Here is a 142,293-nt window from a genome sequence, read left to right on the forward strand (position 1 = left end):
TGCCGCGTGTCGCCGAATGCCTCCGCGACACCGGCTCTGTGCATCTTTTGAGGCGCACGATAGGCCCGCGCACCTCCACCTCACGCTCGTTTCCCCCCTCCCCGGTTGTTTGTGAAAAAGTAGACTCCATACTTAATCCCACGAGTGTGGTCGGAAAGGAGGTCACCCCGGGTAGAGCCGCCATACCCGGGGAAGGCTAATACGCCCGGGGGGTCGCCAGGTACCCCGGGGTTGTCCGCTAACGATTGGTGCACCCACCAACCATAGCTGGCGCTTACTCCAGCTACGCCCTCTTCACCGCGCAACACTGCTTGGGGCTAGGGATTTTTTAGAGAGGTTGTCATCCTCGCGGCCCGGCCGGTTAAGGCAAGACCCCCGTTCCTGTAAAACATGACCACAGGTTTACGGTATGTGTCCGACTTTAGTTGGCCCCTCACCTCGAGCCACTCCGGCATGGTAGAACCTGCCAGGGAATAAATTCCCCGCCGGCACAGCCTTGAGGATCATTAGGGCACGAAGCCCCCCCACCACGACAAGGTAGCGGACACGGGGGGGGCGTCGCTCGGACCTTGACATAACCTTGACATAACCTTGACATAACCTTGACATAACCTTGACATAACCTTTTTTTTTTTTTTTTTTTTTTTATTTTACGTGGAGGAAATCTGCTCGCCAGACACCCCCGCCCCGCCCGGGGGAGCGAGACGAGGGTAGTGTGGGGTTTGACCCACTAAAACCTCCACGGCGACCTGAGGACGCAGGACCGATCGCTGGCGATTCAACGGGGGAGCCACGGGAACTCTTGAAGAACACTACCGCGGCTCCCCCTCGCCTGGCCGGCCATCAAGATGGTAACGATGGCCAGCCGCGTCCCGGGGGGAGATAAATCCTCCCCCCTAAAATCCATTTAAATTTAAATTCGGCGGCGCGAGGGGTCGCACCCCGCACCGCCCCGACACGGCGACCGCGCGATAGGTGACCAGGGCCCCCGCCCTGATCACAGCGGCCGCCGGGGGGACGACGAGTATATTGGAGGAGGATCACAGTCAACCCTCGCCTCCTTCAGGCGACTCGTCATCCCCCACTCCCAACAGTGGAGGTCCTCCTCTGTTGGCGGGCGGCGGGCAATGAAACCAGCATGTTCTGGTACACCCGCCGCCCGCCTACTCTCAGCTGCCCGGAGTTTCTCGGCGTGGGCGCGCACGCCGTCCCCGGGCACGTCGGGCGGGATCTGTAAGCTCCCGATCCCGCTCGGCAGCCTCCTTCCGCGACATAACATCCTCGCAGAAAGAGATTGCTGCCGCCCACTTCCCCGGGCTCTCCAGCATGGCCCCAACTAGGCTGGAGAGTGCGAGGTCGTGACCGACTTCCCGTTTTAGGACTCGGCGCAGCGCTGAAAAGGCGGGACATTCCTCCAGCGTGTGCTGCGCCGAGTCTTCCTCCGCGCCACAGTGGTGGCACACCGTCGTCGCTTCCCGCCCGATGCGACACAGGTAGACACCGAAGCAGCCATGCCCGGTGAACACCTGCGTCGCTCGGTAGGAGAGCCTGCCATGCCGTCTCTCCCGCCACGAGGTGAAGTGCGGCAGGAGAGCCCCGGGGACGCGCTCGCCGGCGTGGGAGCAAAGCTCGGCACGCCATCTGGCGAGCGCTAGTCTCCGGGCCTGGAGCTCGAAGCCCTCGACCGTCTCTCGCTCCGGCGGGGCCCCTCGAGCACGGCTGGCGATGCTTGTGCGCCTATAAACATAGGCGCGCACCGCCGCCTGAAGCTCGAAGGGAAGTTCTCCCGCCAGAGCAAGCGCCGCCACGGTAGACGCGGTGCGGTAACCTCTTATGAGGCGGATGGCCATCCGCCTCTGCAGCCGGCGCAACAACAGCGTGTTGCGCCGGCTGGTCATCACGTACGGCGCCCATATCGGGGCACCGTATAAGGCCATAGACCGCACCACGCCCAGGTATAGGCGGCGCACCAAATCTCCCGGTCCCCCGAGGTTGGGCAGCAGGCGGCCCAAAGAGGCCGCCGCCTTTTCGACTCGGGGGACGAGACGGTCGAGATGCGCACCGAAGCTCCAGCGGCTGTCGAGGATCAGTCCGAGATATTTCAACTCGGACTTCACCTCTACGCAGGCTTCTCCAACCCGGATCCACGATCTGGCCGGTGGCCGAGACCGAGGCAGTCCGTGAAACCAGACAGCCTCGGCCTTCTCCGGGGCTATCTTCAGCCCCAGATCGCGGATCCTCGCGACGACGGCTGCCACCGCAACCTCTGCTCGTCGGATGGTCCTCTCGAAGGCACTCCCGACGGCGACCACCAACGTGTCGTCCGCGTAGCAGACGAGGGTGGCACCGTCGGGCAGGGAAGCCTTCTCCAGGACCGCGTTGTAACCCAGGTCCCACAGGAGCGGTCCTAAAACGGACCCCTGCGGGACTCCGCGGTCCACTTCCCTCCGTATCATCCCGCACCGGCCCGGGTATTCAACCCACCTGTCCCGCAGGTAGGCCCCGATCACCCGCCTCAGATAGGGAGGCACCTGGTGATCAACGAGGGCCTCCCTGATGGCGGACCAGGGCAGGGTGTTGAACGCATTGACGATGTCAATGGACACCGCCAAGCACACCCCGCCCCTTGCCACGGCATTGTCCGAGAGGGACTTGAGACGGTCGATAGCGTCGACCGTCGATCGCCCCTCCCGGAAGCCAAACTGGCAGTCCGCCAAATCGGGGCCGTCGCGGGACAGGTGCCTGGAGAGGCGGGCAACAATGATCTTCTCGAAGATCTTGCCCGCCTCATCCAGGAGACAAATGGGCCGGTACGCGGAGGGAGAATCCCCCGGCCTCCCATCCTTCCTCAAGAGGACCATCCGACTTTCTCTCCATAGGTCGGGGAACGTCCCCGACCTCAGGAGCCCAGAGTAGAGGCTCCTCAGTCTCTCCCCCAGGACGCTCGTGGCGAGCAACCAGACCCGGCCGGGGATACCGTCCGGCCCCGGGGCGGTATTCTTGCCCCGGAGCCATTTGACGACCCCGGCCATCTCCTCCGGCGCGACCTCAAGATCCGGGGACCACTCATGTTCCTCTGGCTCAGGGACGGGCCGGGACGGCCCCTCGCTAACGGGGAATAAAGCGTCCACGACCCGCCCGAGCAGCCCCGGATCCAGGCTCTCCGTCACGGGGGGCGCCCAGGGACGCAATCGTCCCAATGCCATCTTGTATGGGCGCCCCCACGGATCTCGGTTTAGAGAGCCGAGGAGATCGCGCCAGGCCTGGTCCTTCGCTCGCCTGATGGCCAGCTGCAGGGCGACCACCTTCTCCCGATATCGCCCGTACAGCTGGGCAGCCAGCACGTCGTCCGTACGTCGTCGTCGACGGGCGCGAGCGTACTGGCGTCGCGCGCGGACGCACTCGGTGCGTAATTCAGCTATCGCACGCGACCACCAGTACACAGCCTTCCTCGGGAAGACCCTGGCCCGGGGCATGGCGACGTCGCAAACCGACGTCATTGCGCCCCGGAACCAACGGGCCTCCCCATTCCCGTCGACTGGCCCGGCCGGTGTTGCTGGCCAGGCCACGAACCTTGACATAACCTTGACATAACCTTGACATAACCTTGACATAACCTTTTTTTTTTTTTTTTTTTTTTTTTATTTTACGTGGAGGAAATCTGCTCGCCAGACACCCCCGCCCCGCCCGGGGGAGCGGGACGAGGGTAGTGTGGGGATCGACCCACTAAAACCTCCACGGCGACCTGAGGACGCTATACCGATCGCTGGCGTTTCAACGGGGGAGCCACGGGAACTCTTGAAGAACACTACCGCGGCTCCCCCTCGCCTGGCCGGCCATCAAGATGGTAACGATGGCCGGCCGCGTCCCGGGGGAAATAAAATAAATCCTCCCCCCTAAAATCCATTTAAATTCGGCGGCGCGAGGGGTCGCACCCCGCACCGCCCCGACACGGCGACCGCGCGATAGGTGACCAGGGCCCCCGCCCTGATCACTGCGGCCGCCGGGGGACGACGAGTATATTGGAGGAGGATTACAGTTAACCCTCGCCTCCTTCAGGCGACTCGTCATCCCCCACTCCCAACAGTGGAGGTCCTCCTCTGTTGGCGTGCGGCGGGCAATGAAACCAGCATATTCTGGTACACCCGCCGCCCGCCTACTCTCAGCTGCCCGGGGTTTCTCGGCGTGGGCGCGCACGCCGTCCCCGGGCACGTCGGACGGGATCTGTAAGCTCCCGATCCCGCTCGGCAGCCTCCTTCCGCGACATAACATCCTCGCAGAAAGAGATTGCTGCCGCCCACTTCCCCGGGCCCTCCAGCATGGTCCCAACTAGGCTGGAGAGTGCGAGGTCGTGGCCGACTTCTCGTTTTAGGACTCGGCGCAGCGCTGAAAAGGCGGGACATTCCTCCAGCGTGTGCTGCGCCGAGTCTTCCTCCGCGCCACAATGGTGGCACACCGTCGTCGCTTCCCGCCCGATGCGACACAGGTAGACACCGAAGCAGCCATGCCCGGTGAACACCTGCGTCGCTCGGTAGGAGAGCCTGCCATGCCGTCTCTCCCGCCACGACGTGAAGTGCGGCAGGAGAGCCCCGGGGACGCGCTCGCCGGCGTGGGAGCAAAGCTCGGCACGCCATCTGGCGAGCGCTAGTCTCCGGGCCTGGACCTCGAAGCCCTCGACCGTCTCTCGCTCCGGCGGGGCCCCTCGAGCACGGCTGGCGATGCTTGTGCGCCCATAAACATAGGCGCGCACCGCCGCCTGAAGCTCGAAGGGAAGTTCTCCCGCAAGAGCAAGCGCCGCCACGGTAGACGTGGTGCGGTAACCTCTTATGAGGCGGATGGCCATCCGCCTCTGCAGCCGGCGCAACAACAGCGTGTTGCGCCGGCTGGTCATCACGTACGGCGCCCAGATTGGGGCACCGTATAAGGCCATAGACCGCACCACGCCCAGGTATAGGCGGCGCACCAAATCTCCCGGTCCTCCGAGGTTGGGCAGCAGGCGGACCAAAGAGGCCGCCGCCTTTTCGACTCGGGGGACGAGACGGTCGAGATGCGCACCGAAGCTCCAGCGGCTGTCGAGGATCAGTCCGAGATATTTCAACTCGGACTTCACCTCGACGCAGGCTCCTCCAACCCGGATCCACGATCTGGCCGGTGGCCGAGACCGAGGCCGTCCGTGAAACCAGACAGCCTCGGCCTTCTCCGGGGCTATTTTCAGCCCCAGATCGCGGATCCTCGCGACGACGGCTGCCACCGCAACCTCTGCTCGTCGGATGGTCCTCTCGAAGGTACTCCCGACGGCGACCACCAACGTGTCGTCCGCGTAGCAGACGAGGCTGGCACCGTCGGGCAGGGAGGCCTTTTCCAGGACCGCGTTGTAACCCAGGTCCCACAGGAGCGGTCCTAAAACGGACCCCTGCGGGACCCCGCGGTCCACTTCCCTCCGTATCATCCCGCACCGGCCCGGGTATTCAACCCACCTGTCCCGCAGGTAGGCCCCGATCACCCGCCTCAGATAGGGAGGCACCTGGTGATCGACGAGGGCCTCCCTAATGGCGGACCAGGGCAGGGTGTTGAACGCATTGACGATGTCAATGGACACCGCCAAGCACACCCCGCCCCTTGCCACGGCATTGTCCGAGAGGGACTTGAGACGGCCGATAGCATCGACCGTTGATCGCCCCTCCCGGAAGCCAAACTGGCAGTCCGCCAGATCGGGGCCGTCGCGGGACAGGTGTCTGGAGAGGCGGGCAACAATGATCTTCTCGAAGATCTTGCCCGCCTCATCCAGGAGACAGATGGGCCGGTACGCGGAGGGAGAATCCCCCGGCCTCCCATCCTTCCTCAAGAGGACCATCCGACTTTCTCTCCATAGGTCAGGGAACGTCCCCGACCTCAGGAGCCCAGAGTAGAGGCTCCTCAGCCTCTCCCCCAGGACGCTCGTGGCGAGCAACCAGACGCGGCCGGGGATACCGTCCGGCCCCGGGGCGGTATTCTTGCCCCGGAGCCATTTGACGACCCCGGCCATCTCCGCCGGCGCGACCTCAAGATCCGGGGACCACTCATGTTCCTCTGGCTCAGGGACGGGCAGGGACACCTCCCCGCTAACGGGGAATAAAGCGTCCACAACCCGCCCGAGCAGCCCCGGATCCAGGCTCTCCGTCACGGGGGGCGCCCAGGGACGCAGTCGTCCCAATGCCATCTTGTATGGGCGCCCCCACGGATCTCGGTTCAGAGAGCCGAGGAGATCGCGCCAGGCCTGGTCCTTTGCCCGTCTGATGGCCAGCTGCAGGGCGACCACCTTCTCCCGATATAGCCCGTACAGCTGAGCAGCCAGCACGTCGTCCGTTCGTCGTCGTCGACGGGCGCGAGCGTACTGGCGTCGCGCGCGAACGCACTCGGTGCGTAATTCCGCTATCTCGCGCGACCACCAGTACACCGCCTTCCTCGGGAAGACCCTGGCCCGTGGCATGGCGACGTCGCAAACCGACGTCATTGCGCCCCGGAACCAACGGGCCTCCCCATTCCCGTCGACTGGCCCGGCCGGTGTTGCTGGCCAGGCCACGACGTGGGCTGCCGCCATCAGAGCGTCCTGGTCGAGGCGCTTCAGCGCCCACCGCGGTTGAGGCGAACCTTCATCAGCGGGGCGACGACGGGGTGTCGATGGTGGGGCGGCGGAGAGGTCGAGAATTATGTATCTGTGGTCAGACAACGTCTCGACCCCCTCCGCCACCCTCCACCCCGTAATACGGCGCGCGACCGGGGGCGTTGCCCACGAAAGGTCAACGATGGACCCCCCGTTATGCCGCACGCACGTATGGACCGAGCCCGTGTTCAGGAGACGGAGCTCCAGTCCCGCCGCCCAATCCAGCACCTCCCGGCCCCTCGAGTCAGTCCCGGGGGAACCCCAAGCCGTGGCCTTGGCATTAAAGTCCCCCAGGACCAGCACCGGACGGGGATGGCAGCGGGAGACGCATCTCCCTACCCCGTCCAGATACTGCTCAAACTCTTCGAGGGACCACCTTGGAGGTGCGTATATCGCCACAACCGCGGTGCCGCCCCAATCGACGGCCACGTATCCCAGGCCGCGCTCGATAAGCGAGCACGGCGGGGACCCCGGCCTCCCAGCCCAAATAATCGCGGCGGAGCCAATCGAGTCCCCCATCCAGTGTGGATGTTTGGGGACCCTGTGCGGCTCCGCCACGACTGCCAACCCGGCACCCCGCTCGGCCAGGCATTGAAACAGGAGATCCTGCGCTCTGGCCGAGCAGTTGAGGTTAACTTGTATTATCGGGCCCGGGGGCCCCATTACACAGCCGTGTCCATCGCCGTCACGGCCGCGGATGCGGTGGCGTCTGGGACTTTAATGGCCCCATTCGCCCCCGCGGGTGCGGCGGTAGCATCAGGCGGTGCCGCCTTTTCGTTGCTGGCCACGGTGGTCGCTGCCTTGGCCATCGTGGTTTCCTTCCCTTTTTTATTGAATCTGGCAGACGACCTTTGGCCGCCTACCTTGCCTCGCCTCGCACTGACAGGACACGCCCGGCCGCCGAGGCGGTGACCAGACGGCTTGCCCGCGCCCGCACAAAGCGGACAATTGGGCGTGGCCGTACAGGCTGCCACCTTATGGTCCCGACTGCCGCATCTATAGCAGCAGTCGGACCTATCCTCGGCAGAAGTGCACCGCTGACTGGTGTGGCCAACATCAAGGCAACGGTAACACTGCAGAGGCCGGGCACTCAGGGCCTCCACGGCTGCCTGGGTCCAGCCGACGGTTATCCGGCCCGCGACAGCAACCCTGCGAGCGGCCGCGGCAGGACATCGGACCCAGAGGGTGCCCAATCCCGTGGGGGAAGACCGGATTTCGCCGGTATTGATGTCCCCCTCGCAGCACCCGCCCACGCGGGCAACAGCCGCAGCGACCTCCGCCGGCGTGGTCGAATCGACCAGGCCGCGCACCCTAAGGTCAGATTTTTTGACCGGACGCGCGACCTTTACGCCGGTGTCTGCCAGTGCTTCCGCCACTTTTGTGGCGAGGACGGTGGCCTTGGCGGCCCCATCCGTACCAGGGACCTCCAAAATTAACCCCCCAGTCACCGCCCTTCGCGGCCTCAGCGAGGCGATGCCAATTTCTGCCAGGTCCACCTTGGACCTGGCAGTGGCCATCGCCTGCGCGTAAGTAATGTCCACGCCAGACGGAACCGTTATGGTAACCGCTGCTGTGCGTGGCGGTCGAGGAGGCAGGGGTGTCTTCCTGGGGGCCGCCGGGACCACCCGTCCTTTTTTATTCGCGGCCGCAGTGGCCTTGGCAGCCGCCTTTTTGGCCTTCCGGCCAACCACCTGGGACCACGCCTCCTGGGGTGGTGGCGCGGCAGAGGGTAGCGCCGATTCTGCTCGCGGTCGAGCGGTCTCCGTCTGGACCGCTTTAGCCGCCCCAGCTTTCCCACCTTTCTTTTTCTTCTTTGCCCTCCGCCCCACCCTGTCCGAAGACTGTGAGGGGACGGACGGCCCAGGTGCCACCGATCGCAGGGCCGAGTCCGTTCGCGGCGCGAGCTCCCTCCTGAATGACGCCAATTTGGCGTCTATCAGGGCGCTTATCTGCGCCAGAAAATCTGCGGGCGCAGTCGCATGTGGGGGCGAGGACTTTTCTTGCCCGGAGCGTTGGCAGTCCCGGGCGGCGACGATCGGCGGCGATACTGAGCCCTCTCCCGGGCGCGGCGGCGGAGGCATTGCGGCAGCAGCCGTACTCGCCTCCACCACCTGCCGGAGCCGAGCCACATCCGCCCGCAGCTCCGTCATTTGCCCCCTGAGGACGGCATTCTCTGCCTCCAGGGCACGCGTGGCGTCGGTAGCTGACCTAACCGCAAGCTCGGACACCCCCACCCTGCCGTTTAAGGCGGCCACCCTTAGGGCGCGGGCCAAATTGCCCTTCAGCCCCTTTGACACGCCGGAGATCCTGGCCACTTCATCCAGGCTCTCCAATATAGCGGTCGCGACATCCCGCGTTGGACGGTTGCGGAAATTTTCCGCTATATCCGTCTCGTCCGGGAGCGGGACGCTCGACCGCGATGGTCTCGGCACGGGGGCTCCCGGGTCGAATATCGCCGCCACCTCCCTTGCCTCGGCCTCCAGCTGCGAAGCCTCGGCCAGCCTAAGTTTGGCCTCTGCGAGGCCAACATATTCGCCGGTCGTCGGCGGCCGTCCTCTTTTCCTCGCTGACGACGAGCCCGGGACACTCTGCGATGAGTGGTGGGAGGAGACAGAGAAATCTGACTCCTCCCCCTCATCGCACTCACCAAGGCCCGCTGCGGTCCTCTTTTTGCCGCGTGTCGCCGAATGCCTCCGCGACACCGGCTCTGTGCATCTTTTGAGGCGCACGATAGGCCCGCGCACCTCCACCTCACGCTCGTTTCCCCCCTCCCCGGTTGTTTGTGAAAAAGTAGACTCCATACTTAATCCCACGAGTGTGGTCGGAAAGGAGGTCACCCCGGGTAGAGCCGCCATACCCGGGGAAGGCTAATACGCCCGGGGGGTCGCCAGGTACCCCGGGGTTGTCCGCTAACGATTGGTGCACCCACCAACCATAGCTGGCGCTTACTCCAGCTACGCCCTCTTCACCGCGCAACACTGCTTGGGGCTAGGGATTTTTTAGAGAGGTTGTCATCCTCGCGGCCCGGCCGGTTAAGGCAAGACCCCCGTTCCTGTAAAACATGACCACAGGTTTACGGTATGTGTCCGACTTTAGTTGGCCCCTCACCTCAAGCCACTCCGGCATGGTAGAACCTGCCAGGGAATAAATTCCCCGCCGGCACAGCCTTGAGGATCATTAGGGCACGAAGCCCCCCCACCACGACAAGGTAGCGGACACGGGGGGGACCTTGACATAACCTTTTTTTTTTTTTTTTTTTTTTTTTTTTTTTTTTTTTTTTATTTTACGTGGAGGAAATCTGCTCGCCAGACACCCCCGCCCCGCCCGGGGGAGCGGGACGAGGGTAGTGTGGGGTTTGACCCACTAAAACCTCCACGGCGACCTGAGGACGCAGGACCGATCGCTGGCGATTCAACGGGGGAGCCACGGGAACTCTTGAAGAACACTACCGCGGCTCCCCCTCGCCTGGCCGGCCATCAAGGTGGTAACGATGGCCGGCCGCGTCCCGGGGGGAAATAAAATAAATCCTCCCCCCTAAAATCCATTTAAATTCGGCGGCGCGAGGGGTCGCACCCCGCACCGCCCCGACACGGCGACCGCGCGATAGGTGACCAGGGCCCCCGCCCTGATCACATCGGCCGCCGGGGGGACGACGAGTATATTGGAGGAGGATTACAGTTAACCCTCGCCTCCTTCAGGCGACTCGTCATCCCCCACTCCCAACAGTGGAGGTCCTCCTCTGTTGGCGGGCGGCGGGCAATGAAACCAGCATGTTCTGGTACACCCGCCGCCCGCCTACTCTCAGCTGCCCGGGGTTTTTCGGCGTGGGCGCGCACGCCGTCCCCGGGCACGTCGGGCGGGATCTGTAAGCTCCCGATCCCGCTCGGCAGCCTCCTTCCGCGACATAACCTCCTCGCAGAAAGAGATTGCTGCCGCCCACTTCCCCGGGCCCTCCAGCATGGCCCCAACTAGGCTGGAGAGTGCGAGGTCGTGGCCGACTTCTCGTTTTAGGACTCGGCGCAGCGCTGAAAAGGCGGGACATTCCTCCAGCGTGTGCTGCGCCGAGTCTTCCTCCGCGCCACAGTGGTGGCACACCGTCGTCGCTTCCCGCCCGATGCGACACAGGTAGACACCGAAGCAGCCATGCCCGGTGAACACCTGCGTCGCTCGGTAGGAGAGCCTGCCATGCCGTCTCTCCCGCCACGAGGTGAAGTGCGGCAGGAGAGCCCCGGGAACACGCTCGCCGGCGTGGGAGCAAAGCTCGGCACGCCATCTGGCGAGCGCTAGTCTCCGGGCCTGGAGCTCGAAGCCCTCGACCGTCTCTCGCTCCGGCGGGGCCCCTCGAGCACGGCTGGCGATGCTTGTGCGCCCATAAACATAGGCGCGCACCGCCGCCTGAAGCTCGAAGGGAAGTTCTCCCGCCAGAGCAAGCGCCGCCACGGTAGACGTGGTGCGGTAACCTCTTATGAGGCGGATGGCCATCCGCCTCTGCAGCCGGCGCAACAACAGCGTGTTGCGCCGGCTGGTCATCACGTACGGCGCCCATATTGGGGCACCGTATAAGGCCATAGACCGCACCACGCCCAGGTATAGGCGGCGCACCAAATCTCCCGGTCCCCCGAGGTTGGGCAGCAGGCGGCCCAAAGAGGCCGCCGCCATTTCGACTCGGGGGACGAGACGGTCGAGATGCGCATCGAAGCACCAGTGGCTGTCGAGGATCAGTCCGAGATATTTCAACTCGGACTTCACCTCGACGCAGGCTTCTCCAACCCGGATCCACGATCTGGCCGGTGGCCGAGACCGAGGCCGTCCGTGAAACCAGACAGCCTCGGCCTTCTCCGGGGCTATTTTCAGCCCCAGATCGCGGATCCTCGCGACGACGGCTGCCACCGCTATCTCTGCTCGTCGGATGGTCCTCTCGAAGGTACTCCCGACGGCGACCACCAACGTGTCGTCCGCGTAGCAGACGAGGGTGGCACCGTCGGGCAGGGAGGCTTTCTCCAGGACCGCGTTGTAACCCAGGTCCCACAGGAGCGGTCCTAAAACGGACCCCTGCGGGACACCGCGGTCCACTTCCCTCCGTATCATCCCGCACCGGCCCGGGTATTCAACCCACCTGTCCCGCAGGTAGGCCCCGATCACCCGCCTCAGATAGGGAGGCACCTGGTGATCTACGAGGGCCTCCCTAATGGCGGACCAGGGCAGGGTGTTGAACGCATTGACGATGTCAATGGACACCGCCAAGCACACCCCGCCCCTTGCCACGGCATTGTCCGAGAGGGACTTGAGACGGTCGATAGCGTCGACCGTCGATCGCCCCTCCCGGAAGCCAAACTGGCAGTCCGCCAGATCTGGGCCGTCGCGGGACAGGTGTCTGGAGAGGCGGGCAACAATGATCTTCTCGAAGATCTTGCCCGCCTCATCCAGGAGACAAATGGGCCGGTACGCGGAGGGAGAATCCCCCGGCCTCCCATCCTTCCTCAAGAGGACCATCCGACTTTCTCTCCATAGGTCGGGGAACGTCCAGAGTAGAGGCTCCTCAGCCTCTCCCCCAGGACGCTCGCAGCGAGCAACCAGACCCGGCCGGGGATACCGTCCGGCCCCGGGGCGGTATTCTTGCCCCGGAGACATTTGAAGACACCGGCCATCTCCTCCGGCGCGACCTCAAGATCCGGGGACCACTCATGTTCCTCTGGCTGAGGGACAGGAAGGGACGCCTCCCCGCTAACGGGGAATAAAGCGTCCACGACCCGCCCGAGCAGCCCCGGATCCAGGCTCTCCGTCACGGGGGGCGCCCAGGGACGTAATCGTCCCAATGCCATCTTGTATGGGCGCCCCCACGGATCTCGGTTCAGAGAGCCGAGGAGATCGCGCCAGGCCTGGTCCTTCGCTCGCCTGATGGCCAGCTGCAGGGCGACCACCTTCTCCCGATATCGCCCGTACAGTTGGACAGCCAGCACGTCGTCCCTACGTCGTCGTCGACGGGCGCGAGCGTACTGGCGTCGCGCGCGGACGCACTCGGTGCGTAATTCCGCTATCGCGCGCGACCACCAGTACACCGCCTTCCTCGGGAAGACCCTGGCCCGGGGCATGGCTACGTCGCAAATGGACGTCATTGCGCCACGGAACCAATGGGCCTCCCCATTCCCGTCGACTGGCCCGGCCGGTGTTGCTGGCCAGGCCACGACGTGGGCCGCCGCCATCAGAGCGTCCTGGTCGAGGCGCTTCAGCGCCCACCGCGGTCGAGGCGAACCTTCATCGGCGGGGCGACGACGGAGTGTCGATGGTGGGGCGGCGGTGAGGTCGAGAACTATGTATCTGTGGTCAGACAACGTCTCGACCCCTTCCGCCACCCTCCACCCCGTAATACGGCGCGCGGCCTGGGGCGTTGCCCACGAAAGGTCAACGATGGACCTACCGTTATGCCGCACGCACGTATGGACCGAGCCCGTGTTCAGGAGACGGAGCTCCAGTCCCGCCGCCCAATCCAGCACCTCCCGGCCCCTCGAATCAGTCCCGGGGGAACCCCAAGCCGTGGCCTTGGCATTAAAGTCCCCCAGGACCAGCACCGGACGGGGATGGCAGCGGGAGACGCATCTCCCTACCCCGTCCAGATACTGCTCAAACTCTTCGAGGGACCACCTTGGAGGTGCGTATATCGCCACAACCGCGGTGCCGCCCCAATCGACGGCCACGTATCCCAGGCCGCGCTCGATAAGCGAGCACGGCGGGGACCCCGGCCTCCCAGCCCAAATAATCGCGGCGGAGCCAATCGAGTCCCCCATCCAGTGTGGATGTTTGGGGACCCTGTGCGGCTCCGCCACGACTGCCAACCCGGCACCCCGCTCGGCCAGGCATTGAAACAGGAGATCCTGCGCTCTGGCCGAGCAGTTGAGGTTAACTTGTATTATCGGGCCCGGGGGCCCCATTACACAGCCGTGTCCATCGCCGTCACGGCCGCGGATGCGGTGGCGTCAGGGACTTTAGTGACCCCATTCGCCCCCGCGGGTGCGGCGGTAGCATCAGGCGGTGCCGCCTTTTCGTTGCTGGCCACGGTGGTCGCTGCCTTGGCCATCGTGGTTTCCTTCCCTTTTTTATTGAATCTGGCAGACGACCTTTGGCCGCCTACCTTGCCTCGCCTCGCACTGACAGGACACGCCCGGCCGCCGAGGCGGTGACCAGAAGGCCTGCCCGCGCCCGCACAAAGCGGACAATTGGGCGTGGCCGTACAGGCTGCCACCTTATGGTCCCGACTGCCGCATCTATAGCAGCAGTCGGACCTATCCTCGGCAGAAGTGCACCGCTGACTGGTGTGGCCAACATCAAGGCAACGGTAACACTGCAGAGGCCGGGCACTCAGGGCCTCCACGGCTGCATGGGTCCAGCCGACGGTTATCCGGCCCGCGACAGCAACCTTGCGAGCGGCCGCGGCAGGACATCGGACCCAGAGGGTGCCCAATCCCGAGGGGGAAGACCGGATTTCGCCGGTATTGATGTCCCCCTCGCTGCACCCGCCCACGCGGGCAACAGCCGCAGCGACCTCCGCCGGCGTGGTCGAATCGACCAGGCCGCGCACCCTAAGGTCAGCTTTTTTGACCGGACGCGCGACCTTTACGCCGGTGCCTGCCAGCGCTTCCGCCACTTTTGTGGCGAGGACGGTGGCCTTGGCGGCCCCATCGGTGCCAGGGACTTCCAAAATTAACCCCCCAGTCACCGCCCTTCGCGGCCACCTTGACATAACCTTTTTTTTTTTTTTTTTTTTTTTATTTACGTGGAGGAAATCTGCTCGCCAGACACCCCCGCCCCGCCCGGGGGAGCGGGACGAGAGTAGTGTGGGGATCGACCCACTAAAACCTCCACGGCGACCTGAGGACGCAGGACCGATCGCTGGCGATTTAACGGGGGAGCCACGGGAACTCTTGAAGAACACTACCGCGGCTCCCCCTCGCCTGGCCGGCCATCAGGATGGTAACGATGGCGGGCCGCGTCCCGGGGGGAAATAAAATAAATCCTCCCCCCTAAATCCATTTAAATTCGGCGGCGCGAGGGGTCGCACCCAGCACCGCCCCGACACGGCGACCGCGCGATAGGTGACCAGGGCCCCCGCCCTGATCACAGCGGCCGCCGGGAGGACGACGAGTATACCGGAAGAGGATCACAATTAGCCCTCGCCTCCCTCATGCGACTCGTCATCCCCCACTCCCAACAGTGGACGTCCTCCTCTGTTGGCGGGCGGCGGGCAATGAAACCAGCATGTTCTGGTACACCCGCCGCCCGCCTACTCTCAGCTGCCCGGGGTTTCTCGGCGTGGGCGCGCACGCCGTCCCCGGGCACGTCGGGCGGGATCTGTAAGCTCCCGATCCCGCTCGGCAGCCTCCTTCCGCGACATAACATCCTCGCAGAAAGAGATTGCTGCCGCCCACTTCCCCGGGCTCTCCAGCATGGCCCCAACTAGGCTGGAGATTGCGAGGTCGTGACCGACTTCCCGTTTTAGGACTCGGCGCAGCGCTGAAAAGGCGGGACATTCCTCCAGCGTGTGCTGCGCCGAGTCTTCCTCCGCGCCACAATGGTGGCACACCGTCGTCGCTTCCCGCCCGATGCGACACAGGTAGACACCGAAGCAGCCATGCCCGGTGAACACCTGCGTCGCTCGGTAGGAGAGCCTGCCATGCCGTCTCTCCCGCCACGAGGTGAAGTGCGGCAGGAGAGCCCCGGGGACGCGCTCGCCGGCGTGGGAGCAAAGCTCGGCACGCCATCTGGCGAGCGCTAGTCTCCGGGCCTGGAGCTCGAAGCCCTCGACCGCCTCTCGCTCCGGCGGGGCCCCTCGAGCACGGCTGGCGATGCTTGTGCGCCCATAAACATAGGCGCGCACCGCCGCCTGAAGCTCGAAGGGAAGTTCTCCCGCCAGAGCAAGCGCCGCCACGGTAGACGTGGTGCGGTAACCTCTTATGAGGCGGATGGCCATCCGCCTCTGCAGCCGGCGCAACAATAGCGTGTTGCGCCGGCTGGTCATCACGTACGGCGCCCATATTGGGGCACCGTATAAGGCCATAGACCGCACCACGCCCAGGTATAGGCGGCGCACCAAATCTCCCGGTCCCCCGAGGTTGGGCAGCAGGCGGCCCAAAGAGGCCGCCGCCTTTTCGACTCGGGGGACGAGACGGTCGAGATGCGCATCGAAGCACCAGTGGCTGTCGAGGATCAGTCCGAGATATTTCAACTCGGACTTCACCTCGACGCAGGCTTCTCCAACCCGGATCCACGATCTGGCCGGTGGCCGAGACCGAGGCCGTCCGTGAAACCAGACAGCCTCGGCCCTCTCCGGGGCTATTTTCAGCCCCAGATCGCGGATCCTCGCGACGACGGCTGCCACCGCAACCTCTGCTCGACGGATGGTCCTCTCGAAGGTACTCCCGACGGCGACCACCAACGTGTCGTCCGCGTAGCAGACGAGGGTGGCACCGTCGGGCAGGGAGGCCTCTTCCAGGACCGCGTTGTAACCTAGGTCCCACAGGAGCGGTCCTAAAACGGACCCCTGCGGGACCCCGCGGTCCACTTCCCTCCGTATCATCCCGCACCGGCCCGGGTATTCAACCCACCTGTCCCGCAGGTAGGCCCCGATCACCCGCCTCAGATAGGGAGGCACCTGGTGATCGACGAGGGCCTCCCTAATGGCGGACCAGGGCAGGGTGTTGAACGCATTGACGATGTCAATGGACACCGCCAAGCACACCCCGCCCCTTGCCACGGCATTGTCCGAGAGGGACTTGAGACGGTCGATAGCGTCGACCGTCGATCGCCCCTCCCGGAAGCCAAACTGGCAGTCCGCCAGATCTGGGCCGTCGCGGGACAGGTGTCTGGAGAGGCGGGCAACAATGATCTTCTCGAAGATCTTGCCCGCCTCATCCAGGAGACAAATGGGCCGGTACGCGGAGGGAGAATCCCCCGGCCTCCCATCCTTCCTCAAGAGGACCATCCGACTTTCTCTCCATAGGTCGGGGAACGTCCCCGACCTCAGGAGCCCAGAGTAGAGGCTCCTCAGCCTCTCGCCCAGGACGCTCGCGGCGAGCAGCCAGACCCGGCCGGGGATACCGTCCGGCCCCGGGGCGGTATTCTTGCCCCGGAGCCATTTGACGACCCCGGCCATCTCCTCCGGCGCGACCTCAAGATCCGGGGACCACTCATGTTCCTCTGGCTCAGGGACAGACCGGGACGCCTCCCCGCTAACGGGGAATAAAGCGTCCACGACCCGCCCGAGCAGCCCCGGATCCAGGCTCTCCGTCACGGGGGGCGCCCAGGGACGCAATCGTCCACCTTGACATAACCTTTTTTTTTTTTTTTTTTTTTTTTTTTATTTTACGTGGAGGAAATCTGCTCGCCAGACACCCCCGCCCCGCCCGGGGGAGCGGGACGAGGGTAGTGTGGGGATCGACCCACTAAAACCTCCACGGCGACCTGAGGACGCAGGACCGATCGCTGGCGATTCAACGGGGGAGCCACGGGAACTCTTGAAGAACACTACCGCGGCTCCCCCTCGCCTGGCCGGCCATCAAGATGGTAACGATGCCCGGCCGCGTCCCGGGGGGAAATAAAATAAATCCTCCCCCCTAAAATCCATTTAAATTCGGCGGCGCGAGGGGTCGCACCCCGCACCGCCACGACACGGTGACCGCGCGATAGGTGACCAGGGCCCCCGCCCTGATCACAGCGGCCGCCGGGGGGACGACGAGTATGTTGGAGGAGGATCACAATTAGCCCTCGCCTCCTTCAGGCGACTCGCCATCCCCCACTCACAACAGGGGAAGTCCTCCTCTGTTGGCGGGCGGCGGGCAATGAAACCAGCATGTACTGGTACACCCGCCGCCCGCCTACTCTCAGCTGCCCGGGGTTTCTCGGCGTGGGCGCGCACGCCGTCCCCGGGCACGTCGGGCGGGATCTGTAAGCTCCCGATCCCGCTCGGCAGCCTCCTTCCGCGACATAACCTCCTCGCAGAAAGAGATTGCTGCCGCCCACTTCCCCGGGCCCTCCAGCATGGCCCCAACTAGGCTGGAGAGTGCGAGGTCGTGGCCGACTTCTCGTTTTAGGACTCGGCGCAGCGCTGAAAAGGCGGGACATTCCTCCAGCGTGTGCTGCGCCGAGTCTTCCTCCGCGCCACAGTGGTGGCACACCGTCGTCGCTTCCCGCCCGATGCGACACAGGTAGACACCGAAGCAGCCATGCCCGGTGAACACCTGCGTCGCTCGGTAGGAGAGCCTGCCATGCCGTCTCTCCCGCCACGAGGTGAAGTGTGGCAGGAGAGCCCCGGGAACGCGCTCGCCGGCGTGGGAGCAAAGCTCGGCACGCCATCTGGCGAGCGCTAGTCTCCGGGCCTGGAGCTCGAAGCCCTCAACCGTCTCTCGCTCCGGCGGGGCCCCCCGAGCACGGCTGGCGATGCTCGTGCGCCCATAAACATAGGCGCGCACCGCCGCCTGAAGCTCGAAGGGAAGCTCTCCCGCCAGAGCAAGCGCCGCCACGGTAGACGTGGTGCGGTAACCTCTTATGAGGCGGATGGCCATCCGCCTCTGCAGCCGGCGCAACAACAGCGTGTTGCGCCGGCTGGTCATCACGTACGGCGCCCATATTGGGGCACCGTATAAGGCCATAGACCGCACCACGCCCAGGTATAGGCGGCGCACCAAATCTCCCGGTCCCCCGAGGTTGGGCAGCAGGCGGCCCAAAGAGGCCGCCGCCTTTTCGACTCGGGGGACGAGACGGTCGAGATGCGCATCGAAGCTCCAGCGGCTGTCGAGGATCAGTCCGAGATATTTCAACTCGGACTTCACCTCTACGCAGGCTTCTCCAACCCGGATCCACGATCTGGCCGGTGGCCGAGACCGAGGCCGTCCGTGGAACCAGACAGCCTCGGCCTTCTCCGGGGCTATTTTCAGCCCCAGATCGCGGATCCTCGCGACGACGGCTGCCACCGCAACCTCTGCTCGTCGGATGGTCCTCTCGAAGGTACTCCCGACGGCGACCACCAACGTGTCGTCCGCGTAGCAGACGAGGGTGGCACCGTCGGGCAGGGAGGCCTTCTCCAGGACCGCGTTGTAACCCAGGTCCCACAGGAGCGGTCCTAAAACGGACCCCTGCGGGACCCCGCGGTCCACTTCCCTCCGTATCATCCCGTACCGGCCCGGGTATTCGACCCACCTATCCCGCAGGTAGGCCCCGATCACCCGCCTCAGATAGGGAGGCACCTGGTGATCGACGAGTGCCTCCCTAATGGCGGACCAGGGCAGGGTGTTGAACGCATTGACGATGTCAATGGACACCGCCAAGCACACCCCGCCCCTTGCCACGGCATTGTCCGAGAGGGACTTGAGACGGTCGATAGCGTCGACCGTCGATCGCCCCTCCCGGAAGCCAAACTGGCAGTCCGCTAGATCGGGGCCGTCGCGGGACAGGTGTCTGGAGAGGCGGGCAACAATGATCTTCTCGAAGATCTTGCCCGCCTCATCCAGGAGACAAATGGGCCGGTACGCGGAGGGAGAATCCCCCGGCCTCCCATCCTTCCTCAAGAGGACCATCCGACTTTCTCTCCATAGGTCGGGGAACGTCCCCGACCTCAGGAGCCCAGAGTAGAGGCTCCTCAGCCTCTCCCCCAGGACGCTCGCGGCGAGCAACCACACCCGACCGGGGATACCGTCCGGCCCCGGGGCGGTATTCTTGCCCCGGAGCCATTTGACGACCCCGGCCATCTCCTCCGGCGCGACCTCAAGATCCGGGGACCACTCATGTTCCTCTGGCTCAGGGACGGGCCGGGACGCCTCCCCGCTAACGGGGAATAAAGCGTCCACGACCCGCCCGAGCAGCCCCGGATCCAGGCTCTCCGTCACGGGGGGCGCCCAGGGACGCAATCGTCCCAATGCCATCTTGTATGGGCGCCCCCACGGATCTCGGTTTAGAGAGCCGAGGAGATCGCGCCAGGCCTGGTCCTTCGCTCGCCTGATGGCCAGCTGCAGGGCGACCACCTTCTCCCGATATCGCCCGTACAGCTGAGCAGCCAGAACGTCGTCCGTACGTCGTCGTCGACGGGCGCGAGCGTACTGGCGTCGCGCGCGGACGCACTCGGTGCGTAACTCCGCTATCGCGCGCGACCACCAGTACACCGCCTTCCTCGGGAAGACCCTGGCCCGGGGCATGGCTACGTCGCAAATGGACGTCATTGCGCCACGGAACCAATGGGCCTCCCCATTCCCGTCGTCTGGCCCGGCCGGTGTTGCTGGCCAGGCCATGACGTGGGCCGCCGCCATCAGAGCGTCCTGGTCGAGGCGCTTCAGCGCCCACCGCGGTCGAGGCGAACCTTCATCGGCGGGGCGACGACGGAGTGTCGATGGTGGGGCGGCGGAGAGGTCGAGAACTATGTATCTGTGGTCAGACAACGTCTCGACCCCTTCCGCCACCCTCCACCCCGTAATACGACGCGCGGCCTGGGGCGTTGCCCACGAAAGGTCAACGATGGACCCCCCGTTATGCCGCACGCACGTATGGACCGAGCCCGTGTTCAGGAGACGGAGCTCCAGTCCCGCCGCCCAATCCAGCACCTCCCGGCCCCTCGAGTCAGTCCCGGGGGAACCCCAAGCCGTGGCCTTGGCATTGAAGTCCCCCAGGACCAGCACAGGACGGGGATGGCAGCGGGAGACGCATCTCCCTACCCCGTCCAGATACTGCTCAAACTCTTCGAGGGACCACCTTGGAGGTGCGTATATCGCCACAACCGCGGTGCCGCCCCAATCAACGGCCACGTATCCCAGGCCGCGCTCGATAAGCGAGCACGGCGGGGACCCCGGCCTCCCAGCCCAAATAATCGCGGCGGAGCCAATCGAGTCCCCCATCCAGTGTGGATGTTTGGGGACCCTGTGCGGCTCCGCCACGACTGCCAACCCGGCACCCCGCTCGGCCATGCATTGAAACAGGAGATCCTGCGCTCTGGCCGAGCAGTTGAGGTTAACTTGTATTATCGGGCCCGGGGGCCCCATTACACAGCCGTGTCCATCGCCGTCACGGCCGCGGATGCGGTGGCGTCTGGGACTTTAATGGCCCCATCCGCCCCAGCGGGCGCGGCGGTAGCATCAGGCCATGCTGCCTTTCCGTTGCTGGCCACGGTGGTCGCTGCCTTGGCCATCGTGGTTTCCCTCCTTTTTTTATTCAATCTGGCAGACGGCCTTTGGCCGCCTCCCTTGCCTCGCCCCGCACTGGCAGGACATGCCCGGCTGCCGAGGCGGTGACCAGACGGCTTGCCCGCTCCCGCACAAAGCCGACAATTGGGCGTGCCCGTACAGGCTGCCACCTTATGGTCCCGACTGCCGCATCTATAGCAGCAGTCGGACCTATCCTCGGCAGAAGTGCACCGCTGACTGGTGTGGCCAACACCAAGGCAACGGTAACACTGCAGAGGCCGGGCACTCAGGGCCTCCACGGCTGCCTGGGTCCAGCCGACAGTTATCCGGCCCGCGACAGCAACCTTGCGGGCGGCCGCGGCAGGACATCGGACCCAGAGGGTGCCCAATCCCGAGGGGGAAGACCGGATTTCGCCGGTATTGATGTCCCCCTCGCTGCACCCTCCCACGCGGGCAACAGCCGCAGCGACCTCCGCCGGCGTAGTCGAATCGACCAGGCCGCGCACCCTAAGGTCAGCTTTTTTGACCGGACGCGCGACCTTTACGCCGGTGCCTGCCAGCGCTTCCGCCACTTTTGTGGCGAGGACGGTGGCCTTGGCGGCACCGTCGGTGCCAGGGACCTCCAAAATTAACCCCCCAGTCACCGCCCTTCGCGGCCTCAGCGAGGCGATGCCAATTTCTGCCAGGTCCACCTTGGACCTGGCAGTGGCCATCGCCTGCGCGTAAGTAATGTCCACGCCAGACGGAACCGTTATGGTAACCGCTGCTGTGCGTGGCGGTCGAGGAGGCAGGGGTGTCTTCCTGGGGGCCGCCGGGACCACCCGTCCTTTTTTATTATTCGACGCCGCAGTGGCCTTGGCAGCCGCCTTTTTAGCCTTCCGGCCAACCACCTGGGACCACGCCTCCTGGGGCGGAGGCGCGGCAGAGGGTAGCGCCGATTCTGCTCGCGGTCGAGCGGGCTCCGTCTGGGCCGCTATAGCCGCCCCAGCTTTCCCACCCTTCTTCTTCTTCTTCGTCTTCTGCCGCACCCTGTCCGAAGACTGTGAGGGGACGGACGGCCCAGGGGCCACCGATCGCAGGGCCGAGTCCGCTCGCGGCGCGAGCTCCCTCCTGAATGACGCCAATTTGGCGTCTATCAGGGCGCCTATTTGCGCCAGAAAATCTGCAGGCGCTGCCGCAGGTGGTGGCGAGGACTTTTCTTGCCCGGAGCGATGGCAATCCCGGGCGCCGACGATCGGCGGCGATACTGATCCCTCTCCCGGGCGCGGCGGCGGAGGCATTGCGGCAGCAGCCGTTCTCGCCTCCACCACCTGCCGGAGCCGGGCCACCTCCGCCTGCAGCTCCAGCATTTGCCCCCTGAGGACGGCATTTTCGGCCTCCAGGACACGCGTGGCGTCGGTAGCTGACCTCACTGCCAGCTCGGACACCCCCACCCTGCCGTTTAAGGCGGCCACCCTCAGGGCGCGGGCCAAGTTGCCCTTCAGCCCCTTTGACACGCCGGAGATCCTGGCCACCTCATCCAGGCTCTCCAGTATAGCGGCCGCGACATCCCGCGTCGGACGGTTGCGGAAATTTTCCTTGATATCCGTCTCGTCCGGGAGCGGGACGCTCGACCGCGATGGTCTCGGCACGGGGGCACCCGGGTCGAATATCGCCGCCACCTCCCTTGCCTCGGCCTCCAGCTGCGAAGCTTCGGCCAACCTAAGTTTGGCCTCTGCGAGGCCAACATATTCGCCGGTCGTCGGCGGCCGTCCTCTCTTCCTCGCTGACGACGAGCCCGGGACACTCTGCGATGAGTGGTGGGAGGAGACAGAGAAATCTGACTCCTCCCCCTCATCGCACTCACCAAGGCCCGCTGCGGTCCTCTTTTTGCCGCGTGTCGCCGAATGCCTCCGCGACACCGGCTCTGTGCATCTTTTGAGGCGCACGATAGGCCCGCGCACCTCCCCCACACGCTCGTTTCCCCCCTCCCCGGTTGTTTGTGAAAAAGTAGACTCCATACTTAATCCCACGAGTGTGGTCGGAAAGGAGGTCACCCCGGGTAGAGCCGCCATACCCGGGGAAGGCTAATACGCCCGGGGGGTCGCCAGGTACCCCGGGGTTGTCCGCTAACGATTGGTGCACCCACCAACCATAGCTGGCGCTTACTCCAGCTACGCCCTCTTCACCGCGCAACACTGCTTGGGGCTAGGGATTTTTTAGAGAGGTTGTCATCCTCGCGGCCCGGCCGGTTAAGGCAAGACCCCCGTTCCTGTAAAACATGACCACAGGTTTACGGTATGTGTCCGACTTTAGTTGGCCCCTCACCTCAAGCCACTCCGGCATGGTGGAACCTGCCAGGGAATAAATTCCCCGCCGGCACAGCCTTGAGGATCATTAGGGCACGAAGCCCCCCCACCACGACAAGGTAGCGGACTCGGGGGGGACCTTGACATAACCTTGACATAACCTTGACATAACCTTGACATAACCTTGACATAACCTTGACATAACCTTGACATAACCTTGACATAACCTTTTTTTTTTTTTTTTTATTTTACGTGGAGGAAATCTGCTTGCCAGACACCCCCGCCCCGCCCGGGGGAGCGGGACGAGGGTAGTGTGGGGTTTGACCCACTAAAACCTCCACGGCGACCTGAGGACGCAGAACCGATCGCTGGCGATTCAACGGGGGAGCCACGGGAACTCTTGAAGAACACTACCGCGGCTCCCCCTCGCCTGGCCGGCCATCAGGATGGTAACGATGGCCGGCCGCGTCCCGGGGGGAAATAAAATAAATCCTCCCCCCTAAAATCCAATTAAATTCGGCGGCGCGAGGGGTCGCACCCCGAACCGCCCCGGCACGGCGACCGCGCGATAGGTGACCAGGGCCCCCGCCCTGATCACAGCGGCCGCCGGGGGGACGACGAGTATATCGGAGGAGGATCACAGTTAACACTCGCCTCCCTCAGACGACTCGTCATCCCCCACTCCCAACAGTGAAGGTCCTCCTCTGTTGGCGGGCGGCCGGCAATGAAACCAGCATGTTCTGGTACACCCGCCGCCCGCCTACTCTCAGCTGCCCGGGGTTTCTCGGCGCGGGCGCGCACGCCGTCCCCGGGCACGTCGGGCGGGATCTGTAAGCTCCCGATCTCGCTCGGCAGCCTCCTTCCGCGACATAACCTCCTCGCAGAAAGAGATTGCTGCCGCCCACTTCCCCGGGCCCTCCAGCATGGCCCCAACTAGGCTGGAGAGTGCGAGGTCGTGGCCGACTTCCCGTTTTAGGACTCGGCGCAGCGCTGAAAAGGCGGGACATTCCTCCAGCGTGTGCTGCGCCGAGTCTTCCTCCGCGCCACAGTGGTGGCACACCGTCGTCGCTTCCCGCCCGATGCGACACAGGTAGACACCGAAGCAGCCATGCCCGGTGAACACCTGCGTCGCTCGGTAGGAGAGCCTGCCATGCCGTCTCTCCCGCCACGAGGTGAAGTGCGGCAGGAGAGCCCCGGGGACGCGCTCGCCGGCGTGGGAGCAAAGCTCGGCACGCCATCTGGCGAGCGCTAGTCGCCGGGCCTGGAGCTCGAAGCCCTCGACCGTCTCTCGCTCCGGCAGGGCCCCTCGAGCACGGCTGGCGATGCTTGTGCGCCCATAAACATAGGCGCGCACCGCCGCCTGAAGCTCGAAGGGAAGTTCTCCCGCCAGAGCAAGCGCCGCCACGGTAGACGTGGTGCGGTAACCTCTTATGAGGCGGATGGCCATCCGCCTCTGCAGCCGGCGCAACAACAGCGTGTTGCGCCGGCTGGTCATCACGTACGGCGCCCAGATTGGGGCACCGTATAAGGCCATAGACCGCACCACGCCCAGGTATAGGCGGCGCACCAAATCTCCCGGTCCCCCGAGGTTGGGCAGCAGGCGGCCCAAAGAGGCCGCCGCCTTTTCGACTCGGGGGACGAGACGGTCGAGATGCGCATCGAAGCTCCAGCGGCTGTCGAGGATCAGTCCGAGATATTTCAACTGGGACTTCACCTCGACGCAGGCTTCTCCAACCCGGATCCACGATCTGGCCGGTGGCCGAGACCGAGGCCGTCCGTGGAACCAGACAGCCTCGGCCTTCTCCGGGGCTATTTTCAGCCCCAGATCGCGGATCCTCGCGACGACGGCTGCCACCGCAACCTCTGCTCGTCGGATGGTCCTCTCGAAGGTACTTCCGACGGCGACCACCAACGTGTCGTCCGCGTAGCAGACGAGGGTGGCACCGTCGGGCAGGGAGGCCTTTTCCAGGACCGCGTTGTAACCCAGGTCCCACAGGAGCGGTCCTAAAACAGACCCCTGCGGGACCCCGCGGTCCACTTCCCTCCGTATCATCCCGTACCGGCCCGGGTATTCGACCCACCTGTCCCGCAGGTAGGCCCCGATCACCCGCCTCAGATAGGGAGGCACCTGGTGATCGACGAGGGCCCCCCTAATGGCGGACCAGGGCAGGGTGTTGAACGCATTGACGATGTCAATGGACACCGCCAAGCACACCCCGCCCCTTGCCACGGCATTGTCCGAGAGGGACTTGAGACGGACGATAGCGTCGACCGTCGATCGCCCCTCCTGGAAGCCAAACTGGCAGTCCGCCAGATCTGGGCCGTCGCGGGACAGGTGCCTGGAGAGGCGGGCAACAATGATCTTCTCGAAGATCTTGCCCGCCTCATCCAGGAGACAAATGGGCCGGTACGCGGAGGGAGAATCCCCCGGCCTCCCTTCCTTCCTCAAGAGGACCATCCGACTTTCTCTCCATAGGTCGGGGAACGTCCCCGACCTCAGGAGCCCAGAGTAGAGGCTCCTCAGCCTCTCCCCCAGGACGCTCGTGGCGTGCAACCAGACCCGGCCGGGGATACCGTCCGGCCCCGGGGCGGTATTCTTGCCCCGGAGCCATTTGACGACCCCGGCCATCTCCTCCGGCGCGACCTCAAGATCCGGGGACCACTCATGTTCCTCTGGCTCAGGGACGGGCCGGGACGGCCCCTCGCTAACGGGGAATAAAGCGTCCACGACCCGCCCGAGCAGCCCCGGATCCAGGCTCTCCGTCACGGGGGGCGCCCAGGGACGCAATCGTCCCAATGCCATCTTGTATGGGCGCCCCCACGGATCTCGGTTTAGAGAGCCGAGGAGATCGCGCCAGGCCTGGTCCTTCGCTCGCCTGATGGCCAGCTGCAGGGCGACCACCTTCTCCCGATATCGCCCGTACAGCTGGGCAGCCAGCACGTCGTCCGTACGTCGTCGTCGACGGGCGCGAGCGTACTGGCGTCGCGCGCGGACGCACTCGGTGCGTAATTCAGCTATCGCACGCGACCACCAGTACACAGCCTTCCTCGGGAAGACCCTGGCCCGGGGCATGGCTACGTCGCAAATGGACGTCATTGCGCCACGGAACCAATGGGCCTCCCCATTCCCGTCGACTGGCCCGGCCGGTGTTGCTGGCCAGGCCACGACGTGGGCCGCCGCCATCAGAGCGTCCCGGTCGAGGCGCTTCAGCGCCCACCGCGGTCGAGGCGAACCTTCATCGGCGGGGCGACGACGGAGTGTCGATGGTGGGGCGGCGGAGAGGTCGAGAACTATGTATCTGTGGTCAGACAACGTCTCGACCCCTTCCGCCACCCTCCACCCCGTAATACGGCGCGCGGCCTGGGGCGTTGCCCACGAAAGGTCAACGATGGACCCCCCGTTATGCCGCACGCACGTATGGACCGAGCCCGTGTTCAGGAGACGGAGCTCCAGTCCCGCCGCCCAATCCAGCACCTCCCGGCCCCTCGAATCAGTCCCGGGGGAACCCCAAGCCGTGGCCTTGGCATTAAAGTCCCCCAGGACCAGCACCGGACGGGGATGGCAGCGGGAGACGCATCTCCCTACCCCGTCCAGATACTGCTCAAACTCTTCGAGGGACCACCTTGGAGGTGCGTATATCGCCACAACCGCGGTGCCGCCCCAATCGACGGCCACGTATCCCAGGCCGCGCTCGATAAGCGAGCACGGCGGGGACCCCGGCCTCCCAGCCCAAATAATCGCGGCGGAGCCAATCGAGTCCCCCATCCAGTGTGGATGTTTGGGGACCCTGTGCGGCTCCGCCACGACTGCCAACCCGGCACCCCGCTCGGCCAGGCATTGAAACAGGAGATCCTGCGCTCTGGCCGAGCAGTTGAGGTTAACTTGTATTATCGGGCCCGGGGGCCCCATTACACAGCCGTGTCCATCGCCGTCACGGCCGCGGATGCGGTGGCGTCAGGGACTTTAGTGGCCCCATTCGCCCCCGCGGGTGCGGCGGTAGCATCAGGCGGTGCCGCCTTTTCGTTGCTGGCCACGGTGGTCGCTGCCTTGGCCATCGTGGTTTCCTTCCCTTTTTTATTGAATCTGGCAGACGACCTTTGGCCGCCTACCTTGCCTCGCCTCGCACTGACAGGACACGCCCGGCCGCCGAGGCGGTGACCAGAAGGCCTGCCCGCGCCCGCACAAAGCGGACAATTGGGCGTGGCCGTACAGGCTGCCACCTTATGGTCCCGACTGCCGCATCTATAGCAGCAGTCGGACCTATCCTCGGCAGAAGTGCACCGCTGACTGGTGTGGCCAACATCAAGGCAACGGTAACACTGCAGAGGCCGGGCACTCAGGGCCTCCACGGCTGCATGGGTCCAGCCGACGGTTATCCGGCCCGCGACAGCAACCTTGCGAGCGGCCGCGGCAGGACATCGGACCCAGAGGGTGCCCAATCCCGAGGGGGAAGACCGGATTTCGCCGGTATTGATGTCCCCCTCGCTGCACCCGCCCACGCGGGCAACAGCCGCAGCGACCTCCGCCGGCGTGGTCGAATCGACCAGGCCGCGCACCCTAAGGTCAGCTTTTTTGATAGGACGCGCGACCTTTACGCCGGTGCCTGCCAGCGCTTCCGCCACTTTTGTGGCGAGGACGGTGGCCTTGGCGGCCCCATCGGTGCCAGGGACTTCCAAAATTAACCCCCCAGTCACCGCCCTTCGCGGCCTCAGCGAGGCGATGCCAATTTCTGCCAGGTCCACCTTGGACCTGGCAGTGGCCATCGCCTGCGCGTAAGTAATGTCCACGCCAGACGGAACCGTTATGGTAACCGCTGCTGTGCGTGGCGGTCGCGGAGGCAGGTGTGTCTTCCTGGGGGCCGCCGGGACCACCCGTCCTTTTTTATTATTCGCCGCCGCAGTGGCCTTGGCAGCCGCCTTTTTAGCCTTGCGGCCAACCACCTGGGACCACGCCTCCTGGGGCGGAGGCGCGGCAGAGGGTAGCGCCGATTCTGCTCGCGGTCGAGCGGGCTCCGTCTGGGCCGCTATAGCCGCCCCAGCTTTCCCACCTTTCTTCTTCTTCTTCGTCTTCCGCCCCACCCTGTCCGAAGACTGTGAGGGGACGGACGGCCCAGGTGCCACCGATCGCAGGGCCGAGTCCGCTCGCGGCGCGAGCTCCCTCCTGAATGACGCCAATTTGGCGTCTATCAGGGCGCTTATCTGCGCCAGAAAATCTGCGGGCGCAGTCGCATGTGGGGGCGAGGACTTTTCTTGCCCGGAGCGTTGGCAGTCCCGGGCGGCGACGATCGGCGGCGATACTGAGCCCTCTCCCGGGCGCGGCGGCGGAGGCATTGCGGCAGCAGCCGTACTCGCCTCCACCACCTGCCGGAGCCGAGCCACCTCCGCCCGCAGCTCCGTCATTTGCCCCCTGAGGACGGCATTCTCTGCCTCCAGGGCACGCGTGGCGTCGGTAGCCGACCTAACCGCAAGCTCGGACACCCCCACCCTGCCGTTTAAGGCGGCCACCCTTAGGGCGCGGGCCAAGTTGCCCTTCAGCCCCTTTGACACGCCGGAGATCCTGGCCACTTCATCCAGGCTCTCCAATATAGCGGCCGCGACATCCCGCGTTGGACGGTTGCGGAAATTTTCCGCTATATCCGTCTCGTCCGGGAGCGGGACGCTCGACCGCGATGGTCTCGGCACGGGGGCTCCCGGGTCGAATATCGCCGCCACCTCCCTTGCCTCGGCCTCCAGCTGCGAAGCCTCGGCCAGCCTAAGTTTGGCCTCTGCGAGGCCAACATATTCGCCGGTCGTCGGCGGCCGTCCTCTTTTCCTCGCTGACGACGAGCCCGGGACACTCTGCGATGAGTGGTGGGAGGAGACAGAGAAATCTGACTCCTCCCCCTCATCGCACTCACCAAGGCCCGCTGCGGTCCTCTTTTTGCCGCGTGTCGCCGAATGCCTCCGCGACACCGGCTCTGTGCATCTTTTGAGGCGCACGATAGGCCCGCGCACCTCCACCTCACGCTCGTTTCCCCCCTCCCCGGTTGTTTGTGAAAAAGTAGACTCCATACTTAATCCCACGAGTGTGGTCGGAAAGGAGGTCACCCCGGGTAGAGCCGCCATACCCGGGGAAGGCTAATACGCCCGGGGGGTCGCCAGGTACCCCGGGGTTGTCCGCTAACGATTGGTGCACCCACCAACCATAGCTGGCGCTTACTCCAGCTACGCCCTCTTCACCGCGCAACACTGCTTGGGGCTAGGGATTTTTTAGAGAGGTTGTCATCCTCGCGGCCCGGCCGGTTAAGGCAAGACCCCCGTTCCTGTAAAACATGACCACAGGTTTACGGTATGTGTCCGACTTTAGTTGGCCCCTCACCTCAAGCCACTCCGGCATGGTAGAACCTGCCAGGGAATAAATTCCCCGCCGGCACAGCCTTGAGGATCATTAGGGCACGAAGCCCCCCCACCACGACAAGGTAGCGGACACGGGGGGGAACCTTGACATAACCTTGACATAACCTTGACATAACCTTGACATAACCTTTTTTTTTTTTTTATTTTACGTGGAGGAAATCTGCTCGCCAGACACCCCCGCCCCGCCCGGGGGAGCGAGACGAGGGTAGTGTGGGGATTGACCCACTAAAACCTCCACGGCGACCTGAGGACGCAGGACCGATCGCTGGCGATTCAACGGGGGAGCCACGGGAACTCTTGAAGAACACTACCGCGGCTCCCCCTCGCCTGGCCGGCCATCAGGATGGTAACGATGGCCGGCCGCGTCCCGGGGGGAAATAAAATAAATCCTCCCCCCTAAAATCCAATTAAATTCGGCGGCGCGAGGGGTCGCACCCCGCACCGCCCCGACACGGCGACCGCGCGATAGGTGACCAGGGCCCCCGCCCTGATCACAGCGGCCGCCGGGGGGACGACGAGTATATTGGAGGGGGATCACAGTTAGCCCTCGCCTCCCTCAGGCGACTCGTCATCCCCCACTCCCAACAGTGGACGTCCTCCTCTGTTGGCGGGCGGCGGGCAATGAAACCAGCATGTTCTGGTACACCCGCCGCCCGCCTACTCTCAGCTGCCCGGGGTTTCTCGGCGTGGGCGCGCACGCCGTCCCCGGGCACGTCGGGCGGGATCTGTAAGCTCCCGATCCCGCTCGGCAGCCTCCTTCCGCGACATAACCTCCTCGCAGAAAGAGATTGCTGCCGCCCACTTCCCCGGGCCCTCCAGCATGGCCCCAACTAGGCTGGAGAGTGCGAGGTCGTGGCCGACTTCGCGTTTTAGGACTCGGCGCAGCGCTGAAAAAGCGGGACATTCCTCCAGCGTGTGCTGCGCCGAGTCTTCCTCCGCGCCACAATGGTGGCACACCGTCGTCGCTTCCCGCCCGATGCGACACAGGTAGACACCGAAGCAGCCATGCCCGGTGAACACCTGCGTCGCTCGGTAGGAGAGCCTGCCATGCCGTCTCTCCCGCCACGAGGTGAAGTGCGGCAGGAGAGCCCCGGGGACGCGCTCGCCGGCGTGGGAGCAAAGCTCGGCACGCCATCTGGCGAGCGCTAGTCGCCGGGCCTGGAGCTCGAAGCCCTCGACCGTCTCTCGCTCCGGCGGGGCCCCTCGAGCACGGCTGGCGATGCTAGTGCGCCTATAAACATAGGCGCGCACCGCCGCCTGAAGCTCGAAGGGAAGTTCTCCCGCCAGAGCAAGCGCCGCCACGGTAGACGTAGTGCGGTAACCTCTTATGAGGCGGATGGCCATCCGCCTCTGCAGCCGGCGCAACAACAGCGTGTTGCGCCGGCTAGTCATCACGTACGGCGCCCATATTGGGGCACCGTATAAGGCCATAGACCGCACCACGCCCAGGTATAGGCGGCGCACCAAATCTCCCGGTCCCCCGAGGTTGGGCAGCAGGCGGCCCAAAGAGGCCGCCGCCTTTTCGACTCGGGGGACGAGACGGTCGAGATGCGCATCGAAGCTCCAGCGGCTGTCGAGGATCAGTCCGAGATATTTCAACTCGGACTTCACCTCGACGCAGGCTTCTCCAACCCGGATCCACAATCTGGCCGGTGGCCGAGACCGAGGCCGTCCGTGAAACCAGACAGCCTCGGCCCTCTCCGGGGCTATTTTCAGCCCCAGATCGCGGATCCTCGCGACGACGGCTGCCACCGCAACCTCTGCTCGTCGGATGGTCCTCTCGAAAGTACTCCCGACGGCGACCACCAACGTGTCGTCCGCGTAGCAGACGAGGGTGGCACCGTCGGGCAGGGAGGCCTTTTCCAGGACCGCGTTGTAACCCAGGTCCCACAGGAGCGGTCCTAAAACGGACCCCTGCGGGACCCCGCGGTCCACTTCCCTCCGTATCATCCCGCTCCGGCCCGGGTATTCAACCCACCTGTCCCGCAGGTAGGCCCCGATCACCCGCCTCAGATAGGGAGGCACCTGGTGATCGACGAGGGCCTCCCTAATGGCGGACCAGGACAGGGTGTTGAACGCATTGACGATGTCAATGGATACCGCCAAGCACACCCCGCCCCTTGCCACGGCATTGTCCGAGAGGGACTTCAGACGGACGATAGCGTCCACCGTCGATCGCCCCTCCCGGAAGCCAAACTGGCAATCCGCCAGATCTGGGCCGTCGCGGGACAGGTGTCTGGAGAGGCGGGCAACAATGATCTTCTCGAAGATCTTGCCCGCCTCATCCAGGAGACAAATGGGCCGGTACGCGGAGGGAGAATCCGCCGGCCTCCCATCCTTCCTCAAGAGGACCATCCGACTTTCTCTCCATAGGTCGGGGAACGTCCCCGACCTCAGGAGCCCAGAGTAGAGGCTCCTCAGCCTCTCCCCCAGGACGCTCGCGGCGAGCAACCAGACCCGGCCGGGGATACCGTCCGGCCCCGGGGCGGTATTCTTGCCCCGGAGCCATTTGACGACCGCGGCCATCTCCTCCGGCGCGACCTCAAGATCCGGGGACCACTCATGTTCCTCTGGCTCAGGGACGGGCCGGGACGCCTCCCCGCTAACGGGGAATAAAGCGTCCACGACCCGCCCGAGCAGCCCCGGATCCAGGCTCTCGGTCACGGGGGGCGCCCAGGGACGCAATCGTCCCAAAGCCATCTTGTATGGGCGCCCCCACGGATCTCGGTTCAGAGAGCCGAGGAGATCGCGCCAGGCCTGGTACTTCGCTCGCCTGATGGCCAGCTGCAGGGCGACCACCTTCTCCCGATATCGCCCGTACAGCTGGGCAGCCAGCACGTCGTCCGTACGTCGTCGTCGACGGGCGCGAGCGTACTGGCGTCGCGCGCGGACGCACTCGGTGCGTAATTCCGCTATCTCGCGCGACCACCAGTACACCGCCTTCCTCGGGAAGACCCTGGCCCGGGGCATGGCGACGTCGCAAACCGACGTCATTGCGCCCCGGAACCAACGAGCCTCCCCATTCCCGTCGACTGGCCCGGCCGGTGTTGCTGGCCAGGCCACGACGTGGGCTGCCGCCATCAGAGCGTCCTGGTCGAGGCGCTTCAGCGCCCACCGCGGCTGAGGCGAACCTTCATCGGCGGGGCGACGACGGGGTGTCGATGGTGGGGCGGCGGAGAGGTCGAGAACTATGTATCTGTGGTCAGACAACGTCTCGATCCCCTCCGCCACTCTCCACCCCGTAATACGGCGCGCGGCCGGGGGCGTTGCCCACGAAAGGTCAACGATGGACCCCCCGTTATGCCGCACGCACGTATGGACCGAGCCCGTGTTCAGGAGACGGAGCTCCAGTCCCGCCGCCCAATCCAGCACCTCCCGGCCCCTCGAATCAGTCCCGGGGGAACCCCAAGGCGTGGCCTTGGCATTGAAGTCCCCCAGGACCAGCACCGGACGGGAATGGCAGCGGGAGACGCATCTCCCTACCCCGTCCAGATACTGCTCAAACTCTTCGAGGGCCCACCTTGGAGGTGCGTATATCGCCACAACCGCGGTGCCGCCCCAATCAACGGCCACGTATCCCAGGCCGCGCTCGATAAGCGAGCACGGCGGGGACCCCGGCCTCCCAGCCCAAATAATCGCGGCGGAGCCAATCGAGTCCCCCATCCAGTGTGGATGTTTGGGGACCCTGTGCGGCTCCGCCACGACTGCCAACCCGGCACCCCGCTCGGCCATGCATTGAAACAGGAGATCCTGCGCTCTGGCCGAGCAGTTGAGGTTAACTTGTATTATCGGGCCCAGGGGCCCCATTACACAGCCGTGTCCATCGCCGTCACGGCCGCGGATGCGGTGGCGTCTGGGACTATAGTGGCCCCATCCGCCCCCGCGGGCGCGGCGGTAGCATCAGGCGGTGCCGCCTTTTCGTTGCTGGCCACGGTGGTCGCTGCCTTGGCCATCGTGGTTTCCCTCCTTTTTTTCTTCAATCTGGCAGACGGCCTTTGGCCGCCTCCCTTGCCTCGACCCGCACCGGCAGGACATGCCCGGCTGCCGAGGCGGTGACCAGACGGCTTGCCCGCGCCCGCACAAAGGGGACAATTGGGCGTGGCCGTACAGGCTGCCACCTTATGGTCCCGTCTGCCGCATCTATAGCAGCAGTCGGACCTATCCTCGGCAGAAGTGCACCGCTGACTGGTGTGGCCAACACCAAGGCAACGGTAACACTGCAGAGGCCGGGCACTCAGGGCCTCCACGGCTGCCTGGGTCCAGCCGACGGTTATCCGGCCCGCGACAGCAACCTTGCGAGCGGCCGCGGCAGGACATCGGACCCAGAGGGTGCCCAATCCTGAGGGGGAAGACCGGATTTCGCCGGTATTAACCTTGACATAACCTTTTTTTTTTTTTTTTTTTTTTTTTTTATTTTACGTGGAGGAAATCTGCTCGCCAGACACCCCCGCCCCGCCCGGGGGAGCGGGACGAGGGTAGTGTGGGGTTTGACCCACTAAAACCTCCACGGCGACCTGAGGACGCAGGACCGATCGCTGGCGATTCAACGGGGGAGCCACGGGAACTCTTGAAGAACACTACCGCGGCTCCCCCTCGCCTGGCCGGCCATCAAGATGGTAACGATGGCCGGCCGCGTCCCGGGGGGAGATAAATCCTCCCCCCTAAAATCCATTTAAATTCGGCGGCGCGAGGGGTCGCACCCCGCACCGCCCCGACACGGCGGCCGCGCGATAGGTGACCAGGGCCCCCGCCCTGATCACAGCGGCCGCCGGGGGGACGACGAGTATACCGGAGGAGGATCACAGTTAACCCTCGCCTCCCTCAGGCGACTCGTCATCCCCCACTCCCAACAGTGGACGTCCTCCTCTGTTGGCGGGCGGCGGGCAATGAAACCAGCATATTCTGGTACACCCGCCGCCCGCCTACTCTCAGCTGCCCGGGGTTTCTTGGCGTGGGCGCGCACGCCGCCCCCGGGCACGTCGGGCGGGATCTGTAAGCTCCCGATCCCGCTCGGCAGCCTCCTTCCGCGACATAACCTCCTCGCAGAAAGAGATTGCTGCCGCCCACTTCCCCGGGCCCTCCAGCATGGCCCCAACTAGGCTGGAGAGTGCGAGGTCGCGGCCGACTTCTCGTCTTAGGACTCGGCGCAGCGCTGAAAAGGCGGGACATTCCTCCAGCGTGTGCTGCGCCGAGTCTTCCTCCGCGCCACAATGGTGGCACACCGTCGTCGCTTCCCGCCCGATGCGACACAGGTAGACACCGAAGCAGCCATGCCCGGTGAACACCTGCGTCGCTCGGTAGGAGAGCCTGCCATGCCGTCTCTCCCGCCACGAGGTGAAGTGTGGCAGGAGAGCCCCGGGAACGCGCTCGCCGGCGTGGGAGCAAAGCTCGGCACGCCATCTGGCGAGCGCTAGTCGCCGGGCCTGGAGCTCGAAGCCCTCGACCGTCTCTCGCTCCGGCGGGGCCCCTCGAGCACGGCTGGCGATGCTTGTGCGCCTATAAACATAGGCGCGCACCGCCGCCTGAAGCTCGAAGGGAAGTTCTCCCGCCAGAGCAAGCGCCGCCACGGTAGACGTGGTGCGGTAACCCCTTATGAGGCGGATGGCCATCCGCCTCTGCAGCCGGCGCAACAACAGCGTGTTGCGCCGGCTGGTCATCACGTACGGCGCCCATATTGGGGCACCGTATAAGGCCATAGACCGCACCACGCCCAGGTATAGGCGGCGCACCAAATCTCCCGGTCCCCCGAGGTTGGGCAGCAGGCGGCCCAAAGAGGCCGCCGCCTTTTCGACTCGGGGGACGAGACGGTCGAGATGCGCATCGAAGCTCCAGCGGCTGTCGAGGATCAGTCCGAGATATTTCAACTGGGACTTCACCTCGACGCAGGCTTCTCCAACCCGGATCCACGATCTGGCCGGTGGCCGAGACCGAGGCCGTCCGTGGAACCAGACAGCCTCGGCCTTCTCCGGGGCTATTTTCAGCCCCAGATCGCGGATCCTCGCGACGACGGCTGCCACCGCAACCTCTGCTCGTCGGATGGTCCTCTCGAAGGTACTTCCGACGGCGACCACCAACGTGTCGTCCGCGTAGCAGACGAGGGTGGCACCGTCGGGCAGGGAGGCCTTTTCCAGGACCGCGTTGTAACCCAGGTCCCACAGGAGCGGTCCTAAAACAGACCCCTGCGGGACCCCGCGGTCCACTTCCCTCCGTATCATCCCGTACCGGCCCGGGTATTCGACCCACCTGTCCCGCAGGTAGGCCCCGATCACCCGCCTCAGATATGGAGGCACCTGGTGATCGACGAGGGCCCCCCTAATGGCGGACCAGGGCAGGGTGTTGAACGCATTGACGATGTCAATGGACACCGCCAAGCACACCCCGCCCCTTGCCACGGCATTGTCCGAGAGGGACTTGAGACGGTCGATAGCGTCGACCGTCGATCGCCCCTCCCGGAAGCCAAACTGGCAGTCCGCCAGATCTGGGCCGTCGCGGGACAGGTGTCTGCAGAGGCGGGCAACAATGATCTTCTCGAAGATCTTGCCCGCCTCATCCAGGAGACAAATGGGCCGGTACGCGGAGGGAGAATCCTCCGGCCTCCCATCCTTCCTCAAGAGGACCATCCGACTTTCTCTCCATAGGTCGGGGAACGTCCCCGACCTCAGGAGCCCAGAGTAGAGGCTCCTCAGCCTCTCCCCCAGGACGCTCGCGGCGAGCAACCAGACCCGGCCGGGGATACCGTCCGGCCCCGGGGCGGTATTCTTGCCCCGGAGCCATTTGACGACCCCGGCCATCTCCTCCGGCGCGACCTCAAGATCCGGGGACCACTCATGTTCCTCTGGCTCAGGGACGGGCCGGGACGCCTCCCCGCTAACGGGGAATAAAGCGTCCACGACCCGCCCGAGCAGCCCCGGATCCAGGCTCTCCGTCACGGGGGGCGCCCAGGGACGTAGTCGTCCCAAAGCCATCTTGTATGGGCGCCCCCACGGATCTCGGTTCAGAGAGCCGAGGAGATCGCGCCAGGCCTGGTCCTTCGCTCGCCTGATGGCCAGCTGCAGGGCGACCACCTTCTCCCGATATCTCCCATACAGCTGGACAGCCAGCACGTCGTCCGTACGTCGTCGTCGACGGGCGCGAGCGTACTGGCGTCGCGCGCGAACGCACTCGGTGCGTAATTCCGCTATCTCGCGCGACCACCAGTACACCGCCTTCCTCGGGAAGACCCTGGCCCGTGGCATGGCGACGTCGCAAACCGACGTCATTGCGCCCCGGAACCAATGGGCCTCCCCATTCCCGTCGACTGGCCCGGTCGGTGTTGCTGGCCAGGCCACGACGTGGGCTGCCGCCATCAGAGCGTCCTGGTCGAGGCGCTTCAGCGCCCACCGCGGTCGAGGCGAACCTTCATCGGCGGGGCGACGACGGAGTGTCGACGGTGGGGCGGCGGAGAGGTCGAGAACTATGTATCTGTGGTCAGACAACGTCTCGACCCCTTCCGCCACCCTCCACCCCGTAATACGGCGCGCGGCCGGGGGCGTTGCCCACGAAAGGTCAACGATGGACCCCCCGTTATGCCGCACGCACGTATGGACCCAGCCCGTGTTCAGGAGACGGAGCTCCAGTCCCGCCGCCCAATCAAGCACCTCCTGGCCCCTCGAGTCAGTCCCGGGGGAACCCCAAGCCGTGGCCTTGGCATTGAAGTCCCCCAGGACCAGCACCGGACGGGGATGGCAGCGGGAGACGCATCTCCCTACCCCGTCCAGATACTGCTCAAACTCTTCGAGGGACCACCTTGGAGGTGCGTATATCGCCACAACCGCGGTGCCGCCCCAATCAACGGCCACGTATCCCAGGCCGCGCTCGATAACCGAGCACGGCGGGGACCCCGGCCTCCCAGCCCAAATAATCGCGGCGGAGCCAATCGAGTCCCCCATCCAGTGTGGATGTTTGGGGACCCTGAGCGGCTCCGCCACGACTGCCAACCCGGCACCCCGCTCGGCCAGGCATTGAAACAGGAGATCCTGCGCTCTGGCCGAGCAGTTGAGGTTAACTTGTATTATCGGGCCCGGGGGCCCCATTACACAGCCGTGTCCATCGCCGTCACGGCCGCGCATGCGGTTGCGTCTGGGACTTTAATGGCTCCATCCGCCCCCGCGGGCGCGGCGGTAGCATCAGGCGATGCTACCTTTTCGTTGCTGGCTACGGTGGTCGCTGCCTTGGCCATCGTGGTTTCCTTCCTCTTTTTATTAAATCTGGCAGACGGCCTTTGGCCGCCTCCCTTGCCTCGCCCCGCACTAGCAGGACATGCCCGGCTGCCGAGTCGGTGACCAAACGGCTTGCCCGCGCCCGCACAAAGGGGACAATTGGGCGTGGCCGTACAGGCTGCCACCTTATGGTCCCGACTGCCGCATCTATAGCAGCAGTCGGACCTATCCTCGGCCGAAGTGCACCGCTGACTGGTGTGGCCAACACCAAGGCAACGGTAACACTGCAGAGGCCGGGCACTCAGGGCCTCCACGGCTGCCTGGGTCCAGCCGACAGTTATCCGGCCCGCGACAGCAACCTTGCGAGCGGCCGCGGCAGGACATCGGACCCAGAGGGTGCCCAATCCCGAGGGGGAAGACCGGATTTCGCCGGTATTGATGTCCCCCTCGCTGCACCCGCCCACGCGGGCAACAGCCGCAGCGACCTCCGCCGGTGTGGTCGAATCGACCAGGCCGCGCACCCTAAGGTCAGCTTTTTTGACCGGACGCGCGACCTTTACGCCGGTGCCTGCCAGCGCTTCCGCCACTTTTGTGGCGAGGACGGTGGCCTTGGCGGCCCCATCGGTGCCAGGGACCTCCAAAATTAACCCCCCAGTCACCGCCCTTCGCGGCCTCAGCGAGGCGATGCCAATTTCTGCCAGGTCCACCTTGGACCTGGCAGTGGCCATCGCCTGCGCGTAAGTAATGTCCACGCCAGACGGAACCGTTATGGTAACCGCTGCTGTGCGTGGCGGTCGAGGAGGCAGGGGTGTCTTCCTGGGGGCCGCCGGGACCACCCGTCCTTTTTTATTCGCGGCCGCATTGGCCTTGGCAGCCGCCTTTTTGGCCTTCCGGCCAACCACCTGGGACCACGCCTCCTGGGGTGGAGGCGCGGCGGAGTGTGGGGCCAATTCTGCTCGCGGTCGAGCGGGCTCCGTCTGGGCCGCTTTAGCCGCCTCAGCTTTCCCACCTTTTTTCTTCTTCTTCGCCCTGCGCCCCGCCCTGTCCGAAGACTGTGAGGGGACGGACGGCCCAGGGGCCACCGATCGCAGGGCCGAGTCCGTTCGCGGCGCGAGCTCCTTCCTGAATGACGCCAATTTGGCGTCTATCAGGGCGCCTATTTGCGCCAGAAAATCTGCGGGCGCAGCCGCAGGTGGTGGCGAGGACTTTTCTTGCCCGGAGCGATGGCAATCCCGGGCGCCGACGATCGGCGGCGATACTGAGCCCTCTCCCGGGCGCCGTGGCGGAGGCATTGCGGCAGCAGCCGTTCTCGCCTCCACCACCTGCCGGAGCCGGGCCACCTCCGCCTGCAGCTCCGTCATTTGCCCCCTGAGGACGGCATTTTCGGCCTCCAGGACACGCGTGGCGTCGGTAGCCGACCTCACTGCCAGCTCGGACACCCCTACCCTGCCGTTTAAGGCGGCCACCCTCAGGGCGCGGGCCAAGTTGCCCTTCAGCCCCTTTGACACACCGGAGATCCTGGCCACCTCATCCAGGCTCTCCAATATAGCGGCCGCGACATCCCGCGTCGGACGGTTGCGGAAATTTTCCGCGATATCCGTCTCGTCCGGGAGCGGGACGCTCGACCGCGATGGTCTCGGCACGGGGGCACCCGGGTCGAATATCGCCGCCACCTCCCTTGCCTCGGCCTCCAACTGCGAGGCCTCGGCCAGCCTAAGTTTGGCCTCTGCGAGGCCAACATATTCGCCGGTCGTCGGCGGCCGTCCTCTCTTCCTCGCTGACGACGAGCCCGGGACACTCTGCGATGAGTGGTTTGAGGAGACAGAGAAATCTGACTCCTCCCCCTCATCGCACTCACCAAGGCCCGCTGCGGTCCTCTTTTTGCCGCGTGTTGCAGAGTGCCTACGCGACACCGGCTCAGTACATCTTTTGAGGCGCACGATAGGCCCGCGCACCTCCACCTCACGCTCGTTTCCCCCCTCCCCGGTTATTTGTGAAAAAGAATCCATAATTGGTCCCACGAGTGTGATCGGAAAGAAGGTCACCCCGGGCAGAGCCGCCATACCCGGGGAAGGCTAATACACCCGGGGGTCGCCAGGTACCCCGGGGTTGTCCGCTAAAGATTGGTGCACCCACCAACCATAGCTGGCGCTTACGCCAGCTACACCCTCATCACCGCGCAACACTGCTTGGGGCTAGGGATTTTTTAGAGAGGTTGTCATCCTCGCGGCCCGGCCGGTTAAGGCAAGACCCCCGTTCCTGTAAAACATGACCACAGGTTTACGGTATGTGTCCGACTTTAGTTGGCCCCTCACCTCAAGCCACTCCGGCATGGTAGAACCTGCCAGGGAATAAATTCCCCGCCGGCACAGCCTTGAGGATCATTAGGGCACGAAGCCCCCCCACCACGACAAGGTAGCGGACATGGGGGGGAACCTTGACATAACCTTGACATAACCTTTTTTTTTTTTTTTTTTTTTTTTTTATTTTACGTGGAGGAAATCTGCTCGCCAGACACCCCCGCCCCGCCCGGGGGAGCGGGACGAGGGTAGTGTGGGGTTTGACCCACTAAAACCTCCACGGCGACCTGAGGACGCAGGACCGATCGCTGGCGATTCAACGGGGGAGCCACGGGAACTCTTGAAGAACACTACCGCGGCTCCCCCTCGCCTGGCCGGCCATCAGGATGGTAACGATGGCCGGCCGCGTCCCGGGGGGAAATAAAATAAATCATCCCCCCTAAAATCCATTTAAATTCGGCGGCGCGAGGGGTCGCACCCCGCACCGCCCCGACACGGCGACCGCGCGATAGGTGACCAGAGCCCCCGCCCTGATCACAGCGGCCGCCGTGGGGACGACGAGTATATCGGAGGAGGATCACAGTTAACACTCGCCTCCCTCAGACGACTCGTCATCCCCCACTCCCAACAGTGGAGGTCCTCCTCTGTTGGCGGGCGGCGGGCAATGAAACCAGCATGTTCTGGTACACCCGCCGCCCGCCTACTCTCAGCTGCCCGGGGTTTCTCGGCGCGGGCGCGCACGCCGTCCCCGGGCACGTCGGGCGGGATCTGTAAGCTCCCGATCCCGCTCGGCAGCCTCCTTCCGCGACATAACCTCCTCGCAGAAAGAGATTGCTGCCGCCCACTTCCCCGGGCCCTCCAGCATGGCCCCAACTAGGCTGGAGAGTGCGAGGTCGTGGCCGACTTCCCGTTTTAGGACTCGGCGCAGCGCTGAAAAGGCGGGACATTCCTCCAGCGTGTGCTGCGCCGAGTCTTCCTCCGCGCCACAATGGTGGCACACCGTCGTCGCTTCCCGCCCGATGCGACACAGGTAGACACCGAAGCAGCCATGCCCGGTGAACACCTGCGTCGCTCGGTAGGAGAGCCTGCCATGCCGTCTCTCCCGCCACGAGGTGAAGTGCGGCAGGAGAGCCCCGGGGACGCGCTCGCCGGCGTGGGAGCAAAGCTCGGCACGCCATCTGGCGAGCGCTAGTCGCCGGGCCTGGAGCTCGAAGCCCTCGACCGTCTCTCGCTCCGGCAGAGCCCCTCGAGCACGGCTGGCGATGCTTGTGCGCCCATAAACATAGGCGCGCACCGCCGCCTGAAGCTCGAAGGGAAGTTCTCCCGCCAGAGCAAGCGCCGCCACGGTAGACGTGGTGCGGTAACCTCTTATGAGGCGGATGGCCATCCGCCTCTGCAGCCGGCGCAACAACAGCGTGTTGCGCCGGCTGGTCATCACGTACGGCGCCCAGATTGGGGCACCGTATAAGGCCATAGACCGCACCACGCCCAGGTATAGGCGGCGCACCAAATCTCCCGGTCCCCCGAGGTTGGGCAGCAGGCGGCCCAAAGAGGCCGCCGCCTTTTCGACTCGGGGGACGAGACGGTCGAGATGCGCATCGAAGCTCCAGCGGCTGTCGAGGATCAGTCCGAGATATTTCAACTGGGACTTCACCTCGACGCAGGCTTCTCCAACCCGGATCCACGATCTGGCCGGTGGCCGAGACCGAGGCCGTCCGTGGAACCAGACAGCCTCGGCCTTCTCCGGGGCTATTTTCAGCCCCAGATCGCGGATCCTCGCGACGACGGCTGCCACCGCAACCTCTGCTCGTCGGATGGTCCTCTCGAAGGTACTTCCGACGGCGACCACCAACGTGTCGTCCGCGTAGCAGACGAGGGTGGCACCGTCGGGCAGGGAGGCCTTTTCCAGGACCGCGTTGTAACCCAGGTCCCACAGGAGCGGTCCTAAAACAGACCCCTGCGGGACCCCGCGGTCCACTTCCCTCCGTATCATCCCGTACCGGCCCAGGTATTCGACCCACCTGTCCCGCAGGTAGGCCCCGATCACCCGCCTCAGATAGGGAGGCACCTGGTGATCGACGAGGGCCCCCCTAATGGCGGACCAGGGCAGGGTGTTGAACGCATTGACGATGTCAATGGACACCGCCAAGCACACCCCGCCCCTTGCCACGGCATTGTCCGAGAGGGACTTGAGACGGACGATAGCGTCGACCGTCGATCGCCCCTCCCGGAAGCCAAACTGGCAGTCCGCCAGATCTGGGCCGTCGCGGGACAGGTGCCTGGAGAGGCGGGCAACAATGATCTTCTCGAAGATCTTGCCCGCCTCATCCAGGAGACAAATGGGCCGGTACGCGGAGGGAGAATCCCCCGGCCTCCCATCCTTCCTCAAGAGGACCATCCGACTTTCTCTCCATAGGTCGGGGAACGTCCCCGACCTCAGGAGCCCAGAGTAGAGGCTCCTCAGCCTCTCCCCCAGGACGCTCGTGGCGAGCAACCAGACCCGGCCGGGGATACCGTCCGGCCCCGGGGCGGTATTCTTGCCCCGGAGCCATTTGACGACCCCGGCCATCTCCTCCGGCGCGACCTCAAGATCCGGGGACCACTCATGTTCCTCTGGCTCAGGGACGGGCCGGGACGGCCCCTCGCTAACGGAGAATAAAGCGTCCACGACCCGCCCGAGCAGCCCCGGATCCAGGCTCTCCGTCACGGGGGGCGCCCAGGGACGCAATCGTCCCAATGCCATCTTGTATGGGCGCCCCCACGGATCTCGGTTTAGAGAGCCGAGGAGATCGCGCCAGGCCTGGTCCTTCGCTCGCCTGATGGCCAGCTGCAGGGCGACCACCTTCTCCCGATATCGCCCGTACAGCTGGGCAGCCAGCACGTCGTCCGTACGTCGTCGTCGACGGGCGCGAGCGTACTGGCGTCGCGCGCGGACGCACTCGGTGCGTAATTCAGCTATCGCACGCGACCACCAGTACACAGCCTTCCTCGGGAAGACCCTGGCCCGGGGCATGGCGACGTCGCAAACCGACGTCATTGCGCCCCGGAACCAACGGGCCTCCCCATTCCCGTCGACTGGCCCGGCCGGTGTTGCTGGCCAGGCCACGACGTGGGCTGCCGCCATCAGAGCGTCCTGGTCGAGGCGCTTCAGCGCCCACCGCGGTTGAGGCGATCCTTCATCAGCGGGGCGACGACGGGGTGTCGATGGTGGGGCGGCGGAGAGGTCGAGAATTATGTATCTGTGGTCAGACAACGTCTCGACCCCTTCCGCCACCCTCCACCCCGTAATACGGCGCGCGGCCGGGGGCGTTGCCCACGAAAGGTCAACGATGGACCCCCCGTTATGCCGCACGCACGTATGGACCGAGCCCGTATTCAGGAGACGGAGCTCCAGTCCCGCCGCCCAATCCAGCACCTCCCGGCCCCTCGAGTCAGTCCCGGGGGAACCCCAAGCCGTGGCCTTGGCATTGAAGTCACCCAGGACCAGCACCGGACGGGGATGGCAGCGGGAGACGCATCTCCCTACCCCGTCCAGATACTGCTCAAACTCTTCGAGGGACCACCTTGGAGGTGCGTATATCGCCACAACCGCGGTTCCGCCCCAATCAACGGCCACGTATCCCAGGCCGCGCTCGATAACCGAGCACGGCGGGGACCCCGACCTCCCAGCCCAAATAATCGCGGCGGAGCCAATCGAGTCCCCCATCCAGTGTGGATGTTTGGGGACCCTGTGCGGCTCCGCCACGACTGCCAACCCGGCACCCCGCTCGGCCAGGCATTGAAACAGGAGATCCTGCGCTCTGGCCGAGCAGTTGAGGTTAACTTGTATTATCGGGCCCGGGGGCCCCATTACACAGCCGTGTCCATCGCCGTCACGGCCGCGGATGCGGTGGCGTCAGGGTCTTTAGTGGCCCCATTCGCCCCCGCGGGTGCGGCGGTAGCATCAGGCGGTGCCGCCTTTTCGTTGCTGGCCACGGTGGTCGCTGCCTTGGCCATCGTGGTTTCCTTCCCTTTTTTATTGAATCTGGCAGACGACCTTTGGCCGCCTACCTTGCCTCGCCTCGCACTGACAGGACACGCCCGGCCGCCGAGGCGGTGACCAGAAGGCCTGCCCGCGCCCGCACAAAGCGGACAATTGGGCGTGGCCGTACAGGCTGCCACCTTATGGTCCCGACTGCCGCATCTATAGCAGCAGTCGGACCTATCCTCGGCAGAAGTGCACCGCTGACTGGTGTGGCCAACATCAAGGCAACGGTAACACTGCAGAGGCCGGGCACTCAGGGCCTCCACGACTGCATGGGTCCAGCCGACGGTTATCCGGCCCGCGACAGCAACCTTGCGAGCGGCCGCGGCAGGACATCGGACCCAGAGGGTGCCCAATCCCGAGGGGGAAGACCGGATTTCGCCGGTATTGATGTCCCCCTCGCTGCACCCGCCCACGCGGGCAACAGCCGCAGCGACCTCCGCCGGCGTGGTCGAATCGACCAGGCCGCGCACCCTAAGGTCAGCTTTTTTGACCGGACGCGCGACCTTTACGCCGGTGCCTGCCAGCGCTTCCGCCACTTTTGTGGCGAGGACGGTGGCCTTGGCGGCCCCATCGGTGCCAGGGACTTCCAAAATTAACCCCCCAGTCACCGCCCTTCGCGGCCTCAGCGAGGCGATGCCAATTTCTGCCAGGTCCACCTTGGACCTGGCAGTGGCCATCGCCTGCGCGTAAGTAATGTCCACGCCAGACGGAACCGTTATGGTAACCGCTGCTGTGCGTGGCGGTCGCGGAGGCAGGGGTGTCTTCCTGGGGGCCGCCGGGACCACCCGTCCTTTTTTATTATTCGCCGCCGCAGTGGCCTTGGCAGCCGCCTTTTTAGCCTTGCGGCCAACCACCTGGGACCACGCCTCCTGGGGCGGAGGCGCGGCAGAGGGTAGCGCCGATTCTGCTCGCGGTCGAGCGGGCTCCGTCTGGGCCGCTATAGCCGCCCCAGCTTTCCCACCTTTCTTCTTCTTCTTCGTCTTCCGCCCCACCCTGTCCGAAGACTGTGAGGGGACGGACGGCCCAGGTGCCACCGATCGCAGGGCCGAGTCCGTTCGCGGCGCGAGCTCCCTCCTGAATGACGCCAATTTGGCGTCTATCAGGGCGCTTATCTGCGCCAGAAAATCTGCGGGCGCAGTCGCATGTGGGGGCGAGGACTTTTCTTGCCCGGAGCGTTGGCAGTCCCGGGCGGCGACGATCGGCGGCGATACTGAGCCCTCTCCCGGGCGCGGCGGCGGAGGCATTGCGGCAGCAGCCGTACTCGCCTCCACCACCTGCCGGAGCCGAGCCACCTCCGCCCGCAGCTCCGTCATTTGCCCCCTGAGGACGGCATTCTCTGCCTCCAGGGCACGCGTGGCGTCGGTAGCTGACCTAACCGCAAGCTCGGACACCCCCACCCTGCCGTTTAAGGCGGCCACCCTTAGGGCGCGGGCCAAATTGCCCTTCAGCCCCTTTGACACGCCGGAGATCCTGGCCACTTCATCCAGGCTCTCCAATATAGCGGCCGCGACATCCCGCGTTGGACGGTTGCGGAAATTTTCCGCTATATCCGTCTCGTCCGGGAGCGGGACGCTCGACCGCGATGGTCTCGGCACGGGGGCTCCCGGGTCGAATATCGCCGCCACCTCCCTTGCCTCGGCCTCCAGCTGCGAAGCCTCGGCCAGCCTAAGTTTGGCCTCTGCGAGGCCAACATATTCGCCGGTCGTCGGCGGCCGTCCTCTTTTCCTCGCTGACGACGAGCCCGGGACACTCTGCGATGAGTGGTGGGAGGAGACAGAGAAATCTGACTCCTCCCCCTCATCGCACTCACCAAGGCCCGCTGCGGTCCTCTTTTTGCCGCGTGTCGCCGAATGCCTCCGCGACACCGGCTCTGTGCATCTTTTGAGGCGCACGATAGGCCCGCGCACCTCCACCTCACGCTCGTTTCCCCCCTCCCCGGTTGTTTGTGAAAAAGTAGACTCCATACTTAATCCCACGAGTGTGGTCGGAAAGGAGGTCACCCCGGGTAGAGCCGCCATACCCGGGGAAGGCTAATACGCCCGGGGGGTCGCCAGGTACCCCGGGGTTGTCCGCTAACGATTGGTGCACCCACCAACCATAGCTGGCGCTTACTCCAGCTACGCCCTCTTCACCGCGCAACACTGCTTGGGGCTAGGGATTTTTTAGAGAGGTTGTCATCCTCGCGGCCCGGCCGGTTAAGGCAAGACCCCCGTTCCTGTAAAACATGACCACAGGTTTACGGTATGTGTCCGACTTTAGTTGGCCCCTCACCTCAAGCCACTCCGGCATGGTAGAACCTGCCAGGGAATAAATTCCCCGCCGGCACAGCCTTGAGGATCATTAGGGCACGAAGCCCCCCCACCACGACAAGGTAGCGGACACGGGGGGGAACCTTGACATAACCTTTTTTTTTTTTTTTTTATTTTACGTGGAGGAAATCTGCTCGCCAGACACCCCCGCCCCGCCCGGGGGAGCGGGACGAGGGTAGTGTGGGGATCGACCCACTAAAACCTCCACGGCGACCTGAGGACGCAGGACCGATCGCTGGCGATTCAACGGGGGAGCCACGGGAACTCTTGAAGAACACTACCGCGGCTCCCCCTCGCCTGGCCGGCCATCAAGATGGTAACGATGGCCGGCCGCGTCCCGGGGGGAAATAAAATAAATCCTCCCCCCTAAAATCCATTTAAATTCGGCGGCGCGAGGGGTCGCACCCCGCACCGCCCCAGCACGGCGACCGCGCGATAGGTGACCAGGGCCCCCGCCCTGATCACAGCGGCCGCCGGGGGGACGACGAGTATATTGGAGGAGGATCACAATTAGCCCTCGCCCCCTTCAGGCGACTCGTCATCCCCCACTCACAACAGGGGAGGTCCTCCTCTGTTGGCGGGCGGCGGGCAATGAAACCAGCATGTACTGGTACCCCCGCCGCCCGCCTACTCTCAGCTGCCCGAGGTTTCTCGGCGTGGGCGCGTCCGCCGTCCCCGGGCACGTCGGGCGGGATCTGTAAGCTCCCGATCCCGCTCGGCAGCCTCCTTCCGCGACATAACCTCCTCGCAGAAAGAGATTGCTGCCGCCCACTTCCCCGGGCCCTCCAGCATGGCCCCAACTAGGCTGGAGAGTGCGAGGTCGTGGCCGACTTCTCGTTTTAGGACTCGGCGCAGCGCTGAAAAGGCGGGACATTCCTCCAGCGTGTGCTGCGCCGAGTCCTCCTCCGCGCCACAATGGTGGCACACCGTCGTCGCTTCCCGCCCGATGCGACACAGGTAGACACCGAAGCAGCCATGCCCGGTGAACACCTGCGTCGCTCGGTAGGAGAGCCTGCCATGCCGTCTCTCCCGCCACGAGGTGAAATGCGGCAGGAGAGCCCCGGGAACGCGCTCGCCGGCGTGGGAGCACATCTCGGCACGCCATCTGGCGAGCGCTAGTCTCCGGGCCTGGAGCTCGAAGCCCCCGACCGTCTCTCGCTCCGGCGGGGCCCCCCGAGCACGGCTGGCGATGCTTGTGCGCCCATAAACATAGGCGCGCACCGCCGCCTGAAGCTCGAAGGGAAGTTCTCCCGCCAGAGCAAGCGCCGCCACGGTAGACGTGGTGCGGTAACCTCTTATGAGGCGGATGGCCATCCGCCTCTGCAGCCGGCGCAACAACAGCGTGTTGCGCCGGCTGGTCATCACGTACGGCGCCCAGATTGGGGCACCGTATAAGGCCATAGACCGCACCACGCCCAGGTATAGGCGGCGCACCAAATCTCCCGGTCCCCCGAGGTTGGGCAGCAGGCGGCCCAAAGAGGCCGCCGCCTTTTCGACTCGGGGGACGAGACGGTCGAGATGCGCATCGAAGCTCCAGCGGCTGTCGAGGATCAGTCCGAGATATTTCAACTCGGACTTCACCTCGACGCAGGCTTCTCCAACCCGGATCCACGATCTGGCCGGTGGCCGAGACCGAGGCCGTCCGTGAAACCAGACAGCCTCGGCCTTCTCCGGGGCTATTTTCAGCCCCAGATCGCGGATCCTCGCGACGACGGCTGCCACCGCAACCTCTGCTCGTCGGATGGTCCTCGCGAAGGTACTCCCGACGGCGACCACCAACGTGTCGTCCGCGTAGCAGACGAGAGTGGCACCGTCGGGCAGGGAGGCCTTTTCCAGGACCGCGTTGTAACCCAGGTCCCACAGGAGCGGTCCTAAAACGGACCCCTGTGGGACCCCGCGGTCCACTTCCCTCCTTATCATCCCGCACCGGCCCGGGTATTCAACCCACCTGTCCCGCAGGTAGGCCCCAATCACCCGCCTCAGATAGGGAGGCACCTGGTGATCGACGAGGGCCTCCCTGATGGCGGACCAGGGCAGGGTGTTGAACGCATTGACGATGTCAATGGACACCGCCAAGCACACCCCGCCCCTTGCCACGGCATTGTCCGAGAGGGACTTGAGGCGGTCGATTGCGTCGACCGTCGATCGCCCCTCCCGGAAGCCAAACTGGCAGTCCGCCAGATCTGGGCCGTCGCGGGACAGGTGTCTGGAGAGGCGGGCAACAATGATCTTCTCGAAGATCTTGCCCGCCTCATCCAGGAGACAAATGGGCCGGTACGCGGAGGGAGAATCCACCGGCCTCCCATCCTTCCTCAAGAGGACCATCCGACTTTCTCTCCATAGGTCGGGGAACGTCCCCGACCTCAGGAGCCCAGAGTAGAGGCTCCTCAGCCTCTCCCCCAGGACGCTCGCGGCGAGCAACCAGACCCGGCCGGGGATACCGTCCGGCCCCGGGGCGGTATTCTTGCCCCGGAGCCATTTGACGACCCCGGCCATCTCCTCCGGCGCGACCTCAAGAGCCGGGGACCTCTCATGTTCCTCTGGCTCAGGGACGGGCCGGGACGCCTCCCCGCTAACGGGGAATAAAGCGTCCACGACCCGCCCGAGCAGCCCCGGATCCAGGCTCTCCGTCACGGGGGGCGCCCAGGGACGCAATCGTCCCAATGCCATCTTGTATGGGCGCCCCCACGGATCTCGGTTCAGAGAGCCGAGGAGATCGCGCCAGGCCTGGTCCTTCGCTCGCCTGATGGCCAGCTGCAGGGCGACCACCTTCTCCCGATATAGCCCGTACAGCTGGGCAGCCAGCACGTCGTCCGTTCGTCGTCGTCGACGGGCGCGAGCGTACTGGCGTCGCGCGCGAACGCACTCGGTGCGTAATTCCGCTATCTCGCGCGACCACCAGTACACCGCCTTCCTCGGGAAGACCCTGGCCCGTGGCATGGCGACGTCGCAAACCGACGTCATTGCGCACCGGAACCAATGGGCCTCCCCATTCCCGTCGACTGGCCCGGTCGGTGTTGCTGGCCAGGCCACGACGTGGGCTGCCGCCATCAGAGCGTCCTGGTCGAGGCGCTTCAGCGCCCACCGCGGCTGAGGCGAACCGTCATCGGCGGGGCGACGACGGGGTGTCGATGGTGGGGCGGCGGAGAGGTCGAGAACTATGTATCTATGGTCAGACAACGTCTCGACCCCTTCCGCCACCCTCCACCCCGTAATACGGCGCGCGGCCGGTGGCGTTGCCCACGAAAGGTCAACGATGGACCCCCCGTTATGCCGCACGCACGTATGGACCGAGCCCGTGTTCAGGAGACGGAGCTCCAGTCCCGCCGCCCAATCCAGAACCTCCCGGCCCCTCGAGTCAGTCCCGGGGGAACCCCAAGCCGTGGCCTTGTCATTGAAGTCCCCCAGGACCAGCACCGGACGGGGTTCGCAGCGGGAGACGCATCTCCCTACCCCGTCCAGATACTGCTCAAACTCCTCGAGGGACCACCTTGGAGGTGCGTATATCGCCACAACCGCGGTGCCGCCCCAATCAACGGCCACGTATCCCAGGCCGCGCTCGATAAGCGAGCACGGCGGGGACCCCGGCCTGCCAGCCCAAATAATCGCGGCGGAGCCAATCGAGTCCCCCATCCAGTGTGGATGTTTGGGGACCCTGTGCGGCTCCGCCACAACTGCCAACCCGGCACCCCGCTCGGCCATGCATTGAAACAGGAGATCCTGCGCTCTGGCCGAGCAGTTGAGGTTAACTTGTATTATCGGGCCCGGGGGCCCCATTACACAGCCGTGTCCATCGCCGTCACGGCCGCGGATGCGGTGGCGTCTGGGACTTTAATGGCCCCATCCGCCCCCGCGGGCGCGGCGGCAGCATCAGGCGATGCTGCCTTTCCGTTGCTGGCCACGGTGGTCGCTGCCTTGGCCATCGTGGTTACCTTCCCTTTCTTATAAAGTCTGGCAGACGGCCTTTGGCCGCCTACCTTGCCTCGCCTCACACTGGCAGGACATGCCCGGCTGCCGAGGCGGTGACCAGACGGCTTGCCCGCGCCCGCACAAAGCGGACAATTGGGCGTGGCCGTACAGGCTGCCACCTTATGGTCCCGACTGCCGCATCTATAGCAGCAGTCGGACCTATCCTCGGCAGAAGTGCACCGCTGACTGGTGTGGCCAACACCAAGGCAACGGTAACACTGCAGAGGCCGGGCACTCAGGGCCTCCACGGCTGCCTGGGTCCAGCCGACAGTTATCCGGCCCGCGACAGCAACCTTGCGAGCGGCCGCGGCAGGACATTGGAGCCAGAGGGTGCCCAATCCCGAGGGGGAGGACCGAATTTCGCCGGTATTGATGTCCCCCTCGCTGCACCCGCCCACGCGGGCAACAGCCGCAGCGACCTCCGCCGGCGTGGTCGAATCGACCAGGCCGCGCACCCTAAGGTCAGCTTTTTTGACCGGACGCGCGACCTTTACGCCGGTGCCTGCCAGCGCTTCCGCCACTTTTGTGGCGAGGACGGTGGCCTTGGCGGCCCCATCGGTGCCAGGGACCTCCAAAACTAACCCCCCAGTCACCGCCCTTCGCGGCCTCAGCGAGGCGATGCCAATTTCTGCCAGGTCCACCTTGGACCTGGCAGTGGCCATCGCCTGCGCGTAAGTAATGTCCACGCCAGACGGAACCGTTATGGTAACCGCTGCTGTGCGTGGCGGTCGAGGAGGCAGGCGTGTCTTCCTGGGGGCCGCCGGGACCACCCGTCCTTTTTTATTCGCGGCCGCAGTAGCCTTGGCAGCCGCCTTTTTGGCCTTCCGGCCAACCACCTGGGACCACGCCTCCTGGGGTGGTGGCGCGGCAGAGGGTAGCGCCGATTCTGCTCGCGGTCGAGCGGGCTCCGTCTGGGCCGCTATAGCCGCCCCAGATTTCCCACCTTTCTTCTTCTTCTTCGCCCTCCGCCCCACCCTGTCCGAAGACTGTGTGGGGACGGACGGCCCAGGGGCCACCGATCGCAGGGCCGAGTCCGTTCGCGGCGCGAGCTCCCTCCTGAATGACGCCAATTTGGCGTCTATCAGGGCGCCTATTTGCGCCAGAAAGTCTGCGGGCGCAGCCGCAGGTGGTGGCGAGGACTTTTCTTGCCCGGAGCGATGGCAATCCCGGGCGCCTTCGATCGGCGGCGATACTGAGCCCTCTCCCGGGCGTGGCGGCGGAGGCATTGCAGCAGCAGCCGTTCTCGCCTCCACCACCTGCCGGAGCCGGGCCACCTCCGCCTGCAGCTCCGTCATTTGCCCCCTGAGGACGGCATTCTCGGCCTCCAGGACACGCGTGGAGTCGGTTGCTGACCTAACCGCAAGCTCGGACACCCCCACCCTGCCGTTTAAAGCGGCCACCCTCAGGGCGCGGGCCAAGTTGCCCTTCAGCCCCTTCGAAACGCCGGAGATCCTGGCCACCTCATCCAGGCTCTCCAATATAGCGGCCGCGACATCCCGCGTCGGACGGTTGCGGAAATTTTCCGCGATATCCGTCTCGTCCGGGAGCGGGACGCTCGACCGCGATGGTCTCGGCACGGGGGCACCCGGGTCGAATATCGCCGCCACCTCCCTTGCCTCGGCCTCCAGCTGCGAAGCCTCGGCCAGCCTAAGTTTGGCCTCTGCGAGGCCAACATATTCGCCGGTCGTCGGCGGCCGTCCTCTCTTCCTCGCCGACGAAGAGCCCGGGACACTCTGCGATGAGTGGTGGGAGGAGACAGAGAAATCTGACTCCTCCCCGTCATCGCACTCACCAAGGCCCGCTGCGGTCCTCTTTTTGCCGCGTGTTGCAGAATGCCTCCGCGACACCGGCTCTGTACATCTTTGGAGGCGCACGATAGGCCCGCGCACCTCCACCTCACGCTCGTTTCCCCCCTCCCCGGTTGTTTGTGAAAAAGAATCCATAATTGGTCCCACGAGTGTGGTCGGAAAGGAGGTCACCCCGGGTAGAGCCGCCATACCCGGGGAAGGCTAATACGCCCGGGGGGTCGCCAGGTACCCCGGGGTTGTCCGCTAACGATTGGTGCACCCACCAACCATAGCTGGCGCTTACTCCAGCTACGCCCTCTTCACCGCGCAACACTGCTTGGGGCTAGGGATTTTTTAGAGAGGTTGTCATCCTCGCGGCCCGGCCGGTTAAGGCAAGACCCCCGTTCCTGTAAAACATGACCACAGGTTTACGGTATGTGTCCGACTTTAGTTGGCCCCTCACCTCAAGCCACTCCGGCATGGTAGAACCTGCCAGGGAATAAATTCCCCGCCAGCACAGCCTTGAGGATCATTAGGGCACGAAGCCCCCCCACCACGACAAGGTAGCGGACACGGGGGGGAACCTTGACATAACCTTTTTTTTTTTTTTTTTTTTTTTTTTTTTTTTTTTTTTTTTTTTTTTTTATTTTACGTGGAGGAAATCTGCTCGCCAGACACCCACGCCACGCCCGGGGGAGCGGGACGAGGGTAGTGTGGGGTTTGACCCACTAAAACCTCCACGGCGACCTGAGGACGCAGGACCGATCGCTGGCGATTCAATGGGGGAGCCACGGGAACTCTTGAAGAACACTACCGCGGCTCCCCCTCGCCTGGCCGGCCATCAAGATGGTAACGATGGCCGGCCGCGTCCCGGGGGGAGATAAATCCTCCCCCCTAAAATCCATTTAAATTCGGCGGCGCGAGGGGTCGCACCCCGCACCGCCCCGACACGGCGACCGCGCGATAGGTGACCAGGGCCCCCGCCCTGATCACAGCGGCCGCCGGGGGGACGACGAGTATGTTGGAGGAGGATCACAATTAGCCCTCGCCTCCCTCAGGCGACTCGCCATCCCCCACTCACAACAGGGGAGGTCCTCCTCTGTTGGCGGGCGGCGGGCAATGAAACCAGCATGTACTGGTACACCCGCCGCCCGCCTACTCTCAGCTGACCGGGGTTTCTCGGCGTGGGCGCGCACGCCGTCCCCGGGCACGTCGGGCGGGATCTGTAAGCTCCCGATCCCGCTCGGCAGCCTCCTTCCGCGACATAACCTCCTCGCAGAAAGAGATTGCTGCCGCCCACTTCCCCGGGCCCTCCAGCATGGCCCCAACTAGGCTGGAGAGTGCGAGGTCGTGGCCGACTTCTCGCTTCAGGACTCGGCGCAGCGCTGAAAAGGCGGGACATTCCTCCAGCGTGTGCTGCGCCGAGTCTTCCTCCGCGCCACAGTGGTGGCACACCGTCGTCGCTTCCCGCCCGATGCGACACAGGTAGACACCGAAGCAGCCATGCCCGGTGAACACCTGCGTCGCTCGGTAGGAGAGCCTGCCATGCCGTCTCTCCCGCCACGAGGTGAAGTGTGGCAGGAGAGCCCCGGGGACGCGCTCGCCGGCGTGGGAGCAAAGCTCGGCACGCCATCTGGCGAGCGCTAGTCTCCGGGCCTTGAGCTCGAAGCCCTCGACCGTCTCTCGCTCCGGCGGGGCCCCTCGAGCACGGCTGGCGATGCTTGTGCGCCCATAAACATAGGCGCGCACCGCCGCCTGAAGCTCGAAGGGAAGTTCTCCCGCCAGAGCAAGCGCCGCCACGGTAGACGTGGTGCGGTAACCTCTTATGAGGCGGATGGCCATCCGCCTCTGCAGCCGGCGCAACAACAGCGTGTTGCGCCGGCTGGTCATCACGTACGGCGCCCATATTGGGGCACCGTATAAGGCCATAGACCGCACCACGCCCAGGTATAGGCGGCGCACCAAATCACCCGGTCCCCCGAGGTTGGGCAGCAGGCGGCCCAAAGAGGCCGCCGCCTTTTCGACTCGGGGGACGAGACGGTCGAGATGCGCATCGAAGTCCCAGCGGCTGTCGAGGATCAGTCCGAGATATTTCAACTGGGACTTCACCTCGACGCAGGCTTCTCCAACCCGGATCCACGATCTGGCCGGTGGCCGAGACCGAGGCCGTCCGTGGAACCAGACAGCCTCGGCCTTCTCCGGGGCTATTTTCAGCCCCAGATCGCGGATCCTCGCGACGACGGCTGCCACCGCAACCTCTGCTCGTCGGATGGTCCTCTCGAAGGTACTTCCGACGGCGACCACCAACGTGTCGTCCGCGTAGCAGACGAGGGTGGCACCGTCGGGCAGGGAGGCCTTCTCCAGGACCGCGTTGTAACCCAGGTCCCACAGGAGCGGTCCTAAAACAGACCCCTGCGGGACCCCGCGGTCCACTTCCCTCCGTATCATCCCGTACCGGCCCGGGTATTCGACCCACCTGTCCCGCAGGTAGGCCCCGATCACCCGCCTCAGATAGGGAGGCACCTGGTGATCGACGAGGGCCCCCCTAATGGCGGACCAGGGCAGGGTGTTGAACGCATTGACGATGTCAATGGACACCGCCAAGCACACCCCGCCCCTTGCCACGGCATTGTCCGAGAGGGACTTGAGACGGACGATAGCGTCGACCGTCGATCGCCCCTCCCGGAAGCCAAACTGGCAGTCCGCCAGATCTGGGCCGTCGCGGGACAGGTGCCTGGAGAGGCGGGCAACAATGATCTTCTCGAAGATCTTGCCCGCCTCATCCAGGAGACAAATGGGCCGGTACGCGGAGGGAGAATCCCCCGGCCTCCCATCCCTCCTCAAGAGGACCATCCGACTTTCTCTCCATAGGTCGGGGAACGTCCCCGACCTCAGGAGCCCAGAGTAGAGGCTCCTCAGCCTCTCCCCCAGGACGCTCGTGGCGAGCAACCAGACCCGGCCGGGGATACCGTCCGGCCCCGGGGCGGTATTCTTGCCCCGGAGCCATTTGACGACCCCGGCCATCTCCTCCGGCGCGACCTCAAGATCCGGGGACCACTCATGTTCCTCTGGCTCAGGGACGGGCCGGGACGGCCCCTCGCTAACGGGGAATAAAGCGTCCACGACCCGCCCGAGCAGCCCCGGATCCAGGCTCTCCGTCACGGGGGGCGCCCAGGGACGCAATCGTCCCAATGCCATCTTGTATGGGCGCCCCCACGGATCTCGGTTTAGAGAGCCGAGGAGATCGCGCCAGGCCTGGTCCTTCGCTCGCCTGATGGCCAGCTGCAGGGCGACCACCTTCTCCCGATATCGCCCGTACAGCTGGGCAGCCAGCACGTCATCCGTACGTCGTCGTCGACGGGCGCGAGCGTACTGGCGTCGCGCGCGGACGCACTCGGTGCGTAATTCAGCTATCGCACGCGACCACCAGTACACAGCCTTCCTCGGGAAGACCCTGGCCCGGGGCATGGCGACGTCGCAAACCGACGTCATTGCGCCACGGAACCAATGGGCCTCCCCATTCCCGTCGACTGGCCCGGCCGGTGTTGCTGGCCAGGCCACGACGTGGGCCGCCGCCATCAGAGCGTCCTGGTCGAGGCGCTTCAGCGCCCACCGCGGTCGAGGCGAACCTTCATCGGCGGGGCGACGACGGAGTGTCGATGGTGGGGCGGCGGAGAGGTCGAGAACTATGTATCTGTGGTCAGACAACGTCTCGACCCCTTCCGCCACCCTCCACCCCGTAATACGGCGCGCGGCCTGGGGCGTTGCCCACGAAAGGTCAACGATGGACCCCCCGTTATGCCGCACGCACGTATGGACCGAGCCCGTGTTCAGGAGACGGAGCTCCAGTCCCGCCGCCCAATCCAGCACCTCCCGGCCCCTCGAATCAGTCCCGGGGGAACCCCAAGCCGTGGCCTTGGCATTAAAGTCCCCCAGGACCAGCACCGGACGGGGATGGCAGCGGGAGACGCATCTCCCTACCCCGTCCAGATACTGCTCAAACTCTTCGAGGGACCACCTTGGAGGTGCGTATATCGCCACAACCGCGGTGCCGCCCCAATCGACGGCCACGTATCCCAGGCCGCGCTCGATAAGCGAGCACGGCGGGGACCCCGGCCTCCCAGCCCAAATAATCGCGGCGGAGCCAATCGAGTCCCCCATCCAGTGTGGATGTTTGGGGACCCTGTGCGGCTCCGCCACGACTGCCAACCCGGCACCCCGCTCGGCCAGGCATTGAAACAGGAGATCCTGCGCTCCGGCCGAGCAGTTGAGGTTAACTTGTATTATCGGGCCCGGGGGCCCCATTACACAGCCGTGTCCATCGCCGTCACGGCCGCGGATGCGGTGGCATCTGGGACTATAGTGGCCCCATTCGCCCCCGCGGGTGCGGCGGTAGCATCAGGCGGTGCCGCCTTTTCGTTGCTGGCCACGGTGGTCGCTGCCTTGGCCATCGTGGTTTCCTTCCCTTTTTTATTGAATCTGGCAGACGACCTTTGGCCGCCTACCTTGCCTCGCCTCGCACTGACAGGACACGCCCGGCCGCCGAGGCGGTGACCAGAAGGCCTGCCCGCGCCCGCACAAAGCGGACAATTGGGCGTGGCCGTACAGGCTGCCACCTTATGGTCCCGACTGCCGCATCTATAGCAGCAGTCGGACCTATCCTCGGCAGAAGTGCACCGCTGACTGGTGTGGCCAACATCAAGGCAACGGTAACACTGCAGAGGCCGGGCACTCAGGGCCTCCACGGCTGCATGGGTCCAGCCGACGGTTATCCGGCCCGCGACAGCAACCTTGCGAGCGGCCGCGGCAGGACATCGGACCCAGAGGGTGCCCAATCCCGAGGGGGAAGACCGGATTTCGCCGGTATTGATGTCCCCCTCGCTGCACCCGCCCACGCGGGCAACAGCCGCAGCGACCTCCGCCGGCGTGGTCGAATCGACCAGGCCGCGCACCCTAAGGTCAGCTTTTTTGACCGGACGCGCGACCTTTACGCCGGTGCCTGCCAGCGCTTCCGCCACTTTTCTGGCGAGGACGGTGGCCTTGGCGGCCCCATCGGTGCCAGGGACTTCCAAAATTAACCCCCCAGTCACCGCCCTTCGCGGCCTCAGCGAGGCGATGCCAATTTCTGCCAGGTCCACCTTGGACCTGGCAGTGGCCATCGCCTGCGCGTAAGTAATGTCCACGCCAGACGGAACCGTTATGGTAACCGCTGCTGTGCGTGGCGGTCGCGGAGGCAGGGGTGTCTTCCTGGGGGCCGCCGGGACCACCCGTCCTTTTTTATTATTCGCCGCCGCAGTGGCCTTGGCAGCCGCCTTTTTAGCCTTGCGGCCAACCACCTGGGACCACGCCTCCTGGGGCGGAGGCGCGGCAGAGGGTAGCGCCGATTCTGCTCGCGGTCGAGCGGGCTCCGTCTGGGCCGCTATAGCCGCCCCAGCTTTCCCACCTTTCTTCTTCTTCTTCGTCTTCCGCCCCACCCTGTCCGAAAACTGTGAGGGGACGGACGGCCCAGGTGCCACCGATCGCAGGGCCGAGTCCGTTCGCGGCGCGAGCTCCCTCCTGAATGACGCCAATTTGGCGTCTATCAGGGCGCTTATCTGCGCCAGAAAATCTGCGGGCGCAGTCGCATGTGGGGGCGAGGACTTTTCTTGCCCGGAGCGTTGGCAGTCCCGGGCGGCGACGATCGGCGGCGATACTGAGCCCTCTCCCGGGCGCGGCGGCGGAGGCATTGCGGCAGCAGCCGTACTCGCCTCCACCACCTGCCGGAGCCGATCCACCTCCGCCCGCAGCTCCGTCATTTGCCCCCTGAGGACGGCATTCTCTGCCTCCAGGGCACGCGTGGCGTCGGTAGCTGACCTAACCGCAAGCTCGGACACCCCCACCCTGCCGTTTAAGGCGGCCACCCTGAGGGCGCGGGCCAAATTGCCCTTCAGCCCCTTTGACACGCCGGAGATCCTGGCCACTTCATCCAGGCTCTCCAATATAGCGGCCGCGACATCCCGCGTTGGACGGTTGCGGAAATTTTCCGCGATATCCGTCTCGTCCGGAAGCGGGACGCTCGATCGCGATGGTCTCGGCACGGGGGCACCCGGGTCGAATATCACCGCCACCTCCCTTGCCTCGGCCTCCAGCTGCGAAGCCTCGGCCAGCCTAAGTTTGGCCTCTGCGAGGCCAACATATTCGCCGGTCGTCGGCGGCCGTCCTCTCTTCCTCGCCGACGAAGAGCCCGGGACACTCTGCGATGAGTGGTGGGAGGAGACAGAGAAATCTGACTCCTCCCCCTCATCGCACTCACCAAGGCCCGCTGCGGTCCTCTTTTTGCCGCGTGTCGCCGAATGCCTCCGCGACACCGGCTCTGTGCATCTTTTGAGGCGCACGATAGGCCCGCGCACCTCCACCTCACGCTCGTTTCCCCCCTCCCCGGTTGTTTGTGAAAAAGTAGACTCCATACTTAATCCCACGAGTGTGGTCGGAAAGGAGGTCACCCCGGGTAGAGCCGCCATACCCGGGGAAGGCTAATACGCCCGGGGGGTCGCCAGGTACCCCGGGGTTGTCCGCTAACGATTGGTGCACCCACCAACCATAGCTGGCGCTTACTCCAGCTACGCCCTCTTCACCGCGCAACACTGCTTGGGGCTAGGGATTTTTTAGAGAGGTTGTCATCCTCGCGGCCCGGCCGGTTAAGGCAAGACCCCCGTTCCTGTAAAACATGACCACAGGTTTACGGTATGTGTCCGACTTTAGTTGGCCCCTCACCTCAAGCCACTCCGGCATGGTAGAACCTGCCAGGGAATAAATTCCCCGCCAGCACAGCCTTGAGGATCATTAGGGCACGAAGCCCCCCCACCACGACAAGGTAGCGGACACGGGGGGGAACCTTGACATAACCTTTTTTTTTTTTTTTTTTTTTTTTTTTAATTTTACGTGGAGGAAATCTGCTCGCCAGACACCCCCGCCCCGCCCGGGGGAGCGGGACGAGGGTAGTGTGGGGTTTGACCCACTAAAACCTCCACGGCGACCTGAGGACGCAGGACCGATCGCTGGCGATTCAACGGGGGAGCCACGGGAACTCTTGAAGAACACTACCGCGGCTCCCCCTCGCCTGGCCGGCCATCAGGATGGCAACGATGGCCGGCCGCGTCCCGGGGGGAAATAAAATAAATCCTCCCCCCTAGAATCCATTTAAATTCGGCGGCGCGAGGGGTCGCACCCCGCCCCGCCCCGACACGGCGACCGCGCGATAGGTGACCAGGGCCCCCGCCCTGATCACAGCGGCCGCGGGGGGGACGACGAGTATACCGGAGGTGGACCACACTTAACCCTCGCCTCCTTCAGGCGACTCGTCATCCCCCACTCCCAACAGTGGACGACCTCCTCTGTTGGCGGGCGGCGGGCAATGAAACCAGCATATTCTGGTACACCCGCCGCCCGCCTACTCTCAGCTGCCCGGGGTTTCTCGGCGTGGGCGCGCACGCCGTCCCCGGGAACGTCGTGCGGGATCTGTAAGCTCCCGATCCCGCTCGGCAGCCTCCTTCCGCGACATAACCTCCTCGCAGAAAGAGATTGCTGCCGCCCACTTCCCCGGGCCCTCCAGCATGGCCCCAACTAGGCTGGAGAGTGCGAGGTCGTGGCCGACTTCTCGTTTTAGGACTCGGCGCAGCGCTGAAAAGGCGGGACATTCCTCCAGCGTGTGCTGCGCCGAGTCTTCCTCCGCGCCACAATGGTGGCACACCGTCGTCGCTTCCCGCCCGATGCGACACAGGTAGACACCGAAGCAGCCATGCCCGGTGAACACCTGCGTCGCTCGGTAGGAGAGCCTGCCATGCCGTCTCTCCCGCCACGAGGTGAAGTGCGGCAGGAGAGCCCCGGGGACGCGCTCGCCGGCGTGGGAGCAAAGCTCGGCACGCCATCTGGCGAGCGCTAGTCTCCGGGCCTGGAGCTCGAAGCCCTCGACCGTCTCTCGCTCCGGCGGGGCCCCTCGAGCACGGCTGGCGATGCTTGTGCGCCCATAAACATAGGCGCGCACCGCCGCTTGAAGCTCGAAGGGAAGTTCTCCCGCCAGAGCAAGCGCCGCCACGGTAGACGTGGTGCGGTAACCTCTTATGAGGCGGATGGCCATCCGCCTCTGCAGCCGGCGCAACAACAGCGTGTTGCGCCGGCTGGTCATCACGTACGGCGCCCATATTGGGGCACCGTATAAGGCCATAGACCGCACCACGCCCAGGTATAGGCGGCGCACCAAATCTCCCGGTCCCCCGAGGTTGGGCAGCAGGCGGCCCAAAGAGGCCGCCGCCTTTTCGACTCGGGGGACGAGACGGTCGAGATGCGCATCGAAGCACCAGTGGCTGTCGAGGATCAGTCCGAGATATTTCAACTCGGACTTCACCTCGACGCAGGCTTCTCCAACCCGGATCCACGATCTGGCCGGTGGCCGAGACCGAGGCCGTCCGTGAAACCAGACAGCCTCGGCCTTCTCCGGGGCTATTTTCAGCCCCAGATCGCGGATCCTCGCGACGACGGCTGCCACCGCAACCTCTGCTCGACGGATGGTCCTCTCGAAGGTACTCCCGACGGCGACCACCAACGTGTCGTCCGCGTAGCAGACGAGGGTGGCACCGTCGGGCAGGGAGGCCTTTTCCAGGACCGCGTTGTAACCTAGGTCCCACAGGAGCGGTCCTAAAACGGACCCCTGCGGGACCCCGCGGTCCACTTCCCTCCGTATCATCCCGCACCGGCCCGGGTATTCAACCCACCTGTCCCGCAGGTAGGCCCCGATCACCCGCCTCAGATAGGGAGGCACCTGGTGATCGACGAGGGCCCCCCTAATGGCGGACCAGGGCAGGGCGCTGAACGCATTGACGATGTCAATGGACACCGCCAAGCACACCCCGCCCCTTGCCACGGCATTGTCCGAGAGGGACTTGAGACGGTCGATTGCGTCGACCGTCGATCGCCCCTCCCGGAAGCCAAACTGGCAGTCCGCCAGATCGGGGCCGTCGCGGGACAGGTGTCTGGAGAGGCGGGCAACAATGATCTTCTCGAAGATCTTGCCCGCCTCATCCAGGAGACAAATGGGCCGGTACGCGGAGGGAGAATCCCCCGGCCCCCCATCCTTCCTCAAGAGGACCATCCGACTTTCTCTCCATAGGTCGGGGAACGTCCCCGACCTCAGGAGCCCAGAGTAGAGGCTCCTCAGCCTCTCCCCCAGGACGCTCGCGGCGAGTAACCAGACCAGGCCGGGGATACCGTCCGGCCCCGGGGCGGTATTCTTGCCCCGGAGCCATTTGACGACCGCGGCCATCTCCTCCGGCGCGACCTCAAGATCCGGGGACCACTCATGTTCCTCTGGCTCAGGGACGGGCCGGGACGCCTCCCCGCTAACGGGGAATAAAGCGTCAACGACCCGCCCGAGCAGCCCCGGATCCAGGCTCTCCGTCACGGGGGGCGCCCAGGGACGCAATCGTCCCAAAGCCATCTTGTATGTGCGCCCCCACGGATCTCGGTTCAGAGAGCCGAGGAGATCGCGCCAGGCCTGGTCCCTCGCTCGCCTGATGGCCAGCTGCAGGGCGACCACCTTCTCCCGATATCGCCCGTACAGCTGGGCAGCCAGCACGTCGTCCGTACGTCGTCGTCGACGGGCGCGAGCGTACTGGCGTCGCGCGCGGACGCACTCGGTGCGTAATTCCGCTATCGCGCGCGACCACCAGTACACCGCCTTCCTCGGGAAGACCCTGGCCCGGGGCATGGCTACGTCGCAAATGGACGTCATTGCGCCACGGAACCAATGGGCCTCCCCATTCCCGTCGACTGGCCCGGCCGGTGTTGCTGGCCAGGCCACGACGTGTGCTGCGGCCATCAGAGCGTCCTGGTCGAGGCGCTTCAGCGCCCACCGCGGCTGAGGCGAACCTTCATCGGCGGGGCGACGACGGGGTGTCGATGGTGGGGCGGCGGAGAGGTCGAGAACTATGTATCTATGGTCAGACAACGTCTCGACCCCTTCCACCACCCTCCACCCCGTAATACGGCGCGCGGCCGGGGGCGTTGCCCACGAAAGGTCAACGATGGACCCCCCGTTATGCCGCACGCACGTATGGACCGAGCCCGTGTTCAGGAGACGGAGCTCCAGTCCCGCCGCCCAATACATCACCTCCCGGCCCCTCGAATCAGTCCCGGGGGAACCCCAAGCCGTGGCCTTGGCATTAAAGTCCCCCAGGACCAGCACCGGACGGGGATGGCAGCGGGAGACGCATCTCCCTACCCCGTCCAGATACTGCTCAAACTCTTCGAGGGACCACCTTGGAGGTGCGTATATCGCCACAACCGCGGTGCCGCCCCAATCAACGGCCACGTATCCCAGGCCACGCTCGATAAGCGAGCACGGCGGGGACCCCGGCCTCCCAGCCCAAATAATCGCGGCGGAGCCAATCGAGTCCCCCATCCAGTGTGGATGTTTGGGGACCCTGTGCGGCTCCGCCACGACTGCCAACCCGGCACCCCGCTCGGCCAGGCATTGAAACAGGAGATCCTGCGCTCTGGCCGAGCAGTTCAGGTTAACTTGTATTATCGGGCCCGGGGGCCCCATTACACGGCCGTGTCCATCGCCGTCACGGCCGCGGATGCGGTGGCGTCTGGGACTTTAATGGCCCCATCCGCCCCTGCGGGCGCGGCGTTAGCATCAGGCGATGCTGCCTTTCCGTTGCTGGCCACGGTGGTCGCTGCCTTGGCCATCGTGGTTACCTTCCCTTTTTTAAGAAATCTGGCAGACGACGTTTGGCCACCTACCTTGCCTCGCCCCGCACTGGCAGGACATGCCCGGCTGCCGAGGCGGTGACCAGACGGCCTGCCCGCGCCCGCACAAAGCGGACAATTGGGCGAGGCCGTACAGGCTGCCACCTTGTGGTCACGACTGCCGCATCTATAACAGCAGTCGGACCTATCCTCGGCAGCAGTGCACCGCTGACTGGTGTGGCCAACACCAAGGCAACGGTAACACTGCAAAGGCCGGGCACTCAGGGCCTCCACTGCTGCCTGGGTCCAGCCGACGGTTATCCGGCCCGCGACAGCAACCTTGCGAGCGGCCGCGGCAGGACATCGGACCCAGAGGGTGCCCAATCCCGAGGGGGAAGACCGGATTTCGCCGGTATTGATGTCCCCCTCGCTGCACCCGCCCACGCGGGCAACAGCCGCAGCGACCTCCGCCGGCGTGGTCGAATCGACCAGGCCGCGCACCCTAAGGTCAGCTTTTTTGACCGGACGCGCGACCTTTACGCCGGTGCCTGCCAGTGCTTCCGCCACTTTTGTGGCGAGGACGGTGGCCCTGGCGGCCCCATCGGTCCCAGGGACCTCCAAAATTAAACCCCCAGTCACCGCCCTTCGCGGCCTCAGCGAGGCGATGCCAATTTCTGCCAGGTCCACCTTGGACCTGGCAGTGGCCATCGCCTGCGCGTAAGTAATGTCCACGCCAGACGGAACCGTTATGGTAACCGCTGCTGTGCGTGGCGGTCGAGGAGGCAGGGGTGTCTTCCTGGGGACCGCCGGGACCACCCGTCCTTTTTTATTCGCGGCCGCAGTGGCCTTGGCAGCCGCCTTTTTGGCCTTCCGGCCAACCACCTGGGACCACGCCTCCTGGGGTGGAGGCGCGGCGGAGTGTGGGGCCAATTCTGCTCGCGGTCGAGCGGGCTCCGTCTGGGCCGCTTTAGCCGCCCCAGCTTTCCCACCTTTCTTCTTCTTCTTCGCCCTCCGCCCCACCCTGTCCGAAGACTGTGCGGGGACGGACGGGCCAGGGGCCACCGATCGCAGGGCCGAGTCCGTTCGCGGCGCGAGCTCCTTCCTGAATGACGCCAATTTGGCGTCTATCAGGGCGCTTATCTGCGCCAGAAAATCTGCGGGCGCAGCCGCAGGCGGTGGCGAGGACTTTTCTTGCCAGGAGCGATGGCAATCCCGGGCGCCGACGATCGGCGGCGATTTTGAGACCTCTCCCGGGCGCGGCGGCGGAGGCATTGCGGCAGCAGCCGTTCTCGCCTCCACCACCTGCCGGAGCCGTGCCACCTCCGCCTGCAGCTCCGTCATTTGTCCCCTGAGGACGGCATTCTCGGCCTCCAGGACACGCGTGGCGTCGGTTGCTGACCTCACTGCCAGCTCGGACACCCCCACCCTGCCGTTTAAAGCGGCCACCCTCAGGGCGCGGGCCAAGTTGCCCTTCAGCCCCTTTGACACGCCGGATATCCTGGCCACCTCATCCAGGCTCTCCAATATAGCGGCCGCGACATCCCGCGTCGGACGGTTGCGGAAATTTTCCGCGATATCCGTCTCGTCCGGGAGCGGGACGCTCGACCGCGATGGTCTCGGCACGGGGGCACCCGGGTCGAATATCGCCGCCACCTCCCTTGCCTCGGCCTCCAACTGCGAGGCCTCGGCCAGTCTAAGTTTGGCCTCCGCGAGGCCAACATATTCGCCGGTCGTCGGCGGCCGTCCTCTCTTCCTCGCCGACGACGAGCCCGGGACACTCTGCGATGAGTGGTGGGAGGAGACAGAGAAATCTGACTCCTCCCCCTCATCGCACTCACCAAGGCCCGCTGCGGTCCTCTTTTTGCCGCGTGTCGCCGAATGCCTCCGCGACACCGGCTCTGTGCATCTTTTGAGGCGCACGATAGGCCCGCGCACCTCCCCCACACGCTCGTTTCCCCCCTCCCCGGTTATTTGTTTAAAAGAATCCATAATTGGTCCCACGAGTGTGGTCGGAAAGAAGGTCACCCCGGGCAGAGCCGCCATACCCGGGGAAGGCTAATACACCCGGGGGTCGCCAGGTACCCCGGGGTTGTCCGCTAAAGATTGGTGCACCCACCAACCATAGCTGGCGCTTATTCCAGCTACGCCCTCTTCACCGCGCAACACTGCTTGGGGCTAGGGATTTTTTAGAGAGGTTGTCATCCTCGCGGCCCGGCCGGTTAAGGCAAGACCCCCGTTCCTGTAAAACATGACCACAGGTTTACGGTATGTGTCCGACTTTAGTTGGCCCCTCACCTCAAGCCACTCCGGCATGGTAGAACCTGCCAGGGAATAAATTCCCCGCCGGCACAGCCTTGAGGATCATTAGGGCACGAAGCCCCCCCACCACGACAAGGTAGCGGACATGGGGGGGACCTTGACATAACCTTGACATAACCTTGACATAACCTTGACATAACCTTTTTTTTTTTTTTTTTTTTTTTTTTTTTTTATTTTACGTGGAGGAAATCTGCTCGCCAGACACCCCCGCCCAGCCCGGGGGAGCGGGACGAGGGTAGTGTGGGGATTGACCCACTAAAACCTCCACGGCGACCTGAGGACGCAGGACCGATCGCTGGCGATTCAACGGGGGAGCCACGGGAACTCTTGAAGAACACTACCGCGGCTCCCCCTCGCCTGGCCGGCCATCAAGATGGTAACGATGGCCGGCCGCGTCCCGGGGGTAAGTAAAATAAATCCTCCCCCCTAAAATCCATTTAAATTCGGCGGCGCGAGGGGTCGCACCCCGCACCGCCCCGACACGGCGACCGCGCGATAGGTGACCAGGGCCCCCGCCCTGATCACAGCGGCCGCCGGGGGGACGACGAGTATATTGGAGGAGGATCACAGTTAACACTCGCCCCCTCAGACGACTCGCCATCCCCCACTCCCAACAGTGGACGTCCTCCTCTGTTGGCGGGCGGCGGGCAATGAAACCAGCATATTCTGGTACACCCGCCGCCCGCCTACTCTCAGCTGCCCGGGGTTTCTCGGCGTGGGCGCGCACGCCGTCCCCGGGCACGTCGGGCGGGATCTGTAAGCTCCCGATCCCGCTCGGCAGCCTCCTTCCGCGACATAACATCCTCGCAGAAAGAGATTGCTGCCGCCCACTTCCCCGGGCTCTCCAGCATGGCCCCAACTAGGCTGGAGAGTGCGAGGTCGTGACCGACTTCCCGTTTTAGGACTCGGCGCAGCGCTGAAAAGGCGGGACATTCCTCCAGCGTGTGCTGCGCCGAGTCTTCCTCCGCGCCACAGTGGCGGCACACCGTCGTCGCTTCCCGCCCGATGCGACACAGGTAGACACCGAAGCAGCCATGCCCGGTGAACACCTGCGTCGCTCGGTAGGAGAGCCTGCCATGCCGTCTCTCCCGCCACGAGGTGAAGTGCGGCAGGAGAGCCCCGGGGACGCGCTCGCCGGCGTGGGAGCAAAGCTCGGCACGCCATCTGGCGAGCGCTAGTCTCCGGGCCTGGAGCTCGAAGCCCTCGACCGTCTCTCGCTCCGGCGGGGCCCCACGAGCACGGCTGGCGATGCTTGTGCGCCTATAAACATAGGCGCGCACCGCCGCCTGAAGCTCGAAGGGAATTTCTCCCGCCAGAGCAAGCGCCGCCACGGTAGACGTGGTGCGGTAACCTCTTATGAGGCGGATGGCCATCCGCCTCTGCAGCCGGCGCAACAACAGCGTGCTGCGCCGGCTGGTCATCACGTACGGCGCCCATATTGGGGCACCGTATAAGGCCATAGACCGCACCACGCCCAGGTATAGGCGGCGCACCAAATCTCCCGGTCCCCCGAGGTTGGGCAGCAGACGGCCCAAAGAGGCCGCCGCCTTTTCGACTCGGGGGACGAGACGGTCGAGATGCGCATCGAAGCTCCAGCGGCTGTCGAGGATCAGTCCGAGATATTTCAACTCGGACTTCACCTCGACGCAGGCTTCTCCAACCCGGATCCACGATCTGGCCGGTGGCCGAGACCGAGGCCGTCCGTGAAACCAGACAGCCTCGGCCCTCTCCGGGGCTATTTTCAGCCCCAGATCGCGGATCCTCGCGACGACGGCTGCCACCGCAACCTCTGCTCGTCGGATGGTCCTCTCGAAGGTACTCCCGACGGCGACCACCAACGTGTCGTCCGCGTAGCAGACGAGGGTGGCACCGTCGGGCAGGGAGGCCTTCTCCAGGACCGCGTTGTAACCCAGGTCCCACAGGAGCGGTCCTAAAACGGACCCCTGCGGGACCCCGCGGTCCACTTCCCTCCGTATCATCCCGTACCGGCCCGGGAATTCAACCCACCTGTCGCGCAGGTAGGCTCCGATCACCCGCCTTAGATAGGGTGGCACCTGGTGATCGACGAGGGCCTCCCTAATGGCGGACCAGGGCAGGGTGTTGAACGCATTGACGATGTCAATGGACACCGCCAAGCACACCCCGCCCCTTGCCACGGCATTGTCCGAGAGGGACTTGAGACGGTCGATAGCGTCGACCGTCGATCGCCCCTCCCGGAAGCCAAACTGGCAGTCCGCCAGATCTGGGCCGTCGCGGGACAGGTGTCTGGAGAGGCGGGCAACAATGATCTTCTCGAAGATCTTGCCCGCCTCATCCAGGAGACAAATGGGCCGGTACGCGGAGGGAGAATTCCCCGGCCTCCCATCCTTCCTCAAGAGGACCATCCGACTTTCTCTCCATAGGTCGGGGAACGTCCCCGACCTCAGGAGCCCAGAGTAGAGGCTCCTCAGCCTCTCCTCCAGGACGCTCGCGGCGAGCAACCAGACCCGGCCGGGGATACCGTCCGGCCCCGGCGCGGTATTCTTGCCCCGGAGCCATTTGACGACCCCGGCCATCTCCTCCGGCGCGACCTCAAGATCCGGGGACCACTCATGTTCCTCTGGCTCAGGGACGGGCCGGGACGCCTCCCCGCTAACGGGGAATAAAGCGTCTACGACCCGCCCGAGCAGTCCCGGATCCAGGCTCTCCGTCACGGGGGGCGCCGAGGGACGCAGTCGTCCCAATGCCATCTTGTATGGGCGCCCCCACGGATCTCGGTTCAGAGAGCCGAGGAGATCGCGCCAGGCCTGGTCCTTTGCCCGCCTGATGGCCAGCTGCAGGGCGACCACCTTCTCCCGATATAGCCCGTACAGCTGAGCAGCCAGCACGTCGTCCGTTCGTCGTCGTCGACGGGCGCGAGCGTACTGGCGTCGCGCGCGAACGCACTCGGTGCGTAATTCCGCTATCTCGCGCGACCACCAGTACACCGCCTTCCTCGGGAAGACCCTGGCCCGGGGCATGGCGACGTCGCAAACCGACGTCATTGCGCCCCGGAACCAATGGGCCTCCCCATTCCCGTCGACTGGCCCGGGCGGTGTTGCTGGCCAGGCCACGACGTGGGCCGCCGCCATCAGAGCGTCCTGGTCGAGGCGCTTCAGCGCCCACCGCGGCTGAGGCGAACCGTCATCGGCGGGGCGACGACGGGGTGTCGATGTTGGGGCGGCGGAGAGGTCGAGAACTATGTATCTATGGTCAGACAACGTCTCGACCCCTTCCGCCACCCTCCACCCCGTAATACGGCGCGCGGCCGGGGGCGTTGCCCACGAAAGGTCAACGATGGACCCCCCGTTATGCCGCACGCACGTATGGACCGAGCCCGTGTTCAGGAGACGGAGCTCCAGTCCCGCCGCCCAATCCAGCACCTCCCGGCCCCTCGAATCAGTCCCGGGGGAACCCCAAGCCGTGGCCTTGGCATTAAAGTCCCCCAGGACCAGCACCGGACGGGGATGGCAGCGGGAGACGCATCTCCCTACCCCGTCCAGATACTGCTCAAACTCTTCGAGGGACCACCTTGGAGGTGCGTATATCGCCACAACCGCGGTGCCGCCCCAATCGACGGCCACGTATCCCAGGCCGCGCTCGATAAGCGAGCACGGCGGGGATCCCGGCCTCCCAGCCCAAATAATCGCGGCGGAGCCAATCGAGTCCCCCATCCAGTGTGGATGTTTGGGGACCCTGTGCGGCTCCGCCACGACTGCCAACCCGGCACCCAGCTCGGCCAGGCATTGAAACAGGAGATCCTGCGCTCTGGCCGAGCAGTTGAGGTTAACTTGTATTATCGGGCCCGGGGGCCCCATTACACAGCCGTGTCCATCGCCGTCACGGCCGCGGATGCGGTGGCGTCAGGGACTTTAGTGGCCCCATTCGCCCCCGCGGGTGCGGCGGTAGCATCAGGCGGTGCCGCCTTTTCGTTGCTGGCCACGGTGGTCGCTGCCTTGGCCATCGTGGTTTCCTTCCCTTTTTTATTGAATCTGGCAGACGACCTTTGGCCGCCTACCTTGCCTCGCCTCGCACTGACAGGACACGCCCGGCCTCCGAGACGGTGACCAGAAGGCCTGCCCGCGCCCGCACAAAGCGGACAATTGGGCGTGGCCGTACAGGCTGCCACCTTATGGTCCCGACTGCCGCATCTATAGCAGCAGTCGGACCTATCCTCGGCAGAAGTGCACCGCTGACTGGTGTGGCCAACATCAAGGCAACGGTAACACTGCAGAGGCCGGGCACTCAGGGCCTCCACGGCTGCATGGGTCCAGCCGACGGTTATCCGGCCCGCGACAGCAACCTTGCGAGCGGCCGCGGCAGGACATCGGACCCAGAGGGTGCCCAATCCCGAGGGGAAAGACCGGATTTCGCCGGTATTGATGTCCCCCTCGCTGCACCCGCCCACGCGGGCAACAGCCGCAGCGACCTCCGCCGGCGTGGTCGAATCGACCAGGCCGCGCACCCTAAGGTCAGCTTTTTTGACCGGACGCGCGACCTTTACGCCGGTGCCTGCCAGCGCTTCCGCCACTTTTGTGGCGAGGACGGTGGCCTTGGCGGCCCCATCGGTGCCAGGGACTTCCAAAATTAACCCCCCAGTCACCGCCCTTCGCGGCCTCAGCGAGGCGATGCCAATTTCTGCCAGGTCCACCTTGGACCTGGCAGTGGCCATCGCCTGCGCGTAAGTAATGTCCACGCCAGACGGAACCGTTATGGTAACCGCTGCTGTGCGTGGCGGTCGCGGAGGCAGGGGTGTCTTCCTGGGGGCCGCCGGGACCACCCGTCCTTTTTTATTATTCGCCGCCGCAGTGGCCTTGGCAGCCGCCTTTTTAGCCTTGCGGCCAACCACCTGGGACCACGCCTCCTGGGGCGGAGGCGCGGCGGAGTGTGGGGCCAATTCTGCTCGAGGTCGAGCGGGCTCCGTCTGGGCCGCTATAGCCGCCCCAGCTTTCCCACCTTTCTTCTTCTTCTTCGTCTTCCGCCCCACCCTGTCCGAAGACTGTGAGGGGACGGACGGCCCAGGTGCCACCGATCGCAGGGCCGAGTCCGTTCGCGGCGCGAGCTCCCTCCTGAATGACGCCAATTTGGCGTCTATCAGGGCGCTTATCTGCGCCAGAAAATCTGCGGGCGCAGTCGCATGTGGGGGCGAGGACTTTTCTTGCCCGGAGCGTTGGCAGTCCCGGGCGGCGACGATCGGCTGCGATACTGAGCCCTCTCCCGGGCGCGGCGGCGGAGGCATTGCTGCAGCAGCCGTACTCGCCTCCACCACCTGCCGGAGCCGAGCCACCTCCGCCCGCAGCTCCGTCATTTGCCCCCTGAGGACGGCATTCTCTGCCTCCAGGGCACGCGTGGCGTCGGTAGCTGACCTAACCGCAAGCTCGGACACCCCCACCCTGCCGTTTAAGGCGGCCACCCTTAGGGCGCGGGCCAAATTGCCCTTCAGCCCCTTTGACACGCCGGAGATCCTGGCCACCTCATCCAGGCTCTCCAATATAGCGGCCGCGACATCCCGCGTCGGACGGTTGCGGAAATTTTCCGCGATATCCGTCACGTCCGGGAGCGGGACGCTCGACCGCGATGGTCTCGGCACGGGGGCACCCGGGTCGAATATCGCCGCCACCTCCCTTGCCTCGGCCTCCAACTGCGAGGCCTCGGCCAGCCTAAGTTTGGCCTCTGCGAGGCCAACATATTCGCCGGTCGTCGGCGGCCGTCCTCTCTTCCTCGCCGACGAAGAGCCCGGGACACTCTGCGATGAGTGGTGGGAGGAGACAGAGAAATCTGACTCCTCCCCGTCATCGCACTCACCAAGGCCCGCTGCGGTCCTCTTTTTACCGCGTGTTGCAGAATGCCTCCGCGACACCGGCTCTGCACATCTTTTGAGGCGCACGATAGGCCCGCGCACCTCCACCTCACGCTCGTTTCCCCCCTCCCCGGTTATTTGTTTAAAAGAATCCATAATTGGTCCCACGAGTGTGGTCGGAAAGAAGGTCACCCCGGGCAGAGCCGCCATACCCGGGGAAGGCTAATACACCCGGGGGTCGCCAGGTACCCCGGGGTTGTCCGCTAAAGATTGGTGCACCCACCAACCATAGCTGGCGCTTAGTCCAGCTACACCCTCATCACCGCGCAACACTGCTTGGGGCTAGGGATTTTTTAGAGAGGTTGTCATCCTCGCGGCCCGGCCGGTTAAGGCAAGACCCCCGTTCCTGTAAAACATGACCACAGGTTTACGGTATGTGTCCGACTTTAGTTGGCCCCTCACCTCAAGCCACTCCGGCATGGTGGAACCTGCCAGGGAATAAATTCCCCGCCGGCACAGCCTTGAGGATCATTAGGGCACGAAGCCCCCCCACCACGACAAGGTAGCGGACATGGGGGGGACCTTGACATAACCTTGACATAACCTTGACATAACCTTGACATAACCTTGACATAACCTTTTTTTTTTTTTTTTTTTTATTTTACGTGGAGGAAATCTGCTCGCCAGACACCCCCGCCCCGCCCGGGGGAGCGGGACGAGGGTAGTGTGGGGATCGACCCACTAAAACCTCCACGGCGACCTGAGGACGCTGTACCGATCGCTGGCGATTCAACGGGGGAGCCACGGGAACTCTTGAAGAACACTACCGCGGCTCCCCCTCGCCTGGCCGGCCATCAAGATGGTAACGATGGCCGGCCGCGTCCCGGGGGGAAATAAAATAAATCCTCCCCCCTAAAATCCATTTAAATTCGGCGGCGCGAGGGGTCGCACCCCGAACCGCCCCGACACGGCGACCGCGCGATAGGTGACCAGGGCCCCCGCCCTGATCACAGCGGCCGCCGGGGGGACGACGAGTATATCGGAGGAGGATCACAGTTAACACTCGCCTCCCTCAGACGACTCGTCATCCCCCACTCCCAACAGTGGAGGTCCTCCTCTGTTGGCGGGCGGCGGGCAATGAAACCAGCATGTTCTGGTACACCCGCCGCCCGCCTACTCTCAGCTGCCCGGGGATTCTCGGCGCGGGCGCGCACGCCGTCCCCGGGCACGTCGGGCGGGATCTGTAAGCTCCCGATCCCGCTCGGCAGCCTCCTTCCGCGACATAACCTCCTCGCAGAAAGAGATTGCTGCCGCCCACTTCCCCGGGCCCTCCAGCATGGCCCCAACTAGGCTGGAGAGTGCGAGGTCGTGGCCGACTTCCCGTTTTAGGACTCGGCGCAGCGCTGAAAAGGCGGGACATTCCTCCAGCGTGTGCTGCGCCGAGTCTTCCTCCGCGCCACAGTGGTGGCACACCGTCGTCGCTTCCCGCCCGATGCGACACAGGTAGACACCGAAGCAGCCATGCCCGGTGAACACCTGCGTCGCTCGGTAGGAGAGCCTGCCATGCCGTCTCTCCCGCCACGAGGTGAAGTGCGGCAGGAGAGCCCCGGGGACGCGCTCGCCGGCGTGGGAGCAAAGCTCGGCACGCCATCTGGCGAGCGCTAGTCGCCGGGCCTGGAGCTCGAAGCCCTCGACCGTCTCTCGCTCCGGCAGGGCCCCTCGAGCACGGCTGGCGATGCTTGTGCGCCCATAAACATAGGCGCGCACCGCCGCCTGAAGCTCGAAGGGAAGTTCTCCCGCCAGAGCAAGCGCCGCCACGGTAGACGTGGTGCGGTAACCTCTTATGAGGCGGATGGCCATCCGCCTCTGCAGCCGGCGCAACAACAGCGTGTTGCGCCGGCTGGTCATCACGTACGGCGCCCAGATTGGGGCACCGTATAAGGCCATAGACCGCACCACGCCCAGGTATAGGCGGCGCACCAAATCTCCCGGTCCCCCGAGGTTGGGCAGCAGGCGGCCCAAAGAGGCCGCCGCCTTTTCGACTCGGGGGACGAGACGGTCGAGATGCGCATCGAAGCTCCAGCGGCTGTCGAGGATCAGTCCGAGATATTTCAACTGGGACTTCACCTCGACGCAGGCTTCCCCAACCCGGATCCACGATCTGGCCGGTGGCCGAGACCGAGGCCGTCCGTGGAACCAGACAGCCTCGGCCTTCTCCGGGGCTATTTTCAGCCCCAGATCGCGGATCCTCGCGACGACGGCTGCCACCGCAACCTCTGCTCGTCGGATGGTCCTCTCGAAGGTACTTCCGACGGCGACCACCAACGTGTCGTCCGCGTAGCAGACGAGGGTGGCACCGTCGGGCAGGGAGGCCTTTTCCAGGACCGCGTTGTAACCCAGGTCCCACAGGAGCGGTCCTAAAACAGACCCCTGCGGGACCCCGCGGTCCACTTCCCTCCGTATCAACCCGTACCGGCCCGGGTATTCGACCCACCTGTCCCGCAGGTAGGCCCCGATCACCCGCCTCAGATAGGGAGGCACCTGGTGATCGACGAGGGCCCCCCTAATGGCGGACCAGGGCAGGGTGTTGAACGCATTGACGATGTCAATGGACACCGCCAAGCACACCCCGCCCCTTGCCACGGCATTGTCCGAGAGGGACTTGAGACGGACGATAGCGTCGACCGTCGATCGCCCCTCCCGGAAGCCAAACTGGCAGTCCGCCAGATCTGGGCCGTCGCGGGACAGGTGCCTGGAGAGGCGGGCAACAATGATCTTCTCGAAGATCTTGCCCGCCTCATCCAGGAGACAAATGGGCCGGTACGCGGAGGGAGAATCCCCCGGCCTCCCATCCTTCCTCAAGAGGACCATCCGACTTTCTCTCCATAGGTCGGGGAACGTCCCCGACCTCAGGAGCCCAGAGTAGAGGCTCCTCAGCCTCTCCCCCAGGACGCTCGTGGCGAGCAACCAGACCCGGCCGGGGATACCGTCCGGCCCCGGGGCGGTATTCTTGCCCCGGAGCCATTTGACGACCCCGGCCATCTCCTCCGGCGCGACCTCAAGATCCGGGGACCACTCATGTTCCTCTGGCTCAGGGACGGGCCGGGACGGCCCCTCGCTAACGGGGAATAAAGCGTCCACGACCCGCCCGAGCAGCCCCGGATCCAGGCTCTCCGTCACGGGGGGCGCCCAGGGACGCAATCGTCCCAATGCCATCTTGTATGGGCGCCCCCACGGATCTCGGTTTAGAGAGCCGAGGAGATCGCGCCAGGCCTGGTCCTTCGCTCGCCTGATGGCCAGCTGCAGGGCGACCACCTTCTCCCGATATCGCCCGTACAGCTGGGCAGCCAGCACGTCGTCCGTACGTCGTCGTCGACGGGCGCGAGCGTGCTGGCGTCGCGCGCGGACGCACTCGGTGCGTAATTCAGCTATCGCACGCGACCACCAGTACACAGCCTTCCTCGGGAAGACCCTGGCCCGGGGCATGGCGACGTCGCAAACCGACGTCATTGCGCCCCGGAACCAACGGGCCTCCCCATTCCCGTCGACTGGCCCGGCCGGTGTTGCTGGCCAGGCCACGACGTGGGCTGCCGCCATCAGAGCGTCCTGGTCGAGGCGCTTCAGCGCCCACCGCGGTTGAGGCGATCCTTCATCAGCGGGGCGACGACGGGGTGTCGATGGTGGGGCGGCGGAGAGGTCGAGAATTATGTATCTGTGGTCAGACAACGTCTCGACCCCTTCCGCCACCCTCCACCCCGTAATACGGCGCGCGGCCGGGGGCGTTGCCCACGAAAGGTCAACGATGGACCCCCCGTTATGCCGCACGCACGTATGGACCGAGCCCGTGTTCAGGAGACGGAGCTCCAGTCCCGCCGCCCAATCAAGCACCTCCCGGCCCCTCGAGTCAGTCCCGGGGGAACCCCAAGCCGTGGCCTTGGCATTGAAGTCCCCCAGGACCAGCACCGGACGGGGATGGCAGCGGGAGACGCATCTCCCTACCCCGTCCAGATACTGCTCAAACTCTTCGAGGGACCACCTTGGAGGTGCGTATATCGCCACAACCGCGGTGCCGCCCCAATCAACGGCCACGTATCCCAGGCCGCGCTCGATAAGCGAGCACGGCGAGGACCCCGGCCTCCCAGCCCAAATAATCGCGGCGGAGCCAATCGAGTCCCCCATCCAGTGTGGATGTTTGGGGACCCTGTGCGGCTCCGCCACGACTGCCAACCCGGCACCCCGCTCGGCCATGCATTGAAACAGGAGATCCTGCGCTCTGGCCGAGCAGTTGAGGTTAACTTGTATTATCGGGCCCGGGGGCCCCATTACACAGCCGTGTCCATCGCCGTCACGGCCGCGGATGCGGTGGCGTCTGGGACTTTAGTGGCCCCATCCGCCCCTGCGGGCGCGGCGGTAGCATCAGGCGATGCTACCTTTTCGTTGCTGGCCACGGTGGTTGCTGCCTTGGCCATCGTGGTTTCCTTCCCTTTTTTATTGAATCTGGCAGACGACCTTTGGCCGCCTACCTTGCCTCGCCTCGCACTGGCAGGACACGCCCGGCCGCCGAGGCGGTGACCAGACGGCCTGCCCGCGCCCGCACAAAGCGGACAATTGGGCGAGGCCGTACAGGCTGCCACCTTGTGGTCACGACTGCCGCATCTATAACAGCAGTCGGACCTATCCTCGGCAGAGGTGCACCGCTGACTGGTGTGGCCAACACCAAGGCAACGGTAACACTGCAGAGGCCGGGCACTCAGGGCCTCCACGGCTGCCTGGGTCCAGCCGACAGTTATCCGGCCCGCGACAGCAACCTTGCGAGCGGCTGCGGCAGGACATCGGACCCAGAGGGTGCCCAATCCCGAGGGGGAAGACCGGATTTCGCCGGTATTGATGTCCCCCTCGCTGCACCCGCCCACGCGGGCAACAGCCGCAGCGACCTCCGCCGGCGTGGTCGAATCGACCAGGCCGCGCACCCTAAGGTCAGCTTTTTTGACCGGACGCGCGACCTTTACGCCGGTGCCTGCCAGCGCTTCTGCCACTTTTGTGGCGAGGACGGTGGCCTTGGCGGCCCCATCGGTGCCAGGGACCTCCAAAATTAACCCCCCAGTCACCGCCCTTCGCGGCCTCAACGAGGCGATGCCAATTTCTGCCAGGTCCACCTTGGACCTGGCAGTGGCCATCGCCTGCGCGTAAGTAATGTCCACGCCAGACGGAACCGTTATGGTAACCGCTGCTGTGCGTGGCGGTCGAGGAGGCAGGGGTGTCTTCCTGGGGGTCGCCGGGATCACCCGTCCTTTTTTATTCGCCGCCGCAGTGGCCTTGGCAGCCGCCTTTTTGGCCTTCCGGCCAACCACCTGGGACCACGCCTCCTGGGGTGGAGGCGCGGCGGAGGGTGGGGCCAATTCTGCTCGAGGTCGAGCGGGCTCCGTCTGGGCCGCTATAGCCGTCCCAGCTTTCCCACCTTTCTTCTTCTTCTTCGTCTTCCGCCGCACCCTGTCCGAAGACTGTGAGGGGACGGACGGCCCAGGGGCCACCGATCGCAGGGCCGAGTCCGTTCGCGGCGCGAGCTCCCTCCTGAAGCACGCCAATTTGGCGTCTATCAGGGCGCCTATCTGTGCCAGAAAATCTGCGGGCGCAGCCGCAGGTGGTGGCGAGGACTTTTCTTGCCCGGAGCGATGGCAATCCCGGGCGCCGACGATCGGCGGCGATACTGAGCCCTCTCCCGGTCGCGGCGGAGGAGGCATTGCGGCAGCAGCCGTTCTCGCCTCCACCACCTGCCGGAGCCGGGCCACCTCCGCCCGCAGCTCCGTCATTTGCCCCCTGAGGACGGCATTCTCGGCCTCCAGGGCACGCGTGGCGTCGGTAGCTGACCTAACCGCAAGCTCGGACACCCCCACCCTGCCGTTTAAAGCGGCCACCCTCAGGGCGCGGGCCAAGTTGCCCTTCAGCCCCTTCGAAACGCCGGAGATCCTGGCCACCTCATCCAGGCTCTCCAATATAGCGGCCGCGACATCCCGCGTCGGACGGTTGCGGAAATTTTCCGCGATATCCGTCTCGTCCGGGAGCGGGACGCTCGACCGCGATGGTCTCGGCACGGGGGCACCCGGGTCGAATATAGCCGCCACCTCCCTTGCCTCGGCCTCCAACTGCGAGGCCTCGGCCAGCCTAAGTTTGGCCTCTGCGAGGCCAACATATTCGCCGGTCGTCGGCGGCCGTCCTCTCTTCCTCGCCGACGACGAGCCCGGGACACTCTGCGATGAGTGGTGGGAGGAGACAGAGAAATCTGACTCCTCCCCCTCATCGCACTCACCAAGGCCCGCTGCGGTCCTCTTTTTGCCGCGTGTTGCCGAATGCCTCCGCGACACCGGCTCTGTACATCTCTTGAGGCGCACGATAGGCCCGCGCACCTCACCCTCACGCTCGTTTCCCCCCACCCCGGTTATTTGTATAGAAGAATCCATAATTGATCCCACGAGTGTGGTCGGAAAGAAGGTCACCCCGGGCAGAGCCGCCATACCCGGGGAAGGCTAATACACCCGGGGGTCGCCAGGTACCCCGGGGTTGTCCGCTAAAGATTGGTGCACCCACCAACCATAGCTGGCGCTTACTCCAGCTACACCCTCATCACCGCGCAACACTGCTTGGGGCTAGGGATTTTTTAGAGAGGTTGTCATCCTCGCGGCCCGGCCGGTTAAGGCAAGACCCCCGTTCCTGTAAAACATGACCACAGGTTTACGGTATGTGTCCGACTTTAGTTGGCCCCTCACCTCAAGCCACTCCGGCATGGTAGAACCTGCCAGGGAATAAATTCCCCGCCGGCACAGCCTTGAGGATCATTAGGGCACGAAGCCCCCCACCACGACAAGGTAGCGGACATGGGGGGGACCTTGACATAACCTTTTTTTTTTTTTTTTTTTTTTTTTTTTTTTTTTTATTTTACGTGGAGGAAATCTGCTCGCCAGACACCCCCGCCCCGCCCGGGGGAGCGGGACGAGGGTAGTGTGGGGTTTGACCCACTAAAACCTCCACGGCGACCTGAGGACGCAGGACCGATCGCTGGCGATTCGACGGGGGAGCCACGGGAACTCTTGAAGAACACTACCGCGGCTCCCCCTCGCCTGGCCGGCCATCAGGATGGTAACGATGGCCGGCCGCGTCCCGGGGGGAAATAAAATAAATCCTCCCCCCTAAAATCCAATTAAATTCGGCGGCGCGAGGGGTCGCACCCCGCACCGCCCCGACACGGCGACCGCGCGATAGGTGACCAGGGCCCCCGCCCTGATCACAGCGGCCGCCAGGGGGACGACGAGTATGTTGGAGGAGGATCACAATTAGCCCTCGCCTCCTTCAGGCGACTCGCCATCCCCCACTCCCAACAGTGGAGGTCCTCCTCTGTTGGCGGGCGGCGGGCAATGAAACCAGCATGTTCTGGTACACCCGCCGCCCGCCTACTCTCAGCTGCCCGGGGTTTCTCGGCGTGGGCGCGCACGCCGTCCCCGGGCACGTCGGGCGGGATCGGTTAGCTCCCGATCCCGCTCGGCAGCCTCCTTCCGCGACATAACCTCCTCGCAGAAAGAGATTGCTGCCGCCCACTTCCCCGGGCCCTCCAGCATGGCCCCAACTAGGCTGGAGAGTGCGAGGTCGTGGCCGACTTCTCGTTTTAGGACTCGGCGCAGCGCTGAAAAGGCGGGACATTCCTCCAGCGTGTGCTGCGCCGAGTCTTCCTCCGCGCCACAGTGGTGGCACACCGTCGTCGCTTCCCGCCCGATGCGACACAGGTAGACACCGAAGCAGCCATGCCCGGTGAACACCTGCGTCGCTCGGTAGGTGAGCCTGCCATGCCGTCTCTCCCGCCACGAGGTGAAGTGCGGCAGGAGAGCCCCGGGGACGCGCTCGCCGGCGTGGGAGCAAAGCTCGGCACGCCATCTGGCGAGCGCTAGTCGCCGGGCCTGGAGCTCGAAGCCCTCGACCGTCTCTCGCTCCGGCGGGGACCCCCGAGCACGGCTGGCGATGCTAGTGCGCCTGTAAACATAGGCGCGCACCGCCGCCTGAAGCTCGAAGGGAAGTTCACCCGCCAGAGCAAGCGCCGCCACGGTAGACGTGGTGCGGTAACCTCTTATGAGGCGGATGGCCATCCGCCTCTGCAGCCGGCGCAACAACAGCGTGTTGCGCCGGCTGGTCATCACGTACGGCGCCCATATTGGGGCACCGTATAAGGCCATAGACCGCACCACGCCCAGGTATAGGCAGCGCACCAAATCTCCCGGTCCCCCGAGGTTGGGCAGCAGGCGGCCCAAAGAGGCCGCCGCCTTTTCGACTCGGGGGACGAGACGGTCGAGATGCGCATCGAAGCTCCAGCGGCTGTCGAGGATCAGTCCGAGATATTTCAACTCGGACTTCACCTCTACGCAGGCTTCTCCAACCCGGATCCACGACCTGGCCGGTGGCCGAGACCGAGGCCGTCCGTGAAACCAGACAGCCTCGGCCTTCTCCGGGGCTATTTTCAGCCCCAGATCGCGGATCCTCGCGACGACGGCTGCCACCGCAACCTCTGCTCGTCGGATGGTCCTCTCGAAGGTACTCCCGACGGCGACCACCAACGTGTCGTCCGCGTAGCAGACGAGGGTGGCACCGTCGGGCAGGGAAGCCTTTTCCAGGACCGCGTTGTAACCAAGGTCCCACAGGAGCGGTCCTAAAACGGACCCCTGCGGGACCCCGCGGTCCACTTCCCTCCGTATCATCCCGCACCGGCCCGGGTATTCAACCCACCTGTCCCGCAGGTAGGCCCCGATCACCCGCCTCAGATAGGGAGGCACCTGGTGATCAACGAGGGCCTCCCTAATGGCGGACCAGGGCAGGGTGTTGAACGCATTGACGATGTCAATGGACACCGCCAAGCACACCCCGCCCCTTGCCACGGCATTGTCCGAGAGGGACTTGAGACGGTCGATAGCGTCGACCGTCGATCGCCCCTCCCGGAAGCCAAACTGACAGTCCGCTAGATCGGGGCCGTCGCGGGACAGGTGTCTGGAGAGGCGGGCAACAATGATCTTCTCGAATATCTTGCCCGCCTCATCCAGGAGACAAATGGGCCGGTACGCGGAGGGAGAATCCCCCGGCCTCCCATCCTTCCTCAAGAGTACCATCCGACTTTCTCTCCATAGGTCGGGGAACGTCCCCGACCTCAGGAGCCCAGAGTAGAGGCTCCTCAGCCTCTCCCCCAGGACGCTCGCGGCGAGCAACCAGACCCGGCCGGGGATACCGTCCGGCCCCGGGGCGGTATTCTTGCCCCGGAGCCATTTGACGACCCCGGCCATCTCCTCCGGCGCGACCTCAAGATCCGGGGACCACTCATGTTCCTCTGGCTCAGGGACGAGCCGGGACGCCTCCCCGCTAACGGGGAATAAAGCGTCCACGACCCGCCCGAGCAGCCCCGGATCCAGGCTCTCCGTCACGGGGGGCGCCCAGGGACGTAGTCGTCCCAATGCCATCTTGTATGGGCGCCCCCACGGATCTCGGTTCAGAGAGCCGAGGAGATCGCGCCAGGCCTGGTCCTTCGCTCGCCTGATGGCCAGCTGCAGGGCGACCACCTTCTCCCGATATCGCCCGTACAGCTGGGCAGCCAGCACGTCATCCGTACGTCGTCGTCGACGGGCGCGAGCGTACTGGCGTCGCGCGCGGACGCACTCGGTGCGTAATTCCGCTATCGCGCGCGACCACCAGTACACCGCCTTCCTCGGGAAGACCCTGGCCCGGGGCATGGCGACGTCGCAAACCGACGTCATTGCGCCCCGGAACCAATGGGCCTCCCCATTCCCGTCAACTGGCCCGGCCGGTGTTGCTGGCCAGGCCACGACGTGTGCTGCCGCCATCAGAGCGTCATGGTCGAGGCGCTTCAGCGCCCACCGCGGCTGAGGCGATCCTTCATCGGCGGGGCGACGACGGGATGTCGATGGTGGGGCGGCGGAGAGGCCGAGAACTATGTATCTGTGGTCACACAACGTCTCGACCCCTTCAGCCACCCTCCACCCCGTAATACGGCGCGCGGCCGGGGGCGTTGCCCACGAAAGGTCAACGATGGACCCCCCGTTATGCCGCACGCACGTATGGACCGAGCCCGTGTTCAGGAGACGGAGCTCCAGTCCCGCCGCCCAATCCAGCACCTCCCGGCCCCTCGAGTCAGTCCCGGGGGAACCCCAAGCCGTGGCCTTGGCATTGAAGTCCCCCAGGACCAGCACCGGACGGGGATGGCAGCGGGAGAAGCATCTCCCTACCCCGTCCAGATACTGCTCAAACTCTTCGAGGGACCACCTTGGAGGTGCGTATATCGCTACAACCGCGGTTCCGCCCCAATCAACGGCCACGTATCCCAGGCCGCGCTCGATAACCGAGCACGGCGGGGACCCCGGCCTCCCAGCCCAAATAATCGCTGCGGAGCCAATCGAGTCCCCCATCCAGTGTGGATGTTTGGGGACCCTGTGCGGCTCCGCCACGACTGCCAACCCGGCACCCCGCTCGGCCATGCATTGAAACAGGAGATCCTGCGCTCTGGCCGAGCAGTTGAGGTTAACTTGTAATATCGGGCCCGGGGGCCCCATTACACAGCCGTGTCCATCGCCGTCACGGCCGCGGATGCGGTGGCGTCTGGGACTTTAATGGCCCCATCCGCCCCCGCGGGCGCGGCGGTAGCATCAGGCGATGCTGCCTTTACGTTGCTGGCCACGGTGGTCGCTGCCTTGGCCATCGTGGTTACCTTCCCTTTTTTATTATGTCTGGCAGACGGCCTTTGGCCGCCTACCTTGCCTCGCCTCACACTGGCAGGACATGCCCGGCTGCCGAGGCGGTGACCAGACGGCTTGCCCGCGCCCGCACAAAGGGGACAATTGGGCGTGGCCGTACAGGCTGCCACCTTATGGTCCCGACTGCCGCATCTATAGCAGCAGTCGGACCTATCCTCAGCAGAAGTGCACCGCTGACTGGTGTGGCCAACACCAAGGCAACGGTAACACTGCAGAGGCCGGGCACTCAGGGCCTCCACGGCTGCCTGGGTCCAGCCGATGGTTATCCGGCCCGCGACAGCAACCTTGCGAGCGGCCGCGGCAGGACATCGGACCCAGAGGGTGCCCAATCCCGAGGGGGAAGACCGGATTTCGCCGGTATTGATGTCCCCCTCGCTGCACCCGCCCACGCGGGCAACAGCCGCAGCCACCTCAGCCGGCGTGGTCGAATCGACCAGGCCGCGCACCCTAAGGTCCGCTTTTTTGACCGGACGCGCGACCTTTACGCCGGTGCCTGCCAACGCTTCCGCCACTTTTGTGGCGAGGACGGTGGCCTTGGCGGCCCCATCGGTGCCAGGGACCTCCAAAATTAACCCCCCAGTCACCGCCCTTCGCGGCCTCAGCGAGGCGATGCCAATTTCTGCCAGGTCCACCTTGGACCTGGCAGTGGCCATCGCCTGCGCGTAAGTAATGTCCACGCCAGACGGAACCGTTATGGTAACCGCTGCTGTGCGTGGCGGTCGAGGAGGCAGCGGTGTCTTCCTGGGGGCCACCGGTACCACCCGTCCTTTCCTATTCGCGGCCGCAGTGGCCTTGGCAACCGCCTTTTTGGCCTTCCGGCCAACCACCTGGGACCACGCCTCCTGGGGTGGAGGCGCGGCGGAGTGTGGGGCCAATTCTGCTCGAGGTCGAGCGGGCTCCGTCTGAGCCGCTATAGCCGCCCCAGCTTTCCCACCTTTCTTCTTCTTCTTCGTCTTCCGCCCCACTCTGTCCGAAGACTGTGAGGGGACGGACGGCCCAGGGGCCACCGATCGCAGGGCCGAGTCCGTTCGCGGCGCGAGCTCCCTCCTGAATGACGCCAATTTGGCGTCTATCAGGGCGCCTATTTGCGCCAGAAAATCTGCGGGCGCAGCCGCAGGTGGTGGCGAAGACCTTTCTTGCCCGGAGCGATGGCAATCCCGGGCGCCGACGATCGGCGGCGATACTGAGCCCTCTCCAGGGCGTGGCGGCGGAGGCATTGCGGCAGCAGCCGTTCTCGCCTCCACCACCTGCCGGAGCCGGGCCACCTCCGCCTGCAGCTCCATCATTTGCCCCCTGAGGACGGCATTTTCGGCCTCCAGGACACGCGTGGCGTCGGTAGCAGACCTCACTGCCAGCTCGGACACCCCCACCCTGCCGTTTAAGGCGGCCACCCTCAGGGCGCGGGCCAAGTTGCCCTTCAGCCCCTTTGACACACCGGAGATCCTGGCCACCTCATCCAGGCTCTCCAATATAGCGGCCGCGACATCCCGCGTCGGACGGTTGCGGAAATTTTCCGCGATATCCGTCTCGTCCGGGAGCGGAACGCTCGACCGCGATGGTCTCGGCACGGGGGCACCCGGGTCGAATATCGCCGCCACCTCCCTTGCCTCGGCCTCCAACTGCGTGGCCTCGGCCAGCCTAAGTTTGGCCTCTGCGAGGCCAACATATTCGCCGGTCGTCGGCGGCCGTCCTCTCTTCCTCGCTGACGACGAGCCCGGGACACTCTGCGATGAGTGGTGGGAGGAGACAGAGAAATCTGACTCCTCGCCCTCATCGCACTCACCAAGGCCCGCTGCGGTCCTCTTTTTGCCGCGTGTTGCAGAATGCCTCCGCGACACCGGCTCTGTACATCTCTTGAGGCGCACGATAGGACCGCGCACCTCCACCTCACGCTCGTTTCCCCCCTCCCCGGTTATTTGTGAAAAAGAATCCATAATTGGTCCCACGAGTGTGGTCGGAAAGAAGGTCACCCCGGGCAGAGCCGCCATACCCGGGGAAGGCTAATACACCCGGGGGTCGCCAGGTACCCCGGGGTTGTCCGCTAAAGATTGGTGCACCCACCAACCATAGCTGGCGCTTGCTCCAGCTACACCCTCATCACCGCGCAACACTGCTTGGGGCTAGGGATTTTTTAGAGAGGTTGTCATCCTCGCGGCCCGGCCGGTTAAGGCAAGACCCCCGTTCCTGTAAAACATGACCACAGGTTTACGGTATGTGAACCTTGACATAACCTTGACATAACCTTTTTTTTTTTTTTTTTTTTATTTTACGTGGAGGAAATCTGCTCGCCAGACACCCCCGCCCCGCCCGGGGGAGCGGGACGAGGGTAGTGTGGGGTTTGACCCACTAAAACCTCCACGGCGACCTGAGGACGCAGGACCGATCGCTGGCGATTCAACGGGGGAGCCACGGGAACTCTTGAAGAACACTACCGCGGCTCCCCCTCGCCTGGCCGGCCATCAAGATGGTAACGATGGCCGGCCGCGTCCCGGGGGGAGATAAATCCTCCCCCTAGAATCCATTTAAATTTAAATTTAAATTCGGCGGCGCGAGGGGTCGCACCCCGCACCGCCCCGACACGGCGACCGCGCGATAAGTGACCAGGGCCCCCGCCCTGATCACAGCGGCCGCCAGGGGGACGACGAGTATATCGGAGGAGGACTACAATTAGTCCTCGCCTCCTTCAGGCGAATCGCCATCCCCCACTCACAACAGGGCAGGTCCTCCTCTGTTGGCGGGCGGCGGGCAATGAAACCAGCATGTACTGGTACACCCGCCGCCCGCCTACTCTCAGCTGCCCGGGGTTTCTCGGCGTGGGCGCGCACGCCGTCCCCGGGCACGTCGGGCGGGATCAGTTAGCTCCCGATCCCGCTCGGCAGCCTCCTTCCGCGACATAACCTCCTCGCAGAAAGAGATTGCTGCCGCCCACTTCCCCGGGCCCTCCAGCATGGCCCCAACTAGGCTGGAGAGTGCGAGGTCGTGGCCGACTTCCCGTTTTAGGACTCGGCGCAGCGCTGAAAAGGCGGGACATTCCTCCAGCGTGTGCTGCGCCGAGTCTTCCTCCGCGCCACAATGGTGGCACACCGTCGTCGCTTCCCGCCCGATGCGACACAGGTAGACACCGAAGCAGCCATGCCCGGTGAACACCTGCGTCGCTCGGTAGGAGAGCCTGCCATGCCGTCTCTCCCGCCACGAGGTGAAGTGCGGCAGGAGAGCCCCGGGGACGCGCTCGCCGGCGTGGGAGCAAAGCTCGGCACGCCATCTGGCCAGCGCTAGTCTCCGGGCCTGGAGCTCGAAGCCCTCGACCGTCTCTCGCTCCGGCGGGGCCCCTCGAGCACGGCTGGCGATGCTTGTGCGCCCATAAACATATGCGCGCACCGCCGCCTGAAGCTCGAAGGGAAGTTCTCCCGCCAGAGCAAGCGCCGCCACGGTAGACGTGGTGCGGTAACCTCTTATGAGGCGGATGGCCATCCGCCTCTGCAGCCGGCGCAACAACAGCGTGTTGCGCCGGCTGGTCATCACGTACGGCGCCCATATTGGGGCACCGTATAAGGCCATAGACCGCACCACGCCCAGGTATAGGCGGCGCACCAAATCTCCCGGTCCCCCGAGGTTGGGCAGCAGGCGGCCCAAAGAGGCCGCCGCCTTTTCGACTCGGAGGACGAGACGGTCGAGATGCGCATCGAAGCTCCAGCGGCTGTCGAGGATCAGTCCGAGATATTTCAACTCGGACTTCACCTCGACGCAGGCTTCTCCAACCCGGATCCACGATCTGGCCGGCGGCCGAGACCGAGGCCGTCCGTGAAACCAGACAGCCTCGGCCTTCTCCGGGGCTATTTTCAGCCCCAGATCGCGGATCCTCGTGACGACGGCTGCCACCGCAACCTCTGCTCGTCGGATGGTCCTCTCGAAGGTACTCCCGACGGCGACCACCAACGTGTCGTCCGCGTAGCAGACGAGGGTGGCACCGTCGGGCAGGGAGGCCTTTTCCAGGACCGCGTTGTAACCCAGGTCCCACAGGAGCGGTCCTAAAACGGACCCCTGCGGGACCCCGCGGTCCACTTCCCTCCGTATCACCCCGTACCGGCCCGGGTATTCAACCCACCTGTCCCGCAGGTAGGCCCCGATCACCCGCCTCAGATAGGGAGGCACCTGGTGATCGACGAGGGCCTCCCTAATGGCGGACCAGGGCAGGGTGTTGAACGCATTGACGATGTCAATGGACACCGCCAAGCACACCCCGCCCCTTGCCACGGCATTGTCCGAGAGGGACTTGAGACGGTCGATAGCGTCGACCGTCGATCGCCGCTCCCGGAAGCCAAACTGGCAGTCCGCCAGATCTGGGCCGTCGCGGGACAGGTGTCTGGAGAGGCGGGCAACAATGATCTTCTCGAAGATCTTGCCCGCCTCATCCAGGAGACAAATGGGCCGGAACGCGGAGGGAGAATCCCCCGGCCTCCCATCCTTCCTCAAGAGGACCATCCGACTTTCTCTCCATAGGTCGGGGAACGTCCCCGACTTCAGGAGCCCAGAGTAGAGGCTCCTCAGCCTCTCCCCCAGGACGCTCGCGGCGAGCAACCAGACCCGGCCGGGGATACCGTCCGGCCCCGGAGCGGTATTCTTGCCCCGGAGCCATTTGACGACCCCGGCCATCTCCTCCGGCGCGACCTCAAGATCCGGGGACCACTCATGTTCCTCTGGCTCAGGGACGGGCCGGAACGCCTCCCCGCTAACGGGGAATAAAGCGTCCACGACCCGCCCGAGCAGCCCCGGATCCAGGCTCTCCGTCACGGGGGGCGCCCAGGGACGTAACCGTCCCAATGCCATCTTGTATGGGCGCCCCCACGGATCTCGGTTCAGAGAGCCGAGGAGATCGCGCCAGGCCTGGTCCTTCGCTCGCCTGGTGGCCAGCTGCAGGGCGACCACCTTCTCCCGATATCTCCCATACAGCTGGGCAGCCAGCACGTCGTCCGTACGTCGTCGTCGACGGACGCGAGCGTACTGGCGTCGCGCGCGGACGCACTCGGTGCGTAATTCCGCTATTTCGCGCGACCACCAGTACACCGCCTTCCTCGGGAAGACCCTGGCCCGGGGCATGGCGACGTCGCAAATCGACGTCATTGCGCCCCGGAACCACTGGGCCTCCCCATTCCCGTCGACTGGCCCAGCCGGTGTTGCTGGCCAGGCCACGACGTGTGCTGCCGCCATCAGAGCGTCCTGGTCGAGGCGCTTCAGCGCCCACCGCGGCTGAGGCGAACCCTCATCGGCGGGGCGACGACGGGGTGTCGATGGTGGGGCGCCGGAGAGGTCGAGAACTATGTATCTGTGGTCAGACAACGTCTCGACCCCTTCCGCCACCCTCCACCCCGTAATACGGCGCGCGGCCGGGGGCGTTGCCCACGAAAGGTCAACGATGGACCCCCCGTTATGCCGCACGCACGTATGGACCGAGCCCGTGTTCAGAAGACGGAGCTCCAGTCCCGCCGCTCAATCCAGCACCTCCCGGCCCCTCGAATCAGTCCCGGGGGAACCCCAAGCCGTGGCCTTGGCATTAAAGTCCCCCAGGACCAGCACCGGACGGGGATGGCAGCGGGAGACGCATCTCCCTACCCCGTCCAGATACTGCTCAAACTCTTCGAGGGACCACCTTGGAGGTGCGTATATCGCCACAACCGCGGTGCCGCCCCAATCAACGGCCACGTATCCCAGGCCGCGCTCGATAAGCGAGCACGGCGGGGACCCCGGCCTCCCAGCCCAAATAATCGCGGCGGAGCCAATCGAGTCCCCCATCCAGTGTGGATGTTTGGGGACCCTGTGCGGCTCCGCCACGACTGCCAACCCGGCACCCCGCTCGGCCAGGCATTGAAACATGAGATCCTGCGCTCTGGCCGAGCAGTTGAGGTTAACTTGTATTATCGGGCCCGGGGGCCCCATTACACAGCCGTGTCCATCGCCGTCACGGCCGCGGATGCGGTGGCGTCTGGGACTTTATTGGTCCCATCCGCCCCCGCGGGTGCGGCGGTAGCATCAGGAGGTGCCGCCTTTTCGTTGCTGGCCACGGTGGTCGCTGCCTTGGCCATCGTGGTTCCCTTCCCTTTTTTATTAAATCTGGCAGACGACCTTTGGCCGCCCCCCTTGCCTCGCCCCGCACCGGCAGGACATGCCCGGCTCCCGAGGCGGTGACCAGACGGCTTGCCCGCGCCCGCACAAAGCGGACAATTGGGCGTGGCCGTACAGGCTGCCACCTTATGGTCCCGACTGCCGCATCTATAGCAGCAGTTGGACCTATCCTCGGCAGAAGTGCACCGCTGACTGGTGTGGCCAACACCAAGGCAACGGTAACACTGCAGGGGCCGGGCACTCAGGGCCTCCACGGCTGCCTGGGTCCAGCCGACAGTTATCCGGCCCGCGACAGCAACCTTGCGAGCGGCCGCGGCAGGACATCGGACCCAGAGGGTGCCCAATCCCGAGGGGGAAGCCCGGATTTCGCCGGTATTGATGTCCCCCTCGCTGCACCCGCCCACGCGGGCAACAGCCGCAGCGACCTCCGCCGGCGTGGTCGAATCGACCAGGCCGCGCACCCTAAGGTCAGCTTTTTTGACCGGACGCGCGACCTTTACGCCGGTGCCTGCCAGCGCTTCCGCCACTTTTGTGGCGAGGACGGTGGCCTTGGCGGCCCCATCGGTGCCAGGGACCTCCAAAATTAACCCCCCAGTCACCGCCCTTCGCGGCCTCAGCGAGGCGATGCCAATTTCTGCCAGGTCAACCTTGGACCTGGCAGTGGCCATCGCCTGCGCGTAAGTAATGTCCACGCCAGACGGAACCGTTATGGTAACCGCTGCTGTGCGTGGCGGTCGAGGAGGCAGGGGTGTCTTCCTGGGGGCCGCCGGGACCACCCGTCCTTTTCTATTCGCGGCCGCAGTGGCCTTGGCAGCCGCCTTTTTGGCCTTCCGGCCAACCACCTGGGACCACGCCTCCTGAGGTGGAGGCGCGGCGGAGTGTGGGGCCAATTCTGCTCGAGGTCGAGCGGGCTCCGTCTGGGCCGCTATAGCCGCCCCAGATTTCCCACCTTTCTTTTTCTTCTTCGCCCTCCGCCCCACCCCGTCCGAAGACTGTGAGGGGACGGACGGTCCAGGGGCCACCGATCGTAGGGCCGAGTCCGTTCGCGGCGCGAGCTCCTTCCTGAATGACGCCAATTTGGCGTCCATCAGGGCGCCTATTTGCGCCAGAAAATCTGCGGGCGCAGCCGCAGGTGGTGGCGAGGACTTTTCTTGCCCGGAGCGATGGCAATCCCGGGCGCCGACGATCGGCGGCGATACTGAGCCCTCTCCCGGGCGCCGTGGCGGAGGCATTGCGGCAGCAGCCGTTCTCGCTTCCACCACCTGCCGGAGCCGGGCCACCTCCGCCTGCAGCTCCGTCATTTGCCCCCTGAGAACTGCATTTTCGGCCTCCAGGACACGCGTGGCGTCGGTAGCTGACCTCACTGCCAGCTCCGACACCCCTACCCTGCCGTTTAAGGCGGCCACCCTCAGGGCGCGGGCCAAATTGCCCTTCAGCCCCTTTGACACGCCGGAGATCCTGGCCACTTCATCCAGGCTCTCCAATATAGCGGCCGCGACATCCCGCGTCGGACGGTTGCGGAAATTTTCCGCTATATCCGTCTCGTCCGGGAGCGGGACGCTCGACCGCGATGGTCTCGGCACGGGGGCTCCCGGGTCGAATATCGCCGCCACCTCCCTCGCCTCGGCCTCCAGCTGCGAAGCCTCGGCCAGCCTAAGTTTGGCCTCTGCGAGGCCAACATATTCGCCGGTCGTCGGCGGCCGTCCTCTTTTCCTCGCTGACGACGAGCCCGGGACACTCTGCGATGAGTGGTTTGAGGAGACAGAGAAATCTGACTCCTCCCCCTCATCGCACTCACCAAGGCCCGCTGCGGTCCTCTTTTTGCCGCGTGTTGCAGAATGCCTCCGCGACACCGGCTCTGTACATCTTTTGAGGCGCACGATAGGACCGCGCACCTCCACCTCACGCTCGTTTCCCCCCTCCCCGGTTATTTGTTTAAAAGAATCCATAATTGGTCCCACGAGTGTGGTCGGAAAGAAGGTCACCCCGGGCAGAGCCGCCATACCCGGGGAAGGCTAATACACCCGGGGGTCGCCAGGTAACCCGGGGTTGTCCGCTAAAGATTGGTGCACCCACCAACCATAGCTGGCGCTTACTCCAGCTACACCCTCATCACCGCGTAACACTGCTTGGGGCTAGGGATTTTTTAGAGAGGTTGTCATCCTCGCGGCCCGGCCGGTTAAGGCAAGACCCCCGTTCCTGTAAAACATGACCACAGGTTTACGGTATGTGTCCGACTTTAGTTGGCCCCTCCCCTCAAGCCACTCCGGCATGGTAGAACCTGCCAGGGAATAAATTCCCCGCCGGCACAGCCTTGAGGATCATTAGGGCACGAAGCCCCCCCACCACGACAAGGTAGCGGACACGGGGGGGAACCTTTTTTTTTTTTTTTTTTTTTTTTTTTTTTATTTTACGTGGAGGAAATCTGCTCGCCAGACACCCCCACCCCGCCCGGGGGAGCGGGACGAGGGTAGTGTGGGGTTTGACCCACTAAAACCTCCACGGCGACCTGAGGACGCAGGACCGATCGCTGGCGATTCAACGGGGGAGCCACGGGAACTCTTGAAGAACACTACCGCGGCTCCCCCTCGCCTGGCCGGCCATCAGGATGGTAACGATGGCCGGCCGCGTCCCGGGGGGAAATAAAATAAATCCTCCCCCCTAAAATCCATTTAAATTCGGCGGCGCGAGGGGTCGCACCCCGCACCGCCCTGACACGGCGACCGCGCGATAGGTGACCAGGGCCCCCGCCCTGATCACAGCGGCCGCCGGGGGGACGACGAGTATATTGGAGGAGGATCACAGTTAACCCTCGCTTCCTTCAGGCGACTCGTCATCCCCCACTCCAAACAGTGGACGTCCTCCTCTGTTGGCGGGCGGCGGGCAATGAAACCAGCATATTCTGGTACACCCGCCGCCCGCCTACTCTCAGCTTCCCGGGGTTTCTCGGCGTGGGCGCGCACGCCGTCCCCGGGCACGTCGGGCGGGATCTGTAATCTCCCGATCCCGCTCGGCAGCCTCCTTCCGCGACATAACCTCCTCGCAGAAAGAGATTGCTGCCGCCCACTTCCCCGGGCCCTCCAGCATGGCCCCAACTAGGCTGGAGAGTGCGAGGTCGTGGCCGACTTCTCGTTTTAGGACTCGGCGCAGCGCTGAAAAGGCGGGACATTCCTCCAGCGTGTGCTGCGCCGAGTCTTCCTCCGCGCCACAATGGTGGCACACCGACGTCGCTTCCCGCCCGATGCGACACAGGTAGACACCGAAGCAGCCATGCCCGGTGAACACCTGCGTCGCTCGGTAGGAGAGCCTGCCGTGCCGTCTCTCTCGCCACGAGGTGAAGTGCGGCAGGAGAGCCCCGGGGACGCGCTCGCCGGCGTGGGAGCAAAGCTCGGCACGCCATCTGGCGAGCGCTAGTCTCCGGGCCTGGAGCTCGAAGCCCTCGACCGTCTCTCGCTCCGGCGGGGACCCTCGAGCACGGCTGGCGATGCTTGTGCGCCCATAAACATAGGCGCGCACCGCCGCCTGAAGCTCGAAGGGAAGTTCTCCCGCCAGAGCAAGCGCCGCCACGGTAGACGTGGTGCGGTAACCTCTTATGAGGCGGATGGCTATCCGCCTCTGCAGCCGGCGCAACAACAGCGTGTTGCGCCGGCTGGTCATCACGTACGGCGCCCATATTGGGGCACCGTATAAGGCCATAGACCGCACCACGCCCAGGTATAGGCGGCGCACCAAATCTCCCGGTCCCCCGAGGTTGGGCAGCAGGCGGCCCAAAGAGGCCGCCGCCTTTTCGACTCGGGGGACGAGACGGTCGAGATGCGCATCGAAGCACCAGTGGCTGTCGAGGATCAGTCCGAGATATTTCAACTCGGACTTCACCTCGACGCAGGCTTCTCCAACCCGGATCCACGATCTGGCCGGTGGCCGAGACCGAGGCCGTCCGTGAAACCAGACAGCCCCGGCCTTCTCCGGGGCTATTTTCAGCCCCAGATCGCGGATCCTCGCGACGACGGCTGCCACCGCAACCTCTGCTCGACGGATGGTCCTCTCGAAGGTACTCCCGACGGCGACCACCAACGTGTCGTCCGCGTAGCAGACGAGGGTGGCACCGTCGGGCAGGGAGGCCTTTTCCAGGACCGCGTTGTAACCTAGGTCCCACAGGAGCGGTCCTAAAACGGACCCCTGCGGGACCCCGCGGTCCACTTCCCTCCGTATCATCCCGCACCGGCCCGGGTATTCAACCCACCTGTCCCGCAGGTAGGCCCCGATCACCCGCCTCAGATAGGGAGGCACCTGGTGATCGACGAGGGCCTCCCTAATGGCGGACCAGGGCAGGGTGTTGAACGCATTGACGATGTCAATGGACACCGCCAAGCACACCCCGCCCCTTGCCACGGCATTGTCCGAGAGGGACTTGAGACGGTCGATTGCGTCGACCGTCGATCGCCCCTCCCGGAAGCCAAACTGGCAGTCCGCCAGATCTGGGCCGTCGCGGGACAGGTGTCTGGAGAGGCGGGCAACAATGATCTTCTCGAAGATCTTGCCCGCCTCATCCAGGAGACAAATGGGCCGGTACGCGGAGGGAGAATCCCCCGGCCTCCCATCCTTCCTCAGGAGGACCATCCGACTTTCTCTCCATAGGTCGGGGAACGTCCCCGACCTCAGGAGCCCAGAGTAGAGGCTCCTCAGCCTCTCGCCCAGGACGCTCGCGGCGAGCAGCCAGACCCGGCCGGGGATACCGTCCGGCCCCGGGGCGGTATTCTTGCCCCGGAGCCATTTGACGACCCCGGCCATCTCCTCCGGCGCGACCTCAAGATCCGGGGACCACTCATGTTCCTCTGGCTCAGGGACAGGCCGGGACGCCTCCCCGCTAACGGGGAATAAAGCGTCCACGACCCGCCCGAGCAGCCCCGGATCCAGGCTCTCCGTCACGGGGGGCGCCCAGGGACGCAATCGTCCCAATGCCATCTTGTATGGGCGCCCCCACGGATCTCGGTTTAGAGAGCCGAGGAGATCGCGCCAGGCCTGGTCCTTCGCTCGCCTGATGGCCAGCTGCAGGGCGACCACCTTCTCCCGATATCGCCCGTACAGCTGGGCAGCCAGAACGTCGTCCGTACGTCGTCGTCGACGGGCGCGAGCGTACTGGCGTCGCGCGCGGACGCACTCGGTGCGTAACTCCGCTATCGCGCGCGACCACCAGTACACCGCCTTCCTCGGGAAGACCCTGGCCCGGGGCATGGCTACGTCGCAAATGGACGTCATTGCGCCACGGAACCAATGGGCCTCCCCATTCCCGTCGACTGGCCCGGCCGGTGTTGCTGGCCAGGCCACGACGTGGGCCGCCGCCATCAGAGCGTCCTGGTCGAGGCGCTTCAGCGCCCACCGCGGTCGAGGCGAACCTTCATCGGCGGGGCGACGACGGAGTGTCGATGGTGGGGCGGCGGAGAGGTCGAGAACTATGTATCTGTGGTTAGACAACGTCTCGACCCCTTCCGCCACCCTCCACCCCGTAATACGGCGCGCGGCCTGGGGCGTTGCCCACGAAAGGTCAACGATGGACCCCCCGTTATGCCGCACGCACGTATGGACCGAGCCCGTGTTCAGGAGACGGAGCTCCAGTCCCGCCGCCCAATCCAGCACCTCCCGGCCCCTCGAATCAGTCCCGGGGGAACCCCAAGCCGTGGCCTTGGCATTAAAGTCCCCCAGGACCAGCACCGGACGGGGATGGCAGCGGGAGACGCATCTCCCTACCCCGTCCAGATACTGCTCAAACTCTTCGAGGGACCACCTTGGAGGTGCGTATATCGCCACAACCGCGGTGCCGCCCCAATCGACGGCCACGTATCCCAGGCCGCACTCGATAAGCGAGCACGGCGGGGACCCCTGCCTCCCAGCCCAAATAATCGCGGCGGAGCCAATCGAGTCCCCCATCCAGTGTGGATGTTTGGGGACCCTGTGCGGCTCCGCCACGACTGCCAACCCGGCACCCCGCTCGGCCAGGCATTGAAACAGGAGATCCTGCGCTCTGGCCGAGCAGTTGTGGTTAACTTGTATTATCGGGCCCGGGGGCCCCATTACACAGCCGTATCCATCGCCGTCACGGCCGCGGATGCGGTGGCGTCAGGGACTTTAGTGGCCCCATTCGCCCCCGCGGGTGCGGTGGTAGCATCAGGCGGTGCCGCCTTTTCGTTGCTGGCCACGGTGGTCGCTGCCTTGGCCATCGTGGTTTCCTTCCCTTTTTTATTGAATCTGGCAGACGACCTTTGGCCGCCTACCTTGCCTCGCCTCGCACTGACAGGACACGCCCGGCCGCCGAGGCGGTGACCAGCAGGCCTGCCCGCGCCCGCACAAAGCGGACAATTGGGCGTGGCCGTACAGGCTGCCACCTTATGGTCCCGACTGCCGCATCTATAGCAGCAGTCGGACCTATCCTCGGCAGAAGTGCACCGCTGACTGGTGTGGCCAACATCAAGGCAACGGTAACACTGCAGAGGCCGGGCACTCAGGGCCTCCACGGCTGCATGGGTCCAGCCGACGGTTATCCGGCCCGCGACAGCAACCTTGCGAGCGGCCGCGGCAGGACATCGGACCCAGAGGGTGCCCAATCCCGAGGGGGAAGCCCGGATTTCGCCGGTATTGATGTCCCCCTCGCTGCACCCGCCCACGCGGGCAACAGCCGCAGCGACCTCCGCCGGCGTGGTCGAATCGACCAGGCCGCGCACCCTAAGGTCAGCTTTTTTGACCGGACGCGCGACCTTTACGCCGGTGCCTGCCAGCGCTTCTGCCACTTTTGTGGCGAGGACGGTGGCCTTGGCGGCCCCATCGGTGCCAGGGACTTCCAAAATTAACCCCCCAGTCACCGCCCTTCGCGGCCTCAGCGAGGCGATGCCAATTTCTGCCAGGTCCACCTTGGACCTGGCAGTGGCCATCGCCTGCGCGTAAGTAATGTCCACGCCAGACGGAACCGTTATGGTAACCGCTGCTGTGCGTGGCGGTCGCGGAGGCAGTGGTGTCTTCCTGGGGGCCGCCGGGACCACCCGTCCTTTTTTATTATTCGCCGCCGCAGTGGCCTTGGCAGCCGCCTTTTTAGCCTTGCGGCCAACCACCTGGGACCACGCCTCCTGGGGCGGAGGCGCGGCAGAGGGTAGCGCCGATTCTGCTCGCGGTCGAGCGGGCTCCGTCTGGGCCGCTATAGCCACCCCAGCTTTCCCACCTTTCTTCTTCTTCTTCGTCTTCCGCCCCACCCTGTCCGAAGACCGTGCGGGGACGGACGGCCCAGGTGCCACCGATCGCAGGGCCGAGTCCGTTCGCGGCGCGAGCTCCCTCCTGAATGACGCCAATTTGGCGTCTATCAGGGCGCCTATTTGCGCCAGAAAATCTGCGGGCGCAGCCGCAGGCGGTGGCGAGGACTTTTCTTGCCAGGAGCGATGGCAATCCCGGGCGCCGACGATCGGCGGCGATACTGAGCCCTCTCCCGGGCGCGGTGGCGGAGGCATTGCGGCAGCAGCCGTTCTCGCCTCCACCACCTGCCGGAGCCGTGCCACCTCCGCCTGCAGCTCCGTCATTTGTCCCCTGAGGCCGGCATTTTCGGCCTCCAGGACACGCGTGGCCTCGGTAGCTGACCTCACTGCCAGCTCCGACACCCCTACCCTGCCGTTTAAGGCGGCCACCCTCAGGGCGCGGGCCAAGTTGCCCTTCAGCCCCTTCGAAACGCCGGAGATCCTGGCCACCTCATCCAGGCTCTCCAAAATAGCGGCCGCGACATCCCGCGTCGGACGGTTGCGGAAATTTTCCGCGATATCCGTCTCGTCCGGGAGCGGGACGCTCGACCGAGATGGTCTCGGCACGGGGGCTCCCGGGTCGAATATCGCCGCCACCTCCCTTGCCTCGGCCTCCAGCTGCGAAGCTTCGGCCAACCTAAGTTTTGCCTCTGCGAGGCCAACATATTCCCCGGTCGTCGGCGGCCGTCCTCTCTTCCTCGCTGACGACGAGCCCGGGACACTCTGCGATGAGTGGTGGGAGGAGACAGAGAAATCTGACTCCTCCCCCTCATCGCACTCACCAAGGCCCGCTGCGGTCCTCTTTTTGCCGCGTGTTGCGGAATGCCTCCGCGACACCGGCTCTGTACATCTTTTGAGGCGCACGATAGGACCGCGCACCTCCACCTCACGCTCGTTTCCCCCCTCCCCGGTTATTTGTTTAAAAGAATCCATAATTGGTCCCACGAGTGTGGTCGGAAAGAAGGTCACCCCGGGCAGAGCCGCCATACCCGGGGAAGGCTAATACACCCGGGGGTCGCCAGGTACCCCGGGGTTGTCCGCTAAAGATTGGTGCACCCACCAACCATAGCTGGCGCTTACTCCAGCTACACCCTCATCACCGCGCAACACTGCTTGGGGCTAGGGATTTTTTAGAGAGGTTGTCATCCTCGCGGCCCGGCCGGTTAAGGCAAGACCCCCGTTCCTGTAAAACATGACCACAGGTTTACGGTATGTGTCCGACTTTAGTTGGCCCCTCACCTCAAGCCACTCCGGCATGGTAGAACCTGCCAGGGAATAAATTCCCCGCCGGCACAGCCTTGAGGATCATTAGGGCACGAAGCCCCCCCACCACGACAAGGTAGCGGACACGGGGGGGCGCGGGGGGGAACCTTTTTTTTTTTTTTTTTTTTTTTTTATTTTACGTGGAGGAAATCTGCTCGCCAGACGCCCCCGCCCCGCCCGGGGGAGCGGGACGAGGGTAGTGTGGGGTTTGACCCACTAAAACCTCCACGGCGACCTGAGGACGCAGGACCGATCGCTGGCGATTCAACGGGGGAGCCACGGGAACTCTTGAAGAACACTACCGCGGCTCCCCCTCGCCTGGCCGGCCATCAACATGGTAAGGATGGCCGGCCGCGTCCCGGGGGGGAAATAAATCCTCCCCCCTAAAATCCATTTAAATTCGGCGGCGCGAGGGGTCGCACCCCGCACCGCCCCGACACGGCGACCGCGCGATAGGTGACCAGGGTCCCCGCCCTGATCACAGCGGCCACCGGGGGGACGACGAGTATATTGGAGGAGGATCACAGTTAAACCTCGCCTCCCTCAGGCGACTCGTCATCCCCCACTCCCAACAGTGGACGTCCTCCTCTGTTGGCGGGCGGCGGGCAATGAAACCAGCATGTTCTGGTACACCCGCCGCCCGCCTACTCTCAGCTACCCGGGGTTTCTCGGCGTGGGCGCGCACGCCGTCCCCGGGCCCGTCGGGCGGGATCTGTAAGCTCCCGATCCCGCTCGGCAGCCTCCTTCCGCGACATAACCTCCTCGCAGAAAGAGATTGCTGCCGCCCACTTCCCTGGGCTCTCCAGCATGGCCCCAACTAGGCTGGAGAGTGCGAGGTCGTGACCGACTTCCCGTTTTAGGACTCGGCGCAGCGCTGAAAAGGCGGGACATTCCTCCAGCGTGTGCTGCGCCGAGTCTTCCTCCGCGCCACAGTGGTGGCACACCGTCGTCGCTTCCCGCCCGATGCGACACAGGTAGACACCGAAGCAGCCATGCCCGGTGAACACCTGCGTCGCTCGGTAGGAGAGCCTGCCATGCCGTCTCTCCCGCCACGAGGTGAAGTGCGGCAGGAGAGCCCCGGGTACGCGCTCGCCGGCGTGGGAGCAAAGCTCGGCACGCCATCTGGCGAGCGCTAGTCGCCGGGCCTGGAGCTCGAAGCCCTCGACCGTCTCGCGCTCCGGCGGGGCCCCTCGAGCACGGCTGGCGATGCTTGTGCGCCTATAAACATAGGCGCGAACCGCCGCCTGAAGCTCGAAGGGAAGTTCTCCCGCCAGAGCAAGCGCCGCCACGGTAGACGTGGTGCGGTAACCTCTTATGAGGCGGATGGCCATCCGCCTCTGCAGCCGGCGCAACAACAGCGTGTTGCGCCGGCTGGTCATCACGTACGGCGCCCATATTGGGGCACCGTATAATGCCATAGACCGCACCACGCCCAGGTATAGGCGGCGCACCAAATCTCCCGGTCCCCCGAGGTTGGGCAGCAGGCGGCCCAAAGAGGCCGCCGCCTTTTCGACTCGGGGGACGAGACGGTCGAGATGCGCATCGAAGCACCAGTGGCTGTCGAGGATCAGTCCGAGATATTTCAACTCGGACCTCACCTCGACGCAGGCTTCTCCAACCCGGATCCACGATCTGGCCGGTGGCCGAGACCGAGGCCGTCCGTGAAACCAGACAGCCTCGGCCTTCTCCGGGGCTATTTTCAGCCCCAGATCGCGGATCCTCGCGACGACGGCTGCCACCGCAACCTCTGCTCGTCGGATGGTCCTCTCGAAGGTACTCCCGACGGCGACCACCAACGTGTCGTCCGCGTAGCAGACGAGGGTGGCACCGTCGGGCAGGGAGGCCTTCTCCAGGACCGCGTTGTAACCCAGGTCCCACAGGAGCGGTCCTAAAACGGACCCCTGCGGGACCCCGCGGTCCACTTCTCTCCGTATCATCCCGCACCGGCCCGGGTATTCAACCCACCTGTCCCGCAGGTAGGCCCCGATCACCCGCCTCAGATAGGGAGGCACCTGGTGATCGACGAGGGCCTCCCTAATGGCGGACCAGGGCAGGGTGTTGAACGCATTGACGATGTCAATGGACACCGCCAAGCACACCCCGCCCCTTGCCACGGCATTGTCCGAGAGGGACTTGAGACGGTCGATTGCGTCGACCGTCGATCGCCCCTCCCGGAAGCCAAACTGGCAGTCCGCCAGATCTGGGCCGTCGCGGGACAGGTGTCTGGAGAGGCGGGCAACAATGATCTTCTCGAAGATCTTGCCCGCCTCATCCAGGAGACAAATGGGCCGGTACGCGGAGGGAGAATCCCCCGGCCTCCCATCCTTCCTCAAGAGGACCATCCGACTTTCTCTCCATAGGTCGGGGAACGTCCCCGACCTCAGGAGCCCAGAGTAGAGGCTCCTCAGCCTCTCGCCCAGGACGCTCGCGGCGAGCAGCCAGACCCGGCCGGGGATACCGTCCGGCCCCGGGGCGGTATTCTTGCCCCGGAGCCATTTGACGACCCCGGCCATCTCCTCCGGCGCGACCTCAAGATCCGGGGACCACTCATGTTCCTCTGGCTCAGGGACAGGCCGGGACGCCTCCCCGCTAACGGGGAATAAAGCGTCCACGACCCGCCCGAGCAGCCCCGGATCCAGGCTCTCCGTCACGGGGGGCGCCCAGGGACGCAATCGTCCCAATGCCATCTTGTATGGGCGCCCCCACGGATCTCGGTTTAGAGAGCCGAGGAGATCGCGCCAGGCCTGGTCCTTCGCTCGCCTGATGGCCAGCTGCAGGGCGACCACCTTCTCCCGATATCGCCCGTACAGCTGGGCAGCCAGAACGTCGTCCGTACGTCGTCGTCGACGGGCGCGAGCGTACTGGCGTCGCGCGCGGACGCACTCGGTGCGTAACTCCGCTATCGCGCGCGACCACCAGTACACCGCCTTCCTCGGGAAGACCCTGGCCCGGGGCATGGCTACGTCGCAAATGGACGTCATTGCGCCACGGAACCAATGGGCCTCCCCATTCCCGTCGACTGGCCCGGCCGGTGTTGCTGGCCAGGCCACGACGCGGGCCGCCGCCATCAGAGCGTCCTGGTCGAGGCGCTTCAGCGCCCACCGCGGTCGAGGCGAACCTTCATCGGCGGGGCGACGACGGAGTGTCGATGGTGGGGCGGCGGAGAGGTCGAGAACTATGTATCTGTGGTCAGACAACGTCTCGACCCCTTCCGCCACCCTCCACCCCGTAATACGGCGCGCGGCCTGGGGCGTTGCCCACGAAAGGTCAACGATGGACCCCCCGTTATGCCGCACGCACGTATGGACCGAGCCCGTGTTCAGGAGACGGAGCTCCAGTCCCGCCGCCCAATCCAGCACCTCCCGGCCCCTCGAATCAGTCCCGGGGGAACCCCAAGCCGTGGCCTTGGCATTAAAGTCCCCCAGGACCAGCACCGGACGGGGATGGCAGCGGGAGACGCATCTCCCTACCCCGTCCAGATACTGCTCAAACTCTTCGAGGGACCACCTTGGAGGTGCGTATATCGCCACAACCGCGGTGCCGCCCCAATCGACGGCCACGTATCCCAGGCCGCGCTCGATAAGCGAGCACGGCGGGGACCCCGGCCTCCCAGCCCAAATAATCGCGGCGGAGCCAATCGAGTCCCCCATCCAGTGTGGATGTTTGGGGACCCTGTGCGGCTCCGCCACGACTGCCAACCCGGCACCCCGCTCGGCCAGGCATTGAAACAGGAGATCCTGCGCTCTGGCCGAGCAGTTGAGGTTAACTTGTATTATCGGGCCCGGGGGCCCCATTACACAGCCGTGTCCATCGCCGTCACGGCCGCGGATGCGGTGGCGTCAGGGACTTTAGTGGCCCCATTCGCCCCCGCGGGTGCGGCGGTAGCATCAGGCGGTGCCGCCTTTTCGTTGCTGGCCACGGTGGTCGCTGCCTTGGCCATCGTGGTTTCCTTCCCTTTTTTATTGAATCTGGCAGACGACCTTTGGCCGCCTACCTTGCCTCGCCTCGCACTGACAGGACACGCCCGGCCGCCGAGGCGGTGACCAGAAGGCCTGCCCGCGCCCGCACAAAGCGGACAATTGGGCGTGGCCGTACAGGCTGCCACCTTATGGTCCCGACTGCCGCATCTATAGCAGCAGTCGGACCTATCCTCGGCAGAAGTGCACCGCTGACTGGTGTGGCCAACATCAAGGCAACGGTAACACTGCAGAGGCCGGGCACTCAGTGCCTCCACGGCTGCATGGGTCCAGCCGACGGTTATCCGGCCTGCGACAGCAACCTTGCGAGCGGCCGCGGCAGGACATCGGACCCAGAGGGTGCCCAATCCCGAGGGGGAAGACCGGATTTCGCCGGTATTGATGTCCCCCTCGCTGCACCCGCCCACGCGGGCAACAGCCGCAGCGACCTCCGCCGGCGTGGTCGAATCGACCAGGCCGCGCACCCTAAGGTCAGCTTTTTTGACCGGACGCGCGACCTTTACGCCGGTGCCTGCCAGCGCTTCCGCCACTTTTGTGGCGAGGACGGTGGCCTTGGCGGCCCCATCGGTGCCAGGGACTTCCAAAATTAACCCCCCAGTCACCGCCCTTCGCGGCCTCAGCGAGGCGATGCCAATTTCTGCCAGGTCCACCTTGGACCTGGCAGTGGCCATCGCCTGCGCGTAAGTAATGTCCACGCCAGACGGAACTGTTATGGTAACCGCTGCTGTGCGTGGCGGTCGCGGAGGCAGGGGTGTCTTCCTGGGGGCCGCCGGGACCACCCGTCCTTTTTTGTTATTCGCCGCCGCAGTGGCCTTGGCAGCCGCCTTTTTAGCCTTGCGGCCAACCACCTGGGACCACGCCTCCTGGGGCGGAGGCGCGGCAGAGGGTAGCGCCGATTCTGCTCGCGGTCGAGCGGGCTCCGTCTGGGCCGCTATAGCCGCCCCAGCTTTCCCACCTTTCTTCTTCTTCTTCGTCTTCCGCCCCACCCTGTCCGAAGACTGTGAGGGGACGGACGGCCCAGGTGCCACCGATCGCAGGGCTGAGTCCGTTCGCGGCGCGAGCTCCCTCCTGAATGACGCCAATTTGGCGTCTATCAGGGCGCTTATCTGCGCCAGAAAATCTGCGGGCGCAGTCGCATGTGGGGGCGAGGACTTTTCTTGCCCGGAGCGTTGGCAGTCCCGGGCGGCGACGATCGGCGGCGATACTGAGCCCCCTCCCGGGCGCGGCGGCGGAGGCATTGCGGCAGCAGCCGTACTCGCCTCCACCACCTGCCGGAGCCGAGCCACCTCCGCCCGCAGCTCCGTCATTTGCCCCCTGAGGACGGCATTCTCTGCCTCCAGGGCACGCGTGGCGTCGGTAGCTGACCTAACCGCAAGCTCGGACACCCCCACCCTGCCGTTTAAGGCGGCCACCCTTAGGGCGCGGGCCAAATTGCCCTTCAGCCCCTTTGACACGCCGGAGATCCTGGCCACTTCATCCAGGCTCTCCAATATAGCGGCCGCGACATCCCGCGTTGGACGGTTGCGGAAATTTTCCGCTATATCCGTCTCGTCCGGGAGCGGGACGCTCGACCGCGATGGTCTCGGCACGGGGGCTCCCGGGTCGAATATCGCCGCCACCTCCCTTGCCTCGGCCTCCAGCTGCGAAGCCTCGGCCAGCCTAAGTTTGGCCTCTGCGAGGCCAACATATTCGCCGGTCGTCGGCGGCCGTCCTCTTTTCCTCGCTGACGACGAGCCCGGGACACTCTGCGATGAGTGGTGGGAGGAGACAGAGAAATCTGACTCCTCCCCCTCATCGCACTCACCAAGGCCCGCTGCGGTCCTCTTTTTGCCGCGTGTCGCCGAATGCCTCCGCGACACCGGCTCTGTGCATCTTTTGAGGCGCACGATAGGCCCGCGCACCTCCACCTCACGCTCGTTTCCCCCCTCCCCGGTTGTTTGTGAAAAAGTAGACTCCATACTTAATCCCACGAGTGTGGTCGGAAAGGAGGTCACCCCGGGTAGAGCCGCCATACCCGGGGAAGGCTAATACGCCCGGGGGGTCGCCAGGTACCCCGGGGTTGTCCGCTAACGATTGGTGCACCCACCAACCATAGCTGGCGCTTACTCCAGCTACGCCCTCTTCACCGCGCAACACTGCTTGGGGCTAGGGATTTTTTAGAGAGGTTGTCATCCTCGCGGCCCGGCCGGTTAAGGCAAGACCCCCGTTCCTGTAAAACATGACCACAGGTTTACGGTATGTGTCCGACTTTAGTTGGCCCCTCACCTCAAGCCACTCCGGCATGGTAGAACCTGCCAGGGAATAAATTCCCCGCCGGCACAGCCTTGAGGATCATTAGGGCACGAAGCCCCCCCACCACGACAAGGTAGCGGACACGGGGGGGACCTTGACATAACCTTTTTTTTTTTTTTTTATTTTACGTGGAGGAAATCTGCTCGCCAGACACCCCCGCCCCGCCCGGGGGAGCGGGACGAGGGTAGTGTGGGGTTTGACCCACTAAAACCTCCACGGCGACCTGAGGACGCAGGACCGATCGCTGGCGATTCAACGGGTGAGCCACGGGAACTCTTGAAGAACACTACCGCGGCTCCCCCTCGCCTGGCCGGCCATCAAGATGGTAACGATGGCCGGCCGCGTCCCGAGGGGAAATAAAATAAATCCTCCCCCCTAAAATCCATTTGAATTCGGCGGCGCGAGGGGTCGCACCCCGCACCGCCCCGACACGGCGACCGCACGATAGGTGACCAGGGCCCCCGCCCTGATCACAGCGGCCGCCGGGGGGACGACGAGTATGTTGGAGGAGGATCACAATTAGCCCTCGCCTCCTTCAGGCGACTCGCCATCCCCCACTCACAACAGGGGAGGTCCTCCTATGTTGGCGGGCGGCGGGCAATGAAACCAGCATGTACTGGTACACCCGCCGCCCGCCTACTCTCAGCTGCCCGGGGTTTCTCGGCGTGGGCGCGCACGCCGTCCCCGAGCACGTCGGGCGGGATCTGTTAGCTCCCGATCCCGCTCGGCAGCCTCCTTCCGCGACATAACCTCCTCGCAGAAAGAGATTGCTGCCGCCCACTTCCCCGGGCTCTCCAGCATGGCCCCAACTAGGCTGGAGAGTGCGAGGTCGTGACCGACTTCCCGTTTTAGGACTCGGCGCAGCGCTGAAAAGGCGGGACATTCCTCCAGCGTGTGCTGCGCCGAGTCTTCCTCCGCGCCACAATGGTGGCACACCGTCGTCGCTTCCCGCCCGATGCGACACAGGTAGACACCGAAGCAGCCATGCCCGGTGAACACCTGCGTCGCTCGGTAGGAGAGCCTGCCATGCCGTCTCTCCCGCCACGAGGTGAAGTGCGGCAGGAGAGCCCCGGGGACGCGCTCGCCGGCGTGGGAGCAAAGCTCGGAACGCCATCTGGCGAGCGCTAGTCGCCGGGCCTGGAGCCCGAAGCCCTCGACCGTCTCTCGCTCCGGCGGGGCCCCTCGAGCACGGCTGGCGATGCTAGTGCGCCTATAAACATAGGCGCGCACCGCCGCCTGAAGCTCGAAGGGAAGTTCTCCCGCCAGAGCAAGCGCCGCCACGGTAGACACCTTGACATAACCTTTTTTTTTTTTTTTTTTTATTTTACGTGGAGGAAATCTGCTCGCCAGACACCCCCGCCCCGCCCGGGGGAGCGGGACGAGGGTAGTGTGGGGTTTGACCCACTAAAACCTCCACGGCGACCTGAGGACGCAGGACCGATCGCTGGCGATTCAACGGGGGAGCCACGGGAACTCTTGAAGAACACTACCGCGGCTCCCCCTCGCCTGGCCGGCCATCAGGATGGTAAGGATAGCCGGCCGCGTCCCGGGGGAGATATAATCCTCCCCCCTAAATCCATTTAAATTCGGCGGCGCGAGGGGTCGCACCCCGCACCGCCCCGACACGGCGACCGCGCGATAGGTGACCAGGGCCCCCGCCCTGATCACAGCGGCCGCCGGGGGGACGACGAGTATATTGGAGGAGGATCACAGTTAACCCTCGCCTCCTTCAGGCGACTCGTCATCCCCCACTCACAACAGGGGAGGTCCTCCTCTGTTGGCGGGTGGCGGGCAATGAAACCAGCATATTCTGGTACACCCGCCGCCCGCCTACTCTCAGCTGCCCGTGGTTTCTAGGCGTGGGCGCGCACGCCGTCCCCGGGCACGTCGGGCGGGATCTGTAAGCTCCCGATCCCGCTCGGCAGCCTCCTTCCGCGACATAACCTCCTCGCAGAAAGAGATTGCTGCCGCCCACTTCCCCGGGCTCTCCAGCATGGCCCCAACTAGGCTGGAGAGTGCGAGGTCGTGACCGACTTCCCGTTTTAGGACTCGGCGCAGCGCTGAAAAGGCGGGACATTCCTCCAGCGTGTGCTGCGCCGTGTCTTCCTCCGCGCCACAGTGGTGGCACACCGTCGTCGCTTCCCGCCCGATGCGACACAGGTAGACACCGAAGCAGCCATGCCCGGTGAACACCTGCGTCGCTCGGTAGGAGAGCCTGCCATGCCGTCTCTCCCGCCACGAGGTGAAGTGCGGCAGGAGAGCCCCGGGGACGCGCTCGCCGGCGTGGGAGCAAAGCTCGGCACGCCATCTGGCGAGCGCTAGTCGCCGGGCCTGGAGCTCGAAGCCCTCGACCGTCTCGCGCTCCGGCGGGGCCCCTCGAGCACGGCTGGCGATGCTTGTGCGCCCATAAACATAGGCGCGAACCGTCGCCTGAAGCTCGAAGGGAAGTTCTCCCGCCAGAGCAAGCGCCGCCACGGTAGACGTGGTGCGGTAACCTCTTATGAGGCGGATGGCCATCCGCCTCTGCAGCCGGCGCAACAACAGCGTGTTGCGCCGGCTGGTCATCACGTACGGCGCCCATATTGGGGCACCGTATAAGGCCATAGACCGCACCACGCCCAGGTATAGGCGGCGCACCAAATCTCCCGGTCCCCCGAGGTTGGGCAGCAGGCGGCCCAAAGAGGCCGCCGCCTTTTCGGCTCGGGGGACGAGACGATCGAGATGCGCATCGAAGCTCCAGCGGCTGTCGAGGATCAGTCCGAGATATTTCAACTCGGACTTCACCTCTACGCAGGCTTCTCCAACCCGGATCCACGATCTGGCCGGTGGCCGAGACCGAGGCCGTCCGTGAAACCAGACAGCCTCGGCCTTCTCCGGGGCTATTTTCAGCCCCAGATCGCGGATCCTCGCGACGACGGCTGCCACCGCAACCTCTGCTCGTCGGATGGTCCTCTCGAAGGTACTCCCGACGGCGACCACCAACGTGTCGTCCGCGTAGCAGACGAGGGTGGCACCGTCGGGCAGGGAGGCCTTCTCCAGGACCGCGTTGTAACCCAGGTCCCACAGGAGCGGTCCTAAAACGGACCCCTGCGGGACCCCGCGGTCCACTTCCCTCCGTATCATCCCGTACCGGCCCGGGTATTCGACCCACCTGTCCCGCAGGTAGGCCCCGATCACCCGCCTCAGATAGGGTGGCACCTGGTGATCGACGAGGGCCTCCCTAATGGCGGACCAGGGCAGGGTGTTGAACGCATTGACGATGTCAATGGACACCGCCAAGCACACCCCGCCCCTTGCCACGGCATTGTCCGAGAGGGACTTGAGACGGTCGATAGCGTCGACCGTCGATCGCCCCTCCCGGAAGCCAAACTGGCAGTCCGCCAGATCTGGGCCGTCGCGGGACAGATGTCTGGAGAGGCGGGCAACAATGATCTTCTCGAAGATCTTGCCCGCCTCATCCAGGAGACAAATGGGCCGGTACGCGGAGGGAGAATCCTCCGGCCTCCCATCCTTCCTCAAGAGGACCATCCGACTTTCTCTCCATAGGTCGGGGAACGTCCCCGACCTCAGGAGCCCAGAGTAGAGGCTCCTCAGCCTCTCCCCCAGGACGCTCGTGGCGAGCAACCAGACCCGGCCAGGGATGCCGTCGGGCCCCGGGGCGGTATTCTTGCCCCGGAGCCATTTGACGACCCCGGCCATCTCCTCCGGCGCGACCTCAAGATCCGGGGACCACTCATGTTCCTCTGGCTCAGGGACGGGCCGGGACGCCTCCCCGCTAACGGGGAATAAAGCGTCCACGACCCGCCCGAGCAGCCCCGGATCCAGGCTCTCCGTCACGGGGGGCGCCCAGGGACGCAATCGTCCCAATGCCATCTTGTATGGGCGCCCCCACGGATCTCGGTTCAGAGAGCCGAGGAGATCGCGCCAGGCCTGGTCCTTCGCTCGCCTGATGGCCAGATGCAGGGCGACCACCTTCTCCCGATATCGCCCGTACAGCTGGGCAGCCAGAACGTCGTCCGTACGTCGTCGTCGACGGGCGCGAGCGTACTGGCGTCGCGCGCGGACGCACTCGGTGCGTAACTCCGCTATCGCGCGCGACCACCAGTACACCGCCTTCCTCGGGAAGACCCTGGCCCGGGGCATGGCTACGTCGCAAATGGACGTCATTGCGCCCCGGAACCAACGGGCCTCCCCATTCCCGTCGACTGGCCCGGCCGGTGTTGCTGGCCAGGCCACGACGCGGGCCGCCGCCATCAGAGCGTCCTGGTCGAGGCGCTTCAGCGCCCACCGCGGTCGAGTTGAACCTTCATCGGCGGGGCGACGACGGAGTGTCGATGGTGGGGCGGCGGAGAGGTCGAGAACTATGTATCTGTGGTCAGACAACGTCTCGACCCCTTCCGCCACCCTCCACCCCGTAATACGGCGCGCGGCCTGGGGCGTTGCCCACGAAAGGTCAACGATGGACCCCCCGTTATGCCGCACGCACGTATGGACCGAGCCCGTGTTCAGGAGACGGAGCTCCAGTCCCGCCGCCCAATCCAGCACCTCCCGGCCCCTCGAATCAGTCCCGGGGGAACCCCAAGCCGTGGCCTTGGCATTAAAGTCCCCCAGGACCAGCACCGGACGGGGATGGCAGCGGGAGACGCATCTCCCTACCCCGTCCAGATACTGCTCAAACTCTTCGAGGGACCACCTTGGAGGTGCGTATATCGCCACAACCGCGGTGCCGCCCCAATCGACGGCCACGTATCCCAGGCCGCGCTCGATAAGCGAGCACGGCGGGGACCCCGGCCTCCCAGCCCAAATAATCGCGGCGGAGCCAATCGAGTCCCCCATCCAGTGTGGATGTTTGGGGACCCTGTGCGGCTCCGCCACGACTGCCAACCCGGCGCCCCGCTCGGCCATGCATTGAAACAGGAGATCCTGCGCTCTGGCCGAGCAGTTGAGGTTAACTTGTATTATCGGGCCCAGGGGCCCCATTACACAGCCGTGTCCATCGCCGTCACGGCCGCGGATGCGGTGGCGTCTGGGACTATAGTGGCCCCATCCGCCCCCGCGGGCGCGGCGGTAGCATCAGGCGGTGCCGCCTTTTCGTTGCTGGCCACGGTGGTCGCTGCCTTGGCCATCGTGGTTTCCCTCCTTTTTTTCTTCAATCTGGCAGACGGCCTTTGGCCGCCTCCCTTGCCTCGACCCGCACCGGCAGGACATGCCCGGCTGCCGAGGCGGTGACCAGACGGCTTGCCCGCGCCCGCACAAAGGGGACAATTGGCCGTGGCCGTACAGGCTGCCACCTTATGGTCCCGTCTGCCGCATCTATAGCAGCAGTCGGACCTATCCTCGGCAGAAGTGCACCGCTGACTGGTGTGGCCAACACCAAGGCAACGGTAACACTGCAGAGGCCGGGCACTCAGGGCCTCAACGGCTGCCTGGGTCCAGCCGACGGTTATCCGGCCCGCGACAGCAACCTTGCGAGCGGCCGCGGCAGGACATCGGACCCAGAGGGTGCCCAATCCCGAGGGGGAAGACCGGATTTCGCCGGTATTGATGTCCCCCTCGCTGCACCCGCCCACGCGGGCAACAGCCGCAACGACCTCCGCCGGCGTGGTCGAATCGACCAGGCCGCGCACCCTAAGGTCAGCTTTTTTGACCGGACGCGCGACCTTTACGCCGGTGCCTGCCAGCGCTTCCGCCACTTTTGTGGCGAGGACGGTGGCCTTGGCGGCCCCATCGGTGCCAGGGACCTCCAAAATTAACCCCCCAGTCACCGCCCTTCGCGGCCTCAGCGAGGCGATGCCAATTACTGCCAGGTCCACCTTGGACCTGGCAGTGGCCATCGCCTGCGCGTAAGTAATGTCCACGCCAGAAGGAACCGTTATGGTAACCGCTGCTGTGCGTGGCGGTCGAGGAGGCAGGGGTGTCTTCCTGGGGGCCGCCGGGACCAACCGTCCTTTTCTATTCGCGGCCGCAGTGGCCTTGGCAGCCGACTTTTTGGCTTTCCGGCCAACCACCTGGGACCACGCCTCCTGGGGCGGAGGCGCGGCGGATGGTAGGGCCAATTCTGCTCGCGGTCGAGCGGGCTCCGTCTGGGCCGCTATAGCCGCCCCTGCTTTCCCACCTTTCTTCTTCTTCTTCGTCTTCCGCCCCACCCTGTCCGAAGACTGTGAGGGGACGGGCGGCCCAGGTGCCACCGATCGCAGGGCCGAGTCCGTTCGCGACGCGAGCTCCCTCCTGAATGACGCCAATTTGGCGTCTATCAGGGCGCCTATTTGCGCCAGAAAATCTGCGGGCGCAGCCGCAGGTGGTGGCGAGGACTTTTCTTGCCCGGAGCGATGGCAATCCCGGGCGCCGACGATCGGCGGCGATACTGAGCCCTCTCCCGGGCGCCGTGGCGGAGGCATTGCGGCAGCAGCCGTTCTCGCCTCCACCACCTGCCGGAGCCGGGCCACCTCCGCCTGCAGCTCCGTCATTTGCCCCCTGAGGACGGCATTTTCGGCCTCCAGGACACGCGTGGCGTCGGTAGCTGACCTCACTGCCAGCTCCGACACCCCTACCCTGCCGTTTAAGGCGGCCACCCTCAGGGCGCGGGCCAAATTGCCCTTCAGCCCCTTTGACACGCCGGAGATCCTGGCCACCTCATCCAGGCTCTCCAATATAGCGGCCGCGACATCCCGCGTCGGACGGTTGCGGAAATTTTCCGCGATATCCGTCTCGTCCGGGAGCGGGACGCTCGACCGCGATGGTCTCGGCACGGGGGCACCCGGGTCGAATATCGCCGCCACCTCCCTTGCCTCGGCCTCCAGCTGCGAAGCCTCGGCCAGCCTAAGTTTGGCCTCTGCGAGGCCAACATATTCGCCGGTCGTCGGCGGCCGTCCCCTCTTCCTCGCTGACGACGAGCCCGGGACACTCTGCGATGAGTGGTTTGAGGAGACAGAGAAATCTGACTCCTCCCCCTCATCGCACTCACCAAGGCCCGCTGCGGTCCTCTTTTTGCCGCGTGTTGCAGAATGCCTCCGCGACACCGGCTCTGCACATCTTTTGAGGCGCACGATAGGCCCGCGCACCTCCACCTCACGCTCGTTTCCCCCCTCCCCGGTTATTTGTGAAAAAGAATCCATAATTGGTCCCACGAGTGTGGTCGGAAAGAAGGTCACCCCGGGCAGAGCCGCCATACCCGGGGAAGGCTAATACACCCGGGGGTCGCCAGGTACCCCGGGGTTGTCCGCTAAAGATTGGTGCACCCACCAACCATAGCTGGCGCTTACTCCAGCTACACCCTCATCACCGCGCAACACTGCTTGGGGCTAGGGATTTTTTAGAGAGGTTGTCATCCTCGCGGCCCGGCCGGTTAAGGCAAGACCCCCGTTCCTGTAAAACATGACCACAGGTTTACGGTATGTGTCCGACTTTAGTTGGCCCCTCACCTCAAGCCACTCCGGCATGGTAGAACCTGCCAGGGAATAAATTCCCCGCCGGCACAGCCTTGAGGATCATTAGGGCACGAAGCCCCCCCACCACGACAAGGTAGCGGACACGGGGGGGCCTTGACATAACCTTTTTTTTTTTTTTTTATTTTTTTTTTTTAATTTTACGTGGAGGAAATCTGCTCGCCAGACACCCCCGCCCCGCCCGGGGGAGCGGGACGAGGGTAGTGTGGGGTTCGACCCACTAAAACCTCCACGGCGACCTGAGGACGCTACACCGATCGCTGGCGATTCAACGGGGGAGCCACGGGAACTCTTGAAGAACACTACCGCGGCTCCCCCTCGCCTGGCCGGCCATCAAGGTGGTAACGATGGCCGGCCGCGTCCCGGGGGGAAATAAAATAAATCCTCCCCCCCAAAATCCATTTAAATTCGGCGGCGCGAGGGGTCGCACCCCGCACCGCCCCGACACGGCGACCGCGCGATAGGTGACCAGGGCCCCCGCCATGATCACAGCGGCCGCCGGGGGGACGACGAGTATATTGGAGGAGGATCACAGTTAACCCTCCCCTCCATCAGGCGACTCGTCATCCCCCACTCCCAACAGTGGAGGTCCTCCTCTGTTGGCGGGCGGCGGGCAATGAAACCAGCATGTTCTGGTACACCCGCCGCCCGCCTACTCTCAGCTGCCCGGGGTTTCTCGGCGTGGGCGCGCACGCCGTCCCCGGGCACGTCGGACGGGATCTGTAAGCTCCCGATCTCGCTCGGCAGCCTCCTTCCGCGACATAACCTCCTCGCAGAAAGAGATTGCTGCCGCCCACTTCCCCGGGCTCTCCAGCATGGCCCCAACTAGGCTGGAGAGTGCGAGGTCGTGGCCGACTTCTCGTCTTAGGACTCGGCGTAGCGCTGAAAAGGCGGGACATTCCTCCAGCGTGTGCTGCGCCGAGTCTTCCTCCGCGCCACAATGGTGGCACACCGTCGTCGCTTCCCGCCCGATGCGACACAGGTAGACACCGAAGCAGCCATGCCCGGTGAACACCTGCGTCGCTCGGTAGGAGAGCCTGCCATGCCGTCTCTCCCGCCACGAGGTGAAGTGCGGCAGGAGAGCCCCGGGGACGCGCTCGCCGGCGTGGGAGCAAAGCTCGGCACGCCATCTGGCGAGCGCTAGTCGCCGGGCCTGGAGCTCGAAGCCCTCGACCGTCTCTCGCTCCGGCGGGGCCCCTCGAGCACGGCTGGCGATGCTAGTGCGCCTATAAACATAGGCGCGCACCGCCGCCTGAAGCTCGAAGGGAAGTTCTCCCGCCAGAGCAAGCGCCGCCACGGCAGACGTGGTGCGGTAACCTCTTATGAGGCGGATGGCCATCCGCCTCTGCAGCCGGCGCAACAACAGCGTGTTGCGCCGGCTGGTCATCACGTACGGCGCCCAGATTGGGGCACCGTATAAGGCCATAGACCGCACCACGCCCAGGTATAGGCGGCGAACCAAATCTCCCGGACCCCCGAGGTTGGGCAGCAGGCGGCCCAAAGAGGCCGCCGCCTTTTCGACTCGGGGGACGAGACGGTCGAGATGCGCATCGAAGCACCAGTGGCTGTCGAGGATCAGTCCGAGATATTTCAGCTGGGACGTCACCTCGACGCAGGCTTCTCCAACCCGGATCCACGATCTGGCCGGTGGCCGAGACCGAGGCCGTCCGTGGAACCAGACAGCCTCGGCCTTCTCCGGGGCTATTTTCAGCCCCAGATCGCGGATCCTCGCGACGACGGCTGCCACCGCAACCTCTGCTCGACGGATGGTCCTCTCGAAGGTACTCCCGACGGCGACCACCAACGTGTCGTCCGCGTAGCAGACGAGGGTGGCACCGTCGGGCAGGGAGGCCTTTTCCAGGACCGCGTTGTAACCTAGGTCCCACAGGAGCGGTCCTAAAACGGACCCCTGCGGGACCCCGCGGTCCACTTCCCTCCGTACCATCCCGCACCGGCCCGGGTATTCAACCCACCTGTCCCGCAGGTAGGCCCCGATCACCCGCCTCAGATAGGGAGGCACCTGGTGATCGACGAGGGCCTCCCTAATGGCGGACCAGGGCAGGGTGTTGAACGCATTGACGATGTCAATGGACACCGCCAAGCACACCCCGCCCCTTGCCACGGCATTGTCCGAGAGGGACTTGAGACGGTCGATTGCGTCGACCGTCGATCGCCCCTCCCGGAAGCCAAACTGGCAGTCCGCCAGATCTGGGCCGTCGCGGGACAGGTGTCTGGAGAGGCGGGCAACAATGATCTTCTCGAAGATCTTGCCCGCCTCATCCAGGAGACAAATGGGCCGGTACGCGGAGGGAGAATCCCCCGGCCTCCCATCCTTCCTCAAGAGGACCATCCGACTTTCTCTCCATAGGTCGGGGAACGTCCCCGACCTCAGGAGCCCAGAGTAGAGTCTCCTCAGCCTCTCGCCCAGGACGCTCGCGGCGAGCAGCCAGACCCGGCCGGGGATACCGTCCGGCCCCGGGGCGGTATTCTTGCCCCGGAGCCATTTGACGACCCCGGCCATCTCCTCCGGCGCGACCTCAAGATCCGGGGACCACTCATGTTCCTCTGGCTCAGGGACAGGCCGGGACGCCTCCCCGCTAACGGGGAATAAAGCGTCCACGACCCGCCCGAGCAGCCCCGGATCCAGGCTCTCCGTCACGGGGGGCGCCCAGGGACGCAATCGTCCCAATGCCATCTTGTATGGGCGCCCCCACGGATCTCGGTTTAGAGAGCCGAGGAGATCGCGCCAGGCCTGGTCCTTCGCTCGCCTGATGGCCAGCTGCAGGGCGACCACCTTCTCCCGATATCGCCCGTACAGCTGGGCAGCCAGAACGTCGTCCGTACGTCGTCGTCGACGGGCGCGAGCGTACTGGCGTCGCGCGCGGACGCACTCGGTGCGTAACTCCGCTATCGCGCGCGACCACCAGTACACCGCCTTCCTCGGGAAGACCCTGGCCCGGGGCATGGCTACGTCGCAAACCGACGTCATTGCGCCCCGGAACCAACGGGCCTCCCCATTCCCGTCGACTGGCCCGGCCGGTGTTGCTGGCCAGGCCACGACGTGGGCTGCCGCCATCAGAGCGTCCTGGTCGAGGCGCTTCAGCGCCCACCGCGGTTGAGGCGATCCTTCATCAGCGGGGCGACGACGGGGTGTCGATGGTGGGGCGGCGGAGAGGTCGAGAACTATGTATCTGTGGTCAGACAACGTCTCGACCCCTTCCGCCACCCTCCACCCCGTAATACGGCGCGCGGCCTGGGGCGTTGCCCACGAAAGGTCAACGATGGACCCCCCGTTATGCCGCACGCACGTATGGACCGAGCCCGTGTTCAGGAGACGGAGCTCCAGTCCCGCCGCCCAATCCAGCACCTCCCGGCCCCTCGAATCAGTCCCGGGGGAACCCCAAGCCGTGGCCATGGCATTAAAGTCCCCCAGGACCAGCACCGGACGGGGATGGCAGCGGGAGACGCATCTCCCTACCCCGTCCAGATACTGCTCAAACTCTTCGAGGGACCACCTTGGAGGTGCGTATATCGCCACAACCGCGGTTCCGCCCCAATCAACGGCCACGTATCCCAGGCCGCGCTCGATAACCGAGCACGGCGGGGACCCCGACCTCCCAGCCCAAATAATCGCGGCGGAGCCAATCGAGTCCCCCATCCAGTGTGGATGTTTGGGGACCCTGTGCGGCTCCGCCACGACTGCCAACCCGGCACCCCGCTCGGCCAGGCATTGAAACAGGAGATCCTGCGCTCTGGCCGAGCAGTTGAGGTTAACTTGTATTATCGGGCCCGGGGGCCCCATTACACAGCCGTGTCCATCGCCGTCACGGCCGCGGATGCGGTGGCGTCAGGGACTTTAGTGGCCCCATTCGCCCCCGCGTGTGCGGCGGTAGCATCAGGCGGTGCCGCCTTTTCGTTGCTGGCCACGGTGGTCGCTGCCTTGGCCATCGTGGTTTCCTTCCCTTTTTTATTGAATCTGGCAGACGACCTTTGGCCGCCTACCTTGCCTCGCCTCGCACTGACAGGACACGCCCGGCCGCCGAGGCGGTGACCAGAAGGCCTGCCCGCGCCCGCACAAAGCGGACAATTGGGCGTGGCCGTACAGGCTGCCACCTTATGGTCCCGACTGCCGCATCTATAGCAGCAGTCGGACCTATCCTCGGCAGAAGTGCACCGCTGACTGGTGTGGCCAACATCAAGGCAACGGTAACACTGCAGAGGCCGGGCACTCAGGGCCTCCACGGCTGCATGGGTCCAGCCGACGGTTATCCGGCCCGCGACAGCAACCTTGCGAGCGGCCGCGGCAGGACATCGGACCCAGAGGGTGCCCAATCCCGAGGGGGAAGACCGGATTTCGCCGGTATTGATGTCCCCCTCGCTGCACCCGCCCACGCGGGCAACAGCCGCAGCGACCTCCGCCGGCGTGGTCGAATCGACCAGGCCGCGCACCCTAAGGTCAGCTTTTTTGACCGGACGCGCGACCTTTACGCCGGTGCCCGCCAGCGCTTCCGCCACTTTTGTGGCGAGGACGGTGGCCTTGGCGGCCCCATCGGTGCCAGGGACTTCCAAAATTAAACCCCCAGTCACCGCCCTTCGCGGCCTCAGCGAGGCGATGCCAATTTCTGCCAGGTCCACCTTGGACCTGGCAGTGGCCATCGCCTGCGCGTAAGTAATGTCCACGCCAGACGGAACCGTTATGGTAACCGCTGCTGTGCGTGGCGGTCGCGGAGGCAGGGGTGTCTTCCTGGGGGCCGCCGGGACCACCCGTCCTTTTTTATTATTCGCCGCCGCAGTGGCCTTGGCAGCCGCCTTTTTAGCCTTGCGGCCAACCACCTGGGACCACGCCTCCTGGGGCGGAGGCGCGGTAGAGGGTAGCGCCGATTCTGCTCGCGGTCGAGCGGGCTCCGTCTGGGCCGCTATAGCCGCCCCAGCTTTCCCACCTTTCTTCTTCTTCTTCGTCTTCCGCCCCACCCTGTCCGAAGACTGTGAGGGGACGGACGGCCCAGGTGCCACCGATCGCAGGGCCGAGTCCGTTCGCGGCGCGAGCTCCCTCCTGAATGACGCCAATTTGGCGTCTATCAGGGCGCTTATCTGCGCCAGAAAATCTGCGGGCGCAGTCGCATGTGGGGGCGAGGACTTTTCTTGCCCGGAGCGTTGGCAGTCCCGGGCGGCGACGATCGGCGGCGATACTGAGCCCTCTCCCGGGCGCGGCGGCGGAGGCATTGCGGCAGCAGCCGTACTCGCCTCCACCACCTGCCGGAGCCGAGCCACCTCCGCCCGCAGCTCCGTCATTTGCCCCCTGAGGACGGCATTCTCTGCCTCCAGGGCACGCGTGGCGTCGGTAGCTGACCTAACCGCAAGCTCGGACACCCCCACCCTGCCGTTTAAGGCGGCCACCCTTAGGGCGCGGGCCAAATTGCCCTTCAGCCCCTTTGACACGCCGGAGATCCTGGCCACTTCATCCAGGCTCTCCAATATAGCGGCCGCGACATCCCGCGTTGGACGGTTGCGGAAATTTTCCGCTATATCCGTCTCGTCCGGGAGCGGGACGCTCGACCGCGATGGTCTCGGCACGGGGGCTCCCGGGTCGAATATCGCCGCCACCTCCCTTGCCTCGGCCTCCAGCTGCGAAGCCTCGGCCAGCCTAAGTTTGGCCTCTGCGAGGCCAACATATTCGCCGGTCGTCGGCGGCCGTCCTCTTTTCCTCGCTGACGACGAGCCCGGGACACTCTGCGATGAGTGGTGGGAGGAGACAGAGAAATCTGACTCCTCCCCCTCATCGCACTCACCAAGGCCCGCTGCGGTCCTCTTTTTGCCGCGTGTCGCCGAATGCCTCCGCGACACCGGCTCTGTGCATCTTTTGAGGCGCACGATAGGCCCGCGCACCTCCACCTCACGCTCGTTTCCCCCCTCCCCGGTTGTTTGTTTAAAAGACTCCATAATTGGTCCCACGAGTGTGGTCGGAAAGAAGGTCACCCCGGGCAGAGCCGCCATACCCGGGGAAGGCTAATACACCCGGGGGTCGCCAGGTACCCCGGGGTTGTCCGCTAAAGATTGGTGCACCCACCAACCATAGCTGGCGCTTACTCCAGCTACACCCTCATCACCGCGCAACACTGCTTGGGGCTAGGGATTTTTTAGAGAGGTTGTCATCCTCGCGGCCCGGCCGGTTAAGGCAAGACCCCCGTTCCTGTAAAACATGACCACAGGTTTACGGTATGTGTCCGACTTTAGTTGGCCCCTCACCTCAAGCCACTCCGGCATGGTAGAACCTGCCAGGGAATAAATTCCCCGCCGGCACAGCCTTGAGGATCATTAGGGCACGAAGCCCCCCCACCACGACAAGGTAGCGGACTCGGGGGGGACCTTGACATAACCTTTTTTTTTTTTTTTTTTTTTTTTTTTTTTTATTTTACGTGGTGGAAATCTGCTCGCCAGACACCCCCGCCCCGCCCGGGGGAGCGGGACGAGGGTAGTGTGGGGTTTGACCCACTAAAACCTCCACGGCGACCAGAGGACGCAGGACCGATCGCTGGCGATTCAACGGGGGAGCCACGGGAACTCTTGAAGAACACTACCGCGGCTCCCCCTCGCCTGGCCGGCCATCAGGATGGTAACGATGGCCGGCCGCGTCCCGGAGGAAAATAAAATAAATCCTCCCCCCTAAAATCCATTTAAATTCGGCGGCGCGAGGGGTCGCACCCCGCACCGCCCCGACACGGCGACCGCGCGATAGGTGACCAGGGCCCCCGCCCTGATCACAGCGGCCGCCGGGGGGAAGACGAGTATATTGGAGGAGGATTACAGTTAACCCTCGCCTCCTTCAGGCGACTCGTCATCCCCCACTCCCAACAGTGGACGTCCTCCTCTGTTGGCGGGCGGCGGGCAATGAAGCCAGCATGTTCTGGTACACCCGCCGCCCGCCTACTCTCAGCTGCCCGGGGTTTCTCGGCGTGGGTGCGCACGCCGTCCCCGGGCACGTCGGGCGGGATCTGTAAGCTCCCGATCCCGCTCGGCAGCCTCCTTCCGCGACATAACCTCCTCGCAGAAAGAGATTGCTGCCGCCCACTTCCCCGGGCCCTCCAGCATGGCCCCAACTAGGCTGGAGAGTGCGAGGTCGTGGCCGACTTCTCGTCTTAGGACTCGGCGCAGCGCTGAAAAGGCGGGACATTCCTCCAGCGTGTGCTGCGCCGAGTCTTCCTCCGCGCCACAATGGTGGCACACCGTCGTCGCTTCCCGCCCGATGCGACACAGGTAGACACCGAAGCAGCCATGCCCGGTGAACACCTGCGTCGCTCGGTAGGAGAGCCTGCCATGCCGTCTCTCCCGCCACGAGGCGAAGTGCGGCAGGAGAGCCCCGGGGACGCGCTCGCCGGCGTGGGAGCAAAGCTCGGCACGCCATCTGGCCAGCGCTAGTCGCCGGGCCTGGAGCTCGAAGCCCTCGACCGTCTCTCGCTCCGGCGGGGCCCCTCGAGCACGGCTGGCGATGCTTGTGCGCCTATAAACATAGGCGCGAACCGCCGCCTGAAGCTCTAAGGGAAGTTCTCCCGCCAGAGCAAGCGCCGCCACGGTAGACGTGGTGCGGTAACCTCTTATGAGGCGGATGGCCATCCGCCTCTGCAGCCGGCGCAACAACAGCGTGTTGCGCCGGCTGGTCATCACGTACGGCGCCCATATTGGGGCACCGTACAAGGCCATAGACCGCACCACGCCCAGGTATAGGCGGCGCACCAAATCTCCCGGTCCCCCGAGGTTGGGCAGCAGGCGGCCCAAAGAGGCCGCCACCTTTTCGACTCGGGGGACGAGACGGTCGAGATGCGCACCGAAGCTCCAGCGGCTGTCGAGGATCAGTCCGAGATATTTCAACTCGGACTTCACCTCGACGCAGGCTTCTCCAACCCGGATCCACGATCTGGCCGGTGGCCGAGACCGAGGCCGTCCGTGAAACCAGACAGCCTCGGCCTTCTCCGGGGCTATTTTCAGCCCCAGATCGCGGATCCTCGCGACGACGGCTGCCACCGCAACCTCTGCTCGTCGGATGGTCCTCTCGAAGGTACTCCCGACGGCGACCACCAACGTGTCGTCCGCGTAGCAGACGAGGGTGGCACCGTCGGGCAGGGAGGCCTTCTCCAGGACCGCGTTGTAACCCAGGTCCCACAGGAGCGGTCCTAAAACGGACCCCTGCGGGACCCCGCGGTCCACTTCCCTCCGTATCATCCCGCACCGGCCCGGGTATTCAACCCACCTGTCCCGCAGGTAGGCCCCGATCACCCGCCTCAGATAGGGAGGCACCTGGTGATCGACGAGGGCCTCCCTAATGGCGGACCAGGGCAGGGTGTTGAACGCATTGACGATGTCAATGGACACCGCCAAGCACACCCCGCCCCTTGCCGCGGCATTGTCCGAGAGGGACTTGAGACGGTCGATAGCGTCGACCGTCGATCGCCCCTCCCGGAAGCCAAACTGGCAGTCCGCTAGATCGGGGCCGTCGCGGGACAGGTGTCTGGAGAGGCGGGCAGCAATGATCTTCTCGAAGATCTTGCCCGCCTCATCCAGGAGACAAATGGGCCGGTACGCGGAGGGAGAATCCCCCGTCCTCCCATCCTTCCTCAAGAGGACCATCCGACTTTCTCTCCATAGGTCGGGGAACGTCCCCGTCCTCAGGAGCCCAGAGTAGAGGCTCCTCAGCCTCTCCCCCAGGACGCTCGCGGCGAGCAACCAGACCCGGCCGGGGATACCGTCCGGCCCCGGGGCGGTATTCTTGCCCCGGAGCCATTTGACGACCCCGGCCATCTCCTCCGGCGCGACCTCAAGATCCGGGGACCACTCATGTTCCTCTGGCTCAGGGACGGGTCGGGGCGCCTCCCCGCTAACGGGGAATAAAGCGTCAACGACCCGCCCGAGCAGCCCCGGATCCAGGCTCTCCGTCACGGGGGGCGCCCAGGGACGCAATCGCCCCAAAGCCATCTTGTATGGGCGCCCCCACGGATCTCGGTTCAGAGAGCCGAGGAGATCGCGCCAGGCCTGGTCCTTCGCTCGCCTGATGGCCAGCTGCAGGGCGACCACCTTCTCCCGATATCGCCCGTACAGCTGGGCAGCCAGCACGTCGTCCGTTCGTCGTCGTCGACGGGCGCGAGCGTAATGGCGTCGCGCGCGAACGCACTCGGTGCGTAATTCCGCTATCTCGCGCGACCACCAGTACACCGCCTTCCTCGGGAAGACCCTGGCCCGGGGCATGGCGACGTCGCAAACCGATGTCATTGCGCCCCGGAACCAACGGGCCTCCCCATTCCCGTCGACTGGCCCGGCCGGTGTTGCTGGCCAGGCCACGACGTGGGCCGCCGCCATCAGAGCGTCCTGGTCGAGGCGCTTCAGCGCCCACCGCGGTCGAGGCGAACCTTCATCGGCGGGGCGACGACGGAGTGTCGATGGTGGGGCGGCGGAGAGGTCGAGAACTATGTATCTGTGGTCAGACAACGTCTCGACCCCTTCCGCCACCCTCCACCCCGTAATACGGCGCGCGGCCTGGGGCGTTGCCCACGAAAGGTCAACGATGGACCCCCCGTTATGCCGCACGCACGTATGGACCGAGCCCGTGTTCAGGAGACGGAGCTCCAGTCCCGCCGCCCAATCCAGCACCTCCCGGCCCCTCGAATCAGTCCCGGGGGAACCCCAAGCCGTGGCCTTGGCATTAAAGTCCCCCAGGACCAGCACCGGACGGGGATGGCAGCGGGAGACGCATCTCCCTACCCCGTCCAGATACTGCTCAAACTCTTCGAGGGACCACCTTGGAGGTGCGTATATCGCCACAACCGCGGTGCCGCCCCAATCGACGGCCACGTATCCCAGGCCGCGCTCGATAAGCGAGCACGGCGGGGACCCCGGCCTCCCAGCCCAAATAATCGCGGCGGAGCCAATCGAGTCCCCCATCCAGTGTGGATGTTTGGGGACCCTGTGCGGCTCCGCCACGACTGCCAACCCGGCACCCCGCTCGGCCAGGCATTGAAACAGGAGATCCTGCGCTCTGGCCGAGCAGTTGAGGTTAACTTGTATTATCGGGCCCGGGGGCCCCATTACACAGCCGTGTCCATCGCCGTCACGGCCGCGGATGCGGTGGCGTCAGGGACTTTAGTGGCCCCATTCGCCCCCGCGGGTGCGGCGGTAGCATCAGGCGGTGCCGCCTTTTCGTTGCTGGCCACGGTGGTCGCTGCCTTGGCCATCGTGGTTTCCTTCCCTTTTTTATTGAATCTGGCAGACGACCTTTGGCCGCCTACCTTGCCTCGCCTCGCACTGACAGGACACGCCCGGCCGCCGAGGCGGTGACCAGAAGGCCTGCCCGCGCCCGCACAAAGCGGACAATTGGGCGTGGCCGTACAGGCTGCCACCTTATGGTCCCGACTGCCGCATCTATAGCAGCAGTCGGACCTATCCTCGGCAGAAGTGCACCGCTGACTGGTGTGGCCAACATCAAGGCAACGGTAACACTGCAGAGGCCGGGCACTCAGGGCCTCCACGGCTGCATGGGTCCAGCCGACGGTTATCCGACCCGCGACAGCAACCTTGCGAGCGGCCGCGGCAGGACATCGGAGCCAGAGGGTGCCCAATCCCGAGGGGGAAGACCGAATTTCGCCGGTATTGATGTCCCCCTCGCTGCACCCGCCCACGCGGGCAACAGCCGCAACGACCTCCGCCGGCGTGGTCGAATCGACCAGGCCGCGCACCCTAAGGTCAGCTTTTTTGACCGGACGCGCGACCTTTACGCCGGTGCCTGCCAGCGCTTCCGCCACTTTTGTGGCGAGGACGGTGGCCTTGGCGGCCCCGTCGGTGCCAGGGACCTCCAAAATTAACCCCCCAGTCACCGCCCTTCGCGGCCTCAGCGAGGCGATGCCAATTTCTGCCAGGTTCACCTTGGACCTGGCAGTGGCCATCGCCTGCGCGTAAGTCATGTCCACACCAGACGGAACCGTTATTGTAACCGCTGCTGAGCGTGGCGGTCGAGGAGGCAGGAGTGTCTTCCTGGGGGCCACCGGGACCACCCGTCCTTTTTTATTCGCGGCCGAAGTGGCCTTGACAGCCGCCTTTTTGGCCTTCCGGCCAATCACCTGGGACCACGCCTCCTGGGGTGGTGGCGCGGCGGAGGGTGGGGCCAATTCTGCTCGCGGTCGAGCGGGCTCCGTCTGGGCCAAATTAGCCGCCCCAGCTTTCCCACCTATCTTCTTCTTCTTCGCCCTGCGCCCCACCCTGTCCGAAGACTGTGAGGGGACGGACGGCCCAGGGGCCACCGATCGCAGGGCCGAGTCCGTTCGCGGCGCGAGCTCCTTCCTGAATGACGCCAATTTGGCATCTATCAGGGCGCCTATTTGCGCCAGAAAATCTGCGGGCGCAGCCGCAGGCGGTGGCGAGGACTTTTCTTGCCAGGAGCGATGGCAATCCCGGGCGCCGACGATCGGCGGCGATACTGAGCCCTCTCCCGGGCGTCGTGGCGGAGGCATTGCGGCAGCAGCCGTTCTCGTCTCCACCACCTGCCGGAGCCGGGCCACCTCCGCCTGCAGCTCCGTCATTTGCCCCCTGAGGACGGCATTTTCGGCCTCCAGGACACGCGTGGCGTCGGTAGCCGATCTCACTGCCAGCTCGGACACCCCTACCCTGCCGTTTAAGGCGGCCACCCTCAGGGCGCGGGCCAAGTTGCCCTTCAGCCCCTTTGACACACCGGAGATCCTGGCCACCTCATCCAGGCTCTCCAATATAGCGGCCGCGACATCCCGCGTCGGACGGTTGCGGAAATTTTCCGCGATATCCGTCTCGTCCGGGAGCGGGACGCTCGACCGCGATGGTCTCGGCACGGGGGCACCCGGGTCGAATATCGCCGCCACCTCCCTTGCCTCGGCCTCCAGCTGCGAAGCCTCGGCCAGCCTAAGTTTGGCCTCTGCGAGGCCAACATATTCGCCGGTCGTCGGCGGCCGTCCTCTTTTCCTCGCTGACGACGAGCCCGGGACACTCTGCGATGAGTGGTGGGAGGAGACAGAGAAATCTGACTCCTCCCCCTCATCGCACTCACCAAGGCCCGCTGCGGTCCTCTTTTTGCCGCGTGTCGCCGAATGCCTCCGCGACACCGGCTCTGTGCATCTTTTGAGGCGCACGATAGGCCCGCGCACCTCCACCTCACGCTCGTTTCCCCCCTCCCCGGTTGTTTGTGAAAAAGTAGACTCCATACTTAATCCCACGAGTGTGGTCGGAAAGGAGGTCACCCCGGGTAGAGCCGCCATACCCGGGGAAGGCTAATACGCCCGGGGGGTCGCCAGGTACCCCGGGGTTGTCCGCTAACGATTGGTGCACCCACCAACCATAGCTGGCGCTTACTCCAGCTACGCCCTCTTCACCGCGCAACACTGCTTGGGGCTAGGGATTTTTTAGAGAGGTTGTCATCCTCGCGGCCCGGCCGGTTAAGGCAAGACCCCCGTTCCTGTAAAACATGACCACAGGTTTACGGTATGTGTCCGACTTTAGTTGGCCCCTCACCTCAAGCCACTCCGGCATGGTAGAACCTGCCAGGGAATAAATTCCCCGCCGGCACAGCCTTGAGGATCATTAGGGCACGAAGCCCCCCCACCACGACAAGGTAGCGGACACGGGGGGGGACCTTGACATAACCTTTTTTTTTTTTTTTTTTTTTTTTTTATTTTACGTGGAGGAAATCTGCTCGCCAGACACCCCCGCCCCGCCCGGGGGAGCGGGACGAGGGTAGTGTGGGGATTGACCCACTAAAACCTCCACGGCGACCTGAGGACGCAGGACCGATCGCTGGCGATTCAACGGGGGAGCCACGGGAACTCTTGAAGAACACTACCGCGGCTCCCCCTCGCCTGGCCGGCCATCAGGATGGTAACGTTGGCCGGCCGCGTCCCGGGGGTAGATAAATCCTCCCCCCTAAAATCCATTTAAATTCGGCGGCGCGAGGGGTCGCATCCCGCACCGCCCCGACACGGCGACCGCGCGATAGGTGACCAGGGCCCCCGCCCTGATCACAGCGGCCGCCGGGGGGACGACGAGTATATTGGAGGAGGATCACAGTTAAACCTCGCCTCCTTCAGGCGACTCGCCATCCCCCACTCACAACAGGGGAGGTCCTCCTCTGTTGGCGGGCGGCGGGCAATGAAACCAGCATGTACTGGTACACCCGCCGCCCGCCTACTCTCAGCTGCCCGGGGTTTCTCGGCGTGGGTGCGCACGCCGTCCCCGGGCACGTCGGGCGGGATCTGTAAGCTCCCGATCCCGCTCGGCAGCCTCCTTCCGCGACATAACCTCCTCGCAGAAAGAGATTGCTGCCGCCCACTTCCCCGGGCCCTCCAGCATGGCCCCAACTAGGCTGGAGAGTGCAAGGTCGTGGCCGACTTCTCGTTTTAGGACTCGGCGCAGCGCTGAAAAGGCGGGACATTCCTCCAGCGTATGCTGCGCCGAGTCTTCCTCCGCGCCACAGTGGTGGCACACCGTCGTCGCTTCCCGCCCGATGCGACACAGGTAGACACCGAAGCAGCCATGCCCGGTGAACACCTGCGTCGCTCGGTAGGAGAGCCCGCCATGCCGTCTCTCCCGCCACGAGGTGAAGTGCGGCAGGAGAGCCCCGGGGACGCGCTCGCCGGCGTGGGAGCAAAGCTCGGCACGCCATCTGGCGAGCGCTAGTCTCCGGGCCTGGAGCTCGAAGCCCTCGACCGTCTCTCGCTCCGGCGGGGCCCCTCGAGCACGGCTGGCGATGCTTGTGCGCCTGTAAACATAGGCGCGCACCGCCGCCTGAAGCTCGAAGGGAAGTTCACCCGCCAGAGCAAGCGCCGCCACGGTAGACGTGGTGCGGTAACCTCTTATGAGGCGGATGGCCATCCGCCTCTGCAGCCGGCGCAACAACAGCGTGTTGCGCCGGTTGGTCATCACGTACGGCGCCCATATTGGGGCACCGTATAAGGCCATAGACCGCACCACGCCCAGGTATAGGCGGCGCACCAAATCTCCCGGTCCCCCGAGGTTGGGCAGCAGGCGGCCCAAAGAGGCCGCCGCCTTTTCGACTCGGGGGACGAGACGGTCGAGATGCGCACCGAAGCTCCAGCGGCTGTCGAGTATCAGTCCGAGATATTTCAACTCGGACTTCACCTCGACGCAGGCTTCTCCAACCCGGATCCACGATCTGGCCGGTGGCCGAGACCGAGGCCGTCCGTGGAACCAGACAGCCTCGGCCTTCTCCGGGGCTATTTTCAGCCCCAGATCGCGGATCCTCGCGACGACGGCTGCCACCGCAACCTCTGCTCGTCGGATGGTCCTCTCGAAGGTACTCCCGACGGCGACCACCAACGTGTCGTCCGCGTAGCAGACGAGGGTGGCACCGTCGGGCAGGGAGGCCTTCTCCAGGACCGCGTTGTAACCCAGGTCCCACAGGAGCGGTCCTAAAACGGACCCCTGCGGGACCCCGCGGTCCACTTCCCTCCGTATCATCCCGTACCGGCCCGGGTATTCGACCCACCTGTCCCGCAGGTAGGCTCCGATCACCCGCCTCAGATAGGGAGGCACCTGGTGATCGACGAGGGCCTCCCTAATGGCGGACCAGGGCAGGGTGTTGAACGCATTGACGATGTCAATGGACACCGCCAAGCACACACCGCCCCTTGCCACGGCATTGTCCGAGAGGGACTTGAGACGGTCGATGGCGTCGACCGTCGATCGCCCCTCCCGGAAGCCAAACTGGCAGTCCGCCAGATCTGGGCCGTCGCGGGACAGGTGTCTGGAGAGGCGGGCAACAATGATCTTCTCGAAGATCTTGCCCGCCTCATCGAGGAGACAAATGGGCCGGTACGCTGAGGGAGAATCCTCCGGCCTCCCATCCTTCCTCAAGAGGACCATCCGACTTTCTCTCCATAGGTCGGGGAACGTCCCCGACCTCAGGAGCCCAGAGTAGAGGCTCCTCAGCCTCTCTCCCAGGACGCTCGTGGCGAGCAACCAGACCCGGCCGGGGATACCGTCCGGCCCCGGGGCAGTGTTCTTGCCCCGGAGCCATTTGACGATCGCGGCCATCTCCTCCGGCGCGACCTCAAGATCCGGGGACCACTCATGTTCCTCTGGCTCAGGGACGGGTCGGGATGCCTCCCCGCTAACGGGGAATAAAGCGTCCACGACCCGCCCGAGCAGCCCCGGATCCAGGCTCTCCGTCACGGGGGGCGCCCAGGGACGTAATCGTCCCAATGCCATCTTGTATGGGCGCCCCCACGGATCTCGGTTCAGAGAGCCGAGGAGATCGCGCCAGGCCTGGTCCTTTGCCCGCCTGATGGCCAGCTGCAGGGCGACCACCTTCTCCCGATATAGCCCGTACAGCTGGGCAGCCAGCACGTCGTCCGTTCGTCGTCGTCGACGGGCGCGAGCGTACTGGCGTCGCGCGCGGACGCACTCGGTGCGTAATTCCGCTATTTCGCGCGACCACCAGTACACCGCCTTCCTCGGGAAGACCCTGGCCCGGGGCATGGCGACGTCGCAAATCGACGTCATTGCGCCCCGGAACCAATGGGCCTCCCCATTCCCGTCGACTGGCCCGGCCGGTGTTGCTGGCCAGGCCACGACGTGTGCTGCCGCCATCAGAGCGTCCTGGTCGAGGCGCTTCAGCGCCCACCGCGGCTGAGGCGAACCTTCATCGGCGGGGTGACGACGGGGTGTCGATGGTAGTGCGGCGGAGAGGTCGAGAACTATGTATCTGTGGTCAGACAACGTCTCGACCCCTTCCGCCACCCTCCACCCCGTAATACGGCGCGCGGCCGGGGGCGTTGCCCACGAAAGGTCAACGATGGACCCCCCGTTATGCCGCACGCACGTATGGACCGAGCCCTTGTTCAGGAGACGGAGCTCCAGTCCCGCTGCCCAATCCAGCACCTCCCGGCCCCTCGAGTCAGTCCCGGAGGAACTCCAAGCCGAGGCCTTGGCATTGAAGTCCCCCAGGACCAGCACCGGACGGGGATGGCAGCGGGAGACGCATCTCCCTACCCCGTCCAGATACTGCTCAAACTCTTCGAGGGACCACCTTGGAGGTGCGTATATCGCCACAACCGCGGTGCCGCCCCAATCAACGGCCACGTATCCCAGGCCGCGCTCGATAAGCGAGCACGGCGGGGACCCCGGCCTCCCAGCCCAAATAATCGCGGCGGAGCCAATCGAGTCCCCCATCCAGTGTGGATGTTTGGGGACCCTGTGCGGCTCCGCCACGACTGCCAACCCGGCACCCCGCTCGGCCAGGCATTGAAACAGGAGATCCTGCGCTCTGGCCGAGCAGTTGAGGTTAACTTGTATAATCGGGCCCGGGGGCCCCATTACACAGCCGTGTCCATCGCCGTCACGGCCGCGGATGCGGTGGCGTCAGGGACTTTAGTGGCCCCATTCGCCCCCGCGGGTGCGGCGGTAGCATCAGGCGGTGCCGCCTTTTCGTTGCTGGCCACGGTGGTCGCTGCCTTGGCCATCGTGGTTTCCTTCCCTTTTTTATTGAATCTGGCAGACGACCTTTGGCCGCCTACCTTGCCTCGCCTCGCACTGACAGGACACGCCCGGCCGCCGAGGCGGTGACCAGAAGGCCTGCCCGCGCCCGCACAAAGCGGACAATTGGGCGTGGCCGTACAGGCTGCCACCTTATGGTCCCGACTGCCGCATCTATAGCAGCAGTCGGACCTATCCTCGGCAGAAGTGCACCGCTGACTGGTGTGGCCAACATCAAGGCAACGGTAACACTGCAGAGGCCGGGCACTCAGGGCCTCCACGGCTGCATGGGTCCAGCCGACGGTTATCCGGCCCGCGACAGCAACCTTGCGAGCGGCCGCGGCAGGACATCGGACCCAGAGGGTGCCCAATCCCGAGGGGGAAGACCGGATTTCGCCGGTATTGATGTCCCCCTCGCTGCACCCGCCCACGCGGGCAACAGCCGCAGCGACCTCCGCCGGCGTGGTCGAATCGACCAGGCCGCGCACCCTAAGGTCAGCTTTTTTGACCGGACGCGCGACCTTTACGCCGGTGCCTGCCAGCGCTTCCGCCACTTTTGTGGCGAGGACGGTGGCCTTGGCGGCCCCATCGGTGCCAGGGACTTCCAAAATTAACCCCCCAGTCACCGCCCTTCGCGGCCTCAGCGAGGCGATGCCAATTTCTGCCAGGTCCACCTTGGACCTGGCAGTGGCCATCGCCTGCGCGTAAGTAATGTCCACGCCAGACGGAACCGTTATGGTAACCGCTGCTGTGCGTGGCGGTCGCGGAGGCAGGGGTGTCTTCCTGGGGGCCGCCGGGACCACCCGTCCTTTTTTATTATTCGCCGCCGCAGTGGCCTTGGCAGCCGCCTTTTTAGCCTTGCGGCCAACCACCTGGGACCACGCCTCCTGGGGCGGAGGCGCGGCAGAGGGTAGCGCCGATTCTGCTCGCGGTCGAGCGGGCTCCGTCTGGGCCGCTATAGCCGCCCCAGCTTTCCCACCTTTCTTCTTCTTCTTCGTCTTCCGCCCCACCCTGTCCGAAGACTGTGAGGGGACGGACGGCCCAGGTGCCACCGATCGCAGGGCCGAGTCCGCTCGCGGCGCGAGCTCCCTCCTGAATGACGCCAATTTGGCGTCTATCAGGGCGCTTATCTGCGCCAGAAAATCTGCGGGCGCAGTCGCATGTGGGGGCGAGGACTTTTCTTGCCCGGAGCGTTGGCAGTCCCGGGCGGCGACGATCGGCGGCGATACTGAGCCCTCTCCCGGGCGCGGCGGCGGAGGCATTGCGGCAGCAGCCGTACTCGCCTCCACCACCTGCCGGAGCCGAGCCACCTCCGCCCGCAGCTCCGTCATTTGCCCCCTGAGGACGGCATTCTCTGCCTCCAGGGCACGCGTGGCGTCGGTAGCTGACCTAACCGCAAGCTCGGACACCCCCACCCTGCCGTTTAAGGCGGCCACCCTGAGGGCGCGGGCCAAATTGCCCTTCAGCCCCTTTGACACGCCGGAGATCCTGGCCACTTCATCCAGGCTCTCCAATATAGCGGCCGCGACATCCCGCGTTGGACGGTTGCGGAAATTTTCCGCTATATCCGTCTCGTCCGGGAGCGGGACGCTCGACCGCGATGGTCTCGGCACGGGGGCTCCCGGGTCGAATATCGCCGCCACCTCCCTTGCCTCGGCCTCCAGCTGCGAAGCCTCGGCCAGCCTAAGTTTGGCCTCTGCGAGGCCAACATATTCGCCGGTCGTCGGCGGCCGTCCTCTTTTCCTCGCTGACGACGAGCCCGGGACACTCTGCGATGAGTGGTGGGAGGAGACAGAGAAATCTGACTCCTCCCCCTCATCGCACTCACCAAGGCCCGCTGCGGTCCTCTTTTTGCCGCGTGTCGCCGAATGCCTCCGCGACACCGGCTCTGTGCATCTTTTGAGGCGCACGATAGGCCCGCGCACCTCCACCTCACGCTCGTTTCCCCCCTCCCCGGTTGTTTGTGAAAAAGTAGACTCCATACTTAATCCCACGAGTGTGGTCGGAAAGGAGGTCACCCCGGGTAGAGCCGCCATACCCGGGGAAGGCTAATACGCCCGGGGGGTCGCCAGGTACCCCGGGGTTGTCCGCTAACGATTGGTGCACCCACCAACCATAGCTGGCGCTTACTCCAGCTACGCCCTCTTCACCGCGCAACACTGCTTGGGGCTAGGGATTTTTTAGAGAGGTTGTCATCCTCGCGGCCCGGCCGGTTAAGGCAAGACCCCCGTTCCTGTAAAACATGACCACAGGTTTACGGTATGTGTCCGACTTTAGTTGGCCCCTCACCTCAAGCCACTCCGGCATGGTAGAACCTGCCAGGGAATAAATTCCCCGCCGGCACAGCCTTGAGGATCATTAGGGCCCGAAGCCCCCCCACCACGACAAGGTAGCGGACATGGGGGGGAACCTTTTTTTTTTTTTTTTTTTTTTTTTTTTATTTTACGTGGAGGAAATCTGCTTGCCAGACACCCCCGCCCCGCCCGGGGGAGCGGGACGAGGGTAGTGTGGGGTTTGACCCACTAAAACCTCCACGGCGACCTGAGGACGCAGAACCGATCGCTGGCGATTCAACGGGGGAGCCACGGGAACTCTTGAAGAACACTACCGCGGCTCCCCCTCGCCTGGCCGGCCATCAGGATGGTAACGATGGCCGGCCGCGTCCCGGGGGGAAATAAAATAAATCCTCCCCCCTAAAATCCAATTAAATTCGGCGGCGCGAGGGGTCGCACCCCGAACCGCCCCGACACGGCGACCGCGCGATAGGTGACCAGGGCCCCCGCCCTGATCACAGCGGCCGCCGGGGGGACGACGAGTATATCGGAGGAGGATCACAGTTAACACTCGCCTCCCTCAGACGACTCGTCATCCCCCACTCCCAACAGTGGAGGTCCTCCTCTGTTGGCGGGCGGCGGGCAATGAAACCAGCATGTTCTGGTACACCCGCCGCCCGCCTACTCTCAGCTGCCCGGGGTTTCTCGGCGCGGGCGCGCACGCCGTCCCCGGGCACGTCGGGCGGGATCTGTAAGCTCCCGATCCCGCTCGGCAGCCTCCTTCCGCGACATAACCTCCTCGCAGAAAGAGATTGCTGCCGCCCACTTCCCCGGGCCCTCCAGCATGGCCCCAACTAGGCTGGAGAGTGCGAGGTCGTGGCCGACTTCCCGTTTTAGGACTCGGCGCAGCGCTGAAAAAGCGGGACATTCCTCCAGCGTGTGCTGCGCCGAGTCTTCCTCCGCGCCACAGTGGTGGCACACCGTCGTCGCTTCCCGCCCGATGCGACACAGGTAGACACCGAAGCAGCCATGCCCGGTGAACACCTGCGTCGCTCGGTAGGAGAGCCTGCCATGCCGTCTCTCCCGCCACGAGGTGAAGTGCGGCAGGAGAGCACCGGGGACGCGCTCGCCGGCGTGGGAGCGAAGCTCGGCACGCCATCTGGCGAGCGCTAGTCGCCGGGCCTGGAGCTCGAAGCCCTCGACCGTCTCACGCTCCGGCGGGGCCCCTCGAGCACGGCTGGCGATGCTAGTGCGCCTATAAACATAGGCGCGCACCGCCGCTTGAAGCTCGAAGGGAAGTTCTCCCGCCAGAGCAAGCGCCGCCACGGTAGACGTGGTGCGGTAACCTCTTATGAGGCGGATGGCCATCCGCCTCTGCAGCCGGCGCAACAACAGCGTGTTGCGCCGGCTGGTCATCACGTACGGCGCCCAGATTGGGGCACCGTATAAGGCCATAGACCGCACCACACCCAGGTATAGGCGGCGCACCAAATCTCCCGGTCCCCCGAGGTTGGGCAGCAGGCGGCCCAAAGAGGCCGCCGCCTTTTCGACTCGGGGGACGAGACGGTCGAGATGCGCATCGAAGCTCCAGCGGCTGTCGAGTATCAGTCCGAGATATTTCAACTCGGACTTCACCTCGACGCAGGCTTCTCCAACCCGGATCCACGATCTGGCCGGTGGCCGAGACCGAGGCCGTCCGTGAAACCAGACAGCCTCGGCCTTCTCCGGGGCTATTTTCAGCCCCAGACCGCGGATCCTCGCGACGACGGCTGCCACCGCAACCTCTGCTCGACGGATGGTCCTCTCGAAGGTACTCCCGACGGCGACCACCAACGTGTCGTCCGCGTAGCAGACGAGGGTGGCACCGTCGGGCAGGGAGGCCTTTTCCAGGACCGCGTTGTAACCTAGGTCCCACAGGAGCGGTCCTAAAACGGACCCCTGCGGGACCCCGCGGTCCACTTCCCTCCGTATCATCCCGTACCGGCCCGGGTATTCAACCCACCTGTCCCGCAGGTAGGCCCCGATCACCCGCCTCAGATAGGGAGGCACCTGGTGATCGACGAGGGCCTCCCTAATGGCGGACCAGGGCAGGGTGTTGAACGCATTGACGATGTCAATGGACACCGCCAAGCACACCCCGCCCCTTGCCACGGCATTGTCCGAGAGGGACTTGAGACGGTCGATTGCGTCGACCGTCGATCGCCCCTCCCGGAAGCCAAACTGGCAGTCCGCCAGATCTGGGCCGTCGCGGGACAGGTGTCTGGAGAGGCGGGCAACAATGATCTTCTCGAAGATCTTGCCCGCCTCATCCAGGAGACAAATGGGCCGGTACGCGGAGGGAGAATCCCCCGGCCTCCCATCCTTCCTCAAGAGGACCATCCGACTTTCTCTCCATAGGTCGGGGAACGTCCCCGACCTCAGGAGCCCAGAGTAGAGGCTCCTCAGCCTCTCGCCCAGGACGCTCGCGGCGAGCAGCCAGACCCGGCCGGGGATACCGTCCGGCCCCGGGGCGGTATTCTTGCCCCGGAGCCATTTGACGACCCCGGCCATCTCCTCCGGCGCGACCTCAAGATCCGGGGACCACTCATGTTCCTCTGGCTCAGGGACAGGCCGGGACGCCTCCCCGCTAACGGGGAATAAAGCGTCCACGACCAGCCCGAGCAGCCCCGGATCCAGGCTCTCCGTCACGGGGGGCGCCCAGGGACGTAATCGTCCCAATGCCATCTTGTATGGGCGCCCCCACGGATCTCGGTTCAGAGAGCCGAGGAGATCGCGCCAGGCCTGGTCCTTCGCTCGCCTGATGGCCAGCTGCAGGGCGACCACCTTCTCCCGATATCGCCCGTACAGTTGGGCAGCCAGCACGTCGTCCCTACGTCGACGTCGACGGGCGCGAGCGTACTGGCGTCGCGCTCGGACGCACTCGGTGCGTAATTCCGCTATCGCGCGCGACCACCAGTACACCGCCTTCCTCGGGAAGACCCTGGCCCGTGGCATGGCGACGTCGCAAACCGACGTCATTGCGCCCCGGAACCAATGGGCCTCCCCATTCCCGTCGACTGGCCCGGTCGGTGTTGCTGGCCAGGCCACGACGTGGGCTGCCGCCATCAGAGCGTCCTGGTCGAGGCGCTTCAGCGCCCACCGCGGTCGAGGCGAACCTTCATCGGCGGGGCGACGACGGAGTGTCGACGGTGGGGCGGCGGAGAGGTCGAGAACTATGTATCTGTGGTCAGACAACGTCTCGACCCCTTCCGCCACCCTCCACCCCGTAATACGGCGCGCGGCCTGGGGCGTTGCCCACGAAAGGTCAACGATGGACCCCCCGTTATGCCGCACGCACGTATGGACCGAGCCCGTGTTCAGGAGACGGAGCTCCAGTCCCGCCGCCCAATCAAGCACCTCCTGGCCCCTCGAGTCAGTCCCGGGGGAACCCCAAGCCGTGGCCTTGGCATTGAAGTCCCCCAGGACCAGCACCGGACGGGGATGGCAGCGGGAGACGCATCTCCCTACCCCGTCCAGATACTGCTCAAACTCTTCGAGGGACCACCTTGGAGGTGCGTATATCGCCACAACCGCGGTGCCGCCCCAATCAACGGCCACGTATCCCAGGCCGCGCTCGATAAGCGAGCACGGCGAGGACCCCGGCCTCCCAGCCCAAATAATCGCGGCGGAGCCAATCGAGTCCCCCATCCAGTGTGGATGTTTGGGGACCCTGTGCGGCTCCGCCACGACTGCCAACCCGGCACCCCGCTCGGCCATGCATTGAAACAGGAGATCCTGCGCTCTGGCCGAGCAGTTGAGGTTAACTTGTATTATCGGGCCCGGGGGCCCCATTACACAGCCGTGTCCATCGCCGTCACGGCCGCGGATGCGGTGGCGTCTGGGACTTTAGTGGCCCCATCCGCCCCCGCGGGCGCGGCGGTAGCATCAGGCGATGCTACCTTTTCGTTGCTGGCCACGGTGGTTGCTGCCTTGGCCATCGTGGTTTCCTTCCCTTTTTTATTGAATCTGGCAGACGACCTTTGGCCGCCTACCTTGCCTCGCCTCGCACTGGCAGGACACGCCCGGCCGCCGAGGCGGTGACCAGACGGCCTGCCCGCGCCCGCACAAAGCGGACAATTGGGCGAGGCCGTACAGGCTGCCACATTGTGGTCACGACTGCCGCATCTATAACAGCAGTCGGACCTATCCTCGGCAGAGGTGCACCGCTGACTGGTGTGGCCGACACCAAGGCAACGGTAACACTGCAGAGGCCGGGCACTCAGGGCCTCCACGGCTGCCTGGGTCCAGCCGACAGTTATCCGGCCCGCGACAGCAACCTTGCGAGCGGCTGCGGCAGGACATCGGAGCCAGAGGGTGCCCAATCCCGAGGGGGAAGACCGAATTTCGCCGGTATTGATGTCCCCCTCGCTGCACCCGCCCACGCGGGCAACAGCCGCAGCGACCTCCGCCGGCGTGGTCGAATCGACCAGGCCGCGCACCCTAAGGTCAGCTTTTTTGACCGGACGCGCGACCTTTACGCCGGTGCCTTCCAGCGCTTCCGCCACTTTTGTGGCGAGGACGGTGGCCTTGGCGGCTCCATCGGTGCCAGGGACCTCCAAAATTAACCCCCCAGTCACCGCCCTTCGCGGCCTCAGCGAGGCGATGCCAATTTCTGCCAGGTCCACCTTGTACCTGGCAGTGGCCATCGCCTGCGCGTAAGTAATGTCCACGCTAGACGGAACCGTTATGGTAACCGCTGCTGTGCGTGGCGGTCGCGGAGGCAGGGGTGTCTTCCTGGGGGCCGCCGGGACCACCCGTCCTTTTTTATTATTCGCCGCCGCAGTGGCCTTGGCAGCCGCCTTTTTAGCCTTGCGGCCAACCACCTGGGACCACGCCTCCTGGGGCGGAGGCGCGGCGGAGTGTGGGGCCAATTCTGCTCGCGGTCGAGCGGGCTCCGTCTGGGCCGCTTTAGCCGCCTCAGCTTTCACACCTTTCTTCTTCTTCTTCGCCCTGCGCCCCGCCCTGTCCGAAGACTGTGAGGGGACGGACGGCCCAGGGGCCACCGATCGCAGGGCCGAGTCCGTTCGCGGCGCGAGCTCCTTCCTGAATGACGCCAATTTGGCGTCTATCAGGGCGCCTATTTGCGCCAGAAAATCTGCGGGCGCAGCCGCAGGTGGTGGCGAGGACTTTTCTTGCCCGGAGCGATGGCAATCCCGGGCGCCGACGATCGGCGGCGATACTGAGCCCTCTCCCGGGCGCCGTGGCACATGGGGGGGAACCTTTTTTTTTTTTTTTTTTTTTTTTTTTTTTTTTTTTATTTTACGTGGAGGAAATCTGCTCGCCAGACACCCCCGCCCAGCCCGGGGGAGCGGGACGAGGGTAGTGTGGGGTTTGACCCACTAAAACCTCCACGGCGACCTGAGGACGCTGTACCGATCGCTGGCGATACAACGGGGGAGCCACGGGAACTCTTGAAGAACACTACCGCGGCTCCCCCTCGCCTGGCCGGCCATCAAGATGGTAACGATGGCCGGCCGCGTCCCGGGGGGAAATAAAATAAATGCTCCCCCCTAAAATCCATTTAAATTCGGCGGCGCGAGGGGTCGCACCCCGCACCGCCCCGACACGGCGACCGCGCGATAGGTGACCAGGGCCCCCGCCCTGATCACAGCGGCCGCCGGGGGGACGACGAGTATATTGGAGGAGGATCACAGTTAAACCTCGCCTCCTTCAGGCGACTCGTCATCCCCCACACCCAACAGTGGACGTCCTCCTCTGTTGGCGGGCGGCGGGCAATGAAACCAGCATGTTCCGGTACACCCGCCGCCCGCCTACTCTCAGCTGCCCGGGGTTTCTCGGCGTGGGCGCGCTCGCCGTCCCCGGGCACGTCGGGCGGGATCGGTTAGCTCCCGATCCCGCTCGGCAGCCTCCTTCCGCGACATAACTTCCTCGCAGAAAGAGATTGCTGCCGCCCACTTCCCCGGACTCTCCAGCATGGCCCCAACTAGGCTGGAGAGTGCGAGGTCGCGGCCGACTTCCCGTTTTAGGACTCGGCGCAGCGCTGAAAAGGCGGGACATTCCTCCAGCGTGTGCTGCGCCGAGTCTTCCTCCGCGCCACAATGGTGGCACACCGTCGTCGCTTCCCGCCCGATGCGACACAGGTAGACACCGAAGCAGCCATGCCCGGTGAACACCTGCGTCGCTCGGTAGGAGAGCCTGCCATGCCGTCTCTCCCGCCACGAGGTGAAGTGCGGCAGGAGAGCCCCGGGGACGCGCTCGCCGGCGTGGGAGCAAAGCTCGGCACGCCATCTGGCGAGCGCTAGTCGCCGGGCCTGGAGCTCGAAGCCCTCGACCGTCTCTCGCTCCGGCGGGGCCCCTCGAGCACGGCTGGCGATGCTTGTGCGCCCATAAACATAGGCGCGCACCGCCGCCTGAAGCTCGAAGGGAAGTTCTCCCGCCAGAGCAAGCGCCGCCACGGTAGACGTGGTGCGGTAACCTCTTATGAGGCGGATGGCCATCCGCCTCTGCAGCCGGCGCAACAACAGCGTGTTGCGCCGGCTGGTCATCACGTACGGCGCCCATATTGGGGCACCGTATAAGGCCATAGACCGCACCACGCCCAGGTATAGGCGGCGCACCAAATCTCCCGGTCCCCCGAGGTTGGGCAGCAGGCGGCCCAAAGAGGCCGCCGCCTTTTCGACTCGGGGGACGAGACGGTCGAGATGCGCATCGAAGCTCCAGCGGCTGTCGAGGATCAGTCCGAGATATTTCAACTCGGACTTCACCTCGACGCAGGCTTCTCCAACCCGGATCCACGATCTGGCCGGTGGCCGAGACCGAGGCCGTCCGTGAAACCAGACAGCCTCGGCCTTCTCCGGGGCTATTTCCAGCCCCAGATCGCGGATCCTCGCGACGACGGCTGCCACCGCAACCTCTGCTCGTCGGATGGTCCTCTCGAAGGTACTCCCGACGGCGACCACCAACGTGTCGTCCGCGTAGCAGACGAGGGTGGCAGCGTCGGGCAGGGAGGCCTTCTCCAGGACCGCGTTGTAACCCAGGTCCCACAGGAGCGGTCCTAAAACGGACCCCTGCGGGACCCCGCGGTCCACTTCCCTCCGTATCATCCCGTACCGGCCCGGGTATTCGACCCACCTGTCCCGCAGGTAGGCACCGATCACCCGCCTCAGATAGGGAGGCACCTGGTGATCGACGAGGGCCTCCCTAATGGCGGACCAGGGCAGGGTGTTGAACGCATTGACGATGTCAATGGACACCGCCAAGCACACCCCGCCCCTTGCCACGGCATTGTCCGAGAGGGACTTGAGACGGTCGATAGCGTCGACCGTCGATCGCCCCTCCCGGAAGCCAAACTGGCAGTCCGCCAGATCTGGGCCGTCGCGGGACAGGTGTCTGGAGAGGCGGGCAACAATGATCTTCTCGAAGATCTTGCCCGCCTCATCCAGGAGACAAATGGGCCGGTACGCGGAGGGAGAATCCCCCGGCCTCCCATCCTTCCTCAAGAGGACCATCCGACTTTCTCTCCATAGGTCGGGGAACGTCCCCGACCTCAGGAGCCCAGAGTAGAGGCTCCTCAGCCTCTCCCCCAGGACGCTCGCTGCGAGCAACCAGACCCGGCCGGGGATACCGTCCGGCCCCGGGGAGGTATTCTTGCCCCGAAGCCATTTGACGACCCCGGCCATCTCCTCCGGCGCGACCTCAAGATCCGGGGACCACTCATGTTCCTCTGGATCAGGGTCGGGCCTGGACGCCTCCCCGCTAACGGGGAATAACGCGTCCACGACCCGCCCGAGCAGCCCCGGATCCAAGCTCTCCGTCACGGGGGGCGCCCAGGGACGCAATCGTCCCAATGCCATCTTGTATGGGCGCCCCCACGGATCTCGGTTCAGAGAGCCGAGGAGATCGCGCCAGGCCTGGTCCTTCGCACGCCTGATGGCCAGCTGCAGGGCGACCACCTTCTCCCGATATCGCCCATACAGCTGGGCAGCCAGCACGTCGTCCGTACGTCGTCGTCGACGGGCGCGAGCGTACTGGCGTCGCGCGCGGACGCACTCGGTGCGTAATTCCGCTATTTCGGGCGACCACCAGTACACCGCCTTCCTCGAGAAGACCCTGGCCCGGGGCATGGCGACGTCGCAAATTGACGTCATTGCGCCCCGGAACCAATGGGCCTCCCCATTCCCGTCGACTGGCCCGGCCGGTGTTGCTGGCCAGGCCACGACGTGGGCTGCCGCCATCAGAGCGTCCTGGTCGAGGCGCTTCAGCGCCCACCGCGGCTGAGGCGAAACGTCATCGGCGGGGCGACGACGGGGTGTCGATGGTGGGGCGGCGGAGAGGTCGAGAACTATATATCTATGGTCAGACAACGTCTCGACCCCTTCCGCCACCCTCCACCCCGTAATACGGCGCGCAGCCGGGGGTGTTGCCCACGAAAGGTCAACGATGGACCCCCCGTTATGCCGCACGCACGTATGGACCGAGCCCGTGTTCATGAGACGGAGCTCCAGTCCCGCCGCCCAATCCAGCACCTCCCGGCCCCTCGAGTCAGTCCCGGGAGAACCCCAAGCCGTGGCCTTGGCATTGAAGTCCCCCAGGACCAGCACCGGACGGGGATGGCAGCGGGAGACGCATCTCCCTACCCCGTCCAGATACTGCTCAAACTCTTCGAGGGACCACCTTGGAGGTGCGTATACCGCCACAACCGCGGTGCCGCCCCAATCAACGGCCACGTATCCCAGGCCGCGCTCGATAGGCGAGCACGGCGGGGACCCCGACCTCCCAGCCCAAATAATCGCGGCAGATCCAATCGAGTCCCCCATCCAGTGTGGATGTTTAGGGACCCTGTGCGGCTCCGCCACGACTGCCAACCCGGCACCCCGCTCGGCCAGGCATTGAAACAGGAGATCCTGCGCTCTGGCCGAGCAGTTGAGGTTAACTTGTATTATCGGGCCCGGGGGCCCCATTACACAGCCGTGTCCATCGCCGTCACGGCCGCGGATGCGGTGGCGTCTGGGACTTTAGTGGCCCCATCCGCCCCCGCGGGCGCGGCGGTAGCATCAGGCGGTGCCGCCTTTTCGTTGCTGGCCACGGTGGTCGCTGCCTTGGCCATCGTGGTTTCCCTCCCCTTTTTATTAAATCTGGCAGACGACCTTTGGCCGCCTACCTTGCCTCGCCTCGCACTGGCAGGACATGCCCGGCTGCCGAGGCGGTGACCAAAAGGCTTGCCCGCGCCCGCACAAAGCGGACAATTGGGCGTGGCCGTACAGGCTGCCACCTTATGGTCCCGACTGCCGCATCTATAGCAGCAGTCGGACCTATCCTCGGCAGAAGTGCACCGCTGACTGGTGTGGCCAACACCAAGGCAACGGTAACACTGCAGAGGCCGGGCACTCAGGGCCTCCACGGTTGCCTGGGTCCAGCCGACGGTTATCCGGCCCGCGACAGCAACCTTGCGAGCGGCCGCGGCAGGACATCGGACCCAGAGGGTGCCCAATCCCGAGGGGGAAGACCGGATTTCGCCGGTATTGATGTCCCCCTCGCTGCACCCGCCCACGCGGGCAACAGCCGCAGCGACCTCCGCCGGCGTGGTCGAATCGACCAGGCCGCGCACCCTAAGGTCAGCTTTTTTGACCGGACGCGCGACCTTTACGCCGGTGCCTGCCAGCGCTTCCGCCACTTTTGTGGCGAGGACGGTGGCCTTGGCGGCCCCATCGGTGCCAGGGACCTCCAAAATTAACCCCCCAGTCACCGCCCTTCGCGGCCTCAGCGAGGCGATGCCAATTTCTGCCAGGTCCACCTTGGACCTGGCAGTGGCCATCGCCTGCGCGTAAGTAATGTCCACGCCAGACGGAACCGTTATGGTAACCGCTGCTGTGCGTGGCGGTCGCGGAGGCAGGGGTGTCTTCCTGGGGGCCGCCGGGACCACCCGTCCTTTTTTATTCGCGGCCGCAGTGGCCTTGGCAGCCGCCTTTTTGGCCTTCCGGCCAACCACCTGGGACCACGCCTCCTGGGGTGGAGGCGCGGCAGGGGGTAGCGCCGATTCTGCTCGCGGTCGAGCGGGCTCCGTCTGGACCGCTATAGCCGCCCCAGCTTTCCCACCTTTCTTCTTCTTCTTCGTCCTGCGCCCCACCCTGTTCGAAGACTGTGAGGGGACGGACGGCCCAGGTGCCACCGAACGCAGGGCCGAGTCCGTTCGCGGCGCGAGCTCCCTCCTGAATGACGCCAATTTGGCGTCTATCAGGGCGCCTATTTGCGCCAGAAAATCTGCGGGCGCTGCCGCAGGTGGTGGCGAGGACTTTTCTTGCCCGGAGCGATGGCAATCCCGGGCGCCGACGAACGGCGGCGATACTGACCCCTCTCCCGGGCGTGGCGGCGGAGGCATTGCGGCAGCAGCCGTTCTCGTCTCCACCACCTGCCGGAGCCGGGCCACCTCCGCCTGCAGCTCCGTCATTTGCCCCCTGAGGACGGCATTCTCGGCCTCCAGGACACGCGTGGCGTCGGTAGCCGACCTCACTGCCAGCTCGGACACCCCCACCCTGCCGTTTAAGGCGGCCACCCTCAGGGCGCGGGCCAAGTTGCCCTTCAGCCCCTTTGACACGCCGGAGATCCTGGCCACCTCATCCAGGCTCTCCAATATAGCGGCCGCGACATCCCGCGTCGGACGGTTGCGGAAATTTTCCGCGATATCCGTCTCGTCCGGGAGCGGGACGCTCGACCGCGATGGTCTCGGCACGGGGGCACCCGGGTCGAATATCGCCGCCACCTCCCTGGCCTCGGCCTCCAACTGCGAGGCCTCGGCCAGCCTAAGTTTGGCCTCTGCGAGGCCAACATATTCGCCGGTCGTCGGCGGCCGTCCTCTCTTCCTCGCCGACGAAGAGCCCGGGACACTCTGCGATGAGTGGTGGGAGGAGACAGAGAAATCTGACTCCTCCCCGTCATCGCACTCACCAAGGCCCGCTGCGGTCCTCTTTTTACCGCGTGTTGCAGAATGCCTCCGCGACACCGGCTCTGCACATCTTTTGAGGCGCACGATAGGCCCGCGCACCTCCACCTCACGCTCGTTTCCCCCCTCCCCGGTTATTTGTTTAAAAGAATCCATAATTGGTCCCACGAGTGTGGTCGGAAAGAAGGTCACCCCGGGCAGAGCCGCCATACCCGGGGAAGGCTAATACACCCGGGGGTCGCCAGGTACCCCGGGGTTGTCCGCTAAAAATTGGTGCACCCACCAACCATAGCTGGCGCTTACTCCAGCTACACCCTCATCACCGCGCAACACTGCTTGGGGCTAGGGATTTTTTAGAGAGGTTGTCATCCTCGCGGCCCGGCCGGTTAAGGCAAGACCCCCGTTCCTGTAAAACATGACCACAGGTTTACGGTATGTGTCCGACTTTAGTTGGCCCCTCAGCTCAAGCCACTCCGGCATGGTAGAACCTGCCAGGGAATAAATTCCCCGCCGGCACAGCCTTGAGGATCATTAGGGCACGAAGCCCCCCCACCACGACAAGGTAGCGGACACGGGGGGGACATGGGGGGGAACCTTGACATAACCTTTTTTTTTTTTTTTTTTTTATTTTACATGGAGGAAATCTGCTCGCCAGACACCCCCGCCCCGCCCGGGGGAGCGGGACGAGGGTAGTGTGGGGTTTGACCCACTAAAACCTCCACGGCGACCTGAGGACGCAGGACCGATCGCTGGCGATCTAACGGGGGAGCCACGGGAACTCTTGAAGAACACTACCGCGGCTCCCCCTCGCCTGGCCGGCCATCAATATGGTAACTATTGCCGGCCGCGTCCCGGGGGGAGATATAATCCTCCCCCCTAAAATCCATTTAAATTCGGCGGCGCGAGGGGTCGCACCCCGCACCGCCCCGACACGGCGACCGCGCGATAGGTGACCAGGGCCCCCGCCCTGATCACAGCGGCCGCCGGGGGGACGACGAGTATATTGGAGGGGGATCACAGTTAGCCCTCGACTCCTTCAGGCGACTCGTCATCCCCCACTCCCAACAGTGGACGTCCTCCTCTGTTGGCGGGCGGCGGGCAATGAAACCAGCATATTCTGGTACACCCGCCGCCCGCCTACTCTCAGCTGCCCGGGGTTTCTCGGCGTGGGCGCGCACGCCGTCCCCGGGCACGTCGGGCGGGATCTGTAAGCTCCCGATCCCGCTCGGCAGCCTCCTTCCGCGACATAACCTCCTCGCAGAAAGAGATTGCTGCCGCCCACTTCCCCGGGCTCTCCAGCATGGCCCCAACTAGGCTGGAGAGTGCGAGTTCGTGACCGACTTCCCGTTTTAGGACTCGGCGCAGCGCTGAAAAGGCGGGACATTCCTCCAGCGTGTGCTGCGCCGAGTCTTCCTCCGCGCCACAATGGTGGCACACCGTCGTCGCTTCCCGCCCGATGCGACACAGGTAGACACCGAAGCAGCCATGCCCGGTGAACACCTGCGTCGCTCGGTAGGAGAGCCTGCCATGCCGTCTCTCCCGCCACGAGGTGAAGTGCGGCAGGAGAGCCCCGGGGACGCGCTCGCCGGCGTGGGAGCAAAGCTCGGCACGCCATCTGGCGAGCGCTAGTCTCCGGGCCTGGAGCTCGAAGCCCTCGACCGTCTCTCGCTCCGGCGGGGCCCCTCGAGCACGGCTGGCGATGCTAGTGCGCCTGTAAACATAGGCGCGCACCGCCGCCTGAAGCTCGAAGGGAAGTTCACCCGCCAGAGCAAGCGCCGCCACGGTAGACGTGGTGCGGTAACCTCTTATGAGGCGGATGGTCATCCGCCTCTGCAGCCGGCGCAACAACAGCGTGTTGCGCCGGCTGGTCATCACGTACGGCGCCCATATTGGGGCACCGTATAAGGCCATAGACCGCACCACGCCCAGGTATAGGCGGCGCACCAAATCTCCCGGTCCCCCGAGGTTGGGCATCAGGCGGCCCAAAGAGGCCGCCGCCTTTTCGACTCGGGGGACGAGACGGTCGAGATGCACATCGAAGCTCCAGCGGCTGTCGAGGATCAGTCCGAGATATTTCAACTCGGACTTCACCTCGACGCAGGCTTCTCCAACCCGGATCCACGATCTGGCCGGTGGCCGAGACCGAGGCCGTCCGTGAAACCAGACAGCCTGGGCCTTCTCCGGGGCTATTTGCAGCCCCAGATCGCGGATCCTCGCGACGACGGCTGCCACCGCAACCTCTGCTCGTCGGATGGTCCTCTCGAAGGTACTCCCGACGGCGACCACCAACGTGTCGTCCGCGTAGCAGACGAGAGTGGCACCGTCGGGCAGGGAGGCCTTTTCCAGGACCGCGTTGTAACCAAGGTCCCACAGGAGCGGTCCTAAAACGGACCCCTGCGGGACCCCGCGGACCACTTCCCTCCGTATCATCCCGTACCGGCCCGGGTATTCAACCCACCTGTCCCGCAGGTAGGCT

This window comes from Megalopta genalis, unplaced genomic scaffold (assembly GCF_051020955.1).
Source record: "Megalopta genalis isolate 19385.01 unplaced genomic scaffold, iyMegGena1_principal scaffold0065, whole genome shotgun sequence".
NCBI classification, from domain to species: Eukaryota; Metazoa; Arthropoda; class Insecta; order Hymenoptera; family Halictidae; genus Megalopta; species Megalopta genalis.